Raw genomic sequence first — 144,179 nt, 5'->3', positions numbered from 1 at the left:
ATCATATACACTGACCATGCGGCTTTAAAGTATCTTCTTTCTAAGAAGGATGCTAAAGCTCGCCTTATTTGATGGATACTCTTATTACAGGAATTCGACATCGAAATCCGTGATAAGAAAGGTTGTGAGAATGTGGTTGCTGATCACTTGTCCCGATTAACTAGTGAGTCTATTGATGAATCTGAGATGATTAGAGAATCATTCCCTGATGAACAATTGATGTCTGTGACAAACCTTCCTTGGTTTGCCGACATTGTTAACTACCTTGCTACAGGTAGAATGCCCTCACATTGGTCGAGACAAGACCGCTCCAAGTTCTTGGCTGAAGTTAAACATTTCCTTTGGGACGACCCATATTTGTTTAAGTACTGCCGAGACCAAATCATTAGGAGATGTGTACCCGACATGGAACAGAAAGATGTGATATCTTTCTGTCATGACCAAGCATGTGGAGGCCATTTCAGTGCCAAGAAAACCGCTGCAAAGATCTTGCAGTGTGGATTTATTGGCCATCATTGTTCAAGGATTGCCATGATTATTGTGTTGCTTGTGAACGCTGTCAAAACTAGGAAGCATTCGAGGAGAAACATGATGCCATTGAACCCCATTTTGATTGTGGAGATTTTGATGTGGGGGATGACTTCATGGGTCCATTTCCCTATTTCTGAAGGCAATTGTACATCCTAGTTGCAGTTGATTACGTTTCTAAGTGGGTAGAAGCCATAGCAACCAGAACAAATGACCACAAGGTGGTACTTTCATTTCTAAGGAGAACATATTTTCACGTTTTGGTACCCCTAGAGCTATCATCAGTGACGGCGGTTCACATTTTCGTAACAAGTACTTTGAGTCTTTAGTACGCAAGTATGGCATAACTCACAAGGTTGCTACTCCGTACCACCCTCAGACTAGTGGACAAGTGAAGTTTCTAATAGGGAAATTAAGCACATTCTGGAGAAGACGGTCAACCCGTCAGGAAAGATTGGTCATTGAGATTGAATGATGCTTTGTGGGCCTATAGAACAGCTTATAAGACACCAATTGGCATGTCCCCCTATCGTCTAGTGTATGGAAAGCCGTGCCATCTACCTGTGGAATTAGAACATCGTGCTACTGGGCATCAAAACTGAACTTTCTCTGGACGAAGCTGGACAACGGAAACTTCAACTCAACGAGTTGGAAGAATTGAGAAATGAGGCTTATGACAGTGCCAAGTTATAAAGCAAAGATGAAGATTTCATGACAAGCGTATTCTGCGCAAATCCTTCACTCCTGGTCAGAAAGTCTTGCTGTATGACTCCCGATTACATCTTTTTCCAGGAAAACTGCGTTCCAGATGGAAGGGTCCGTACCTAGTACGCACAGTTTTTCCTCATGGAGCTGTAGAGCTGGAGGATGTCTCCAACAAGAACGTTTTCAAAGTCAACGGGCAGAGATTAAAGCCATTCCTTGAGCCATTTCCACCCGACATTGAAACAACCAACCTGGAGGACCCAGTCTATGTGGACTAAACTGGTCCACTCTTTCCCTAAATAACCAAAAAGTTTTCCAAATCTTTCCCTAAAAACCAAAATTTTCGTTTTCCCATCAAAACCAAATTTGTCTCCCAACAAAACCAAATTTTTTCCAAAAAGTCCAATCCCATTAAAAACCAAATTTTCTTGTAGATAATGTGTTAGTTAAATTTCCTTTGTTATATTTTGTGCTCATCCATTGTGACTCCTAATATGATGGATTTTTGCCTTGAATAACGGAGTTTTAATCGAGCTTTCGCCGTACAATCGGGTATTCTCTCTCCTTTTACTCTACTCAGCATGTCCTCTTCATATATTGTTTATAATTCTTTCCATATTTTGAAACATTGAGGACAATGTTTAGTTTAGGTTTGGGGGTATAGAGTAGATACCATGATAATTTCCATAATTGAAAACAATCTCCTCTTCTTTTTGAAAAAATTGAAAAATTCCAAAAAAATTGAAAAATCAAAAATTAAAAATTAAAAAATTAAAAAATCATAAAAATGGAGCTCATTTACCTTGAAATGTTGACTCTTGTGCAAATATGTATTTTATTAGGAGTCTTAGTCTAGATATTTAGGCACCCTGATTCTAGCACAATTCACATAGTGATAAGACATTTGCACGCGCACGATCTACCAATACATGTATGGCCTCGATCTTCAAGGTGTTTGATAGGAAGTTACGATTGCCAATCACTTTAGAATACTGAACGAAACTTGACTAGCTTGTTCTTTGGTTGGTTGGGATAGAAGGTGGAGGTTACATTAAGAAAGACAACCATCGAATTTAACTGGGTGCATCAAAAAGGGATACCTCTTGCAAAGTGTCATGTAATCTTTTGTTTCCTTTTTTTATTTGTATCAAAAGTGTCTCCTTGATAAAAAAAAAATCAAGTATTTATCAATTCTATCATCTCTTGTTCCGAAAATAAAAGAGAGTAGTCAATGTAAATAAGAGTCATGTAAATAGTCATATTGTTGTTTCTTTGTAATAAGCAAGGAGGGTGTATGCCATTGATGTACAACGCGAGTAATTGTGAAATACCTCCAACTCATTCACAATTCTCGTAAAGTCCGGACAGCTAGCTAGATTTCGACCTTGGTTCTTAGCCTGAGAAACTATCTCTTGGTGATTAGTAGTCATAACTTCAGATCTTTCTTTACACATGTGTAGATACACTTTACACTCTTATCACATGTATTTTTTTGTTATCAGTGCTAGGATTGTGCCTTTGATAGCTAGATTGACATCTCCATTTTGCTGTGAGCTTAAACTGTCTTGCACATGTCACATTTGATGGAATCTGAGCTTATATTTTGACCTAGAACTTTGTAGGTACGTTCTAAGAAAACCTTCACGAGACTTCAACTCGTCCACTAGGGACACTTAGTGGTTTAAAAGGCTTAGTGCATACGCTAAATGCATTTGAGAGACCAGCGACAGTGGTATAGGTAGGATTTCCTTAGTTTTGTTTTACTTGAGGACAAGTAAAATTCAGGTTTGGGGGTATTTGATGAGTGCTAAGAAGTGCATATTTCTATATATTTTTCTTGGCATTTAACTCATCTTTTGTGCATTAATTCTACATTTTATCCCATGTTCTGTACTTTCATTGTTTTCAAGAATAAATATTTTTCTTACTTAATTTTGCATTTTTAGGTAATAAATAAAGTCTGGATAACTTGCGGAGCGGAAAAGAGCTGAAGAGTGGTGAAAAGACGGGAGGAATTACACAAGGAAGCCGCGAAGAATGTTGTGCACAAGACCAAAAGGCTAGAAGTGGACTTGAAGAGGAAGAAATTGTTCTTAAAAAAGAAATGGGCTCAGAATTATCCCAAGCCCAACTTATCTCCCAAACCAAAACCCAAATCCATAACCCACTTCTCATGTAGCCGTCAGATTGGATCCATATCATCATCCAACGGTCGCCTCCTCTTCGTGCATCAAAGTCTGAATTTCCTGACCAACACTACAACACCTAACTCCATCTGGCGCCGTTAATTTCGTTGTATATCTGCATCCAACGGTCGCTTCCAGCATCTTCACTTTTATCCGTTAGATCAATCTTCATCTCCACACCTCACGGATAAGCATCGCAAGACATCGAAATCTGATGAGCCCGCCTCACACTAGAACAACCAAACCCTATACTACCCAACCAAACAGACCTTCTCCCAAAACCATCGACTTCTTTCTCCCTCACCCTCTGCAACCACCATACCCTGCCGCACCACCATCACCACCACCTTCTCCCCTGTCATCTCCACCAAACGCCGCCAACAACTCTCTCCACCAAACCGTATCTACCCACATCACCCCCATACCCTACATACATCTCTAGCCACCTATTTACCCATTTCCCCTATAATTTTCCCTTGAAACCCTAGGTGGGAAATTAGTAAAATGGGTGAGGCTATAAGACTGAATTGGAGCAGGAGAAGGACTGAGAGAAGGCAAAGAAGGATGGGTCGACGTCAATTTGAAGATTAGGTGAGTTAATTTCACTGTTTGAATTTGGGGATTTTTCTATAAACCCTAATTGTATAATTTAGGGATTTGGGTATAAATAGACTGTGGTTTTGTTGTAAAAGTTATCTCTGGGCTAGCCAGTGAACAACATGCTTTGAGTTATAAATTTTACTTCTTGAAATATTAATTTGATAATTGATATATTTTCACCTAGACTGTGTTTGTGTTTATGATGATAATGGCCATGTATATGTTCTAGTTTCATCTGCTAGGGATTTGAGGAAGCCCTAACTTACTGTTATGCATTACACTATGATTATGTTGTTCTTGATTGATAAACCAGTTTAGGAAAGAATCAAAGTTAGTAAATCATCATTCTACTTTCACATTGTATGTTATGAATACATGGTATGAATACATTGTAGTTAGACTTATAGCATGTTGATAAAACTACAACTCATGTTCAATCAGACCACTCTTAATCCTTTGACTAGTTGTGTCTTAACCAAGACAATTAGTGCTTTGGAGTCATACTGTAGTTGATTTGATCTTTCTATAGGAGAAACTCCTTAGATGTAGAGAACCAAGAATGGAATCTTAATCCTTGCATCTTATAAGGCAAGAATAACATAATCTAGTGAATACATGGTGTAAGTTAGAGGTGGACTTAATAACCCTAGTAACTCAATCCTTTCTATCAACTTTTGTCACTAGCTCCTTTGAATTCAGTTAACTTTTGAAATTTAGAGAACTTGAGCAAATCCTCCAAGTCCCTGTGGACAAAACCCTTATTTACTTTTTCTTGCTTCAACTTCCCTGTGCACTTGCAGGCTAGTTTAGGTAGTTCTTTCCTGACACACCACTTACGAATACATATTTCGAGAAATATGTAAGCGTGTTAAACTCAACTCGAAATATCAAATGTACATAATTGAAGTATATATAGCGCTACGACTTTTGTCTCAAATAGGAGATAGAGTAGACATACTTTTGAGTGATAGATGAGTTCAAGTCTCCACAGACCTTTTGTTGATGAAGTTCCACAAGCTCACCTTAGTAGTTCTTCGTCTTCAATCGATGAATGCCGTGAATTCTAATTCTCAACTACACTTTCTATCCTAATCCGATACTTAGCTATAAGTAGACTAGAAATCAATACTTTGAGTTTTTACAACTAAACTTGACAAACAAGCTTGAGATAGCAACGCTTGCGAGTTCGACCGAGCAATGCTCTAACAACGATGAATCCACCCATTAGGATGTTGATATATAAGACCATGAACCCTTGGTGTTCGAAGTGGTTCTAAATCCAAATTTAGCAGGATATATCATACAAAATCGTAAAGGTGGAGCTCATATGTCATTTATATCTTCAAATGTGGTTCAAGGGCATACGAACGATGAAGCTTCAATGTCCGAAGTGGTTCTAGTTCCAAATGTATTAGGATATATCATAGAAACTCGTAAAGATGAACCATTTACAAGTAAGCTTCCATCGGAATATTCTCTGAAACCTTAAACAAACCCTCTTTTAGATATTTTTACCCAATCTCAAAAGGCCTAAATTTCTAGAATTTAGTGAGGTGTTAAAGAAAATAATTTTTAGCAGAAGTGAGAAAAATTTAGCAGAACCGGAGACCAAAATATTTTTTAGCAGAAGTGAGAAAAATTTAGCATAAGTGAGATTTTTTTGCAGAAGTGAATAAAATCTAGCAGAAGTGAGAAAAAAGCAGAAGTGTTTATACCTCTACGACGACTCTTTAGGGGGGTTGTAGAAGGTCTATTTATCAGAAGTGATAAAAATTTAGCAGAAGTGAGAAAAATTTAGCAGAACCGGAGACCAAAATAATTTTTAGCAGGAGTGAGAAAAATTTAGAAGAATTGAGAATTTTTTCGCATAAGTGAATAAAATCTAGCAAAAGTGAGAAAAATTTAGCAGAAATGTTTATACCTCTACGACGACTCTTAAGGGGGTTGTAGAAGGTCTATTTATCTTTTTATTCTTATCTTTTCAATCTCCTATGATAACCATCCATTTACATCATAACCGTCCATTTACTTTTTTTCCTTAACATTTTTTTTCTTATCACTTCTTTTATAAAAGTAGATGTAAAATATAACCAGACATGTAAATGTGGAAGGATGGTTGGAATCCCAGACTTGGACGGAGCAATCTCAGGTTCGTCTCACCTTAGCCTCATATTTTTTCCAAAACACAAAACTACCAACATTATGAATCCGGAAGGATGGTTGATGACTTGTGCTAACACATAGTAGGCTTGTGTTCGAATCTCTCTCTCCAACATCATTTTTCCAAATGATATTTTTTTATCTTCAACGACCCTTAAGAATGTTGTTATACAAATATTCACTACCTTTACAATATCAGTTGACAAAGTCTAAAGGTGGTCAGTCCTATACGCAACTTTTTTCACAAAAAACGTTGTGGTTTTGATTCTCGTCACTACTCTTTGGTCCTCTTTCCACCTAAGAGTTGGACGTTTATTACTTTGACAACTCTTTTTTTGAAAAAAGTAGTAAAACATACCCCCTTTTACAAATTTAGAAATACGAGTTGTAAAGCTACAATTGTAGATAACTATTTTTCTCGTAGTGTGTATAGGTTGTCGAACATAAAATTTGGGATATCCCCTTCATTTTCAATGTATATCAGAGCAGGCAAATACTGTTGACCTAATAAGCTTGTGTTTAAAGCGGTCTGTATTATTGACAAGAGTGCAATCTCAATTAATGTACCACCAGCTTTTGATGACACAAATTATTTATGGTGGAAAACTGTTATGTCTTCCTTCTTACAAGCTCGTGACTTTCGCACATGAGTTCTTGTTGTAAGAGGATATAATGCTCCACTTCTGTGAGAAGGAGCCGAGGTTGTTCCTAAAGGCATAGAAACATATGACGATGAAGAAATCAAAGATGGTAAATGCAACTATGATGGATGAAACACCATTATCTACGCCATAAGTCAAGATCTTCAACATCTACGTGCACTAGATGAAAATACACTTGTGATATCTTGGAAACCTTATTTGAAGGGAATTTCGCAGAGAAGGAAGCCAGGCTTCAAAACCTTACTTCTGACTGGAAAAACCTTTGTACTGATGAAGATTCGTTTGAGGAATTTAATCACAAATTGGCATAAATTGTGAATGATTGTTATTCACTCGGAAAGACTATTCCTGATGAATGGGATATTATGATGAAAATTCTAAGATCTTTACCAGCTCATACGAGTCTAAAAAACATGCCATCATGGAGGGAAACGATTTTTCTACACTTTTCAGAAGTACTCTTGTTGGAACTTTGAAGATCCTTATTTTCGAACAGAAAAGACAAGTTAACATTCACAACACAAGCAATTCGACTTTCATTATTGATAAAGACTCTGTTATTCTATGTCAGGAACAACTTGTCAAAAAATATGAGAATATCTTAAATTCAAATATGTCACTGTTTGTTCAACAGGTTAAGAAAACTCTTAGGCGGAGGAAAAGAAGATCTCGTAACAACTCTTCTCAAACAAGAAATTCCGTTGACTATGATGTTCGAAACATCAATGAAACTACCCATTATGTTAAGTGTCTTGGGCATGGACATTACTTTTCTGTATGTCCTAACAAGGAATACTGGAAGAATGCTAAAGCCTTTATGGCAACTCTAGATTATTGTCCATAAGTTGACTTGTCTCTTAAGGTTTAGCTTCCTACTTGTAATGTTGATGATCATGTTCCAAAGCTCAATAATTCTGATTATATCATACAAAACAATTCTCTTCTTCCATAAAAACAATTCAGTCTCTTGATTGAAGAAATTCATTTATTAAAGAATTATTGTCAAATGGAGAAAGAAATTATGCTAAAAAGGATTGACAATATGGAATATGAAATTAGAAAAATGATAAAGGAACCAATAATAAATAATAAACTTATTCAGGATCTTAATATTCATAAAAACAAGAATTGATCCTGGACGAGTAATTCTAATAAGAGCAATCAACATGATGTCTCCTATAAGCACATTTACTGGCCAATTTCCTCCATTAAAAGTCGTGAAGAATACCAGATTATCTGCAAGGATATAAAACTTTTATCTCAGTGTTCATTTGGTAAAGAATGGGATCATTCAGGTGATAAATGTGATTTTAGAGTTGGAATTCGTAGGAATCCTTGATCTCAGATGTCACAATCTTGGAAGAGGAAGAAAGCTCAGAATTTGAAATATACATCCCTATTAAATGAATTGGAACCAATCATTCTTGAACTTCGACGTTTCATCAAGGGTTAAGGAACATACTACAAAACGAGAAAGTCTTACAATTTTCAGGTATGTCAAATCTTACTAGTTCTTCTGATATTCAGAGGAAGCGTCAAAGTTCTGATAATAATTTCTCAAAGGACCTTACCGATAATCCCCCATCCCCCCCCACCCCCCCACCCAAACAATTTTTTGTATATTGGGTGGAATTTTTCACTACATTGATCTATTGGTTTGTTCTCATCACTTCCCTGGGGGAGAATTATAACCTGTAGAGGGTGAGATTGTCTAAACAACTTTCTGATTTCCTTTTCATGTAAGAATGAGCTTAAATTTTAGAATTCTATAACAGGTTGAGTCGTGCTCCTGAATAGGTTCTGTGTTTAGTGCAAATATTTTTCACTAAAAGGTCTTGTTATAAGTTCAAAAGATAATATTTCTACCCGTTTAAATTCTTGGTTAGGGCAAGGTCAAAAGGGGAAAAAGATGTGTTTTGTACTTTCGAAACATCCCTGTTTCGTAACTTGTATGTGAAGAAATTCGTGAACTATTGAAGGTATATAATTAGGGAAGGTCACTTCTCAGTCCTTCATAGAATTTCGGATAGAAAACTTCAATCATGTTATCTTCGTCTATTTTAACCTCTAACAAAGAAGGTGATTTTTGGACTGTTTTGTTTCCATTTAAGAGAATACGCTTTGAATCTTATGATAGTGGTTCTTGTCAAGATAAATGTGCTTCTACACCTAAGTCCGATTTTTCAAGCTCTCAACTTGATGAGTTTACTCTTAAGATGAATTCAATGCTTAACAAATTTCAAGTTGTCGACGAAGATATGCATTCTTCCTCCATAAGAATTGAAGACAAGATTGAAATCATTGAGTCAAGGTTGTCTCTGATTGAGGAGGAGCTGGAATCTTGCAGAGAAGTTGATAACTACACTCCTTCTTCTCCTTGAGTTTTTTTTTCTTTCACTAGTTAACTCCTTGTATGAATTTTAGTTTTTATTAGTTTAAGGAGGAACACTAGTTTTTGGAGTAGCTTTTACGTGTTACATTATCTTTTCCAAATATTATCATCTTACATAGTTACCTAATCTTCATGGTTATATATATGTATTGCGTATTTTGTGAGATTTGTTCTTTGCTATTATTATTGTTGATTAGAACATGTATTTCATATTTTCTCATAGGTTAAGCTATTTCATTCTTATAAAAGAGGAGTAAGCTATTTTGAGAATGACAGTTTTTGATTTTCATGGTTACACTTTTTGTGAATAAACTGCTACTGGATTCCGTAAGATGTTATTTAGGGATCGACTTATCCCCTTGATTGTGTCACCACCAGGGAATAAGTGGTGAACTTTAATCTCTATGTTCGCACATGGCTAGAGAAATTATAATTCTTATGTTGAGTCATATTGCACTAATTGTTCTCTTGTTCATAACTGGAGTAGAGAATAGTTTGTGTTGATGATTTTTCTCACGAAAAATATTGTATCTTAGTGCCTCTAACATTAATATCGCTATTTTTAACATCTTTGTTTGAAACTGGCGAGAAAATAGAAAAATGTTGGATACAGATTTAATTTTCTCGTAACTGTCCTATTAAATTTAAAGTCCAATTCCCTTGTGACTAAATTAAGGTCGATCGTGTCGTTCTTTCGGGAATGGCATAAATGTGGGAGAGTTATTTTTGAACTTGTGCTTAATGGTAATATCTTTGTGGGGAGTGCGGATATGGAATTGTAGGAGATGCTTGTGCCTTATGTCTCTTTGATGCAAACCGAGATTTCTTAGTTGAAATCGTCTAAAATAAAGGTTGGTATGTGTTATATAATCTTGAAACTCTTTTTATTAATTCATGATTATCCCGATTTTTCACCTTTTCCAATTTTGTTAATAAAAAGGGGTGGAATTATTAAGTAGTATCTTACTACATACATATGGATTTTTACGAAGTATCATGGAAAGGGGAGTGGATTATAATCGATAGGTTTTACCTATTTTGTAAAAGTAGTATGTATTGACTAAGGGGGAGAACATATCACTGTAGTATTTATTCAAAATTGTGGTGCAATTGAATTTTTAGGAAGGTAACAATATTATGCTTTTTTATAACGACTAATGAGTAGAGTGTATTTACCTCATTCTATAAAAGATATAACGAGTATTCTCATAAGTTGTTATTGCTACGGATCTTCAACAACAAAGTGCATTAAACTTAAGTAAAGATCACCCATAAGTCAAGATCGGTTCAACCGTGTATCCCAAACTAGGTAAAGATCGGTCCTACCATAACTCTCAACATAAGTCAAGATCGATTCTACCAAAGTTCTTACCTAGGTTCGAATTGGTCATCCAAGAGATCTTGAATGAAAACCAGAAACAAGTTTCGTATATGTATTTCCTTTAAATATATGTAACTAAACATACTTTCCTAGGATGAAACCACGCTTATATCCAATACACAATCAAGTAACGAGTTACATAGATTATGTCGATGTCGCATTTACGAAGTTCAAAAGATAAACTTTATACTTCGTAATCAATATTCTTCCTTGACACTTTGATCATAATAAAATGACCAAGTCTAACACTAGAGTATTAAATATAACCTCACATGTTAGGTTTTTAATCTTAAATGACTTGAAAGAAACTATAGGAATGGAAACAAGTCAAGTCAGTATCACTAACCTCAAGTGGAAGGATGATGTCTTCATTGTAGTCGATACGTCTTCACGTTCTTCAGGTCTTCAAGGTAATACTTATATGTCTCAACATTCTTAGACTTTCTAGTCTAACCTAAACGAAGTTGACTCAGCTATATTTAATCAAGCGACTCTTGTTGAGTTTTGATACTAAAATATGACAACCAAACTTGACATACCAACGCTTGGTGGGTTCAACCGAGCAATGCTCTATCATTAATTATCCATGGCAACCAGTTGCAGATCACGGTTTCCACCTACAATATCAACACAAATCTTAGAAGAAAAAACATGGAAATTTTTTATTTTTTTTGTAGATATAAAGTCAGATGGAATTTTCACAAGTTCATGATAATAATGAAAGAAAACGAGCATAAACATGATGACAAATTAAATGAGAGTGAACGTAGATTATGGTAACAAACTATATGGACCGCTCAAATTGTATATGTTTTTTTCTCTAATAAAGCGGGTTACTAGCTCAGCTGGTTATCCCCGTTCTTCAAAGGTTTCATGCACTTTAGGAGATCCTAGGTTTGAGTCCCCGATGACGCAATATTACAAAATTTGACATGAAAAGTACGATTAACTTTTACCCCTTGCAACATAATCATCCCCCATATTCGATCTGGCTCCCTTGTCTGGTGATACATGTGTATCTTCCTCTCTTCGGCAACTAGTGATCCTCAAAACACATTGAGGATAAAATTGTAATTTATGAGGGATTACTGATTTTAAGGCAGTATTCCTAGATAAGGAAATATTCCTAGACATGGTAATATTCCTAGATAAGGAAATATACCTGAAAATGAATATTTCTTAGACAAGGTATTATTCCTGGATAAGGAAATATACTTAGAAAAGGAATTATTCCTAGATAAGGAATTTTTCAAGACAAGGTAATATTCCTAGATAAGGAAATATACCTAGAAAAAGAATTACTCCTAGATAAGGAAATAGATTCCTAGAAGGTTTGGGAAACCGTTAAAGCTATAAATAGAGATGTTTATCTCATAGCTAAGTCAATCTAGAGAGTGTGGTTTTACCCCTAGAAAATGAGATTTAACACGGATACCTAGAGAGAAGTTTGTGAGGCAATTGATTATTACAAAATCAAGCTTAGAAAACAGTTTAAGGTTGATCCACTGTTTAGAGAGATTGTGAGCGTAACAAAGAAATAATTGTAATAGTTTTCTTATTCATAATCTAAAGAAGATATTTTCTTCGAATATGGTTTCCAGTGTGTTCCGTCTTCTAGTTTTCGTCTATTATTATTCTGAATTCCGCCTCTATAATAATAGTCACCAAGGTACAAAAATCAATATGTATCAAGTTGGTATCAGAGAAAAGTTCATTTCTTATAGGGAAGATTCATGTGGTTTATTGTCTTCATTAAATCTCTCTACAAACAGCTTGGTGAGTTACTCGAGAAGCAAGAAAACGTTAGAAGAACAAGATGACCATGGTATGGTTGAAGTTAGATAAGGAAAGATTGTATGACGAAGCTAATAAGTTGAATCCATTGAGATGTCGATCGTTTCATATTTTCGGTCAGATTGGTAACAACGCCTTTAGTCTTGGTTTACCACCTTATCTAGGAATTTGCTCGTTATTAATGCCGAACAATTGAAGTTGTTTGATCCATCGTTATAAGATGATGATGTAGATGACAAGATGATTTTGACACATGTGGAAGACTTGTGGTTTGATAGAGAAGAACCACTCGAAGAGGATTGCATTATGGAGCGAAGAGTGACTAAGAGAAGATAAGAAGATAAGGATGTTTTTCTAATTAGAGTCAAGGTCAAGTTTCCAGCAAAGAGAGATGGTTCAGCAGGTTGAAAGGAACTCTCGGGTTCCCTAACCTCCAAATCTAACTTTCACAGGAGTTCAAGTTCTTGGGGGGGAGGGGGATGATACATGTGTATCTTCCTATCTTCGGGAAATAGTGATCCTCAAGACGCATTGAGGATAAAATTTTAATTTATGAGGATTACTGATTTTAAGGCAGTGTTCCTATATAAGGAAATATTCCTAGACAAAGTAATATTTCTATATAAGGAAATATACCTGAAAAAGGAATATTTCCTAGACAATGTATTATTCCTGGATAAGGAAATATACTTAGAAAAGGAATTATTCATAAATAAGGAATATTCCTAGACAATGTTATATTCCTATATAAGGAAATAGATTCCTAGAAGGTTTGGGAAACCGTTAAAGCTATAAATAGAGATGTTTATCTCATAGCTAAGGCAATCTAGAGAGTGTGGTTTTACCCCTAGAAAATGATATTTGACACACACACACACCTAGAGAGAAGTTTGTGAGGCAATTGATTATTGCAAAAGCAAGCTTAGAGAACAGTTTAAGGTTGATCCACTGTTTAGAGAGATTGTGAGCGTAACAAAGAGAGAATTGTAATAGTTTTCTTGTTTATAATCTAGAGAAGATATTTTCTTCGACTCTGGTTTCCAGTGTGTTCTGTTTTCTAGTTTCCGTCTTTATTATTTTGAATTCCGCCTCTATAATAATAGTCACCAAGGTACAAAAATCAATACGTATCATCTGGTTTCTCATGAGACCCGCCGGTAAGCTAGCACGACAACCTGTTCAGTTCAACTAATGTAATAATAATATGTTGTTGGAGCTTAGATTGTTAGGCCTCCAACTACTTCTTATAATAATACTAGGTCTTAACCCGTGCCGTTACGGCACGGACTTTAGAATGCCTCGTACTTGTGTGCAGCTGATGCATAAGCTAATCACTTAAACAATAAATAAGTCAAATAAATTCACTACATTTTATATCAACAAATCATACAAAATTTGATGGTAGTAAAATTACATGTCCATTTACAATGGTATATGGAAAGTGAGAAATGAGATCCTTCGCATTTACACTCGAATACACAAGACCATTTCCATGTAACTAATACATGATTTTGGATAAAATCAAAATCGTCAAATTGTGTGTTTCTTCAGAATATGTGTTCTTTGATCCCCTTTTTGTGAGTGTAATTTCAACTTTCGATGATACCATTCCCAAACATGTAAAGTGTAAATAGTTAAATCTATGAGTATGAAAACTGTTGACATGAAGTCTGTATGGTCCATGTAGTAGCTAAGGTTGTGCTTTTCCTTGATATTGATCGAAGTTAAAGGATATGTGGTACCTTCGTAACAGTTACACCAATATTGTTCCATTTCGATCCTCCTTGAAGTTACCTATGAACATCGATGCCTAAAGAAGTGGTGTTCTGGGCCAGAAGCACCACCGCAGCCAACTACACAAAGGAAAATAAATTATTTTCAAGTTTCTAACACCAACTAAACACAGATACTATGCAACTACGCTCAAGGTTGTAGCTATTTTTCTACTAAGTTTAGTGAGAAGCAAAAATAAAATTTAACAAACATAGGAGCATAATATGCTCAACAAAATTTTGTTTTTAAAACATAAAGCCAAGAAACAAAGAATTATCCAAAATGCAGTAAGGAAACATCGAAACGACCCTTGGGTGACCTATCCATAATAATAGGAAAATGGAATCCATAGATACATATATGAACATCATACTGAAACAATAATAATTAACCATAGTAAATGGAAAACGGTATCCATATAAGAATCTTAAATCAAATGATTGTATTTGTATATCTTGATCAGCCTAGAAGTGCAATCTTAGTGACTCCATACATACCTGTAGATGAAGGTGGGCGATACGCTGAAACTGAAGAATTACACACTCATGGTGATTCATCCTGCAAAAGAGGTGCTGCATCATGTATTCAAAGACAACAACTGGATTGGTTGAAAACTTTCTTAAATTTTCTCTTTAGTTTGACGCAGGGGTGCATCCTGAATGCTGCACTCTTTTAACTCCAGGCGAAGAAATATTTTATTCAAGCTTAAATCCCCTAGAATTGTAAATAGCTTAGCATCCATTGTATCTATGACTTTCAACTCATTTGGCTCTGGTCAGATAGTGACATATATATATAGAGAGAGCTACAATTAAACAACTCATAGTTGAGATATTGCTTTATCAAGGTTAAGTGTACCCAAATCAGGTGCAGTTTTACCTTGATACCGTGATAGCGAATGTGAAGAAATTTGTCTCACTGATGGAAAAACCATTGATCTTTTTCTCGGCCAAAAGCTCCACCAATATATCAAGCTCCTGAACATCTCCATACACCTCATGCAACACTTTACTTCTTCATAGTGCGTTAGTTCATCCTATCTATAAAAAGTTATTATTAGAATTCCCCTTTGCAACCTGTTGTACCGCGCAACACTATCCTCTCCCTGTCTCTATAGACTGTGCGCACACAATCAAGCAATAGTTTAGTTTAAATGATAGTATCATCAAAAGTTTTAGAATTAACTTGTACCTTCTTGAGATGGGAACCAACGTGATCATGCATTTCGAATTCATTTTCTCCCAGTATTGTCCTATGTGCACAAATCAGTAAAGTAAAGATAAAGAAACGTATCAACTGTCTCAGGGTTGGAATATGCACTAATAGTATCATTGCCTTCCTGATTTGCAGAAGAACTCCGAAGAGAAATCTTCAATTTGGTACCCCTAACATAGGAATATTATATGATGACAGTATGAATTGAATGTGCAGATGTAATAGATATACGAACAAAATGAGAGTGATAGAAAATCTTCACGGATATACTAAATGGTGAGTTAACGTACTCAGCTATCCACCAGGACACTGAAGGGTACAAAGGTTCGAATGATAAGGCAATGTTAAGATCAGTAAATGAGCTAGGAAAATTATATGAAAAATATTAAACCTGTGAGAAGAGAAGGAAATAAGTGAGCTAGTGCAAGAAAGAATAACTTTTCTTCCCATCAGGAGCTGCAGAGAGAACAACTTCATGATTATGCTTTCCAATATTCCGAGAATTTCAGTCTCAATACATATTGTATCTCGCATCAAGTTGTGGTGCATACAAATCGGTAAATGGCCATTCTCTCTCTGTAAAATTCAGATGGACATATTTGCACGATTTTAGACAACATAAGCATATGAGCATAATTGAGCATATCTACTTCAGCAGCTAGGCACATTGGAAAATGTTTCATATCGTATTGACATATCCCTTTGAAACAAACAAAAACCACTTAATTAAGTTCATAAATAGTTTAGCATCCATCTACAAAACTATACACTAAAAAGAATGAGGAACGGATCACCATACCATGTTTAGAACCACACAAGATATACATTTACTTGTGTTCCTTTGTGTGATCCTGAAATTGAGGATCCTCAAATTGTTATTTCTCATCAATGTCAGAAGTTTCAAACTGTGATCGACTTAAAACTGACAAAATCAAGAGGCAAGAAATTTGACAGAGCAAATCAAAACAAATAGACAAAATAAACAAAAATATAACAGTGCCATACCATAAACCGATATAACCATCATAAAATTCTTGATTCTAAATCTCTTTTCAGATTTCCAAACCTAAGATCAATCAATGAAACTACACTGATATCCACATTTGTATTAACAATCAAATTATCAATGTAGTACATTAACAGTAAGTCATCTAGAAACATACGGTGTCTAAACCCCAATTAACTTTTGTTTTTTTGTGTTCTAACAAAACGACCCCATGCAATTTTACTCGTGTAAATCCAAGCACATCCACTTTTGTTATCTAAAATTCTTTAATAGATACATATCCAATCAGGCTTAGTTGACAGCTCTACACAAAATTTAGAATCAAAACGCAGTACCTTAAAGATAGTGTAATCCTGTGAAGATGGGAAATGTAAAGGACTCAAGTTAAGACTCTGGATATTGATGAGTGCTAAAAAGTGCATATTTCTATATATTTTTCTTGGCATTTAACTCATCTTTTGTGCATTAATTCTACATTTTATCCCATATTCTGTATTTTCATTGTTTTCAAGAATAAATATTTTTCTTAATTAATTTTGCATTTTTAGGTACTAAATAAAGCCTGGTTATCTCACGGAGCGAAAAGAGCAAAGGAATGGCAAAGACTCCCGCTAGGAGGAAGCGAAGAATGATGTTTGCAAGAGCCGGATCAACGAGAAGTGGACTTGAAGAGGAAAAATTGTTCTTAAAGAAGATATGGGCTTGGCATACCCAAGGCCCAAAACCCTCACCCAAATCCATTTCCTATATCCATACCCGTTTCCCTTTCTAGCCGTCAGATTGGATCATCTCAGCATCCTACGGTCGCAGCATCGCCGTACATCAAAGTCTGTAACTCCTGTCTAACACTACAGCACCTAACTCCATCCGGAGCCGTCAGCTTCGTTGTATCACTTAAACCAACGGTCGCTCAGAGCCTTCTTCTATCTTGCCGTCCGATTCATTTCATCATCTCATCATCCTACCGCTGAGCTTCACAAATCATCAAAATGGATGCGCCCGCTCAACACCTAAGCATCAAACCCATCGACCCAAAACAAACACCCACTCTCTTCTTCCCCAAATACACTTCCCCCAAATTTCTCCTCTTTCCCCGACCATGGAAGATAGTGCCATGTCTGCCACCACCTCACCTTCTGCGCCACCATCACCTCTTCCCCGACCATCGCAGACACCACCATCACATCCCCTACCTCTCTAGCCACTTATTACATCAACTTCTCAACCCTATAACCCTAGTTTAGAAGTTGATGAAATAGGTGAGGTTAGAGACAGAAATTGAAGCATGAGAGAGGAGCAGGAAGGTCAGAGGAAGCATGGGTCGAGAAGATTTGGGAGAGATTTCAGCAAATTAGGTGAGAATTGCCAACCCTAATTTCAACTGATTTGGGGGGATTTTTGAGGAACCCTAATTTTTGGGGAAAGTGTATTGTAACTATAAATATGGGTGTGGGATGAGTGTAGAACATATGCCTGGATTAGCCAGAGCTTCACCCAAGAGGACTGGACTAGCCAGTTCCTCAACTGTTGGTTCATTTGTTTTGTAAATTTTCAGTCATGTTTTGTTTGAATTTGCTCTTATTATCATATGTGATGAATGTTAATGTTGTTTATATGTTGAGCATGATCTAAATTGTTGCAGCTGAGGTTTAGATGAAACCTCAGTGCACTGTCTGATAGTGGAATGCTAGGTTAGAGCCTTAGTGCATTGTTTTGATTGAGCAATGGGAGAAATTAGTGCTCATCTGTGTGCTTGTGATTGATTGTACTGTCAAAAGACAGTCAATGCTAGGAGCACATTAGTTGAGCAAGCTAATTTTCTTTCCATTCCATTTGTATGCTTAGGATCATAAGTTGCCCTTAGCTGTCACTTAGTTCCATTAGGAATTCAACCTAGAATTACATTATCTGGATAGGTCACAAGGGTGGATTCAAAGCCTTAGCTTAACCCACAATTTGTTTTCACAGTCACTTGCAACTCTGAATCTGTTTTTCTTATTGCTTAGTTAAATTTTCCTTGCTGCTTTGTTTAGTTTTTGTGCAATTTACAGCTTGATGTGCACTGAAATCAGTGCACAAACTCCCCCCTGCCCTTGGCTTACAACATTGGTTCTTAGTTGTTCTGCCTTATTGCTTTGCCTTGCTCACTGTCTTGGCCTATCCCTCATTGTCACTGCCTTGCATATAGCTTAGCTAGGAAAACTTCATAACACCCCAAGTCCCTGTGGAATGACCCTGTTCTTGCACACAATCTACAACTGACCATGTGCACTTGCAGGTATCACTGTAGGCATCCATTTATTGTCTTATTTCTTACATCTTTTAAAGCCTACCAAGTTTTTGGCGCCGCTGCCGGGGAATTGGCGTTGTGTGTTAAGTTTTTCTTGTGTCTTGCATCATTTTTGCATTGCATTCTAGTATAAGCATTTTTGCATTTCTTGCATCATCCTGCATTCCTTGATTTCTTCCCTGTTCACTGCCTATGCTGCTGCTGGTGCTCTTGTGCTGCTGTGGTGCTCCTGCTTGTGCCAGGCCAAGACTCCTGTGAGCTGCTGGGCTTGTTGCTGTGCTGCTAAGGCTGAAACTTGCTGAACCAAAGCTGCAGCTAGAACCCAAGCCCTGAACTGGTGAAGCTGCTGAGCCTTGATTGCTGCTGATCTGCTCCTGCTGCTGCTTCCTGTTGCTGCTGCCAGCCTCTGCTGCTGCCAAGACTGCTGCTGTTGCTGCTCCCTGCTGCTGCTGCTGAGTCCCTGCTGAAGCTGCTGCAGCTGGTGTAAGATAAAGCCCAACTGGGCTTGTGAAGTGAACTGATTTGAACCAAGCCCAACTGGGCCTTGAGTGTTGAAGCCAAAGCTTAGGATGAACCAAAGCCCAACTGGGCTTTTGCAACCAAACTGAACAGCTGGGCTGTGCTTAAGCAAGTAAGCCTAAACCCATTAAGAGAACCCAACCCGTGGGCTTCCATTTTTAATTTGTGGGCTTGTAATAATTTTTTACATTTTTTTGTTGGGCTTGTAATTTAAGTTAACTTTTGGGTTTGTATTTGAGCTTAACTGTGGGATTGTCCCTATCAAAATTTTGGGTTTCAAAAAACCCAACAAACAACCTAAACAAGTTTAACTGAACCTACCAACTCAGCTGGGCTTCGTTAGTTTCTGGGCTTGCTGAAGTCATTAGTGGGTCGTGTACCCAAACTCTAGGACGAAAGTTGGGCTCTGTTTCACAACAGTTCCCAAAACCCATTGCCTCACCAAAGCACAACCAAAACAGTGGGCTTATCCCAATAAGAACCAAATTTTTAATCCCATAAAAACCAAAGTTTTCAAAACCCATAAAAACCAAATGTTTTTCATTCCCATCAAAACCAAAATTTTCCCAAAAATCCAAACCCATTAAAACCAAATATTTTTCCCAAAAATCCAAACCCATTAAAACCAAATAGTGGGCTTTGTGTCTTTTCAATATGGGCCAACCTCGTGCTCTCCATGAATACATGTATCCGACAATAAAAATTCCATTATCATGTATTGTATTACCTCAAACCAATAACCATTTTAAAATAAATGCAAGCATGATACAAATACTTCCTATATTTCGAGGGTTCGATTCTGAGAACCCCTATACTCATGTAAGAGAGTTTGAACAAATTTGTCGGACTATGCAACCTGATCATATGTCCGAAGACTCTCTGAAATTGCGTTTGTTTACATTTTCTCTAAAGGAAAGGGCCAAAACATGGTTTTACGGTTTGAGACCACAATCAATCAACACTTGGGACCAACTCACAGATCTATTTTTCAAAAAATTCTTTCCACATCATAGGACCATCGCTATTCGTCAAAGTATCAATTGTTTTGTCCAATTGGATGAGGAAACTGTTTTTCACTATTTTGAACGTTTTAATGATTTGTTGAGCGAATGTACGCACCATGGATTTGAGAAGTGGAGACTTGTCGTCATCCTCTATGAGGGACTAGACTTTAAATCTCGAACCATGGTTGAGTCTATGTGTAATGGTAAATTTCTTGATAAATCTGTGGATGATGCATGGAAATTTTTAGCTGAGATTGCAGAGAAAACCCATCAATGGGAATCCGTTAGGGAAACAGGAACAACACCACATGATATGAGTCACCCCCATGAATTAGAGTTTTATTCTTGTAATAGCTCCGACCTTAGGATTGAAAATTATCCTAGATTGCAAAATACCTATCATGATGATGATGATGATTATGATGTTATGTTAGAAGAACATGTCTATACTGAAAATGTTATGGAACCTTTGGGTTCAAATACATTAGGCTTCTCTGCCCCGACCTTAATGCATGATATTTCTTCTAGTATTCCATATACATGTGATGTTGATACTGATTTTGAGCATGTGCATCTGTCCTATGAAGATGACTTAGGTAATATAGAATCTTCTGTTGACACTAATATGCATGAAAATATAATTGTTGTGTCTGATTCTCTACCTGGGTCACGTTGTGATGTTTCCACTGATTTGCCGATGCATGAGAATAATTCTTCTGATGATGTTGATGATTCTGATTTGTGTGAGCATGGTGAGCATGTTGTGACACTTGTAGAAGACTTAGGAGATGTTGATGTGATTAATAATGATGTGCCTATCTTCCTACATAAGTCACAATCCGATGGCCTTCCACCCAACCTAGATTTGGTTTGTACCCATATTGTCAAACCGACTTTACTGAGAGTCCCTAATCTAGGTTTGGAACTGTGTGCTTCCCAAGTCCTTTTGGACTATTTTGCATCTAAGTATAATATCTTTGAGGAGCCACAGTTGGAATTAGCATGTTTGCCCGTCCCTAGCACAGTTCACCTTGAGTTAGACCTTGTGCATGATGAACCCCCAAAACTGCGAGATTTTGTTTCCAAAATTTTGTCCGTTGAAAAATCCAGGTTTGGGGGTAGCTCAGTTTGTTTCACAGTTTCACTTGCGTTTATTTCCTGTTATATTTGTGTGAAGCTGTTGAAACCTCTACACTTTGTCTTTTGGGTTGATCCTCAACTCTTTAGATTGTTAGTGTATGGTGAATTTTTTGTATATAATCCAGTAGATAAAATTTCTTAAAACCCTTTTGTTCCTTTTGTATATATTTTTCTAATCCAATATGATCTCGGCTGACATATGTTGGATTCTTGCCTTGAATAACGGAGTTCTAATATTGCTTTCGCCGAAATCGGGTATTCTCTTTCCTTTTTCTCTACTCAACATGATCCTCTTCATATGTTGTATTATAATTTTGTTCATATTTTGAAACATTGAGGACAATGTTTAGTTTAGGTTTGGGGGTGAAAAGTAGATACTTTGATAATATGCCATAATTGAAAACAAGAACTCCTTCTTTTTGAAAAAAATGAAAAATCAAAATAAAAAATAAAAAATTGAAAAAAACATAAAAATGGAGCTCATTTACCTTGAAATGTTGACTCTTGTGCAAATATGTAATTATTAGGAGTCTTAGTCTAGATATTTAGGCACCCCTGATTCTAGCACAATTCACATAGTGATAAGAAATTTGCACGCGCACGATCTACCAATACATGTATAGCCTCGATCTTCAAGGTGTTTGATAGGAAGTCACGATTGTCAATCACTTTAGAATACTGAACGAAACTTGACTAGCTTGTTCTTTGGTTGGTTGGGATAGAAGGTGGAGGTTACATTAAGAAAGACAACCATCGAATTTAACTGGGTGCATCAAAAAGGGCTACCTCTTGCAAAGTGTCATGTAATTTTTTTATTTTTTTTTTTGTTTCCTTTTGTATATGTATCAAAAGTGTTTCCTTATCCAAAAAAAATATGATGTATATATTCAAAAAAAAAAATGAAAAAAATGAAAAAATCAATCAAGTATTTTTCAATTCCATTCTCTCTTGTTCCAAAAATAAAAGAGAGTAGTCAATGTAAATAAGAGTCATGTAAAGAGTCATCTTTTGTGTTTTATTGTAATAAGCAAGGAAGGGTGTATGCCATTGATGTACAACGCGAGTAATTGTGAAATACCTCCAACTCATTCACAATTCTCGTAAATTACGGACAGCTAGCTAGATTTCGACCTTGGTTCTTAGCCTGGGAAACTATCTCTTGGTGATTAGTAGTCATAACATCCGATCTTTCTTTACACATGTGTAGATACACTTTACACTCTTATCACATGTCTTTATTTGTTATCAGTGCTAGGATTGTGCCTTCGATAGCTAGATTGACATCTCCATTTTGCTGTGAGCTTCTACTGACTTGCGCATGTCACATTTGATGGAATCTGAGATTATATTTTGTCCCAGAACTTTGTAGGTACGTTCTAAGCAAACCTTCACGAGACTTCACTCGTCCACTAGGGACACTTAGTGGTTTAAAAGGCTTAGTGCATACGCTAAATGCATTCGAGAGACCAGCGACAGTGGTATAGGTAGGATTTCCTTAGTTTTGTTTTACTTGAGGACAAGTAAAATTTAGGTTTGGGGGTATTTGATGAGTGCTAAAAAGTGCATATTTCTATATATTTTTCTTGGCATTTAACTCATCTTTTGTGTATTAATTCTACATTTTATCCCATATTCTGTATTTTCATTGTTTTCAAGAATAAATATTTTTCTTAATTAATTTTGCATTTTTAGGTACTAAATAAAGCCTGGTTATCTCACAGAGCGAAAAGAGCAAAGGAACGACAAAGACTCCCGCTAGGAGGATCGAAGAATGATGTTTGCAAGAGCCGGATCAACGAGAAGTGGGCTTGAAGAGGAAAAATTGTTCTTAAAGAAGATATGGGCTTGGCATACCCAAGGCCCAAAACCCTCACCTAAATCCATTTCCTATATCCATACCCGTTTCCCTTTCTAGCCGTCAGATTGGATCATCTCAGCATCCTACGGTCGCAGCATCGCCGTACATCAAAGTCTGAAACTCCTGTCTAACACTACAGCACCTAACTCCATCTGGAGTCGTCAGCTTCGTTGTATCACTTAATCCAACGGTCGCTCAGAGCCTTCTTCTATCTTGCCGTCCGATTCATTTCATCATCTCATCATCCTACCGCTGAGCTTCGCAAATCATCAAAATGGATGCGCCCGCTCAACACCTAAGCATCAAACCCATCGACCCAAAACAAACACCCACTCTCTTCTTCCCCAAATACACTTCCCCCAAATTTCTCCTCTTCCCCCGACCATGGCAGACACTGCCATGTCTGCCACCACCTCACCTTCTGCGCCACCATCACCTCTTCCCCGACCATCGCAGACACCACCATCACATCCCCCTACCTCTCTAGCCACTTATTACATCAAATTCTCCCTAGAACCCTAGTTTAGAAGTTGATGAAATAGGTGAGGTTAGAGACAGAAATTGAAGCATGAGAGAGGAGCAGGAAGGTCAGAGGAAGCATGGGTCGAGAAGATTTGGGAGAGATTTCAGCAAATTAGGTGAGAATTGCCAACCCTAATTTCAACTGATTTGGGGGGATTTTTGAGGAACCCTAATTTTTGGGGAAAGTGTATTGTAACTATAAATATGGGTGTGGGATGAGTGTAGAACATATGCCTGGATTAGCCAGAGCTTCACCCAAGAGGACTGGACTAGCCAGTTCCTCAACTGTTGGTTCATTTTTTTTGTAAATTTTCAGTCATGTTTTGTTTGAATTTGCTCTTATTATCATATGTGATGAATGTTAATGTTGTTTATATGTTGAGCATGAGCTAAATTGTTGCAACTGAGGTTTAGATGAAACCTCAGTGCACTGTCTGATAGTGGAATGCTAGGTTAGAGCCTTAGTGCATTGTTTTGATTGAGCAATGGGAGAAATTAGTGCTCATATGTGTGCTTGTGATTGATTGTACTGTCAAAAGACAGTCAATGCTAGGAGCACATTAGTTGAGCAAGCTAATTTTCTTTCCATTCCATTTGTATGCTTAGGATCATAAGTTGCCCTTAGCTGTCACTTAGTTCCATTAGGAATTCAACCTAGAATTACATTATCTGGATAGGTCACAAGGGTGGATTCAAAGCCTTAGCTTAACCCACAATTTTTTTTCACAGTCACTTGCAACTCCGAATATGTTTTTCTTATTGCTTAGTTAAATTTTCCTTGCTGCTTTGTTTAGTTTTTGTGCAATTTACAGCTTGCTGTGCACTGAAATCAGTGCACAAACTCCCCCCTGCCCCTGGCTTACAGCCTTGGTTCTTAGCTGTTCTGCCTTATTGCTTTGCCTTGCTCACTGCCTTGGCCTATCCTTCATTGTCACTGCCTTGCATATAGCTTAGCTAGGAAAACTTCATAACACCCCAAGTCCCTGTGGAATGACCCTGTTCTTGCACACAAGCTACAACTGACCCTGTGCACTTGCAGGTATCACTATAGGCATCCATTTATTGTCTTATTTCTTACATCTTTTAAAGCCTACCAGATATCAGCATCAATGAATCTCATCACCCTTCAAACAAAAAATCTTTACCATCTGGACACAAAATTCAAATTACATATTACCAATTTCAATTTTTTACTTACGGAGAAGAGATTAACCCTAGCCAATATAAGATATAATCCAATTTATTTCTTCATCTTGCCTAGGACCACCAGAGTGTCTTCATCACGGTCCCAGAAGCTTTATCCTCCTTCTTCTTCTCAGACTGTTGCGTCCCCGAGCTCTCTTAGTGATTCATCTTCATCTTGTACGGAAGAAACAAAAGCAGGTTACTACCAATGTCCACTCCGGAGTTTTGATGGTTGTCCAAATGGGGTGAATGGTAGGGGTTATGCTAAAGGGTCGATCCTTAAACATCTGCAGGACAGACATCTCGTCTCTGATGCTAGCAAGAACAGCTGTAGAGAATTAATCTCTAAGGACTCACAAATTTACCTTGCTTTCGAGAGGGTTCTGCTCCGTTTACGCATGTGGCTATGCATCAGGTGTATGCGGTTTCATGGCTGGAAAATTTCCTGTAAAGGTCAGGATGGAGTTGCCCATGGTGATGTTATTGCAGGCCCTAGCAATGGTTCTTTAGCAGAATTCCTAATTCACGGTTTGGCAAGGCCCGTTGACTCTGTTTGTGGTAGTGCTAAGTGTGGATTGGATAACTTTGGTGAAGACCTGACTGTTGGAAGTACTTCAGGGGGGATGAAATCCGTGATATTGAGATTTCTCTCTATCTCCGGAACTGCTCAATGCAGCCTTCCAAAGGCAGTTCACCACCGTCGCTTCCATTCCCCATAAATGCAGACTCAACTTCTCTCGAGTCTTGAAGGCCTGCCTTGACAAGGTACTGCGCAATCCATCTTGTATGTCTTCTTGGATACAACTTATTATCCTACCTATATGCACTCTGACCTTATATAGACCTAAGAGTTCTACTGAAGAAAGATCCAGCAATAGGAAACGTCTTCAAATCGCCGTCATTAATCAGGCCTTAACTGTTTGGAAAGAGGCTAATGGTTGCTTCATTTTGGTTAACAAATTGTTGCAACTGGCGAGTCATCAGGGGGGTAAGAAGGTAGATAAGAAGAAGCAAGCAGCGGCCAACATCATTGCATTCCAAAAGAAGATAAGTTGTGGTCACTTTGCAACAGCGATACGAGTAGTTTCTTCGAATGGGATCGCTCCTCGTAATGAAAACACTTATTCTGAATTGCAATCAAAGCACCCGGATGCGCCTCCACCTACCATTCTGGATGTACCAGTAGTCGTTGATCCTATTGTTGTGGATTCCCGGGCAGTTCTTGGGGCGATCAAGAGCTTCCCAAAAGGCACATCGTGCGGCCAAGATGGGTTACGTGCACAACATTTAATCTATGTTTTGGGTGGAGAAGCAGCTGCAGTTGCGGATGAATTAGTTTCTTCCATCACAGGGGTGGTTAATCTTTGGTTGGCCGGAAAATGCCCCAGCGGTTTAGGCGAGTTCGTAGATAGTGCACCCCTAACACCGCTACTTAAACCCGATGGCGGGTTAAGGCCTATTGCAGTCGGCACGGTTTGGCGAAGGTTAGTTTCCAAGGTTGCTCCGTTCTCAGTCAGCAAGGACATGACTTTCTATTTAGGGAACTACCAATTTGGTGTTGGGGTGCCTGCAGGGGGGAAAGTATTTTACATGCTGTTAATGGCCTTTTGGAGTTGAAGGGGCAGTTGGACAAGATGTAAATGTTACTTATTGACTTCTCCAATGCATTCAATATGGTGTGTAGATCCCATATCCTCAGGGAGGTTCGGCTTCATTGTCCAGGTATTTCTCGATGGGTAGAATTTTGCTACTCAAAACCTGCTCGACTCTATTATGACCAGTATATTCTGTCTTCGGCACTCGGTGTTCAACAAGGTGATCCCCTTGGTCCTCTGTTGTTTGCCTTGTCTCTTCACCCTCTTGTGAAGTCTATTGCTTCCCGTTGTAAGCTTGATTTACATGCCTGGTACCTTGATGATGGTACGATTATTGGTGATACACTTGAAGTTGCTAAGGCTTTGAGTATAATAGAAATCGAAGGGCCAAGTAGGGGTTTACATCTCAATATCAAGAAGACAGAGATATTTTGGCCTTTTATTGACCCCAGAAGCACTGCTGATGGTGTATTCCCAATTGATATTGGTAGACCTACCAATGGCGTTAAACTTTTGGGGGGACCAATGAGTTTGGATCTTAATTTTATTAGTGATATATTGGTGAACAGGGTGAATAAGACTGTTCAACTAATGTCTGCAATTAAAAAACTCAAAGACCCTCAGAGTGAGATGCTATTACTTCGCAATTCACTGGTGTGTCAAGATTATACTTTGCAATGCGTACTACCAATCCAGCAGCCCTGCAACGTGCCATCGATCTCTTTGACGACCATTTACTTAGGTATTTGAGGCTACTAATTGCTGGTGATGGTGGGGGTTTTGGCCCTTTACAACAAAGATTAGCTACTTTACCTATCGGAAATGGTGGCCTAGGCATTTACACCATGGCTGACACTAGTACCTACTGCTACCTTGCTTCTCAGAGTCAGACAGCTTCGGTACAAAAAATAATTTTGGGAGATTTATTCTCAACAGGCAAAGGTTCTGCTTATCAGTTGGCTCTTCAGAATTTTATCCAGGTATGTGGATTACCTCCTTCTTATTGTGTCGATGATACTGCCCCCCTTCCATGCACTCCCTGGCAGTCACTTATTTTGATGCAGTCAAGAAGAAAATTTCAGACCAATTTTCTATGTCTGCAAGAGATTCCATTTTGTGGCAGTGTAACTGTGTTAAGCATGCTCAGGATTATCTATTGGTTGTCCCCATTAGTGGGCTTAATCAGTGCCTCGGGTATAGACAGTTCAGAGTTGTACTTTGCTATCGCCTTGGCATCCCACTTTTTGTTGAGAATGGCTTATGCTCTAGTTGTAACAAATCTATGGACATTTTTGGGGACCATGCGCTTCATTGTGCTAAAGATGTTGGAAGTAAGTTTCGACATGATCTTGTTCGAGATGTTATAGTTGATATTTGTTACAAAGCTAACGTGCCTGCGCTCAAGGAAGTCTCTCTTGGTATGGTGTCAGATGATGGCAAGGACTTGAAGCCTGCCGATATCCTTGTTCTCAACTGGGAGAATGGTCAAGATGTTTGCATGGATGTCACAGGTGTCTCGCCCTTCACTGGAGAAGGCATTCATTCTTTTGTCCCAAGTAAATCTATTTCTAAGGCGGTTTCGCATAGGCAAGCTAAATATTTGGAAAAGTGTGCTTCACTTGGATATTGTTTGGGTGTCTTAGCGTTTTCTACTCTTGGGGAACTTGGTGAAGATACTTTGTTTTTTTTCAAGCGCCTGAAGAATTGTATTGTTAATAACGATGCTAGCAGTCGTTTTGGTAATTTTATTTTTCATAGATTAGGCATTACTATTCAAAGAGGTGTTGGATCCCAGCTTGTTGCTAGGTTACCAACTAAAGGCTTTGTATAAGTATTAGGATTATATTTAATATAAGATAAATAATCAGAAATTTATTTCTCAATTAACCCGAATTTCACCAAAACAAAAGTTAAATCAGAAAAATGATTTCCTTGATATCTGTCAAGAATTGCTCAATCTCCTTCGTCCCTTTCTCATTGATTAATTAAGAATTTATACAAGAATCAAATACTTGGGACTCAAGACTCAAATATCTTATTTCCTAATACAACTCTGAGACCTACCATACGGGACTTAAGAATAGAGACCAAGTAAGACTTTACTATATATGGTACCTTCCATATCGGTCTCAGATTTCCTACCAACTTCGTTGGTGATTATACACATACCTTCCATATCAGTCTCAATGTTACGTGTCTTAATACCCTCCCTCAAGACGGAGCATGCATGTCAAAAATTCCCATCTTGGATAGAAGACCATGAAACTGAGCTTTTCCTAATGATTTTGTGAAAATATCCGCCAATTGCACTGTGGTAGAAGTGTAAGATGGTGATATAATTCCCTGTACTATTGCATCTCTGATCAGATGACAATCCACCTCTATATGCTTGGTACGCTCATTGAAAACTGGATTCTTAGCAATATATAATGCTGATTGACTATCACAAAGAAGACTCATTCCTTGTGCATGCCGAACTCCCAAATCCCGAAGTAACTGTTTTAACCACTTTAACTCACACGTAGTAGCCGCCATTGAACGGTATTCTGCTTCAGCTGAACTTCGTGACACAGTATGTTGTTTCTTAGTCTTCCACGACACTGGCGAATCCCCAAGAAGTACAAACCATCCTGTTAGTGAACGCCTAGTTAAAGGACAACTTGCCCAATCTGAATCACACCAACCTTTCAAGTTAAGATTACTATCAGAACGAAACAAAATTCCTTGTCCATGATTCTTTTTCAAATATCTAACCACACGTAGTGCGGCTTCTCAATGCTCCAATCTTGGTTGTTGCATAAACTGGGACAAAGTATGCACTGAATAAGCAAGATCTGGTCGTGTGACTGACAAATAGATTAGACGTCCAACCAGTCTTCTATATCTCTCCACATCTTTGAGCAAATCTCCTTTTTCCAAAGAAAGACGATGATTTGTCTCCATTGGAAATTCTGCAGGTTTTGCACCCAATAAACCTGTCTCCATGATAATATCCAACGCATATTTTATCTGGCATATGTAGAAACCCTTTTTACTACGAGCCACTTCCAATCCTAGGAAGTATTTTAATTTTCCAAAATCTTTCATCTTAAAACATTGACCCAGGTATGACTTAAAATTTGTAAGTGCAATTAGATCATTACCTGCAATGATCAAATCATCAACATACACCAGCACATTAAGTTGCATCTTTCCCTTGATCATAGTAAAAAGAGAATAATCTGAATAGGATTGACGGAATCCATAATTTTTCAACGCTGTTGACAACTTTGTAAACCAACACCGTGGAGCTTGTTTTAGGCCATACAGTGATTTCTTCATCTTACAAACCATGTTAGGATTACCCTTGGAAAATCCTGGTGGTATATTCATATATACTTCCTCTTCCAAATCTCCATTAAGAAATGCATTATGTACATCCATCTGATGCACTTCCCACTCCTTAGCCGCTGCAACAGCTAAAAACATGCGAACAATTGTCATCTTTTCCGCTGGTGCAAACGTCTCATTATAATCCAATCCTTCAACTTGATGATTTCCAAAGATTACAAGTCTCTCTTTTAATCGCACCAACTTCCCGTTTTCATCATACTTCTCTGTATATATCCATTTGCTTCCCAGTGCCTTCTTACCGGGTGGTAATTCTGTTAGATCCCACGTTCCTTGTTCTTCCAAGGCTCTTATTTCTTCCGCCATAGCTTTCCTCCATCCTGGATGCTTCATTACTTCTCTGAAACTTTTAGGCTCACACTTTGCAGTTAGTGCTGCAAGATACATTTTATGTACTGCAGAAAACCTATCAGAACTAACATAATATGTCAAAGGATAAGGTGTACCTGAGGATGATGATTGTGTGGAATCGAGCTGATATGGACTATGTTCTCGAATGGTGTACGTCACAAATCCTTTTAGCCTACTAGAAGGGATCTTCTGACGCTTGCCCTTACCCATCTCTTCTTCAGCCATGACATTATCGTGAGTACCAACATCCACTTCTACAACAGCATCCTCAGCCATTTGTTTATGTATGTCACTGTGTACTTCCACAGTTACACCTTTTTCTGCGACTGTGCTTCCCTCATCGTCGTTGTACACTTGAACAGCAACCTCCACTGGATTGGACTGACCAGAAGTATCGTTCTCAGCAGAGTTTTAAATCAAACCACCAGACGTATCGGTCTCAGTGGAATTATTAAAATTAGACTGATTCATCACAGTCGTATCATCCTTATTCAACCTACGTTTCAAGTTCGGCTCATATGGAAACTTATTTTCATGAAACTTCACATCTCTCGACACTAGAAATTGTCTTGTGTTTAAATCGTAAACTTTCCACGCCTTCTTACCAAAAGGATAGCCAAGAAATACACATCTCCTTCCTCTACTCGCAAATTTATCTCATTTACTGCTTTGATCATGCGCATAGCACAGGCATCCAAACACCTTCAACTGATTATATGGTGGTTGCTTTCCAAACAAAATTTCATAAGGAGTTTTATTGTTTACAATAGATGTAGGCGTACAATTAATTAAGTATGCCGCGGTCAGTGCACATTCTCCCCAAAATCGTATTGGTAAACTTGCTTGAAATCTCAAAGCCCTTGCCACATTCATTATATGCTGGTGTTTTCTTTCAACTCTTCCATTCTGTTGAGGAGTACCTACACACGAAGTCTCAAAGACTATCCAATAGTCTTAAAATAACCACGGAATGCATTAAATTCAGTTCCATTATCACTTCTAACAATTTTGACTTCTTTGTTAAACTGCCGTTTTACTAAAGCAACAAAGTCACGAAATATTGATTCAACCTCAGTTTTGTATTGAAGTAAATAAATCCACACACCTCTTGAAAAATCATCTACTATTGTCGGAAAATATTGAGCTCCACTCGATGAATGTATCTTATAAGGACCCATAAATCAATATGAACTAACTCAAAAATACAATTGGATTTACTCAAACTACTAGAAAAACTACTTCAACGATGCTTTGCTCGTGCAAAAATATCACAAGCATCATTATTCTTCTTTATTAACCTACTCACTCCTTGTAACTTTTGTAATACTTTCTCTGAAGGATGTCCCATACGTCTATGGCATATCTCATATGTATCTTCACTTACAGCCATAACTTCCACTTGAGGCACACCACAGAAAATATATAGTCCACCTTGTCTCTCAGCCACTCCAATCATCCTCCTCGTCAACCGGTCCTGTATAAGACATAAACTATTAGTACATTGGATAATACATCTCATCTCATCAATGAGTTGTGTAACTGAAATTAAGTTACAGGTTATCCGAGGTACGTAAAGAACATTATCAAGTCTCATTCCACCAGTAAGAATCACAGATCCTATTTTCTCAGAGTGCGCATATTTTCCATCAGGAAATCCAACTAAACATGCCTTAATATTTATTACGTTAACCATGTCAAGAAGTTCACACGTGACATGATTTGTTGCTCTTGTGTCAACAATCCAGGATGTTTCTTTCTTTTTACCTTGTAGATGAGAACTGGTCTTTCGTGATTTTAAATACTCCATCACCTGCTGAACCTGTGCAGCTGTAACTCCTACCAATCCTGATCCATCATATGTTGACGCACCACTTGTTTGATTTGCAGCTGATATGTGTAAGTTATGTGCATGAACAGTGTTACCACCTTGTCATCTGCCACCTCTTCCGTTTTCATTCCCAGCACCAGTACGTCCACGTCCTCTTCCTACTGTTCTACCTCCTCTTTCATTCTTTGGTCTGTCTCCCCACCATTCAAGGTATCCAATTATTTTAAAACAGCCATCATCAGAGTGTCCTTGTCTGCTGCAATGTTTACAGTATTTGGATGGATCATATGTGTTGAGAAGACGTTGATCAGCTTGCACCTTGAAAGCCATGACATTCTCTTGTACGTCTGAAGTAACACCTCCATCTCCGATTCTCAGACGTTCTGAGTTGACAATCGCTTGGTATGCAACATCTATTGATGGCAGTGGATCCCTATCTAGCAGTAGTTCTCGCAAAGAACTGTAGACAGAATCCAGGCCAATAAGAAAATAATGCAAGAAATCTTCTTCTCTTAACACACTTACCTGAGTCTCAATATTACACTTGCACAGTCCACACTTGCACTGAGGTATCTTCATATAAGTCACCATCCCATCCCATATTTTGTTCAGTCTTCCATAATATATAGCAACTCCCTCCGTTTTCTTTTGTTTGCAATCACTCAAGGATGCCTTTAGATGACATATTCTGGTTCCACTCACAACACAAAATCTTCTCTTCAAGTGTGTCCACAACAGACTTGCATCATCATAGTCTCCAAGAGTTTATCTAACTGAAGCTTCCAACGTATTACTGATCCATGAAACTAACATTGAGTGAACTACAATCCATTCTTCCAACTGATCTGGTTCTACAGGTTGTTTGATTGTTCCATCAACAAAACCGAATTTTCTTTTGGCTATCAATGACCTTCTCATGGCTCTAGCCCATTCATCATAGTTAGTTCCTTTTAGAACAATCGGTGTGATGATTATTCCCGATCCATCACTAGATCCCAGATGATATACTGGGTTCTTCTTCTGCGTATCATATTCAATCATCTTTCCTTTTGATGATTCTACTTCTTCAACCATCTTTAGGGTTTGAACAGTTTCGTTTTTTTTTAGGGTTTAGGTATCGTAACTGGCTCTTGATGCCATGTCAAGAATTGCTCAATCTCCTTCGTCCCTTTCTCATTAATTAATTAAGAATTTATACAAGACTCAAATACTTGGGACTCAAGACTCAAATATCTTATTTCCTAATACAACTCTGAGACCTACCATACGGGAGTTAAGAATAGAGACCAAGTAAGACTTTACTATATATGGTACCTTCCATATCGGTCTCAGATTTCCTACCAACTTCGTTGGTGATTATACATGTACCTTCCATATCAGTCTCAATGTTACGTGTCTTAATAATATCATTGGTAAGTCACTTGGTTTATTAGATGTAACTAATACTTAATTGTGCATCCACTTTTTCCAAAACTCGCCGTTGAAACTTATTGCAAGTTCGATCAAAAAAGCATCAATGACTGTATCTAATAGGTAGAATCCGTACCTGTTAATAAAGCTTGTTCAACTGCATCTGATTCATAACCTAACATCAGGATGGATTTCGTAAATGCTGAAGTACAACTTAGATTTTTTTCCAGAAAAACCTCACCTTTGATCTTATTTGGTTTGTCTGGGGTTTTGGAATCGACCTCCACTCAAATACAACGCTAAAAGCTTTCATTTACACTCCCACAGTTTGTAGCAACTCAAAAACGGTTCCGCAGGGATGAGAAACGATTGGTGAGAACATCCGGTATATTTTCCTTTATTGTTATTTTTGAGTGGGGTGCATTCTTGAATTTTCATTCATTAGTCTAAAATCGCCACACGTGCGAGTAGTAGGGTGTGGTCTGGAGAACTACAACCATGGATTTATCTTTTTGAGGACAAATCTGGAGCACTACTTACACAGGCAAACTTATCATTTTTAATTTGACATTTAATAAAATATTACCATGGAAAATTAATAGAGTATTTATTATGAAGTAGAATAATTTATATATTATCATTTTTAATTTGACATCTAATAAAATATTATCATGGAAAATTAATAGATTATTTATTATGAAAAATTATGCAGCCTTAATGACATGATAAATTTTGTCCGTTAAATGCATTTCTAATCGCACTTATGACAAATGGTTACATACCTAGATTTATCTATTGTTAGGACAAATCTGAACCGCCACTTCCTAGATTTAAACTTCCATGTTCATGTAGAGCATTATCTCATTATAAGCAATGAACCTAAATAAAAAAGTGTCTGGAAGTTAAGATTATATTTCTTTCGTTTGAGCAAATCTCCGGCGATAAAATATTAAAGGAAAAAACAAAAAAGAAGAGAGGAAAATCCCAACTATTTTTATGACAAACACATATTAAATCATAAGGAGTTGATAAGTATTCAGGACACAAATTATACGATATATTAAAAATGAACCAACATCATGGCCCATGCCGTTACAGGCATATTTCAATAACGTACCGATTGTTCTGTGACGTAGGAATGTCCTATTCCTGTGGTCTTATTTGTAATTTCGTTGTGATTACTGCTTTTTATTAAAAGTGAGTAGTGCTAAAAATGAATAGTATTTATGGATGTAATTTCCAACCATAACGTAAAAAGAATACATTCGGCTTATGGTAACGTTTTCCTTAAGATTCTTAAAGTAGCGCTCCTAGAATTTCCACGCCATTCATTTATTCAAACACTTCCAAAGTATTTTCACCCCATGGGTTTATTCAAAACAGAACTCACTCTTAGTTTTGAGATGAATGTTGACAGATTTGACAAATCAGTGAACTGAACTTCCAATAAATTTATTAAACTACAAAAAATATTTATTAAGGACGAACAACAGTGCTCGTCATTTCAGTCTCCTCCCAAGTCCCAATTGAAAATAAAATGCGAAACAGAGTATCCCCTAAATGAGTTTTCATTAGAGCCTCGGAGAATGAGAGACTGTTTTACTGACAATTGTGCCTGCTTCACATACAATCTAGCACTGCCTTCTTCCATATCTCCCAAACTACTGCACACAGAACCTTGGCACCAATAATTCTACGTCTTCCTTGTAACTTATTGTAGCTCCAATTTCAGACTGAGTTTGAACACCCTTTAACAGCACCCAGCTTAATCCCAAAGACAAAATGAAGAAATTCCAAACAGTTAAAGCAAGCTCACAGTGCATCAGCATATCACTTGTATCTTCCACTTCCGTTGAACACAAGAATCATAGATAAAACAGTACTTAGTCCGCCTGATACGCTGAAGCGTCACTCTTGGAGGCAAATCGACCATTCTATACAGGAAGCTTCAATAGGCAACCACTTACTCCAAACCAAATTCTTAAACGACACCACTGCCATTTCTTTAACTTGATCCAGCACCATCCATTTATATAATACGCAAGGACTAAAATTCCCTTCTAGCTGGTCCACCCATTAGGATTTAAAGTAATGTTTCTTAGTTCAAATTCCAACTCCAGCACATCCAGCACATCAATGGACTTTACCGGATCCAAAAGTTGCAAAAAACATAATACCCATTAATTTCCCATTTACACATCACGAACTACTGCCTCCTCTTATGTGATAATTTTGAACAATCTAGGTAAGAAAGAAATTCACGGTTCTACTTCAAGGACCGTGCCACGATGAATTGACCATGCCACATACAATTATAGAGGAGCTACGTTTATGTATGCTAAAACGGATTGCCGTCGAGATTAGTTTCTTTAGAAATTAGGAATAAAGACTGTCATGTGGAAGTTAACATGCTAAAATCGATTAGTATTGGGTTAACACTTTTTATATCTACATACAACAGATAATAAAGGAGAAGGACAGATCTACGGCACAAGTGATCAATCTTTCATTGTTTGTGAAACACCATTGTAGTATCTGAAGCACATCTGATCATTTTAGCCTCATTGTGTTCTCAATTTGCACACCATTGTAGTTCTGAAGCACATCAGATACTACAATGGTGTTTCACAAACAATGAAAGATTGATCACTTGTGCCGTAGATCTGTCCTTCTCCTTTATTATATGTTGTATGTAGATATAAAAAGTGTTAACCCAATACTAATCGATTTTAGCATGTTAACTTCCACATGACAGTCTTTATTCCTAATTTCTAAAGAAACTAATCTTATATTTTTTTGGTTTCACATCCCCTTTTCTTTTACCCCTGTTAGTATCTTTTCAGCATATCCACCACTTGTTGCCATGCATAGAATATATATTCGGATTGCTACTTAAAAAAAACATGCAAATCTAGGAAGTTGCAATCAATCTTTTGAAAATCCAAGGTTCAATTCAATTAAACTACAGACAATAATTATTTCTAACACAACTCATAATCATATTCATATCTAATAACAAACTTAAAAATAATAGGATTATGAGACTTAACTGAAGAGAAAAAGGAAAGAGAAAACATGTTAGCATATTAGGGAGAATTTGAAATATATATATAACATTTGTAATCACCCTAAATATTTCAACAAAACTGTTAGGTAGGTATTCGATTGAAATTGAAAAATTGTACTTGAAAGAACTTGATAAGGGACTTTCAGAAAAATCAAAGAAAAGGAAGAGGGGAACTCTGCCATGGAGATGAAAAAATGGAAACCCAAATCGTCGCTGCTTCAATCACAAAATCAAAAATTGTAAAAGTCGGTAACATTTAATATGAGTATGACCTTAGAGGTAAAAAGGTATGAAACCCATTAATAAGAAACCAATACCAACACCAGAAAAATCAATAAACAGACGATCTCAATGGGAGTAAAAATAAAACAGAAAAGAAATTACACAAAGAATAGAAGAAAATGCTTACCTTACTGAAGAGAATCAGAGTTTAGTTTGTCCATCTATAGTAAAACAGATTAATTTCTTCAAACCCCAAATTTAAGAGAAATGACTTGTCAGAGAAAAATACTTAAAGAGAAATTCCTTGACCAAACAACGATTGTTGTGAAGATAAGACCCAAATCGATAAGAATGAGATTTGAATTGAAGCATATGAGATTTTGATCATCAAAGTGAAAATCAAGAAAACAATTTAAACTAAAAGAAAAGAAAAAAAAAGAACTGTAAATCCAATAAACAAAATTTAGATTCCTAAACTAAACCCACAATCATACTCACGACTTAAGAGAAAATTTGATTAGTGTAAACCCCATCGCACCTCAGCGACTGCTCCACTTAGAGGGGGAGGAGAGAGGAAAAAATTACGAAGAAGAACTGAATAGCTTTTTCCAGAAAAGGAATATAAAACAACCCAGACCTGAATTTTGGTGCCCCTAACAGTTTCAACGGGTATAAATATAAAAATTAATTATATAGATCAATCACAACCGTAGATCAATCACATGCACACGTGCGGGTAATCGTGTGATATGGACAACCACAACCATAGATTTATCCTTGCCAAGAACAAATCCTGACCGCCACTAACACAGGCTAAGTTAGCCAAACTGTGCTTTATACTCTTGACTCTTTATCCAAATCTGTTGGAACAAAGGAGAATATTTGGTTTCTCTATTTATGATTGGCTTACACTGCAAGAAAATATTCTTTAGATATGTTGATATCTATACGAATATGTGGCATGTATAGGATATATATACACGTCTTGTAAAACCTCTATTGATAATAAGAAACCCTAATCATTCTTCTCCTGTGGACGTCGGCTATAGCCGAACCACGTTAAACTGTGTTTCTTCTTTAATCTGTTTAGTTAACTGCATAACATCTTATGCAGATCCAACATTGACTGCATAACAAGTTATGCATACTTTAATCTGTTAGTTAACAATATGGTATCAGGGGATAGTTAACGATCCTGGCCATTTCTCTGTAATCAAGTTTCGTTTCTCTGTGTGTTTACTATGGCACAATCAGATCATAATACTAGTTTGCGTTTAACCTATGTCTTGCTGAATGATGTCAATTATGTCAGCTGGTCTAGGGATGCTGCTCTTGCTCTTGGGGGTAAAAGAAAATATGGGTATATTGGTGAGAATAGTACTTGTCCAGATGCTAAAGATCCAAAGTATGAAGATTGGATTGTTGATGATCAACTGGTTCACACGTGGCTGCTCCAGTCGATGGAACCCCATATTTCTGAAATTTTCTCGTTTTCAGAATCTGCAAAGGATTTGTGGAAGTCTGTTGCTAGTCTGTATGGCTTACGGAATAATGCTGCTCGGGTGTTTGAGCTGAAACGTGAGATTGCTGCGGCTGCACAAGGTACGAAAAGTTTTACCGAGCATTTTGGTTATTTAAAAAAGAAGTGGGATGAACTGGATACATATCGTCCTCATACAACTGATGCCAAAATTCTCTTGAAGAGGGTTGAGGAGGATAAATTTTTTGATGTGCTCAGTAGCCTCACATCAGAGTATGAATCTCTTAGAAGCACTATTCTCATGAGTGCTGAATTGCCAATTTTTTCTAGTGTCTGTGCGACTGTGCAGCGTGAAGAGACACGTAAGAAAGTTATGAATCCTGTTTCTAAAAGCATTGTAGACCTGGATGCTGCTGAATCCAGTGCTCTTCTGAGCTCTAGAGATGATAAAAGCAGAGCCATGCCATTTGATAAGGACAAGAATTCTCGTGCTAAGGGTAAGAGAGAAGTTTTTCATTGTGATCATTGTAATAAAACTGGTCACACCAAGGATCGTTGTGGGGATATTTATCCTCATCTTAAATCTAATTTTGAAAAAAATAAGCTTGCTCGAGCTGCTGTAGCTGATAATTCATCCTTTACTATCGACCAGTTGAAGGATTTCTTTCACCAGTTGGGTAATAAGAATGAGCGCAAGGCCAACCATACTTCAGGTAACCTGCTAGCCTTTCTTACTACGCCTGTTTCCAACCGCCATATTTGGATTATTGATTCAGGAGATACAGATCATATGGCGAATGATCCTTCGTCAGTTCATGCATTTATTCGCAGCTCTCATAAAAATGTGTCTGTTGCTAATGGCTCTACTGCTCCTGTGACGGGCAGTGGCAAAGTGCATTTTTTTCCAGATTGTCCGCCATCTAATGCACTTGTTGTTCCCTCGTTTCCTACTCAGTTGTTATTTGTTGGTCAAATCACTAATTCTATGAATTGTGATGTTACATTTACCCCTACCTCGGTCATCTTTCAGGATCGAAAGACGAAGAAGACGATTGGTAGAGGCATATTTTCTCATGGATTGTACCTGTTAAGCTCTAGTGACATGGCATGTCTCACTCAAAGATCAACTCCGCAGTTTCTTTATCATCAAAGACTTGGTCATCCTTCCAGTCGTGTTTTGTCTAGGATTTTTCCCACATTTTCTGTTCAGTCTCAAGTCTGTGATGTTTTCCAGTTTTCTAAACAATCTCGTTTTCCATTTCCTAACTCTGTGACTCGAGCTACAATGCCTTTTGAATTAATTCATTCTGATTTATGGGGTCCTGCTCCAATTGATGCTTATGATGGGTATAAATATTTTGTTATCTTTATAGATGATTGGTCACGTGCTACATGGATCTATTTACTCAAATCCAAAACTGAAGTTTCATCTGTATTTGCGGATTTTCATTGTATGATACGCAACCAATTTGATGCACAGGTTAAAAATTTTAGATCAGATAATGACACTGAGTTTGTCAAAGGCCCTCTTCCAGGTTATTTGCGTAGTCATGGTATTATCCATCAAACTAGTTGTGTTGGTACTTCACAGCAAAATGGTGTTGCTGAAAGGAAAATTCGTCATATTCTGGAAACAACACGTGCTCTTATGATTCAGATGCATGTTCCAAAGAAATTCTGGTCTCATGGTTCTCTGACGGCCACTTACTTGATCAATCGTCTGCCTAGTCGTGTGCTTGAGTTCAAATCTCCATTAGAGGTTTTAAAACATCATCAGCCTGGCATTTCTCATCTCAGAGTTTTCGGTTGTGTTTGTTATGTACATTTACAGGCTAAGCACCGTGATAAACTGGATTCACGGGCAACTAAGTGTTGTTCTTTGGTTACTCATCTACAAAGAAAGGATATATTTGTTATCATCCACCCACTAGAAAGCTCCAGATTTCTCGTGATGTTGTGTTTGATGAAACATTGTCTTATTTTCAGTGTGATTCTGGCAGTCGGTCTCAGGGGGAGTGTTATACAGATTTGGCACCACTTCCAGTTATTAATGAGATACCTACTGCAACAGATTCCCACAGAGATAATGGTGATGGGGTAGAGTTGGTGGACGTACCTAATGCAGTGTTGGATGTGCATAATGAAGCAGTTCATGAAGAAGCTTCAGACAATAATGTTAGTGTTACTGATGATAATACATGACTACAAGATGTGCCGCATCAAGTTCCAGAAACTGAGATTATGGTTCCACAAGATCATCAACCAGTGGTACCAATTGTCAGAACCTCAAGTCGTGAGAAGAAGGATCCAGATAAATACAAAGATTTCTTTACATATCATTCCGCTGCGTATCCTATACAAGCACATTTAACTTATGATCATGTAGGTTCTTCACACTCTGCATTTCTAAGTGCTATATCCAGTCATCAAGAACCTAAAAACTACAATGAAGCAAAGTCTAATCCAAAATGGAGGGCACCAATGGAGAATGAGTTACGTGCCTTAGATGTAAATAATACATACAGTATTGTCAAGTTGCCTCCCGTGAAGAAGACTGTTGGATGTAGATGGGTGTACAAAATTAAATACAGAAGTGATGGAACTGTTGAGCGTTATAAGGCAAGATTAGTGGCAAGAGGTTTTACTCAGAGATATGGAGAAGACTACACAGAAACCTTTGCACCAGTTGCAAAGATGAATACGTTTCGTGTTCTTATGTCTCTTGCAGTTAATAAAGATTGTAAATTGTTTCAAATGGATGTGAAGAATGCATTCTTACAAGGTGATCTAGAAGAAGAGGTGTATATGAGTATACCACCTGGACACCCTCGAGAAAGAGAGAGCAATATGGTTTGCAAGCTTAAGAAGGCAATATATGGTTTAAAGCAATCACCACGTGCATGGTATGCAAAGCTAAGTTCAGTACTCATCCAGAATAAGTTCAAAAGGAGCTCTGCCGATTCTTCCTTGTTTATTAAAAGAAGTAATCTTGGTACAACTATAGTTCTAGTGTATGTTGATGACCTTGTGATTACAGGAGACAATCAACAAGAAATTAGAAATCTTAAAGCAATGCTTCACTCCAGATTTGACATCAAGGATTTAGGAATACTGAAGTATTTTCTGGGATTAAAAGTTGCTTACTCAAAGAAGGGTATTTTTTTGAATCAAAGAAAATATGTGTTGGACCTGCTGAAGGCTACAGGAAAAATGGGAGTAAAGCCTTGTGATACTCCTACAGAAAATGACAACAAACTTGATAATGATGGTGATGTGTTAAGTGACATTGGGTCTTATCAAAGGTTAGTAGGCAAGTTAATTTATCTCACTGTTACGAGACCTGACATAGCACATGCAGTAAGCTTAGTCAGTCGTTATATGCATACACCTCGTGTTAAACATTTGAATGCAGTAACTAGGATTCTACAGTATTTGAAAGGATCACCAGGAAGAGGAGTTTTGATGACAAAGAATGAAGCCTATTCAATTTCTAGCTACTGTATAACAGCATATTCAGATGCTGATTATGCTGGATGTCCAGTTGATCGTAAATCAACAAGAGGGTATTGCATATTCTTTGGTGGTAATCTGGTTACATGGAGAAGCAAGAAACAAAATGTTGTTTCTCGATCAAGTGCTAAAGCAGAATACAGAGCCATGGCTTCAACAACATGTGAGATTGTTTGGCTGCGAGCATTACTTAAGGATTTGGGTTTTCTGTCACCTCAGCCAGCTAAGATAATCTGTTACAATCAAGCAGCGATACAAATCGCATCAAATCCCACCTTTCATGAGCGTACATAGCACATAGAAGTGGATTGTCATTTTGTTAGAGAGAAGGTATTGGCCAAAGTAATATGCACTCCCTTCGTTCGTAGTCATCAACAACTGGCAGATGTTTTTACTAAGGGTTTACCTGTCAAGCAATTCAATGGAATTCTATCCAAGTTGGGCTCCATTGATATCTTCGCACCAACTTGAGGGGGAGTGTTGGAACAAAGGAGAATTTTTGGTTTCTCTATTTATGATTGGCTTACACTGCAAGAAAATATTCTCTAGATACGTTGTTATCTATACGAATATGTGGCATGTATAGGATATATATATACACGTCTTGTAAAACCTCTATTGATAATAGGAAACTCTAATCATTCTTCTCCTGTGGACGTAGGCTATAGCCGAACCACGTTAAACTGTGTTTCTTCTTTAATCTGTTTAGTTAACTGCATAACATCTTATGCAGATCCAACATTGACTGCATAACAAATTATGCATACTTTAATCTGTTAGTTAATAACAAAATCATATATAAAAAATTGATCAGGGGCATTTTAGCCATATTGAATATATGAAAATACGAAGTCAAAGGGAAACTTCCTAATTTGGGATTTACAGAAATTTGCACCATACTATAGATATATATACACACCTGCACAAGTACATATCCGACATTAATCCGCTGTTGTTCTGTTATCAATTCCTCTTTCCAAACAGTTAATGGATAACCTAAGTATCTTTGTTGGAGTTTTAGGTGCGTGAGACTATCCATATTCATGACTCATTGCGTTCTTTCTTGTGTTTACGGTTTGCAATTTTCTGACTTATGATCTCCTAATCTTGTGATCTTAATTTGCAGCTAACTTCATTTCTGTTTTGGTCATTCTGTCACCCATGTAAACTCCTAGATACTTGGTAACTCCATATTCTTCTCAATTGCTTGTTCAAATAATCTAATGATTTTGAGTATTGTATATGGCGTAATTTTCAGAGAGACTTTCCGTCGAATAGTGAAGAACAAATCGACTGGAGAATTCGAATGTCTTCCCTACATTTGCACTTTGTTGAATACCCTGTTATGGACTTATTATGGAGTTACAAAACCCGGTGCTTATCTTGTCGCCACCGTCAATGCTTTTGGAGTTGTTGTTGAAACCACATATATCATACTGTTTCTCAGATATGCATCACGAAAAGTGAAGGTAACTATCTATATATTTATTCGAGGATCACTGCATATATGTGTGTTATTGAGTTACATGTTGACTAAGTATATATATTTTGCATGGATAACCATTTACAGTGTAAAACGGCACAGTTGGTGGTGAGTTTAGACATAATTTCGTTTGCCGCTGCGGTGTTGATCACCCATTTTGCACTGGACGGTGATGCAAAGATCAATGCAATAGGATTCTTGGGTGCCGGACTAAATATCGTCATGTATGGTTCACCTCTGGCAGCAATGGTAAGATAGTCAAAGTCTTATTAGTGTGTTTTTTTTTTGAAAGAGCTTATTAGTTAGTTTGTCACCTAATTTGTTTATTTTCGAGAAAATTAATGTCTAATATGAAATTCTAACAAAGAAAGTAGTAGTATTACCAGTGGGAACATCTTTGAAACTAGAACGAAATTCATCTTTTTCCAATATATGAAATTAAATCAACTTGTTATTTTTCTAATTATATTTTTCCTTGCTTATTACTCTCTAACTATTTTCATAGGCAGTGAGAATATTCTATTTAGTCCATTCTTTTTCTTACGTGTATATTTGGTCTAAGATTTTAGGATCCGTCGTTTTAAATATTCAAAGGTCGTAGTGTTAATATAGCCTACTTCTAAACTAAGACATGGTTTTTCTCAGCAATGATACACGTACAACAGCTCTGTACCGTGATCTGCACACCAAAATGATCCAACGGTTCTTAGGGAATTCTTGGGAAAATTTGCAGGGGTGGGGTTAATGGTAGGGCCCACCACCTTTTTTCTCTCTTACAGCAAAGCTCCGGTGCACATCACGGTAATGAGTCGCGGTACCCCAAACATTTTCGTAGTTTTTTTTAAGGTGAATGCCTATCAACAACATTAATTGGAAAGTGGTACCCGGTCATACACGCTTCATGATGATCATATTGATTGATTGATTCGTACAAATAAGATAATTAGTGATGCTAATTTGATGGTGTTGATGTAAAACAGAGAACGGTGGTGACGACTAAAAGCGTGGAGTATATGCCGTTCTTGCTCTCATTTTTCCTTTTCTTGAATGGTGAAGTTTGGTTCTTCCATGCGGTTCTCGTAGGAGATCCTTTCGTTGGAGTAAGTCATTTCTCTCTCACACTTCTAATCGATCTCCTCTCGTTTTTTGTCTTATTTTCTATTTGAGACTCAGACTCCCAACCGAACTAACCCTAAATGGTTATTTTCACTTTTTTATTTTAGTCTAAAAATAAGTTAAATATTGAGACTGCAAAAACATCTCTTTTTTATAAACGGAACGAGTACACAGTTTATCAGTGAAACAATCAGGGATTTATTTTCGGCCGTAATAAGAATTGAATTTCATTTTGGGTTCACTTTTCATATTTATCATTTTATTGCCGTACCGACGATCTGTGACCGTGCATATAAAAACAGGTACCAAATGGGATCGGATTCATTTTCGGAATAGTTCAGTTGTCTCTTTATGCACGTTACAGAAGTTCTACCAGTTCGTCTTCATCGGTCGCCTCACCAACCGACCCCTTACTTCTTCCATCGCCATTGCCGGCGACCTTTTGATAATCATCCTTATGTGTTAAAGGCTCAGGCAAACTCCGGCGATAAGTACATAGAGCGCACTGTTAATACAAACACACACGACAATCAACCGCAACTCGTTGACATATAGAGTTGCATATATGTCAAATTAAACGCCATTCGTCCTTCAACAAAAGCTATTTATTTCCTGCTTTGAATTGATTTTATTCTGCAAGTGTATAGTTTTATATTTGAATGTGCATTGTAATTTAATTTGTTATCTGTTGCATGACGTGTCACCATGTGTGGATGACACACCATTATTACTCCAGATGTCTAGAAATGTTGAAGACGCGCCTATAAAGGAGTGATGCCCGACCGAGTGTACGATGGATGAAACAATTAATAACACACTGCTCGTTTCCTCGTCAAGTTCTCTCTATTACGAACATTAAGCTTCTCTTACATTATAGAGAATAGAACCCCATTTATTACTATTAAGTTAGTGCTTCATTAACTATATATCTAAGTGATTAGTACATAGCTTTTGATATATTGTTGGTATACACGAGCACTTGGTAAATCAATGATTGTTGTTACAACAGAGGACCGGTATACCACTAGTACCACCAGTATACCCCTAATAACGCATAGTGAATTTATAAAATGTTATCAGCACGAATTGCTCTGCGATAATCGGAGTGGGTGCCGACGATATAGAAAAGGATAATTTTCTTCAATTTTTGCATATTTTATTTAACTATATTTGGATAGTTTTATGCATAAGTTTTTGTAACGTCTAATTTCGTTTCCTATTTTGATTAGGACTTGTTAAAGAGAAAGTTAGACATCTTACCGTATCTTATATATGTTTTTGGGGCATAGGAAATTAAACGGTATATGAAGAGATATCTGAAACAGGTACGTATTAGCCACTACTCGTATTTATGATGTTATTCGGTTTCTGAATTTAGCCAAATATTTGAGTTTTACTGCGTTTTGCTATTTTCCTCTTTAGCCAACCAACAGAAGGTTTTTCCGCGTCCTTTTTGGACAACGTAGAGAGTAAAATTTCCTTTGTTGGTACACTAATGATTTTTGTGGTGTTAACGGTTTTAATATCAGCAGAGCGAGGAATTGTTGCATCCAGAGGGATGGAAAATTTTTAATATTCCTTTGCTATAATAATCTCCAGAATTCAAAGTCGTTCCACCTAAGGTCGGAATACGATGAAAAATGGACATTGGGTTAACATGGTTAGTCAGTCTCTATCAGCGGTCCTTGAAATGAGATGCAATTGATATTGAGACAATTTCTTTTAAGATATAAAGAATATGTTCATATTTCAACTTTGACAAATTAGTATTTCGTCGATCCTAATAGACGAAGTTGGAGATTTATCGGTATTATGTTAGAACCGTTTCACCATTGGTTTTTGTGGTAAATAGTTCGGCTTAATTTTCTGAAGAAGATATATTCACCGTATAAAATGTTGTGGTGAACACTAAGGAGAGCGGCATATTTTGCGCCCTTATATGTTTCCGCTAGCTTTACGGCGTGCATTATATGTGCCAATTATACGCATCGACGAGCTTTAAGGAGTTAGTGCTTAATTTGCACTTTGTATATGTTGTGTCAACAACACCGAGTGCTTCAAATGTTAATTGCGCCTCGTAGATGTACAAACATCGAGCGATAATGAGTGTTGCATTTTTGTAAATGATATTTAGAGTTAATATCATGTCTTCTCGTCGCCAGAGATATTACCTAAAATCCTGAATTTGGTGAATTAAATTTGCAGCATTACCTATGCAAATAAGTTTATCTTTGGCAAAGAAGGAAAATACAATTGTGGTAGGCATAATTGAATATGGGAATCACAATAGTTACCAGGTTTGAGAATCTGGTAAACCACGTACCACTAGAAGTGGAGAAATATGGGACGGTAGCATAATGATTGGGTAAATAACCATCTCTGAGCCTGGATCTCTGCTATCATTGTGACAGACGCGATATGTGCATCTGAAATGCCGTTCATTGTTTTTGATCTCTATCAGTCGTCTTGGCAGGACTGGTACTGATATTGAGATAGTGTCTATGGTCACAAAATTCGTTTACAGTTTACTATTAATTTTACATGGCAATGTAAATTCTTAAAATTGTCCTAGTTGGACGGTAAACGAGAGAGAAAACCTGATCAGTTATCTCTCCTGGGTTGCGTGTTATGTTGATTTGTGCACCCAGTTGCTCCCTTGTTAGGTAGAGTAATGCAGAACAGAAGGTTATGTTCATGAGACATTCCCACCTGAGGATCAGGGGGGAGCATCGTCGACGATAATGGTTTACATCAATTATGTCTCATCTAAATTCTCACACCGAGAAATGCCTGAGGTATTGGAGATTATTCTGTTGCTAGGTTTAGCAAGAGTACGCTTGCTTGATTCGGCATATATTAAAGTCCTTGCAAGGCTTGCCATGTAATCGCAACGATTGTTTCGTCTGGAAATATGCTCAGAAGCATAGACGAAAACCTCTTGTATGAGGTATACCAATCTAATCAGATGATGTCCATATTCTCTTTGAGTGATGAGTTGATATATCTCCTGACGATGAGCACATCCATTTAATTTGCGTTGATATCTCGTGGTGAAGAATATCCGCATACTGAAATCTGGTACCAAGGGATTAAAATATTTTCATGCTCTTAAGAATGATGTAAGATCGTTAACTAGCTGATTATGAACTGGTTGTCGATAATGTTCAGAGTAGCTACTGAAATTGTTTTGGATAGATATCCCTTTTGCAAAGGAATTATCGACAAAGTTTATATGATTGGTGTTGTAGTTTTGAAAGTGATAGTAAAAGTTCGTTGCTCGGACTTGTAAAGATTAAAGTTTTCTAAAATAATAAATAAATGATTTTATACAAAAATTTATTAACAGGATGAAGAGACACTAGGACGCAGGATTTCACACTTTTTCATATTCTTGTGGTTTAGTCATTAACTCTAGACAATATAGCTCAAACAAAAGAAGTTGAGACTCTAATTCTTTGCCAAAACTAGATTTCATAAAACATTATCTGTAAGTAGTAAGCATGACGCATCAAAAGTAAATTAAACCAAGCATGCGACATCTGACAAAATAACAAATAATTAATAGAAATCATTAAACAAGTAAATCTATGCAAAAAGTCATATAAAGAATTAATTCATTTACCACAATCGTGAAAAGTTGCTTCCTCCGTTGTCCCAGTGATGGGTTCTAGCTCCGCATATTGGAAACACGCTCAAAAGTTGATTTTATTGCTCAAAGGAGGTGTACAAATGATGAAAAGGAGAAAATAATGAAAATCGGGTGTTTGAAACGTTTTTAATTGTTGCAAACACCGTTACAAAGAACGATACTTGAAAAGTGTTGTAGTATACGGAATACTACGACCCACACCTGCCTGTCGTTTCTACTGTAGCGTGAACGACTGCCTCTGTTGGTGCTTTGTTCTTCGTGTTCTCCTTTAATGGCAGCAGCAGAGACAAGCTCTGCAACTTTTTTTTCTCGCTCCTCTCGGCTCTGGCTAGACCCCCAAACTCTTCAACCCTTTTCCAAACTGTTTTGCCTTGTATTTATAGTGAATTGGAGCCAAAAATCCGACCCTTGATTTCATATATTCTCCATTTAATCCAAATATTCTCGGCTGCCAATAATAACGAAAATTTCCATTTTTAATCCCATGCACGCGTTAACTTTGATCCTGCACGCTCCCAAATGTCTTCTCCACGCCTCAACACTCTTCCAACGCTAGTAGGACTCTTCCATGCACACAAGAACTCCATTTTTTCTCGTGTTACAGTGCACGTGCTCTGTTTTGGGCTCAAGGATCATCACGCGTTTTCCAGCCACTTCTGATCGAACCCACTTCCCATAATGTGTTCCTCATGACATATCACATCTTCCTACCAAGTTTGAGCGATTGAATCTCCCTAAAACACCTTCATTTTGTTGATTGAAACTCTAACAGTTGAGAGTATATTTTTCCCGCCAAAAAGCTGTTTTTGAATTTAAAGAGAAGATGGATGCCCCTTAACCAGAGCTTGGGTGCGAATAGCAATTGGGTAGAAATAGTAATTTTTTTTGGGTGGAAATAGTAATTTTTATGGGTTCCTCCAGGACATTTCTGGGATGCTTCCGGTGCATTTCTGGGGTGCCTACGATACATATCTCCGGGGTGTAAAACACTGCTTTTTGAGCTCATTTCGCCGCAAGGGATTATTTCTCTAAAAATTCCTACAAAGACATAAAAGAACACAATAAATACAAAATTGAGCACTAACAATACATACAATAAAGACATATTAGACACATAAATGCGTCTATCAACACCCCCAAACTTATTATTTGCTAGTCCTCGAGCAAATTTATTCTAGAAAGGAAAATCATTTGAACCCCTAGGTGGCCCTAGTGGCGGAGTGTTGTCTCCGGAGGGTTTACCAGAGGTGTACCCACAAAACCTTAATACTCCAGACCCTAGCTACAACGAACCTTGGAAGGCACTAAAGAATCTCCTTGGTTGGCATACTTATTGACTACAAGAGGAAGTATCCTGATGCGAAATTCCAATTGATGTACACGAGTTTGCACTTAAGCATACTAAAATTCATATATAAGTGACAGAGCTCTACTCAGATAGTTGCACTATGGACATCATATTCGGAGTCAAACTAATCACATGGAAAGATTAAGAGATGGATATAGAAAAACATAGATGGTTTTGATGTTTACTAAGTGAACGGCGTTTCCCATATCTGTCTGAAGGCCTCCGCCAAAATGAACATATCCTAATGGATTGAGATACTAGTCTGACTAATATCAACACACTGGCATATACAAGGGTACCAGTGGTCGATAACCTAACTCTAGATCAACAAAACTGGCATATACAAGGGTACCAGTGCTCGACTTTATTGAATTTTCCTTTTGGTCGAATGGTCTGGTCTTAATTTTATTTATTTATTTATTTTTATTTTTTTTCAACTTTTTTTTTTGTAACTCAATCACTCTAATTCATCCTAGCATTGGTAACAACTTGAATCGTGGGCCCCACCTATCACTTAGAGAAACATGGTTTAAAAACAAAATAAAATAAAAATAAAAGTGAAAAGGACTCAACGAGATATGGTGAAACTATCATGTTATTTCTAACACCTGAGCTATTTGCTTTTATGAATAGACTCTTTAGATGTTTCCATCTATTCAGATTGGTTCCTCAACTCCTACAACCAAAATGCTTCCATCCACTTAGATTGGTTAGTGCCACGCATAAATTTCTAGGCTCTGGAGTTTATTTATTCATACTGCAACTAAAAAGTTTCTCCCACACCCCCAAACTTAAATCTAACATTGTCCTCAATGTTCTAAAGATGAAATTAAAAGCATGAACAAGGAGAAACCGTTACCATTTGAAGCAAAAAAGATAAGGAAAAATATTACCGTGTTGCATGAGATTGGGTTACCTCCCAAGAATTGCTAAGTTTAAAGTCTTCATCCAGACATCGGAAGGAATTAGTCACCTCATAGAATCAAAAAGTAACAGCCGAAATAACTGTGGGTCTTCAAAACCAAAAAGAGCTGACCAAAGGAAACTACAATAACCCAAGAAAGTGAACAAGGATAACATGCCCTTATCTAGTTTCCTTATTAAGATATTTATATCTAATTGTGGTTCAGGTTCAGGTTCTAAGAAAGGGTCTAAATAAAATATTTTCATAGGTTGCGTTTCTTCATAGGTGGGATCTGAATCATTAGGTCATAGAGTCTGGAAAAACTCAGATATGATCTCAGAAGCGCACAATAATAACCTAAATAACTGAGGATCCTCTAAGTCAATAAGATTTGACTTACAATATTGACCAAAATGAGAGTAGTGGTCATTCTTAGGCAAATGTGTCGATTCTAATTTCCTAAAGCATTTAGGTTTAGTCTCACAACTTAATATTCGACACATTTGAAATATAAACGTTCCCACATTTGGAAGAAAACTATTTGGTGGGAAAACAAAGTCAATCTGGGTATCATAGCCTGGGCAAAACACATCAACCAGAGGATGGGTTTCTAACGACTGAACTTCTTCCTGGACATCATTAGGTTCGGGAAAACGAGTATGAAGGTAATCTTGCAAAATGGTCGAGGCAGAGATATCAAGTCCTAAGTGTGGGGACTTTCTGAGAGTTAAAGGTAAGGCACTAGGAAAGTGATAATCACCCCCAAACTTAGAGTTTTCAGTGTCTCTAGATAGACCTCTAATTATTTCTTGAATTTCCGTATCTTCAGAGTCCTTAAAATATTCAAGAGATTCTTCTAAGTTATTATCAGGTAGTGCATCTTTACTCATCTCTACGGGTCTATCTTCTTATTCCAAGACTATTTTTTCTAAGTCGCTAGACTCTAAAACAGTATTTTCGAAATGAACCCGTTCCTCTAAACCACTATCGGCTTCGTAATCAAAAGGAAAAACTACATCGTCTAAAACGGTGGTATCCCTAATCAAAACCTCGTCCTTTTGAATAGGTGAATAATCATAAGAATTATTTGGATTTGAACTAGAAATAATATAATCACTATACAGCTCAATTGGATTACTAGACTCCTGATCACTATGCCTACATATTTCAGATTCTTCATTACTGCTATCCTCATCATCATAGTACGAAGATGATTGAACCTTATCTAAATAAGTAGTGTCTTTTATTCTAACCTCGTCCTCTAGATTAGGCAAATATTCACTATTTACATCAAGGGTAAAATTGGAAACACTATTTTGGAAATTTAGATCTTTTAGAGAAGTTCTATTCTGGGTCTCTAACAAAAGCTTTTGGGCTGACTCACATGAATTCCTGACGTAATCTAGGAAATCAGGTAAAGAAAGTTCACTCATTGCATTATTTTCGTCCATAACTAAGTTATTCATTTCAGCGAACTTACGTGCTGTCTCAGCTAACTTACGAGTCGACTCAAGTAAAGAGGAATTAGCAGAATTTTTCTCGTATGACTGATGGTTGTGAGGATAGTGATTGGGCTCACCATAGTATGAACCATAACCTTGAAAAGTTTGGCGTTCCCAACCACTATTCCCACCATGGTAATAAAACTGATGATGTCCATATTCAAATTCAGGTCGATATTCATTGTATTGGCTTCTATCATACCAGCTCGACATTCTTAATTGCAAGGGAATTCTACACAATCACAAACAAGGCTGACTCGACCAAATCAAACCTATTAAATCTAGCAAACAAAAAGCATGATGGCTCCACTTAGGTTGTTTCTAGACCAGCTTCTATCTTTCGAAAGGGAATTCGTTACAATTTAAGCAAACCCCTCTGGAATCAATCCGAGTCAAAGTAAGTTGAATTGAGGCGAGGGAAGCTCAGTGGAGCTTTGATACCCAAGGCCTCACCGCTATCACAAGGCGGCGCAGTCACGCATTCAACTCACAGAAACCATCATGAACTTTGGAGTGTGCTTAAAGAGCAACCAATATTTTTCGAACGAGTTTCCTAATAAGCTCGTTACCCTATCGGTCTCGTTTTATTCCAAATTTTAAGCTTGGGTTCGCGTTAGGTTTCGTTTTCCTAAGGCGGGCAAGAAGGGAGCGGTGATGAAATCAGAATCCTTATCTTGTATTGACCAGGCCTTGCCCTTTACTAGGAATTTAAAAACAGTCCAAATTCGTCCTCAATCAATGAATCACCTTAAGGAATACAGTAACTCGCTTACAGGAGATTCGCGAGTGTTTCGATGGACTTACCTCCCGTACCAGACGGGGGATGAACCGTTGAAGTCGACTCGGGCCACGACTCCTTTGTCATGTACGAACCCGAGGGGCCGAGACGATATAGTAATCGTCGTCCTTCCCTGCACACAGTTTATATAATTTTTTTTTTGTTTAATAATACCCTTCCGTAGGGTTAAAAAAAATAAAGTCAAATTGTTTAAAGTCCAAAGTCCAAAATAAATAAATAAAAAAATTTACAGTTTTCCTCACACTCTAAAAAAATTAAAAATTAAAAATTAAATCCTAAAATTGTCCTTTTTTCTTCTATTTTCGCTTTTCGCTTTAAGCTTTTTCCTCTCCAAGTCCTTAGTGCTCCACTTCGAACCTGTAAATCAAAGAAAAAAAAAGACCAAGTAAAAAGGAAAAAATAATAAAAAAAAAATAAACCTAAAAAAATAAAAATAAATCTATATACAAGTCCGCGTCGGCGGCGCCATTTTGTTATAGTTTTGGAAGTGGTAGTAAAAGTTCGTTGCTCGGAATTGTAAAGATTAAAGTTTTCTGAAATAATAAATAAATGATTTTATACAAAAATTTATTAACAGGATGAAGAGACACTAGGACGCAGGATTTCACACTTTTTCATATTCTTGTGGTTTAGTCATTAACTCTAGACAATATAGCTCAAACAAAAGAAGTTGTGACTCTAATTCTTTGCCAAAACTAGATTTCATAAAACATTATCTGTAAGTCGTAAGCATGACGCATCAAAAGTAAATTAAACCAAGCATGCGACATCAGACAAAATAACAAATAATTAATAGAAATCATTAAACAAGTAAATCTATGCAAAAAGTCATATAAAGAATTAATTCATTTACCACAATCGTGAAAAGTTGCTTCCTCCGTTGTCCCAGTGATGGGTTCTAGCTCCGCATATTGGAAACACGCTCAAAAGTTGATTTTATTGCTCAAAGGAGGTGTACAAATGATGAAAAGGAGAAAATAACGAAAATCGGGTGTTTGCAACGTTTTTAATTGTTGCAAACACTATTACAAAGAACGATACTTGAAAAGTGCTGTAGTATACGGAATACTACGACCCACACCTGCCTGTCATTTCCACTGTAGCGTGAACGACTGCCTCTGTTGGTGCTTTGTTCTTCGTGTTCTCCTTTAATGGCAGCAGCAGAGACAAGCTCTGCAACTTTTTTTTCTCGCTCCTCTCGGCTCTGGCTACCCCCAGACTCTTCAACCCTTTTCCAAACTGTTTTGCCTTGTATTTATAGTGAATTGGAGCCAAAAATCCGACCATTGATTGCATATATTCTCCATTTAATCCAAATATTCTCGGCTGCCAATAATAACGAAAATATCCATTTTTAATCCCATGCACGCGTTAACTTTGATCCTGCACGCTCCCAAATGTCTTCTCCACGCCTCAACACTCTTCCAACGCTAGTAGGACTCTTCCATGCACACAAGAACTCCATTTTTGCTCGTGTTACAGTGCACGTGCTCTGTTTTGGTCTCAAGGATCATCACGCGTTTTCCATCCACTACTGATCGAACCCACTGCCCATAATGTGTTCCTCATGCCATATCACATCTTCCTACCAAGTTTGAGCGATTGAATCTCCCTAAAACACCTTCATTTTGTTGATTGAAACTCTAACAGTTGAGAGTATATTTTTCCCGCCAAAAAGCTTTTTTTGAATTTAAAGAGAAGATGGATGCCCCTTAACCAGAGCTTGGGTGTGAATAGCAATTGGGTAGAAATAGTAATTTTTGGGTGGAAATAGTAATTTTTATGGGTTCCTCCGGGACATTTCTGGGATGCTTTCGGTGCATTTCTGGGGTGCCTACGATACATTTCTCCGGGGTGTAAAACACTGCTTTTTGAGCCCATTTCGCCGCAAGGGCTTAGTTCTCTAAAAATTCCTACAAATACATAAAAGAACACAATAAATACGAAATTGAGAACTAACAATACATACAATAAAGACATATTAGATGCATAAATGCGTCTATCAATTGGCAGACATGGACCTTAGTTCATATTGAAGTGTTTTCTCTCTTGTGTACGCTCTTGAAACTTAGTCTTAGCATCAGTCACAAATTTGATGCTTATGTGAAAGCATGGTGAGAAAACTAATTGAAGTCGCTTGTTATGCAGCGCCACTTCTTGAAAGTGAGTTTCCGCAGACACTAACTAGGTTGATGGAAGTATGGTCTGGTAGTCATAAATGACTCGACATCTCACCTGGTGGTAACTGTGTATCTATACTCATATAGATTTTAAATGAAACTCTTGTTTGTCATCCATTGATGTTGTATCATCCTAGTAATTCTTTGGGCATTGATGGTGAGCACATTTGATGTTCTTGTGAACTTTGAACTTATTACTCATGTAACCATTGTCATGGTTTTCTGTTTGAGACGTGCTATATTCCACTGCTGTTACTACTCTATTACAAGATTTGCAAATTTGATGAGAAAGTCTTCCCACCGTTTGGGGGAGGAAAGGCTGTCGCCTGAAAAACGGCGTGAAGTATTCTGGTTTGCACAAGATAAATCAGGATGTATCTCATCTTGATGTTTTCAGTAATGAAAGACATGCAGAAGATTTGATATCTTCAGATTTTGCAAATCAGTTTGCTTCCTTGAGAATATGTGAAAGTAGTAGCAAGTGTGTCACATAAAACACACTTTCAGCGTGGATGACTAGTTGACTTAAAATGTTTTGCGCCTCCTAAAAAGAAGAACCAGTCACAATCATTGAAAGATAGTGCTCTCAAAGAGACTATCAGTGGAAGATCTAATTTCTCTGAGTATAGTTCTCCTAAGATAATGTCTCTGCAAAGGCAGTGAAACCTCAAAATGAGAGGATTTCCATAAGGCATGCATGCAATAGAGAAATTTGTGATCGTAACCCAATGATTGTTGATGACATAGTCAAAGTATCCACTGATACGACCGTAGGTGTTGTTGGTTTAAACCACTCTCTATGGGAATGTCATCAAATATATGATCGATTATACCAGGAGAGATCAAAGCAGAATAACAGTTTCTCGCAAAATGCATAAATTTGGTATTGCAGCCCAAACACTCGATAATGTGAGCTACTCTTGGCTACAAACGGGTAAAGTAAAGTCAACTAATGGCACAAAGTCTTTTACAAGAACATGAGATGGATTTCTTTGTAACATATTCCATATTATGGATGCAACTACCTTTATGGTATTTTTCTGGCAGTCTTTAAGGACTCGACGTGTATCCAGAAGATGTGGTTAATGCAGATCTGTATAAAAGACTAAATACAGATAACTACATACGAATTTCTGAAGGTTTTTCACCTGTCAGTAGAATTACCATGTCATATGCATTTACTCAATAAGGACGAAAATTGTCAATCGTCTAATTAAATGCTTATATTGTCCAGGGATATGTGAACCATTTTTTATATGCTCATAAACTGTGCATTTACTAGATTTGAAATATTCAACATCTATTTGATTGGATCTCCAGAAGAATTTTCCAAAGCACAAAAATGCTTAAAGCGGGAGTGCGAGACGAATTCTCGATAAAACAAAGTCTCAGTCTGTTGGTTGAGTATTGTAGATGGAAGTTCTTAGAGACTTACATGTACAATAAGTCTATGACCAGCTCGCTGAGAAGTTCTTAGAGACTTACATGTACAATAAGGCTGTCAACGCAGGAATGGACAAGCTCTTCTCACTAGCTATCGCTTACAAAGAGACAATCAGAGAGTATACCGACAAATGGCACAGGATTTGTCAAGCTATAGGAAACGTAGATCCAGTTGTCAGCATCAACTGTTACAAATGGGGATTGGATATAATGAGCCCATTATTTTTGGAGATTCATGGAAGCGTTCCTAAGACAGAAGGAGAGACCTTTGAGTAATCATTGAAAAACATGCCCGGTTAGAGGAGATCTAGCGGGAGAACCCTAGGGCCCCAACTCAAATATCTCATCGGACTAATTCTGTAGAACAAGCTGTAGATGGTGGATTTTTGACAAAGACTAAAATCGTAAACTCATAATTATACGAAGCTCTGATTCAGCAATCAGACGTGAGTATCGAGACATGGGTCTCTCATGAATTCTCAACGGAGAGTACTTTCTCTAAGAGTACATGTAGATATGCAGTCTCACGACTGGAAAACGACATATCTCATGAATACTGAATACTTTCAGTGATTATTTCTATATAGTATCACGAGATGGACGGCTCCTAGACAGCTTGCTCTTCTAGTATAGAGCGGTAATGTCTTCAGGAACAAACAACAATTTTACCCTAACTATATAAAGGATATGACTTACCGACAAGCTCAAATCGGGATAATTAATGCTCATAGACAGCTTGCTCTGCTAGTATAGAGCCACAAAGTTAATTATTCCTAATTAAGATTAATTCTGCCGTGACATTCACTACTGAATTCCCAGAATAATATATTATTGCTCCTATTCCATGGTCGAATCCACGACTGGTCCCATGGAATGGCAATAACAATTGTTCTGATTCTATGATCGAATCCACAGCTTGATCTCATAGAATAACAATAACTATATTATCTCATTTCTCCGATTTCATGATCGAATCCACAACTGGTCTCATAAATGGTAATAGATAAATCTTAATTACTCTGATTCTATGGTCGAATCTACGATCCCATGGAATGGTAATGCTCAGTTTATTATTCTGAATTCGTAGTCGAATCCTCAGCTGATCTTATGAATTATTAATAAACATCTTATTGCTCAGTTTTGCGAATTATTCTCCACCGAATTCCACAATTAGTAATAAATAATCAACAACCGGGCGTCTGAGCTACCTCTAAGTAAGCCCCGATTCAAATGGTGAAGGTGTATTCAACGACGATACACTAACAGTCACCGCACGAACGAGTATTTCAAAAATACAACGAAACGATGAACCTATACAAAATAGAAAAGAAAATAATAAATAATTAAAAATATTGACCAGGGTGCTGGGTGCACAGACACACGACCGACCGACCGTGTCGTGGTCAATCCCACACTAGTTTTATATTTTTAATGCATTTTATTATTTTCCATGATTTGAAGAAAATTCTCTCATTTTATCAAATCTCCTTCGTCTCGAGGAAACTCCTCGGTTTCATGGTACTTCCATAAATCCATAAAAAATAATATAAAATTAAGGAAAGGAGTGTGGGGCGTGACCATTGGCCAACCGTCCCCACACCCCACGGTTCCTATTATTTTATTATTATTATTATTATTATTATTATTATTATTATTTCTCTAATTTCATGAAAAAACTCCTTGATTTCATGGTATTTTTGCACAAATCATCATATAATAATAAATAAAATTATGAAAAAACTTGTGGGACCGGACCACTAGCCAGCCGGCCATGCCCTAGACTGTCCCACACGCCCTTTTGCTTTATTATTTTATTATTATTTATCATATTTTTCCTTGAATTCATCAAATTCCTTGATTTTATGGTATTTCTCTCAAATTAGGAAAAATTCCCTCAAATCATAAAAAATACCTAAAACTATTAAAAAAATATGAAAAACTCGTGGGACCGGTCCATAACCGGCCGGCCATGCCGCCATGGTCCCACACGCCCGTGTTTTTTTATTATTTTAATATTTTGCTTCCATGAACTCATGAAAACTCCTTCAATTCATGGAAACTCCCTAAATTCATCAAATTTCTCTAAATTCATGAATTTTTCATAAAATCATCAAAATATTATAAAATTAAGGAAAAGGCACCACGCGACCGTGGTCACGACCGACCGACCATTCCTTGACCACGGTAGTCCCACGCCTCCTCATTCCTTATTTTATAATTATTTTTCATCATCTCATGGTGTTTTCCTCAGTTTCGTCGAAACCATAATTTTGGCATATTTTCTCGAATGGATGCTCAATTGCACGCCAGAAAATATCAAAATTCTCAGGACTGAGACGCTGACGCCTTAGGGACATGAGCACGCTATCTTGACCGACCAAGATTGGCTCTTTGGCTCACGGAAGCCGGTCCCATCAATTTTCACAGTTTTGAACTAATTTGCACAATTGCTCGTATTAGGTCCAAAACTCTTCCAAACACTTTGGATTTTCAAGAAGCGATCGTCAGGCGGTCACGTGACAAGCCAGGGCCGGTTTCATGACCCCATGGTCGGTCCCTCGCCTCGTCGTAATTAATTAGGTTTTCTCACCTAAGGCTTAAACAAGCATTTTTGAATAAATGATTAAGCCAGCATTTAATCATTCTTCCACAAAAAAATCGTCAACTCTTCAGGAGTTCTTCTTATTTGCTCACATGAGCATATGGACACTACATGGTTGATCCACGGTCCCATGTAGTCGCTCCCTCCTTCGTCCCATGGTTAAACTTCTGACGAACCATGAATTGATCATCAATTGATCAAATTAGGGTTTCTGAATCCAAGGATCATCATTCCAGATTCCAACCTTAATAATTTTATGACGGCCTCATGGTCATTAATTTTATTTAATTATGCTCGGTTCAACGACCAGTATTCTAATTAATATTTTTGGTACCAATAATCCATCAGATGAGCAACACATGCTCAGACGATCGAATATTCAACAATTCATCACATGAGCAACACTTGCTCAGATGATAAATATTTGATCACACCAAGGAATATTGGTTCAACAATCAATATTCAACGATCCATCGAATGAGAAATACTTGCTCACTTCATCGTAAGAACTATACCTCTGTCTCATGACATGTTCAATTCATGAGTTTCAGAACATCATGTTCAACTCAGCAACTACATGGACTCATCGTCCCATCAAACCACGAAGTCATCAATTGACTAACATACCACGAGACGTCAATCATGTCACTTGGGGGATATCACTTAGGGTTTTGGTCTGGCGGTCTACGACACGTGTGTTCAAACACACGATGGAATATGAGCAAGTCGTGCAATCAGTTGAAGGAATTCACGAGGTAGTGGGTGGAAAATCGACCAAGTCTCCACACGTTGAGCAACTGGTTTCAAACACGTTCTCCACTTCCCCACTCCTTGATTCCATCAACTGTCACACTTCATGGAATCATGGTGTCTAAAATTCCAGCAATATAAATAAGTCTCTGAATCACGATTGAATCATCGACATCATCAGCATCATCAATCTCACGTCAAACTGACAACATGAGATCATCAACTGATCAATTGAGCAACTACTCTCAATTGAGCAATTTCAATCATTCAGAGCTTATCATATTCATAATTCACACACCTACAATCTTTGATTACCATTGATTCCACGCATTTCTCAGCTTTCCTCCTACAGATCAACCCATCCTCTCTTGTGACCGAATTTACTCTGGAACGGTCATTGTCTTGATTTAGGCCAGAGTACTACAGATTGATCTCTCGAATATAAAGCACCCCCTTTGCAGCGGTGAATCTATGTGAGGTTTAACATTTCGCTCAGTTCGAGGAGTCTCCTCCGTACGGTCGTCTCCTCAATCCCTTAAAAACCAGCAAATCGTTTTTCCCCATCTACAGATTGGCGACCACGATGGGAGATCATTCTCTCGGTTGCAATCTCACAATTTCACAAGATGGTTGATCTCAGGTAGGGATCAATTACGAATCCTAACACAAACCGTGCTAGCACTAGCAACAACAACAATCAGAATATCCCGGAGACAATTCTCACCTCCAACAATGATGGTGGTGACACTACTCCTCTTCACGCCAAAGATCATCCACTGTCCGGACGACACCCTGAAGAAGTCAGAGGAGATCCACCACCTACCATTGTTGATCTTATCAAAGTGCAGGAGACTCTTGCAAAGAATCAGACTGACATGGCTGCTACACAGAAGGAGCTGTGTAATTATCTCAAAACTCTTACTGACAAGATGTCAGAGAAGACTCAAGAGAAGGGAAAGTAGAAGGAGAAATCCTCAGACGACGATCCTGAAGTAATTCTAATCCATACAGTAGAAGACGACGAAGTTCACAAAACTGCTGCAGACAACTCATCAGCGAAGGGATCATCGAATTTCATCACTCGCGAGGATCTGGAGCACCTTTTGGAGAACCGTGGAAAGTAAAAAACATCGCATGTACATCGTCATCAACCTCCTTATCCTGCCGCTACGCAGAGGATTCCACTTCCCAAAGGTTATGTTTCTCCAACCTTCACCTTATATAATGGAACTGGCAATGCTCGGGAACATGTCTCTCGTTTTCTCGAAGCCCTGGGAGAACATGAACATAATCATGTCGTTCGTCTCAATGAATTCTCAAAATCTCTGAAAGGCAGAGCATACACCTGGTATAACAACATCGCACCAGGGACTATCAATAATTGGGGATAAATGGTTAACGCATTCTACAGGAAATACTTCTTCGTGTCAGAACAAGTCACCCTCTCATACCTTGGAAGGATGTTTCAGAGGGTCAGTGAAAACCCCAATGATTATGTGAAAAGGTTCAGAGTCCAATCCCTAGATTGTCATGACCCAAACGTCACGGAGCAACAACTGGTGGAATTGTGCATCAATGGCATGCTCCTGGTCTACAGGGCCTTGCTAGAAAACCTTCGATTTCAAACTTTCTCAGAGCTTCACGAAGTTGCGAAGAGGTCGGCAACCACTACACCCGCTCTTTTGGAAAGAGAAAAGTCTAAAGACTGAGGATTCAAAAGACACTCGAGGAAGTAGGCGTTTGATCAACAAGCAGTACAACCTGCAACCTTCAACAAATTCCGTCGCGGAAGGGAGTAAGCGAAAAGCAGAACCATAGCACAAGCAGACTTCCTCCACCCTTTCAAAGGCACACAAGAAGGAGAATTCCAAAATCCCTCCTCAGCATACGGAAGATCCAGAAGCACCTGATTTTCCCTGTTCAATGAAAGAAGTTAATGAACTACTCGATGCCTGGATCCAAGATGGTGCAATCAAATTGCCTTATGTCAAGAAGGAGCCAACTGAAGAGGCCATGGAAAATCCTCGATATTGCCGTTTCCATATATACGTCAGCCATCCCACAAGTGATTGCAAAATTTTGAAGCGCATATTCAAGGAAAAGGTCGAATCAGGAGAGATCAACCTGGGGACTGAGGGAGTGCACAAAAAACCCCTTCCAGCTAGAACTTTTACCATCTCTGAACCTCCTGTCAAGGAAGCGGTTCAATCTCTGATCGAACATGTCTGCGAGTTGTTGTATCTTTCGAAAGCTCAAAGGAAAGACATGTTTGCCGCACTGAACCACATCGTGTCCGGGAAACGTCTGCTGATCCAAGAAACCACCACCAAATCTTCAGCCATCGACAAATAAATGTATGACTGGGGACTGCTCACCACAGTACACATTAAAGGAAATGAGTTCAAAAGGGCGTTCGTCGATGTTGGTACCGCTGTCAACATCATCCCTTTGAAAACTCTCAGAGCTGCCGGAATTACTCGACAGGAAGCGACCCACGCTCCCATAGCAATTAGGGACCACAAAGGAATCTCCAGAGACGCATACGGCTTTATCACTCTCAAATTTACGGAAAGATTGATCTGCACTAAGGCCAAGTTTTCATAATCCTTGAAGACCCTGGGTACGACATGGTCCTTGGAAGAACTTGGATTCATGCCGGAAGGATAATGATGCCTTCAACATATCCTGTCATTGACAAGGATTCCGAGTCGGAAGACGAAGCGGAGGACACACCATCATTTGAGCATATGGAAGAAGTAAAAACTCTGATGGGGCTTACGCAGGAGCTTGAAGAAAATCCTTACACCTTTGTCAGAAGGTTTCGATCTCAGGAAATTCTTATTCCTCCTCATGCTCCAATATTACCAATGTTCGAAATACGCTACGATAGTCCAGGGACTTCTTCCCATGAACAATTTAGCAGTCATCAAAAGCTATGAGTGGGTAACTTCACCTCAACAATATTACAGTCAATGGTTGGGTTCAGAACTTCTTCAAATCGGTCACTCCATTGAGAGGTTTATTGCTGAAGACCTGGCTAAGCATGATCAACACTATGCTGGATACTCTCTTCCGCGCGAGTGTCCATATGTGCCACAATCGTGGAATTCCGAATCAGCGGAAGATATTCAAGGCACGATCAACCAAGCCTAACAAGTTTCATGAAAGGGACCTGGTTCTCAAAGCAGTTCAGCGTGGTCTTTATTCTACAAGGAACTCCAATTGGGAAGGACCATTCATGGTCGCTAAGTCCGTGGACGGAGGATACTACAAATTGATCAACACAGATGACATAACCCTACCAGTAATTCATGAAAATTGGCTCAAAGCGTTTATCTGAAATTATTGGACATTTAAGGTATTGGGCGTTCGAAGCATTCATGGCATTTGGATTTAACATTTAGGATTTTCTTTCATTTGTATTTCAATTCCTCCAAAACATTTGCAATACTCACAATCAGTATTTGAATTCAACAATTTATCAAAATTCAGTTCATATTTCGTAAAAGAAAATCTCTGTCAAATCTACAAGAAAATCCTTAACCATAAGTCAATCCAAAACCATCTAAATATCAAAACCCAAGTATAAACCTCACATCTCTCAGAAGTTCAAGAGATCAGCAAGAAAAGGCTTTCGCTCATCAGCATCCTTCAAGATTTGCAAAGCCGCCCTCTCCTTGTTCAACTCCTCGGTCATCTTGGCAACCTTGTCCTCCTTCTCGTTCATAGCATCATTTGGAAAGGGTATGTTCTTCTCACATGAATCCTTGATAACGTTTATTTGCTTACGAAGCCATTTCACGTTGAGGCCAAGTCTTTCTGAATTCTCCAAGTTAAACTCCCAATCAAAGAGTATATCTGGAGTCACGGTATTCCTGGGTCTCGTATGGATATCACTCACGAAATGTAAGATAACGCCTACTTGCACGGTTAAAGCATAAGCACGCCCAGGGTTCCTGTCAACGATCATGTGGACAAACTTCTTCCATATCGACTCGTACAAGCGTGCATATCCAATGGGAACGCTGAATCCATCGACCAATTCATGATACGGGAGTGAAGTGTTAAAGGAAGGATCGAAAGCAACCCCTGCAGTTGGATATTCATACACTCTTATACGGTTCTCAGTCACTGGAGCGACTTCCACGACCAAAGCAACAGTTCCTTCGGTATTCTCCGCTGCTATCTCGGTTTCTTCTATCACTGAGGCAACAACCATATGGTTTTCCATAACACCAGAAGTGACCTTCTCATGGCCTCGAAGTGCAGGGATAGTTGTCTCTTTATCAATAACCTCGTAAGGGTTAGAGTTATCATCATTGGCTCCAGTATCCTCAACTTCGGTATTTAACACCTAATACGAAGATTACATGAGGTTAGAGTCACGAAGCCAAACGAGATTAGGAAACACAGTATACCCGCAATTCAATATCATCAAAGTTCATCATACTAAATTCAAGGCACGAGCAAATAACATGAAAGTCATGAAAACACATTTTACGATGTGTCCGTCTGAAGAAACTGAACTCTTCCCTGTACTAAGAGACGAACTGGGAGAAATCTACAAGGAATCTGAGGATGGGTCATATTCCATTATTTTTGTATGGATGTCCTCTATGACATGTCAAAATTTCATGACAATCCGATGAACGAGCGAGTATATGTGGCCAAAATATAAAGTGATGCGCAATCTGAAAAAGTTCTGGAAGTCTCCTGGAAGTTTACTATTTCGCCTTTTTCAGGCTCTGAACGTGCTCAAAACTTAAAAATCTTCTTTAGTAAATCTTGGATATTTTTCGGGCTTGAATTTGCACATGCAGATCATCAAAATCTGACTCCGCACGAAGATTCTACAACGTTTCTACTAAAAGCTGGGTTCTGAATTTTTTGACGACGAAATTCGACTAAGTTTTCATATATCCACATGGGTTCTCATTCATTCATTCACAAGTCAGAACTTTTATATTTCTATGAATAATATACATGATATATACTTACTTGAGGAGTCTCCAAAGTGTCCAAGGGGTTGGAATTGTCCACATCAACGACAAGAGGAACATCACTTACATCCGGCTCCGAATCTTGGGAATTACCTCCATTCCCATTCCCAGAGGATGATTGAGTTCCAGAATTCTCCATATCCATGATGACATCCTCCTGTACACATCCTTTACAATCAATATTTTCATATATAAAGCACCACATTTGAAATGTGAAGAAATACTTACAGTCTCTTCGTCACTCAAATCAGTGATTGCTTGTTCAGTAGCAGAAAATTGAAGACCTTCAAGACTTGATGGAGTAAAATTATGCAACAAAATTAACAATATTGGCTTCATTATTCTAATGTTAATAGGAATGCAAGTCACGGTGAGAAATATTGGGAACTCACCAAAGAACGAACTGGGGACTTCACGGTATTAGGTAACAACTTATAACTTTTGTTCCTTCCTTCTCCGCCGTGAACAACTTCTCCAATATCTGAAAAATATGCATGGATTCGAGGTCTTACGCTACGACCGTCCTGTAAAGAATTCAATAACATGATCAGAATACAGTTTCCATGGTTTCATAAAAGATATGTGGAGAATCTAACTTGAGAACATCCTGGAGATAATTTTCGTTTATCACCAGAAAGGTACTTCAGTCTTGGTCGACCAGAGATCATCTCAGCAGATGGAGGAATCTTCACTGGAGGCTGACTAACTGTCATGAATTCATGCAATCTCTCGAATTGTTGATGCCAGAATTCTAAATAACCTGGGGTTACATATGCAAATCTATCAGAACCAGGAAACCAGTAACTACTCCCTTCCACGTGAGTGTGATCTAAACGAGACGCAAGCTGATCAACTGATGGTTTCCTTCTCCGGATATTTGGAACACATTGATCCATACCCATTTGTTGAGCCTCCCTATCAATGTTGTATTATTCTATGGACCACTCTCCATGCATAACGGATAACAAGTGACCAGGAGTACAGCTCAACATGAAGGATCTCTCACCATAATTCGGGTTCACACCAGATTTCAGAGTCGTGCTCTCTCCAGTATTGAAAGTCGTTGGTTGAGAAACATAACCAGGAACCGACACCCATGGACGAAAGTCGAACTTCGATTCTTCATCCAACACATCAATGAGGCGTGCTTTAGACCGAGTCTGCTTTGTAGACCAACGCATGATTCAGGCATTATCTTTCTCGGCGAAAATATGACGGGCATCAGTATTTGGTCCTTACAGGATATTACGTGGGATAGGCGCATAATTCTTGAAGTTCTCCCACATCAAAGCTTGAAGAAACATCGTGTTAACATAACACTCAATCTTCATGAAGCCATTCGACACGCTGGAATCTAACACCAAGGAGTCTAAATTAGAATACAAGGAACCCATAAATAAGCTACCTATTGGGAGTTTCTCACCTTGAGCCATCTTAATAGCAAAATGGATTACGAAAGGCTTCAAAAAATGTCCATTGTCTTCGAATATGTCTCTGGATAACCATAAGCATAATAAAGCGGCAATAGGTAACATACCGGTGATGGGACTATCAGAAACTTCATCTCTTGGCCACCAACGTGTCAACCAATGGGCATAACAACCTTTACTACCAGACGCCTTGTTCACTTCTTCTATCGCAGCTGTAAGAGTGTCAAAAACCACTTTTTCCCCATCCGAAAGACCTCCAGAGAAATTACCTGTAATCGGGAGATGCATCAAAACAGCCACATCTTCTAAGGTAACAGTAAATTCTCCCCATCTACATGTGAAGGTGTGAGTGGGAACACACCAACGAGCCAGCAAAGCCACGATACTTTTCACATCTTGATTAATAGACAAGTCTCCAGAAGCTTGAATAGCTCTCGTCACTTGTGCCTGGTTGAGCATAGCCCTGACATGAGGGAAACCCAACATATGCCTCGCCCATCCAGAATTTTTTTCCAAAGGGCGTCGAGAAAGCTTAAACTTTATGGTCGATGCAAGGAAAAGCCCTCGTTCGAGACAAAGCCGTATTACCATCTTCGGGGTCACCAATTTATTTTGAGTCACAGTCCTGGGTTGATCAGAAGACGATATACTGGGTATTTGAGATGTGCTTCAGCTCCTTTTGGATCCTCCTCAAGGAATGCGTCGTCTATATTAGGAATGTTCTTCACGCCAGTGGCATCCTCATCTTCCTCACCAATGGAGGTCTCGTCCATGCATGCATCATCCCTGGAGATGTCATCATCAGTATGCGATTCGTCCCTTGAAGTATCGTTGGCTGAGGAATTGGTCATTTTTGCTAAAACAACTGCAAAGTCCACATTACATTCTACTTCAGTATGTTGTCCAGACATGAATCAAGGAAATACAACAAAAATGATAACTCTTAACTCTTACCTTTTTGTACTTCCACTAACAATAGTGATAGTAACGGTAGAGTTAACACCTCAAAATCGTTCGTCTCTTCGAAAACTGCAAAAATGAACGAAACTTTATTAATTTCGAAACGGATTTTTCATAAAATCACGGACACAATTTTCATAATGTGAACATTCACACAACTTACCTATGAAGTTCATAACAATACAATATTCTATCATAAATATAGTTTCTATCTTTGAAGAATCCTCAAAACCCACGTTTTGATTTTTCGGAAAAACAGCAATTAATGCAACTTGCATACATAAACTCTCAAGGATTTTATCTAACGAAAACAAACTCATGCAAATAAAATATATAATCATATTTTGCGCAATATATGTCACTGGGCAAGGCATATGTCTTTAATGTAAGCAAAATTTTGCCCTGACATAGGGCTTTGAGCGTAATCCTTGCCCTGACATGAGGGAAACCCAAAATTTTGCTTATGAGCTTTCATGTAAATACAAAACTTTATCATATGTATGAGATGTGAGCTTTCACAATATTTTTTGAAATAAACCTTTGTTTTAAAGACAAATCCTTGCCCATCTCAACGTCTCAACTTACGACTAAGTTCAATTACTGGTATTATTATTTATGTACGGAAAATCACCATTTAATGCTGATTGAGGAACACAACTTTCCTCAGTAAGCAGGGGACTTAATGTAGATGGTGGATTTTCGACAAAGACTAAAATCGTAAACTCATAATTATACGAAGCTCAAAAGTGGTTTTTGACACTCTGAAAGCTCAAAATTTTGGGCAAAATTTTGAGCGTAATCCTTGCCCATGTAAGTTGAGATGGGCAAAATTTTTCCCTGACATAGGGCTTTGAGCGTAATCCTTGCCCTGACATGAGGGAAACCCAAAATTTTGCTTATGAGCTTTCATGTAAATACAAAACTTTATCATATGTATGAGATGTGAGCTTTCACAATATTTTTTGAAATAAACCTTTGTTTTAAAGACAAATCCTTGCCCATCTCAACGTCTCAACTTACGACTAAGTTTAATTACTGGTATTATTATTTATGTACGGAAAATCACCATTTAATGCTGACTGAGGAACACAACTTTCCTCAGTAAGCAGGGGACTTAATGTAGATGGTGGATTTTCGACAAAGACTAAAATCGTAAACTCATAATTATACGAAGCTCTGATTCATCAATCAGACGTGAGTATCGAGACACGGGTCTCTCATCGAATTCTCAACGAAGAGCACTTTCTCTCAGAGTACATGTAGATATGCAGTCTCACGACTGGACAACGGCATATCTCACGAATACTGAATACTTTCAGTGATTATTTCTATATAGTATCACGAGATGGAAGGCTCCTAGACAGCTTGCTCTTCTAGTGTAATTCTTCCGTGACATTCACTAGTGAATTCCCAGAATAATCTATTATTGCTCCTATTCCATGGTCGAATCCACGACTGGTCCCATGGAATTGCAATAACAATTTTTCTGATTCTTTGATCGAATCCACAACTTGATCTCATAGAATAGCAATAACTATATTATCTCATTACTCCGATTTCATGATCGAATCCACAACTGGTCTCATAAATGGTAATAAATAAATCTTAATTAATCTGATTCTATGGTCGAATCTACGATCCCATGGAATGGTAATGCTCACTTTATTATTCTGAATTCGTAGTCGAATCCTCAGCTGATCTTATGAATTAATAATAAACATCTTATTTCTCAGTTTTGTGAATTATTCTCCACTGAATTCCACAATTAGTAATAAATAATCAACAACCAGCGTCTGAGCTACCTCTAAGTAAGACCTGATTCAAATGGTGAAGGTGTTCAACGACGATACACTAACAGTCACTGCACGAACGAGTATTTCAAAGATACAACGAAACGATGAACCTATACAAAATAGAGAAGAAAATAATAAATAATTAAAAATATTGATCAGGGTGCTGGGAGCACGGACACACGACCGGCTGACTGTGTCATGGTCAATCATCCCACACCAGTTTTATATTTTTAATGCATTTTATTATTTTTCATGATTTGATGAAAATTCTCTCATTTTATCAAATCTCCTTCGTCTCGAGGAAACTCCTCGGTTTCATGGTACTTCCATAAATCCATAAAAAATAATATAAAATTAAGGAAAGGAGTGTGGGGCGTGACCATTGGCCAACCGGCCATGCCTTGGTCCCAACAGGCCCCACACCCCATGGTTCCTTATTATTTTATTATTATTATTTCTCTAATTTCATGAAAAAACTCCTTGATTTCATGGTATTTTTGCACAAATCATCATATAATAATAAATAAAACAAAATTATGAAAAAACTTGTGGGACCGGGCCACTAGCCGGCCGACCATGCCCTAGCCGGTCCCACGCGCCCTTTTGCTTTATTATTTTATTACTATTTATCCTATTTTTCCTTGAATTCATCAAATTCCTTGATTTTATGGTATTTTTCTCAAATTAGGAAAAATTCCATCAAATCATCAAAAAAACCTAAAAATATTAAAAAAATTATGAAAAACTCGTGGGACCGGTCCATAGCCGGACGTCCATGCCTCCATGGTCCCACATGCCCGTGTTTTTTATTATTTTAATATTTTGCTTCCATGAACTCATGAAAACTCCTTCAATTCATGGAAACTCCCTAAATTCATCAAATTTCTCAAAATTCATGAATTTTTCATAAAATCATCAAAATATTATAAAATTAAGAAAAAGGCACCACGAGACCGTGGTCACGACCGGACGACCATTCCTTGACCACGGCGGTCCCACGCCTCCTCATTCCTTATTTTATAATTATTTTTCATCATCTCATGGTGTTTTCCTCAGTTTCGTCTAAACCCTAATTTTGGCATATTTTCTCGAATGGATGCTCAATTGCACGCCAGAAAATATCAAAATTCTCAAGACTGAGACACGAACGCCTTAGGGACACGAGCACGCTATCTTGACCGACCAAGATTGTCTTTTTGGCTCACGGAAGCCGGTCCCATCAATTTTCACAGTTTTGACCTAATTTGCACAATTGCTCGTATTAGATCCAAAACTCTTCCAAACACTTTGGATTTTCATGAAGCGATCGCCAGGCGGTCACGTGAAAACCCAGGGCCGGTTTCATGAACCCATGGTCGGTCCCCCGCCTCGTCGTAATTAATTAGGTTTTCTCACCTAAGACTCGGACGAGCATTTTTGAATAAATGATTAAGCCAGCATTTAATCATTCTTCCACCAACAAATCGTCAACTCTTCAGAAGTTCTTCGTATTTTCTCACGTGAGCATATGGACACTACATGGTTGATTCACGGTCCCATGTAGTCGCTCCCTCCTTCATCCCATGGTTAAACTTCTGACGAACCATGAATTGATCATCAATTGATCAAATTAGGGTTTCTGAATCCAAGGATCATCATTCCAGATTCCAACCTTAATAATTTTATGACGGCCTCATGGTCATTAATTTTATTTAATTATGCTCGGTTCAACGACCAATATTCTAATTAATATTTTTGGTACCAATAATCCATCAGATGAGCAACACATGCTCAGACGATCAAATATTCAAAAATTCATCACATGAGCAACACTTGCTCAGACAATAAATATCTGCTCAAACCAAGGAATATTGGTTCAACAATAAATATTCAACGATCCATAGAATGAGAAATACTTGCTCACTCATCGTAAGAACTATACCTCTGTCTCATGACATGTTCAATTCATGAGTTTCAGAACATCATGTTCAACTCAGCAACTACATAGACTCATCGTCCCATCAAACCACGAAGTCATCAATTGACTAACATACCACGAGACGTCAATCGTGTCACTTGGGGGGATATCACTTAGGGTTTTGGTCTGGCGGTCTACGACACGTGTGTTCAAACACACGATGGAATGTGAGCAAGTCGTGCAATCAGTTGAAGGAATTCACGAGGTAGTGGGTGGAAAATCGACCAAGTCTCCACACGTTGAGCAACTAGTTTCAAACACGTTCTCTACTTCCCTACTCTTTGATTCCATCAACTGTCACACTTCATGGAATCATGGTGTCTAAAATTCCAGCAATATAAATAAGTCTCTGAATCATGATTGAATCATCGACATCATCGGTATCATCAATCTCACGTCAAACTGACAACACGAGATCATCAACTCATCAATTGAGCCACTACTCTCAATTGAGCAATTTCAATCATTCAGAGCTTATCATATTCATAATTCACACACCCACAATCTTTGATTACCATTGATTCCACACATTTCCCAGCTTCCCTCCTACAGATCAACCCATCGTCTCTTGTGACCGAATTTACTATGGAACGGTCATTGTCTTGATTTAGGCCGGAGTACTACAGATTGATATCTCGAATCTAAAGCACCCCCTTTGCAGCGGTGCATCTGTGTGAGGTTTAACATTTCGCTCGGTTCGAGGAGTCTCCTCCGTACGGTCGTCTTCTCAATCCCTTAAAAACCAGCAAATCGTTTTTCCCCATCTACACAAGCCAACGGATCAAACAGGGGCGGTTCGGCTGAGCGCCCAAGTGATGATAAAAGAGGACGAAGGGACGACCGTCGGCGTGACGTCGTAAATTTGAATATCAAGTCTTCACGAATCTGAAAACGAACTACACTCGCATTCTAAGGGAAATTAAGGGACGGGAAAACTTGGAGTGGTCATGGTCCAAAGGAAAACAACCCTAAGGACTGAGAAGTCAAGGGATTACTTTGAATACCATTGCTTCAACGGGAACTGTAGGATTCAAATATCGCACAACAGTAAGAGTTTGCGAAATTATAGATAGAGCCTGTGAAGTTATAGAGAGAGCTTTCGAGAAGGTAGCGAATCGTGCGAGAATGTATTTTGTGCGCGAGATAATATGAGCTGTACTCCACTACATATGAGCTGTCATCCACTATGTAAACACCTATATAAAGGGAAATTCAAAGAGAGAAAAGGGTTCGGGATTTGTATTATTATTATTATTTCCTTCTTCTTCCTCTACCAACTTAGAGCTCCAAATACTCATTAATGGAGTCTCCATGTAATCAAGATGTAATTACAAACAATCATAGTGAAGATCCCTAACCCCGTGGATGTGGATCAAATTGATCGAACCACGTAAATCTTGTGTCTTATTTTCTATTTTCATTATCTTTATCTTTATTTTCATATCAAATAAGTTTAGATCTAGAAATCATAGTCATGATAATACAAGGGGTGTGTTGTAGGATTTCCTGCAATTACATAATGGCGCTAGAAACAGGGAGGAGTAAAGGATTTATCCCTCCTGTAGATTGTTGGTTCAAAAAATTTCCATGAAGATTAGCTATTGTTCATATTTTTATAGATCTACAAAGTTTAGGTTCAAAAATGGAAATTTTATGGAAGAAATCACGCTTTCAGGGAGTAAACATCATCAACAATTCAAAGACATGAAAAGAGTGAGAGAAAAAATTAGTTGTTGTGGTGAAATTTAAGGAGAAAATGGAAGTTTCAGTGGAAAATTTTCATGTTCAGGAGAAGAAGGCAAATGTGAAAGAAGTTAAGGAAGGACGAAGAAAAGATAAGAGGCAGATGCTGCAATTTCTATCAAAAACATAAATTCTCACAGATGGTTTGAGCAGGAGAGAGTAAGCGATAGGTCACGGGTTCGAATTTCGCAGAGACACATATTTTTCATTTTCTTCTCATTTGCATGGGAAAATAAAAGAATAAGAGAAAAACATTGTGCATTTATTTCGTAAAGAGATTCTTGAACAGTTGGTCAAGAGAACAATATGTACGTTCGTGGTCACAAGTTCGAACTTCCCTGCGAGCATAGTTTTCTTCTTTTTACAGATAGCGAAAAAATGAATAATTTCGCAATATTGTTTCATTAGTTCGCAAACAAGAGGTAGCATAGTTGGTCAAGCTTCGCTAGAGTGAGTTGTAATACTCGAGTTGGAATCCCTCATCAAGCTTAATTTTTTGCACATTTTTGAAATCCTAAAGGCGAAGAAATTGGATAAATTACAGCATTGTGTGGTTCTTTCGTAAGCAACAAGTAGCGCAGATGGTCAGAGAAGTAGTATGCAAACTAGAGGACATGGGTTCAATTCTCCATGCGACCAAATAATTTTTGCTTCGCAAATATTCATTTCGCAGAGTTGATATTTGATTACTTCGCACAGTCTTTGATTATTTCGCAAGAGAGGGTTGGCACAGTTGGTTAGGAGGCATGAATGCAAGCAGCAGGTCGCGGTATCAATTCTTGCTTCTCGCATGTTTGTTTTTATTATGCGAAATTTATACAGAGTTGCCTCTTATACGGTTGGAATTTGATTACTTCGCAAGAACTTTGATTATTTCGCAAAAGAGGCTTAGCACAGTTGGTATGGTGCGAGAAAATCCAAGAAGCAGATCAAGGGTTCAAATCTCACTTCTCACACTTCTTTTTGTTGCGCGAAATTCATACATTTCAAGGCATTTTATTCACTTCTCTGATAACAACATCGACTCACATGAAAGATAAGTACCACTTCCTTCAACATTTTACTTTATACTAAGAACGAATAAAAAGATTTTTGATTTGATTTACAAAAAGAGATTCAATCGCACGATAACAAAAATTTCAAGATTTCAAAAATTACAAAAATTACTAAGATTTCAAGATTTAAAAAAAATAAAAAAAATTCCATTTATATATATTTCTAGAATATTTCTTTTACAGAAAATAAAAGATTTTTGATTTGATTTACAAAGATTTCAAAGATTATAAAGATTACTAAGATTACAAAAATTTCAAAATTACAAAGATTGCGAGATTTCAAAATTACAGAAAACTGAGAAAATTCAATTTACGTATTTCTCTAGAATATTTCTTTTACAGAGAATAAAAATATTTTTGATTTGATTTACAAAACGCGATAGAATCGCAGAATTACAAAGATTTAACAACTACAAAGATTTCAGAGTTACCATGTATTAGAATTTCTCTTGAATACTTATTTTGATTCAAATGATATGATATTATGAGAATGAAAGAATGAATGAAAGAGATGACAGAAATGAAAGAATGAATGAAAGAGATGACAGAAATGAAAACATGAATGAGAGAATAAAGAAACGCGAACATTTTGCAGAGACAAAGAGACGCGAAAATTTCGCAGAAACGCGAATAAAATTTCGCAGATAGGGGCGAACCTTTATGGCATACACCCTAGTTCGCGAATAAAATTTCGCAAGAGGCAAATGTAAGACCTAAAGTACGTCATATAATGGGGTACCTGTTGCATGGCTCAAGGAAAGGTTACACCGCTCCCGGAACCTGAGTCATGGAGATTTGGGGTCAATAAAGCCCATCCGGGAAAGGCACCTTGGATTCTCAGCTTAAGCATATGACTTAGGTTGGGCGACTAAGGTAATAAGGACTCTCCCAAGGAGTGCAGAATCTGATCAAGGCGCTGAGGTACACGGTTGAGTCAAGAGTTCCAGGGGAGTTTGAAGCGTCCTTGCAATTCTTGACAAGTCTTGGATTATACTGAACTCGGCCCGAAGAAAACCCCACTTAGGGTGCAGTCTCGTAACCATAATCCCTATATGTAAAATGGATAAGAGGCTGCGAAAACAACTGGTTGTTGTTAAGACCGGATGGGAGGAGCTAACCTTGTATGGTAGAAGTACGCTTCCTTGAAGGGTCAACCAGGGGGAGATAAGGGTGGCACCCTCCATTAGGGAGCTGATAAGTGTCTTAAGACGCAAATGTCATGAGGCTTTTTACTCGAAAGGGTATTAAGGCTTGTCATATTTGTGCAACAATCCTGAAGAGGCAATAATACTAGAGAACAAAATAAGACGAGATCAATGGGTCATTACATGAAAGTGTGAAGACGTCCTGCGATTTCGTCGCAAGACGACAATGTCATGGAGATTTATTTTCGCAAGAATATTTAGGCATGTCATATTGTCGCAACAATCCTAAAGAGGCAATAATACAAAAGAGAAAGTTAAGGCAAGATCAATGGGATTTTGCATGAAAGTGCAACGACGTCCTGCGATTTTGTCGCAATGACAAGAGGTGGAAAAATAAGACCTTTAACTAGGGAGGCAAAATAAGACCACATAAGAAAATGAGTAAGCAAGTAAGCTTGCGATAATGATTATATATAAGCAAACAAGCTTGCGAATATGTACATGGAAATGAAACTGAGGCAATGAAAATGCCGCAAACTTGATATTATGATCATACTGTTATGAGATACTAATAGTGCAGGAAAAAGGAAAGATGAAACACAAGTAAGAACTTGTGAGGAACAATAACTACATGAAGAGGATTGCATACACTAAAGAAAAAGCGAGAGAAATGAAGAATGGAAGCAATTTAAATCTACATCAATTATAGACGGAAAAATGAGCTAAGTAACACAAACATTAACTGTACATTGCAATACATAAGCATTCTCATCATACAAGCACCATACTCGCATCATAAAAGCATTGCACAAGCATTTCATGGCATAAACATCGCATACACATTTCATAACATAATCATCACATAAGCATTAGACTCGCAGAGTTATTCAGAATTTCGCATAATTGTTCATAATTTCGCAGAACTGTTCAGAATTTCGCAGAGTTATTCAGAATTTCGCAGAGTTATTCAGAATTTCGCAGAATTATTCAGAATTTTGCAGAATTGTTCAAAATTTCGCAGAGTTATTCAGAATTTTGCAGAATTGTTCAAAATTTCGCAGAGTTATTCAGAATTTCGCAGGATTGTTCAGAATTTCGCAGGATTGGTTAGAATTTCGCAAAATGATTCAGAATTTCGCAGAATGATTCAGAATTTCGTCAAATGTGTCAGAATTTTGCAGAATGTGATTATTCCGAACGATATGATTATTTTTCCCAATTATTTCACACAATTATAAGCAACTTGAAGATATTATACTATCGCATGAGCACAACACATGAGACAGAGGCAAGATAAGAATGAGGAAACAATTCGCACATTCAACATTTTCTCAAAGATTCTACCTTCATAGATAAAGAACAGAGGCAACTATGGATTACCAAGAAAACATTTTATGTTCTTTATCTCCTCGGCAAGAATCATTTCCAAAGTGGACTTACAACAACAAGAATCCTCACCAAAAATGAAGTAATAATTTTGCACGAATAGAGGCAATACTTATTCAAGGACAGATACTTTTTATTTACTTCGCAGAGTTCTTCTTATATTTCGAGGATTGAGTACTTCTTATACTTCTTCAAGGATACTTCATACTTCGCATACTTCAAGAGATGATACTTCTTATTTACTTCACAACGCTCCGGAACTTCACAAAAGAATAGAGGCAAGTACGTACTTTTCAAGTCTAATATTCTTTCGCTCGTTCCTCTAACAACTACTACTACAAAGTGGATTTTTCCTTAAAGATCGCTTTTCAAGCAATATTCAAGGAAAAAGGGGAAAGATGTAGGATCTAAATATCGCACAACGGTAAGAGTTTGCGAAATTATAGATAGAGACTGCGAAGTTATAGAGAGAGCTTGCGAGAAGGTAGCGAAGCTTGCGAGAATGTAGTTTGGGCGCGAGATAATATGAGTTGTACTCCACTACATATGAGCTGTCATCCACTATGTAAACACCTATATAAAGGGAAAGTCAGAGAGAGAGAAGGGTTCAGAGTTTGTATTATTATTATTATTTCCTTCTTCGTCCTCTACCAACTTAGAGCTCCAAATACTCATTAATGGACTCTCCATGTAATCAAGATGTAATTACAAACAATCATAGTGAACATCCCTAACCCTGTGGATGTAGATCATATTGATTGAACCACGTAAATCTTGTGTTTTATTTTCTATTTTCATATCAAATAAGTTTAGATCTAGAAATCATAGTCATGATAATACAAGGGGTGTGTTGTAGGATTTCCTGCAATTACATGAACCAAACGGAGAAGTGCAAGAACCTCAAGATAATGATCCAGAAGATGATTGACACCGGGGACCTCAGGAAATACGTACAGAAGGCAGAAACTGAAGATAGGGCAAAACGAAGCAAGCAAGTCCAATTACCTGAAGGGAATCGAAACATCAACACCATCTCATGTTACGAAGCTACTGGACCATCACTGACTACCCATATAGGGAAAAGACTAAGAAAGCAATTTGAGGATTACTGCGAGTTGTACAAGATCGATGGAGTAAAAGTAGAGGAACAAGAGCAGTGTATGAACGCACCAATGACCCCCGATGCTGAAGATATAGAGGAATGAAAAAGCGTGGGTCTAACAACACCACCCAATAATTCGATTATCAATTTGTATGGACTAACTCCGAAATACTTTGCTAGAGAATCTATTAGATAGTCAGACTCAATCTAGATAAAAGTATCTCAAGGAGTTAATATCTCTCTCTTGATTTGATTTTTACTCAAGCTAAAAGAAATAGCGAGTCTTTATTAAATATAAGGAATACTTGGACGGTACCAAAGACCAATGTCCAAGGATCAATCAATATCAATCAACAACCAAAGGTTGGATTTCCAATTGATGATCACGAACACACAACCTGTATTATTTCAATTATATAAAATATAATGCGGAAAAGATATAACACAGACACCGGAAGTTTTGTTAACGAGGAAACCGCAAATGCAGAAAAACCCCGGGACCTCGTCCAGATTGAATACACACTGTATTAAGCCGCTACAGACACTAGCCTACTCCAAGCTAACTTCGGACTGGACTATAGTTGAACCCCAATCAGTCTCCCATCGATCCAAGGTACAGTTGTACTCCTACGCCTCTGATCCCAGCAGGATACTACGCACTTGATTCCCTTAGATGATCTCACCCACAACCAAGAGTTGATGCAACTCAAAATCGCAGACTTGATAATAAACAAATCTGTCTCACACTGAAAAGTATATCAAAGGATAAATTTGTATTCCACAGAAAAGCCCAAGGTTTTCTTCCGTCTTAAGATATGAAATCAAGGTGAACAAGAACCAATTGACAATCCGGTCTTATATTCCCGAAGAACAACCTAGATTAATCAGTCACCTCTCTACAATCCTTCCTGACTACACAGGAGGTTTGTCGAGGAATCACAAACAGTGAGACGAAGATGTTTGTGACTTCTTTATCTTGCCTATCGGAGAACTCTCACGATCTCAAGCCAATCAATAGATTGTACTCGTACGATAGAAGATGCAAGATCGGATCACACAACTACGATAAAAGTAGTATCGATCTAGCTTCTCAATCCCAATGAAGTCTTTAAGTCGTTAACCTGGTTTTAGAGAGGAAAACCAAAGGTTAAAGGAGAATCGACTCTAACGAACGCACTAGTATCACACAGATGTGTGGGGATTAGTTTTGCATAGTGCTAGATGTCTCCTTTATATAGATTTCAGATCAGGGTTTTGCCTTAGTTACAAAGCAATCCATATTCACCGTTAGATGAAAACCTGATTTAGATTCAAGCTAATATTTCTCAACCGTTAGATCCAAAACTTAGCTTGTCACACACACTTGGGTAGACGTTTACTGGGTTTGCGAAAACCATGCCCAAACGTCTACGTATATGTTGGTTCAACATAGTAACCCAAAAGGTTAACCATATGAGCTTTTCATATTAACCTTGTTCTTCTTCACCATAACTAGTTCAACTGACTCAAATGAACTAGTTAAAGAGTTGTTCAATTGCTACGAGATCTTATGTAACTACACAAGACACAATTGAAACAAAGATGATTCGATTCGATTGAATCAGCTCATTAACTTTATAGCCACGGTTTGCATAAAGCATTCCTTAGTAATTTAAGTTTCATGTTCAGAGCACATCTTTATATCATAACCACTTAAGCTCACAAAAAAGTTCGTGGACTTAAGACAACCGGCAGAGTTTTCTAAACTCAGCAGAAAATCTCGGCAAAGAGACTTTCGCCAGTTCTCGGACTAGGTTCACGGACTGAGTTCGCAGACTTACATGCAAACGAGTTTTTGGAAAATCCCAGCAGAAATTCTCGGTATGAGAACTTCCGCCAGTTCGCGGACTTGGCAAAGACAATTCCTCCGGTCTCTCTTAATCAACAAAGTTCGAAAACTTTGGATTAAGGAATACATGGTTATGTAATCTAAATTCTTATTCCAATCATTGAGACATTCTCAGAGGACATTATATATCCGTTATTCACAGACCGTTTCACGTCAGAGCAATTCTCAAAGTAATTGAAACTTTTCATGACTTTCGTCACTAGTTGAAGATAAACTTGATCAAAGCGAAACGCTTTACCAAAACATGATTTCGAGATATAGATAGGCGAGATATACTCGGCTCGAAATATCAAATGTGTATGATCCAGTCTATATAGCATACGACTTTTGTCTCATAAGAAGTAGGAGATAAAGAGATAGACTTTTGAGTGATAGATAAGTTCAAGTCTCCACCTACCTTTTTGTTGATGAAGTTCCACGGTTCCTTGAGTAGATCTCCGTCATTGTATGATGAATCGCTATGAATTCCTTGAGCTCAACTACACTTTTATATCCTAGTCCAATACTTAGCTATGTAGGCTAGAAATCAAGACTCATAGTTTTGATCACTAACATTGACAAACATGCTTGAGATAGCAACGCATGCGAGGTCGACCTAACTATGCTCTAACAATCTCCACCTTTGTCAATTTTAGTGACAAAACTATTAATACATATGGAATACAAAAAAGATAAACTTTATTAGTTCCTATTCCATAGTATAATCTTCAACGTTCCTTGAAATCTTCGTCCTTCCAAGTACTCCAATGATCCCAAAGGTTGTAAGTTTAGCATCACCGTTGTTGAAGATCCGTAGCTATAACAATGAGAGAAATCGAGATTCTCGATCATCATTATACAGTGACATAGTATTATTATGTAACATCAAAGTCCAATTGCATCACAACTTTAACAACAATATTACGGTGATATGTATCACTCCCCCTTAGTCAATACTCCATCTCACATGGAAACCACTCCTCCTTACATAATGATCCGAAAACCATATGTATATGTAGTAGAACTACACATTAATTCTCCCCCTTTTTGTCAATAAAATTGGCAAAGGTACAAGAACGGGATCCTAATGAAATTTCCGAGAAGAGACGTTTCATATACTAAAAGAAAAAATATATACCAACTTAATTTAGATGAAATCATAAAGCTGAAGCTAAATGCATTCATCAAGGAGTTTTAAGATACAAGATAACCCCTATACAATTCCACATCGCACACCCCGTAAGATATTACCATTACACACAAGTTCAAAAGAACTTTCCCCCATTTGATGTCATTCCCGAAAGAACAACAAGAGCGACCTTAATTTCGAAAGAAAAGAAGGATTTTTTTAATTGGACACCAAAAACCATATAAATGATTTTCTATATCCAAAACTCAACCAAATTAATCACAAGTAAACCCATGATTAATTTAATCTGAATACGCAACTAAATAAAACCACAAAAATGATCAATTTAATTGAAAGTGCTCAACATAAGTATACTTACGGAGCTATGACTAAGGTAATCATACGGAGATGACTAACTTAATCATTCACATACTCAACATAAAGAAAAACCTTACGGAATATACGACTACATTAACCAATAGAACATGATTTGTATAGCCGTTCATATACTCAACACAAGGAGTTGTGGAATATATGAAAAATCAACTAGACTAATTACAAGAGAACCCATAATTAATCTAATTGGAAAACAAACAACCAAACTAATCACACAAGTAATCAATTTAATTGTCAAAAGATTTGCTCGACAAAAGAATATTTTCGGAGCAAATAACTAAATAACCAACCAAGATGATTAATTTAGTTCATAATGCTCAACATATAGCATCTTATGGAACAACCAACAAAGCCAATAAGAATAATCGACTTAGTTATATCGTGCTCAACATAAGACACACAATGGATCCTTCACGGTAAAACATAACAAGATGGTTCAATGAAGATCAATACCGTGGATAACATACAAGGATCTATTTTATTTTCCATCATAACGACATACTAGACTTTATCCTTGTCAAACAAAAGATTTCATCCTATTTTCCATCAAATACATGACTGCATAGGCATAACTTTTGTAATTGTCAAAAGTCCATTCGTCCTTTCATCAATATGAATATCAATTTTTGAACGACTTTACTTTTGACAGCAATATGGGACCTTCAAGTTCACGGACGCAAACAATACTTATCCCATAATCAAATTGCAATATCACAAAATCATAAAGATTAATACTGCAATAACATCATCCTCCAAATATTTTTAGAATTTAATAACAATAAACCTAAAAAATAACATAAGAAGACGAAAACAAAAATAACTATGTGTAGTCACAATCATCGCTATTGAAAGCACTAGTTATTCTTCCAAATAATCCAAAAAGAAGGCATATGGCAACAATTCCTTTGAGAAATTCTTTATCAATCCCGAACTCCTTGTTATCGAAAACCATCGGGACATAAGGTTCACGGAGATAAGTGTCAATACCCACAAACTTCCTTGACTGAAGAGGTCGAATTAGGGTCCTCTGAATTTCCAAAGATTTAGACACGAGCGTCTTTATTTCATAAACCTCCCTTCTTATTTCCTTTAACTCATCAAGAACATCGGAAAACTTCTGAGAGTTAGAAGGAACAACCCTGGGTTTTCTTGTGATATTCCTTCTTTTTTCTTTTCAGGGACTTAGAAACATGAGATTTTTCTTTTTCCTTGATTGAAAATTAACAATCATGTTGACATCCTTTCCATCTGTCGACATAGTGCTTTGAGAACAGTTATAAACAACTGGATTTGTGTGATTGAATCACTTAACTCAACAAGCAGTCTTATATAGGATGTCAAAAGGAAAAAGGAATGTAGGGTTCGAAACCTATTGACAAGTTCGTATACGCCCAACTCTAAAACCCTATAAAGAGTAGAATTGTCGATAATAACCCTTTCTTTTATTTGATAGACAAAAAATAACAAATCTAAGAAAAGAAGGAAAAACTCTTCTGAAGCATGGATCAGCACTCAATCTTGTCTCTTTTCGAACAGGCACATGAAACAAGATTTTCCCAACAACACAATCAAGTTGTGTTGCGATGAACAATGATTTGTCCATCTTTTTCCTCATGAGAGGAATCCCCTGATCTCTGTATATCAAAACGATTTGACCATATTTTCTTTTCAAATGGTCTTATTCTATACTTGGAAACCAACTTCTTAGACGAAGATAAGATCATACATACCTCGACTGTCTTTTGAGCAAGTTTCAGCTTCCTTGCTAATCGATCTGCTCTTCGTTGAAGTTTTCTGGCGTGCCTTATTTCGTGCTTGTATTTGTAACACATTGATAGTTCGTGTCCCTACATCGAACAAAAAGAGCACGTCAAACTTGGATAGTATTCAGGCATCTGAGACGTGCAAGCAGATAGACATACAGTTGATCCCGAAACATCACTGATAGGGTATCCAGTTATCGAATTCAGTGAATCTTCCAGCTTGATTTGGTTTCCCTCTTCTCCGAACCCATTGAGGTTGATATATGTATTGCTACAAGTATCAAAAGCGATGTTTTCACAAAGAAACCCTACACTTGATTTCCTATCTTCATCGGAAACATAGGTTTCAGACATTTCATCAAGTGTTACAGCTAGACCTTTGTTCCTAGTGTATTTTCTACGATTTGGGCATTTGTTAGCAAAATGGCCAAAACCCTTACACTTAAAGCACTGAGGCATGTCCTCGTCATCAGCCTTGTCATCATCCCTGTTTTTAGGAGGTACGCGACCGTGAGGTTTGTCTGATGACTTAGGTTTGTCTCTTGAAAACCGTTTACTTCTCATCGACAGAAGATCCCTAAACCGTATTGTGATCAAGGAGACTGATTTGTCAAGATATTCATCCCAAAAATCATCCTCAGACTGATCATCCTCGAGACATGAACACTCTTACTTTGAAAAGTAATTTAGTGTTCTTTTGTGCTTTAAAGGCAACATCCTTACCGACTTTGGATGTATGCTCATGTTCAAAGATCTTAAGCTTTCCAACCAAGGTGTTTCTGGAAAGATGGCAGGCCCAGAAAGGGTATAGAAATGATGCGATGAAACGGGGCCTACAGTAATACCGCAAGTGCACGGTCGTCGGTTGTAGCTCGTGCAAGTACGGGTCGATCCACAGAGATCGGGTGTGTTTCGGAAGTGTTTTTAGCTAATTGGGTTCCTAGATTTGCTTTGGGCTTAAAAGCCTTTTGGCTTAAATTGGGCTTTGAGTGCTAATGGGTTTGTTCATAATAAAAGGAACTGAGCTTGGGCTCAGTTGGTCTTTGAAATGCAAATGGGCTTTGGCCTTAAACTTAGGCTTTTGATTAAGCCTGAATTGGATTGGGCCTTAATGAATTTGGGCTTTGGTCTTTAAACAACTGGGCTTTGGTTAAGCCCACAGTTGACTGAATTGGGCTTCAGTTTGAATTGAGCTTTGGCTTGGTAGTGAACTAGGCTTTGGCTTTAACTGGGCTTCAAAGGCTCTTGGGAGTGAACTGAGCTTTTGGGCTCAGTTGGTTGAATCTTTAGTTAGGCCTTTGGGGAGGAAGCAGCAGGAGAAGAAGTGGCAGGGCAGCAGCATCCTGGCAAGACTGCACAGCAGTGCAGCAACAGTGCAGTAGCACTACAGCTACACAGCAGGTAGTAGCAGCAGCAGGAGCAAGAGCTGCACAGCAAGATGGAGGCAGCAGCAGCAAGGGAGGCAAACAATGCAAAGCAGCAGTGCAATAGAATGTACAAGATGAGAAAGCAGTGCAGCAGCAATAGAAAATGCACAGCAGTGCAGCAGCAACAGAGTTGCAGCAGCAGCTGCAGCTGCTCAAGCAGTGAAGAAAATGCAAAACAGAAAAGCAACAGAGTTGCAGGGCAGGGAAGAAACAACAAGGCAAAAGCAATGGAAAAAAAACTAAACAGCAAAAACAAAACAAAATGGAGCAAAGAGAAAATGACACAAAGGCAATTAGCCTAAGGCAGGGGAGTGCAGAGTGAAGGTACTAGGGTCTTTGAATCCACTACTTGACCCTAAGCTAAGGCAGTACCTACTCAAATCATTGTTCTTGTTTCATTACAGGGAGGATCATAATGGATGATTTTCTTGGCTAATCTTTACTCACTTGCCCCTAGCATCAGCTGTCTTCTTACAACACAGCTGATCACAGGCTTGTTGTTCAAGAAGCTATCTATCACCCTAAGACAGTTAAACACAGTCCTTCAAATGGACTGAATTCTTAGCTACCATCATTCTTTCACCCCTAGAATCAGTTGTCTTCTTACAGCACAACTGATCACAGATGCATTCACTCAAGTAGATATTATCAGTCCTATGACATTTAAGCACTACAAGAACAATTAACATGATCATAACTAACTGAACTAACAATGAACACATACAAACATCTAACACATTACAGGATACATTTAACAGGATATATTTAACAGGATATGAAAGTTTAACATGAACTTGCAACTGAACTAACAGGAGACTAACACAACTAACATGAACATAAGCATAATTTAACAATGAACATTTAACAGAAACACTAACAGGATATTGCACTAACATTAACAAAATTTGAACTTAACTAAAATTGACTGAAATGTGAAAATTAACAGAACTTGAAAGTTCTGGATGCAGGCTAGTCCAAACATGGTTTTTACAACACACCCATAAGGCTATTTATAGTCACAGACCCAAATTCCCTAAATTACACAATTAGGGTTCTTCCCCAAATTTTTCCCAAAGTCAGTGAAATTAGGGCTTTTAGAAATTGGAGAAGTCTCACCTAATTCTCTGAAATTGTTGTCGACCCATCCTTTCTCTGACTCTCCTGTATCACTCCATGCCTTCAATTGCTTCTCTAGGTTACCTAATTCATCAATTTTTCACGCCTAGGGTTTCAGGCAGAGAAGTGTGAAAAAGTGAGGAAATAGGGAACTAGAGGGCTAGGGAACAGATGGTATTGGTTGTTGGGTGATAGGGTGATGATGGTGGAGGTGTGGTGGTGGCAGTGGAGTTGGTGGTGATGATGGTGGTGCGGCAGTTGCAGGGTGATGGTTCTGCAGAGGGGGGTGGTGGAGAAGAAAGGGTTCGATGGTTTGGGAGAGAAGGGTGTTTGGTTAGGTGGATGGGTTCGGTCGCTAGGGTGTTAGGCGGGTCCATCGAGTTCGATGTTTCGTGAGATGGGCCGCGAGATGCGAAGCTGGTAGGTGAATCAGACGGTGATGCGGAGTGAGGCTTGTAGCGACCGTCAGATTATATGATACAACAAAATCAACGATGCCAGATGGAGTTAGGTGTTGTAGTGTTAGGCGGAGATATCAAACTTTGATGCACAGCAAGGGAGCGACCGTTGGATTCAACTACCATCTAATCTGAAGGCTTGGAATTTCAGCGCTGTGGTGCTTGGCAGAGACTTCAGATTTTGATGCTCTATGCAGGAGCGACCGTCGGATGCTTCTGAGAACTGATCTGATGGCTGAGAACGGAGGCGCTTTTGTGTGTAGAAAATGAGGTTGTGCGCACCATTCTTCGCGGCTTCCTTGCGTAATTTCTCCCGGCTTTTCACTACTTTTCTGCTCTTTTCGCTCCGCGACTCATCCGAACTTTATTTACTACCTAAAAATGCAAAATTAATTAATAAAAATATTTATTCTTGAAAACAATGAAAATACAGAATATGGGATAAAATGTAGAATTACTGCACAAAAGATGAGTTAAAATGCCAACAAAAAGGGATAAATATATACAATATTTGGCACTCATCAAATACCCCCAAACCTGAATTTTACTTGTCCTCAATTAAAACAAAACTAAGGAAATCCTAACTATACCACTGTCGCTGGTCTCTCGAATGCATTTAGCGTATGCACTAAGCCTTTTAAACCACTAAGTGTCCCTAGTGGACGAGTTGAAGTCTCGTGAAGGTTTACCAGAGGTGTGCCTACAAAACCTAAGGACAAAATATAAGCTCAGATTCCATCAAACGTGACATGTGCAAAACAGTTTAAGCTCACAGCAAAATGGAGATGTCAATCTAGCTATCGAAGGCACAATCCTAGCACTGATAACAAATAAGGACATGTGATAAGAGTGTAAAGTGTATCTACACATGTGTAAAGAAAGATCTGAAGTCATGACTACTAATCACCAAGAGATAGTTTCTCAGGCTAAGAACTGAGGTCGAAATCTAGCTAGCTGTCCGGACTTTACGAGAATTGTGAATGAGTTGGAGGTATTTCACAATTTCTCGCGTTGTACATCAATGGCATACACCCTCCTTGCTTATTACAACGAAACAACAAAAAAGAATATTTACATGACTCTTATTTACATTGACAATTCTCTTTTATTTTTGGAACAAGAGATGATGAAATTGAACGATACTTGATTTTTTTTGTATTTTTCTGATATTTTTTTCTGAATATATACATCGATTTTTTTTTTTTTTTTTTTTTTTTTTTTTTTTTTTTTTGCACTGTATAAGGAAACACTTTTGATAAATATACAAAAGGAAATAAAAAATTACATGACACTTTGCAAGAGGTAGCCCTTTTTGATGCACCCAGTTAAATTCGATGGTTGTTTTTCTTAATGTAACCTCCATCTTCTATCCCAACCAACCAAAGAACAAGCTAGTCAAGTTTCGTTCAGTATTCTAAAGTGATTGGCAATCGTAACTTCCTATCCAACACCTTGAAGATCGAGGCAATACATGTATTGGTAGATCGTGCGCGTGCAAATTTCTTATCACAATGTGAGTTGTGCTAGAATCAGGGTGCCTAAATATCTAGACTAAGACTCCTAATAAAAATACATATTTGCACAAGAGTCAACATTTCAAGGTAAATGAGCTCCATTTTTATGATTTTTTTCAATTTTTTAATTTTTTTTGAATTTTTGATTTTTCAATTTTTTTGGAATTTTTCAATTTTTTCAAAAAAAGGAGTTCGTTTTCAATTTTTTTTGGAATTTTTCAATTTTTTCAAAAAAAGAAGGAGTTCGTTTTCAATTATAGCATATTATCGTGGCATCTACTCTATACCCCCAAACCTAAACTAAACATTGTCCTCAATGTTTCAAAATATGGAAAGAATTATAAAACAACATATGGAAAGGGACATGCTGAGTAGAGTAAAAGGAGAGAGAATACCCGATTTCGGCGAAAGCAGAATTAAAACTCCGTTATTTAAGGCAAAAATCCAACATATTTCAGCCGAGATCATATTGGATTAGCAAAGTATATACAAAAGGAACAAAAGGGTTTTTAAGAAATTTTTATCTACTGGATTATATACAAAAATTCACCATACACTAACAATCTAAAGAGTTGAGGATCAACCCAAAAGACGAAGTGTAGACATTTCAACAGCTTCACACAATAATAATATGATAGAAACGCAAGTGAAACTGTGAAACAAAATGAGCTACCCCCAAACCCGGATTTTACAGAAGATATAGTTTTGAAAACAAAATCGCGCAGTTTCGGGGGTTCATCATGCAAAAGGTCTAGCTCGAAATGAACTGTGCTAGGGACCGGCAAACATGCTAATTCCAACTGTGGTTCCTCAAATGTATTATATTTGGAAGCAAAATAGTCCAAAAGGACTTGGGAAGCACACAGTTCCAAACCTAGGTTAGGCATTTTCAGAAAAATTGGTTTTACAATGTTGGTACAAACCAAATCTAGGTTGGGTGGAAGGCCAACAGATTGTGACTCATGTAGGGGAATAGGCATATCATTATCAATCAAATCAAAATCTCCTAAATCATCTACACATGTCACATCATGCTCACAATCATCAATCACATTGTCAAGTTCACACTCAGAATCATCAACATCATCAACAAATTTATTCTCATGCATCGGCAAATCAGGAGAAATATCACAATGTGACCTAGGTAGAGAATCAGACACATCAAATATATTTTCATGCATATTGGTGTCTACAGAAGATTCAACTATTCCTATATCATGCTCATCTTCACAGAATAATTGTACGAATCCCATGTCAATATCAAAATCATATGAATTACAATGAGTATTAGAAAGAACAACATTCATGAAGGTCGAGGGCGAGAAGCCATATGTTATTGAACCAACAGGTTCCACAATATTTTCATGTTCTTCTAGCATATCATCATAATCATCATAATCATCATCATGGTAGCATGCATATTGGTCCTCATTAACAGTGGTGGTGTCATTAGTCGATTCATGTTCCTCTAAATTAGGTTCATATTCAACATTATTTACATGATTGGGACTAGACACTTCATTAGGGACAACATACATTTCCTCATGAATTTCCTCCTTTTGTAGGTGAAGCAAAATCTGATCTAAATGTGCATGAATTCGTGCTGTAGATCTATCATAATCTTGCTTACAGAGTCTTAAAGCTTCTGTGGTGGAGTCTAAATTCATGGGAGTACAAAATTCTTCATGTTCAAATTGTGGTGAATGGTACATGTGTGCATGGTCACTAGGGTTTTCAAAATATTGATCGCAACCCTCAAAGGATTGATTATGGTCCCAATGACTACCATTCTCACAATTCATGGGCATTTCATACATTGGATTTTCTCTTGATGGCCTAAAATTATGCAAAATATGACAATGCTCAACAGGGTGGTCTAAACTACCACATGCGGGACATGCATAGATTTCAGGTTGCCTAAGAAAATTAGATGTGACAGATTCCTCATGCGATTGCATTTCTAAAGCTGTGATTCGAGCTTCTAGTTGATCCATAAGTGATGATTGGGTGAGTGAGGCACTAGCAAAATGTTCATTTTCACGTTGCGATGAATGATGCATGTATGAATAGTCATTAGGGTTCATGTATTGAGGCTCGGGACTTTGAAAATGTCCATAATAATTCCTATGACTATTGACATCATGGTCCGTGGAAGGTTCATAACGTGAAGTTTGTCCATAAGCAAGTTCTCTAAGAGTTTTATTTCCATCTCCAGGAGCAGACCAAAATCCAGACATGATTGGCTCAAAAGCTAAGCAACTATGTTACAAAGCCCAAAATTTGGTTTTTAAAGGGTTTGGATTTTTGGGAAAATTTTGGTTTTGGTGGGAGACATTTGGTTCAAAATGGGAGCAAAAGAATTTTTTTTTTTTTTTTTTTTTTTTTTTTAAGAAAATAAAATTAAGAAAATAAAATTTGGTTTTTTTTTGAAATTGGGAGCAAGCCCACTGTGCAAGCCTCTAATGAAATGAAGGCTGCGGCCTACGAAAATCCAAGTTTTAATTTTTGAAAGTTTAATTTGGCCCAGTTAGTTAAGGCCCGACGTTTGTTTTAAAACTCTGGTTTCGATGTCCACTTACAAGTCCACAATCAGTTATAAGCTCAGCTGGGTTTAAACCCAGAGTCCAAAATACAAGTCCAATGGAAGAATTTAAACAAGCCCACACAAAATAAATACAAGCCCACAAATTAAACAACAAGCCCAAAAATAATTATTACAAACCCAAAATAGGAAAATAAAAAGCCCAAAAAAAATTGGGTTAATTATTACAAGCCCACAATTAAATAATTTTGGAAGCCCACAGGTTGGGTTCTCTCAATGAATGGGTTTAGGCTTACCTTTTTAGCACAGCCCAGCTGCTCTGATATTGTTGCAAAAACCCAGTTGGGTTTTGGTTCTTTTCCTTGGTGGCGTCCCAGCAGAGGAAAAACAGGTTCAGAATCAGCAGGTCCAACAACAAATGAAATGAAGCAGATGCAGATGCAAATGCTATGAAATGGAATGCAAAAATAGCTAAGAAAAACACAGACAAAACACAGCACCAATCCCCGGCAGCGGCGCCAAAAACTTGGCAGGCCCAGAAAGGGTATAGAAATGATGCGATGAAACGGGGCCTACAGTAATACCGCAAGTGCACGGTCGTCGGTTGTAGCTCGTGCAAGTACGGGTCGATCCACAGAGATCGGGTGTGTTTCGGAAGTGTTTTTAGCTAATTGGGTTCCTAGATTTGCTTTGGGCTTAAAAGCCTTTTGGCTTAAATTGGGCTTTGAGTGCTAATGGGTTTGTTCATAATAAAAGGAACTGAGCTTGGGCTCAGTTGGTCATTGAAATGCAAATGGGCTTTGGCCTTAAACTTAGGCTTTTGATTAAGCCTGAATTGGATTGGGCCTTAATGAATTTGGGCTTTGGTCTTTAAACAACTGGGCTTTGGTTAAGCCCACAGTTGACTGAATTGGGCTTCAGTTTGAATTGAGCTTTGGCTTGGTAGTGAACTAGGCTTTGGCCTTAACTGGGCTTCAAAGGCTCTTGGGAGTGAACTGAGCTTTTGGGCTCAGTTGGTTGAATCTTTAGTTAGGCCTTTGGGGAGGAAGCAGCAGGAGAAGAAGTGGCAGGGCAGCAGCAGCCTGGCAAGACTGCACAGCAGTGCAGCAACAGTGCAGCAGTACTGCAGCTACACAGCAGGTAGTAGCAGCAGCAGGAGCAAGAGCTGCACAGCAAGATGGAGGCAGCAGCAGCAAGGGAGGCAAACAATGCAAAGCAGCAGTGCAATAGAATGTACAAGATGAGAAAGCAGTGCAGCAGCAATAGAAAATGCACAGCAGTGCAGCAGCAACAGAGTTGCAGCAGCAGCTGCAGCTGCTCAAGCAGTGAAGAAAATGCAAAACAGAAAAGCAACAGAGTTGCAGGGCAGGGAAGAAACAACAAGGCAAAAGCAATGGAAAAAAAACTAAACAGCAAAAACAAAACAAAATGGAGCAAAGAGAAAATGACACAAAGGCAATTAGCCTAAGGCAGGGGAGTGCAGAGTGAAGGTACTAGGGTCTTTGAATCCACTACTTGACCCTAAGCCAAGGCAGTACCTACTCAAATCATTGTTCTTATTTCATTACAGGGAGGATCATAATGGATGATTTTCTTGGCTAATCTTTACTCACTTGCCCCTAGCATCAGCTTTCTTCTTACAGCACAGCTGATCACAGGCTTGTTGTTCAAGAAGCTATCTATCACCCTAAGACAGTTAAACACAGTCCTTCAAATGGACTGAATTCTTAGCTACCATCATTCTTTCACCCCTAGAATCAGTTGTCTTCTTACAGCACAACTGATCACAGATGCATTCGCTCAAGTAGATATTATCAGTCCTATGACATTTAAGCACTACAAGAACAATTAACATGATCATAACTAACTGAACTAACAATGAACACATACAAACATCTAACACATTACAGGATACATTTAACAGGATATATTTAACAGGATATGAAAGTTTAACATGAACTTGCAACTGAACTAACAGGAGACTAACACAACTAACATGAACATAAGCATAATTTAACAATGAACATTTAACAGAAACACTAACAGGATATTGCACTAACATTAACAAAATTTGAACTTAACTGAAATTGACTGAAATGTGAAAATTAACAGAACTTGAAAGTTCTGGATGCAGGCTAGTCCAAACATGGTTTTTACAACACACCCATAAGGCTATTTATAGTCACAGACCCAAATTCCCTAAATTACACAATTAGGGTTCTTCCCCAAATTTTTCCCAAAGTCAGTGAAATTAGGGCTTTTAGAAATTGGAGAAGTCTCACCTAATTCTCTGAAATTGTTGTCGACCCATCCTTTCTCTGACTCTCCTGTATCACTCCATGCCTTCAATTGCTTCTCTAGGTTACCTAATTCATCAATTTTTCACGCCTAGGGTTTCAGGCAGAGAAGTGTGAAAAAGTGAGGAAATAGGGAACTAGAGGGCTAGGGAACAGATGGTATTGGTTGTTGGGTGATAGGGTGATGATGGTGGAGGTGTGGTGGTGGCAGTGGAGTTGGTGGTGATGATGGTGGTGCGGCAGTTGCAGGGTGATGGTTCTGCAGAGGGGGGTGGTGGAGAAGAAAGGGTTCGATGGTTTGGGAGAGAAGGGTGTTTGGTTAGGTGGATGGGTTCGGTCGCTAGGGTGTTAGGCGGGTCCATCGAGTTCGATGTTTCGTGAGATGGGCCGCGAGATGCGAAGCTGGTAGGTGAATCAGACGGTGATGCGGAGTGAAGCTTGTAGCGACCGTCAGATTATATGATACAACAAAATCAACGATGCCAGATGGAGTTAGGTGTTGTAGTGTTAGGCGGAGATATCAAACTTTGATGCACAGCAAGGGAGCGACCGTTGGATTCAACTACCATCTAATCTGAAGGCTTGGAATTTCAGCGCTGTGGTGCTTGGCAGAGACTTCAGATTTTGATGCTCTATGCAGGAGCGACCGTCGGATGCTTCTGAGAACTGATCTGATGGCTGAGAACGGAGGCGCTTTTGTGTGTAGAAAATGAGGTTGTGCGCACCATTCTTCGCGGCTTCCTTGCGTAATTTCTCCCGGCTTTTCACTACTTTTCTGCTCTTTTCGCTCCGCGACTCATCCGAACTTTATTTACTACCTAAAAATGCAAAATTATTTAATAAAAATATTTATTCTTGAAAACAATGAAAATACAGAATATGGGATAAAATGTAGAATTACTGCACAAAAGATGAGTTAAAATGCCAACAAAAAGGGATAAATATATACAATATTTGGCACTCATCAAAATATTATCAAGTTTATTCCCCTCAACGATGACATGCTTCTTAGACTCGTATCTAAATAGCAGCGATCTGAGAATTTTCATCACAATGTCCTTTTCAGGAATAGTCTTACCCAATGCAAAAGATGCATTAACAATTTCAGACACTTTGTGATTAAACTCATCAAATGTTTCTTCATCTGCCATACGATGGTTCTCCCAATCGGAATTAAGGTTTTGAATCCTAGCATCATTTTCACTGGAGTTGCCCTCAAATACGGTTTCTAAGATATCCCATGCATCTTTAGATCTAGTGCAGTTTTTCACATGATGCTTAAGATTTGGGGTAATGGCATGTATGATAGCATTCAAACCGTCGGAATTTTGCTTTGCAGCAGTTATCTCAACAACGGTGTATTCACCAATAGGTTTGGGAACGTTTACATCACTGACTGCCACAAAAAGAGCATCATAACCATTAACCACATATACTCATGATTGAAAATCACGCGATTGAGAAAAGCTCGCATAGCAATTTTCCACCATAAGTAATTGGAACCATCGAAGACTGGTGGTACGTTAATAGAGCTAGCACCTCTGTCCATAGAGTCAGATCGCTACAAACACGAACTTGTTAGGTCTTACACGTGTTTGCCTGCTCTGATACCAATTGAAAAAGCGGGGGTCTAACAACACCACCCAATAATTCGATTAGTAATATGTATGGAATAACTCCGAAATACTTTGCTAGAGAATCAACTAGACAGTCAGACTCAATCTAGATAAAAGTATCTCAAGGAGTTAATATCTCTCTCTTGATTTGATTTTTACTCAAGCTAAAATCAATATAGAGTCTTTATCAAATACAAGGAATACTTGGACGGTACCAAATACCAATGTCCAAGGATCAATCAATATCAATCAACAACCAAAGGTTGGATTTCCAATTGATGATCACGAACGCACAACCTGTATTATTTCAATTATATAAAATATAATGCGGAAAAGAAATAACACAGACACCAGAAGTTTTGTTAACGAGGAAACCACAAATGCATAAAAACCCCGGGACCTAGTCCAGATTAAATACACACGGTATTAAGCCGCTACAGACACTAGCCTACTCCAAGCTAACTTCAGACTGGACTATAGTTGAACCCCAATCAGTCTCCCACCGATCCAAGGTACAGTTGTCCTACGCCTCTGATCCCAACAGGATACTACGCACTTGATTCCCTTAGCTGATATCACCCACAACCAAGAGTTGCTGCAACCCAAAAGTTGGATTTCCAAATATGGGTTTTCATTCAATAAATTAGTTATGTCTCCATGTTTTGTCGATTATGATTCGCTAGAAATATCGCCATGTATGATTGATTGTTAGTTTTGTCAAGTTGCAAATTGGTAGAACTCGTAATCATATCTATTGCTAGTTTAGGGTTTATTGTACGTAATCGTGATACACCTTGAATACAAGTAGCATAATTGTGATCATTGCTTGTAGTGATACATCCTAGTAGTCACAAGTGGATCATAACCATTGTTAAAATGGATTAGTGATTTAACACGTTTGTTTGCATTGATTAGTCTTATTTCATAGAACTTAGTGCTCTTAGGGAGTTAAACTTAATTGTGCTTTTATGATAAGCACGAAAGTGCTACATTTTATACCCATATTTATATTAGCTAGGAATCAATATTTTGACTAATGACACTATTTTAGTGATTTTGCAGAAAGTACAAGTGAATTCGATCATCCAGCGAATAAACATCAAAATGTGAGACTTAATGGTGAAGCGAGTCGATGTCAGCACACTACTGCCACCTAAGATTGGTCAAGAGTGACTTTATTATTGTTAGCATAAGAATGGAAGAATATCACTTCCATGACCACAAGCAAATGAAGAAAAATGAAAGATTAATATATTTTGTCCTTACATAAGTTCTCTTGCTATATTTATATAAAGAATCTGAAGGAATATTTGAAGCCAACTGACGTCATTTTGCAAAAAACAGCTAAGGTGGGACCCAACAAATGCAAGAAAATATCATGCTTTCTAAATGAAATTCATATACTATGGAAGTGGAGATTCGGTGATACTTTACAATGTCTCGTTATATTATGACACGCGGCACAACATCATTGGGTGAATTTATATTTTCATGACATGTGGCAGACTTCTATTGGGAGGTGATGTGTCGACGAAGAAGAAAAACGTGAATTCATTTGTGAGCTATATTTATGTGTTGTTTCAAAATATACTAGGGGACGCCCAGCCACAGAGCGGGAAGAGAAAGAGGAGAAGGATTTTGGAGTTTTGTTTTCGATTCTTCGTTTTTCTTTAGCTAAAGTTTGATTTTAATATGTGTATGGTTTTTGAGAAGCCATGTCTAGCTAGAGTTATGTTAGGGTTTGGGTAGAAACCAATTTAATTGTGTAAACTCTACATTTATATGCTCAATAATGATTTAAATGACTAGTAGTTTTCTTCATATAGCTTGGTATTTTATTGTTCATGTGATTTTCTGGATTATTTATGCTTTTGAATTGATATTTCGTGCTTCGGTTAAATCCCTAGACGTGGTATGCAAGGATAGATAGGTAATGCTTTAGAATCACTACTCATGAAGCGAAGAAAACTAGAGCAGAGAAACAATATTTGAAAATGCATGGAATATATTTTTAAAGATTAGTAGAGTTTGCATAATTAATTGGTGGAAACCGAAAATCCTAACAACCTTCTATCATTATGTTTTTCGTTAAAATTATTTATTGTTTCATTTTGTTTCAAATTTCTGAAAACTCATTAAACATTATATATTTGATTATTTCGTCTTGGTATTAGTTAGAAGTAGTATTTTCACACTCCTCGTGGGAACGACCTGTACTCGCCATTGTTCTACTAGTGAGACACTGTGCACTTGCAGTATTTTATTGTAGGTTTCCGAACCTCCCATTTTACACTTTAGGTTGCTTTCTAGGAAGAATTCTCTTTCGCATCTTTTAATGTGTTTGTTGATGACAAGAGGAAACTAGCGGGATATTCTTGCGATCAAGGTATCCTAGGACTTTTAATAAAAGTTGAGATTAAATATCAATTCTAGTTATCGTTACAACTTCATGTTTGTGAATAAAAATTAATCCTTGACCAATATATTCATCTTATTGATTTGCTTGTTTATTTCATTATTTGCTTTTAGTTTATTTGCCTTTACATAAAAATCAGAAATCCCCCTTGTTTACATAAGAAACCGAAACATATTGACAACCTAGTCCTCTCTGTGGGAACGATCCTTTCTTACCCTTGCTATATTATTTATTTTGAGTTGTGAGAAACTGTGGATCATATTTGCACGGTTGACAACCGATTAAATTTTGGCGCCGCTGCCGGGAGGCAGCGGTTGTCACTTGTTTTTGGTTTCTTATTTTTGTTTTTAGTTTGTTTATTATTTTTGTTTTTCTTAATTTTCTGGTTTTTAACCTTGGTTTGATAACTCTTTTTCAGGTACCTATTATGGAAGGAGCATATTGGAACAATGGATACGGTTTTCAACCTCCTAAACACTATGACGATTGCCCACCACTTATGGGATACGATCCAAACCAATTTATTGGCTATGATCAATATCCAAGAGCTTATGGTGATTTTCATACATACCGACAACAACCTTGTAGTAGGTATGTAATTCAAACACCTAGGTGGGACAATTCTACTTCTTATTTTGTTTATCCGAGATGTATGAGTGCTATGAATGGACTAGACCAACTTGAAATTGATAAAGGGAATGTCGCACAAACCAATTTCTGTAACACTTTTTCTTACCCGACTTTATATCGTAGTTATGATCATTCACCTACTCAAAGGGAAGAGTCATGGGAAAGAGAACCTATTGTAGCCAATGGTGGTAAGCGTGTGAACGTTAGAAAACTTGCATAGAAATTATACAAGTTGGAAGATGATGGAAACTCGGAAGAGCTTATCGATAAAATTAGTAGGACCATTCATATGTAGCTTCAACGGCGTCGTGATAAAGGATGGGAAACCGATGAAGATTCTTATTACCGGGAGTCCGAAAATGAAGATTAGTGTGTTGAAAATGACCAACCTTTGGAGATATTCTATGACACTAGTGTAGAGGACTCAACTCTTGATCTTTATAATGATCAAGCACCTATTCAAAAGGTACATGAGTATGATGAAACTAGCGTTTTTCAGAATTTCGTTGCAACAAGGTTTGAACCTAATGACGATGAAAATGAATATGTTGACACTTGTGTAGATTACTCAAGCATTGATCTTTATAATGATCAAGAGCCTATTCAAAGGGTGGAGCTTGAGGATGATGCATTTTCTAGTCTTCTAAAAAAGTTCCTTGTAGTGAAATTTGGAGCCGCAAAAGAGTATGTGCCTTACAACAAAGAGGAGTGTGTTGAGAATGAAACCGATATGACCAATATTGTGGAAGACCCAATTGATCTTGCAAAGAATTGTGATGAAGATGTTGATGCCGAGACTTTAGTTAAGGTAGAAACAGATGAAGAATGGTTGCAAGGTTTGATAGAGGACCATGATATAAAAGAGGTGAGTAATTCACTTGAGTTTTTCAAGGATGAAGAGGATTATGTGATACAAGAGATTGTGCAAGGTTTGTCTAACCCTTTGCATATTGTTTCTTCTCCTTTACCTCATATTGGTTTGAATGTATGTGCTTCGTGAATATTGTTGAATGACTTTATTTCTCGATTTCCACCATTAGAAAAATTTGATTCTCATACTATGGACTTTTGCAAAGAAGAAACCATAGAAGTTCCTGATGTTTATATTCTTTATACACTTCCAAGTGTGGACAAGAATAAGTGTGGGGGAAACTTTTATCGGTTAATAGATTCGTTTCTGTTTTATATTACTAATATGTGTGCGAAGCTAGTGTTTGCAAAACAGGTGCTATGGGTGGATTCCCAACTTTTCAGATTGTTGGTGTATGGGGAATTCGTCTTGCAAGTCGGGCTAAAGACGTTAAACTAAGCGCTAAATGGGAGGCAACCCACTGAGTTTGTATTCCTATCTTTCGTTTTTCATATCATATTTTCATCCCCATGTTTAACTTCCTTGAGTCCATAATCTATTTTAGAAGAAAATTATGACGAATACTTTTTCGTCAGAAAATTTCAGACTGCACGTAGTTCGGTCCAGAGACCATAACTGTCAGACCGTTAATGAAAACATTGTTCCCTTTTGACACGGGCTAGAAAAGACGTAGGAGAACAACTTTCGTGAAATAGTGTTTTACCATATTCCTTACCAATTTGTAAAGTGTTTGTGTTTTATCTGCTGGTACGTCAGAATTCAGAATTTTCAGTTTTTCACATTGAGGACAATGTGAAGTTTGAGTGTGGGGGAGTCTTTTACATATAGAGTTTTTAGCCTTGTTAAGAAAAAACAAAAAAAAAATGTTAGGATGACATTGTCAATCTAAATGGATGGAACCATATTGGCTGGAGGAGTTGAGGAACCCCTTAACTACAAGGGACAAAATTATTCAAGTATTAGAAATAATATGAAAGTTGTCACCATATCTCAGAATGTCTACGAATATCACCATATCACTTTCTGTTTTTACATTTTCAAACTTTATGTTATATCTATGTGATTTGGTGGGTCACTAACATCGAATTGTTATTGCTGCTAGGATGAAATAGTGTGATTGAGTCACTCCCAAAAAAAAAAACCGACTAATTGACCAAACGGAATAAATTTGACACTTGGATAAAGCAATATGTGTGTGTTCTCCCTGTCTCCGTCGCCTAAGAAAGCGTGGAGTGCAGGATCCGAGGGAACGATCATGTAATCTGCTGACAAGAAACATGCGCTTGGATCCACAAGATCCAATCATGATGTCATTGAAAAAACAAAAAAAACAAAGAAAAAGAAAAAGAAAAAAAATGGTTATGGTGCAATAAAATCGACTCCTGGTTCCCTTGTATTTTCCAGTGAGTCGATCTAGATTTAAGATTATTGGCTGCTGGTTCCCTTGTATATACCAGTGTGTTGATATTAGAATTCAGACTAGTATCTAAATCCGATAGGATTCATAGGTTCATCATTGGCAGCGACCTTTAGACAGATATGGGAAATACCAATCACTTAGTCAACATCGCAACCATCTATATCTATTTCCATATTCTTTATCTATTCATATGTGATTGTGGTTTGTTAGCTTCCGAGATTGTGGCTTGTTCGACTTTCTTAACAGAGCTTAATTTATATATATATATATATATATATATTAATTTGGATTCATAACAAGGTACCTCCTCATGCAACCATTTTGGATTCATTCATACATTTGTCACAGGTTGATGGAGCTGAAAAATATAGGTTTTGTAGGTATATCTCTAGTAAACCCTCACGAGACTGTAACTCGTCCACTAGGGACACCTAGGGGTTCAAAGGCCTGTTATTCATGCTAAGAGTAACTGTATCCTCGGCGACACGGAGTTGTATGTATGTTTTAGTTTTATTTTGTTTGCTCGAGGACTAGCAAAGATTAAGTGTGGGGGAATTTGATAAGTGCCTTAAATACATCTTTTGAATGTCAATTTCTTATACTTTTCTTGACTATTTATCTTGTATTTTTGTATATTACGCTTCTTTTGCAATCTATAGGTACTTTGGAGTCATGCGACAAGAAAAGAAAGAAACTGAAGCTCAAATCAATGCTCGGAAGCCTTAGACGCTGATGGCAGGAAACATAGACAGAATACAAACCTATATTGCATAGGAAACAAAAATTACTAGAGCACCAGACATATTCTGTTGAGGGATGCCAATGAAATCATTTTGAGAATTGTTAAGGACATGATACATCCTTTATGCCTTATAACTTAGCAGCTGAAAATCAGGTCGATCAACTCGGTTCTCTGCCAAGATTCACTTCCCTGTGTTGCACCAAGGATCAACTGTCGGCTAGCCATGATCAGTAATTACGAAGGTTCAAGAGAGCATTTCGAGTTCAAGACAAAGAATGTCCAGTTAGGTATGAACTTTAACGGGAGTTCGATGGTTTTGGGTTCAGTTTAAACCAAGAAAATACATGGAGGAAGAAAACAAGTCCTGCCATTGAGATAGATGATAAATGGAGAAATTAAAGAAGGCATTTGAGCTTTGAATTGAATATGAAGGATGGGTTTGATGTAGATTCGAGTTTGAGGCTAGTTTTGAACCAAGAAGACAGTGAAACTGGGTTGAGTTGCTTCTGCTATTTATCTCAATAAATTGGTGCAATTGATGTGTGTTTTAGGATCTGTAATGGGTCAGTATGAATGGGTTTTGTGTGAAATTTGATTACATTGCAGGGAAGGAGTTCGAATTTGAGTTGAGCTCAAGGAAGAATCAAGCTACAATGAAATAACAAGACCACCAGTTTACACCCATCACATGTTCGATAAAAGGCCTAAGTGGCCGAGTGTTTTGCCAGTCTAATTCTCTACATCTATTAGACATGGTTCTTGTGACTGCTTATGAAGGGTCAAGATGGGTATCAAGCTGAGATCAATAGCTTCATTTAGATCCAACCAAGAGAAGGAAATGATGAGTACTTGGTGGAGTTTCAATACAAGGAAGGATAATGGGGTTGAGGGTCGTTCGCCAGGTGATAAGAGCATCATGGAGCAGTAATGAGTGTCATATATGTTCGAGTGTGGGAGGAAAGCTAGAGAAAAGTGAGTCACGGTGTTGCTGCCATAATAGCTATCATTTGCTGTGACTGGAGTGAGTTGTGGTTGAAGAACTTGGCAGTGGTGATGATGGAAGCTTGAGTTCGGGGTTTGAGGCATCGGTGATGGGAATGCTGGCAGAGACAATGGATTTTCTAGTACTAGTACCTGATGGAGATGAAAGTTTTTATGAGACCGAGAGATATGGAAGGAGAGGAACACGACAGTAACGAGAATGAGCTGAGTCGTTTTTATGCTTGAAGTAAGGATGCTGCTACCATTGCAGTGAGAACGATAAAGGTGGTTTGAGTCTGATGGCAGAGAATGGAGTCGTGTTGTGGTTGTTAGTTGGTCGAATGAAGGAGTCGAGCTGAGTTGAACTAGAGTTGTTGGTGCTGATCGTTGTGATGAAAAGAAGAATGGTAGTGGATTTGAGAGAAGCAATTGGTGTTGTGCTTGAGGTTCTGAGAGATAGTGAGATTGCTGGAATTACAAAATAAGCTACAGAATGGGTAAACGGTGTTGTTTCAAGGAATTGAGGTGCAGAGAAGAATGCATGGAGTTGAAGATCAAACTGAGATAAAATTGGTGGTTGTTCTGGTGTTAGCAAAGGTTCAATGGATGTGACAATGAGAACAATCTTGAGAGATGGGCAGAGCTGAAGGATAAGACGCTGAGAATGGGATGATACTGTAGTGTGGATGCAAGTCAGGTGGTAAATGTAGTTGCTGTTGAATTGAGCCTTGAGTGGCAGTCGAGGTTGAAGCTGGACCTGGTGATACAAAGTGGTGGCGAAAACAAGTGGTGATGAACACAGGCATGGGATATGTTGATATAGCGCAAGCAGGGTGTATAGTGGAGCTGAATGGATCTGGTGGCAGTGATGAGCATTTGCATCCTTTGATGGGAAGAATAGAATGGTTAGAGCCTGAATCAGTGATGTAAGGGTTAGACTGAAGCCGCACTAGAGTTGCAGTTGTGGTTCGATGCCTGGAGGATTTAAGTTAAGGAAGTGAATGCAATGTAGATACAGGTAGAGATATTGGAAGTGAACTTCATTATGTGTTGTTGAGTATGGGTGCAGTTTATTCGAATTAGATGAATGCTAGGAAGAGGACTCAAAGTAGGCATGATTCGGCCTGGAAACATTCTGAAATAAGTCAGAACTCGGCCAGATTTAGATTTCAGCGAGTTGACTCACCGATCCAGTGACTGACTCAGGAGGACTTGGACCTGGGCTTGACTTTTTGGGTTGTCTTTAAGCTGTAGCTACAGTTACCCGGATTTGGGGGTTAAGCTCGGAAGTTGAGAAAAGGCAGGAGAGGATTATAAAAAGGGCCGAGGCATCTATCTCTTGGGGAGATCTTATCTTCTTCTCTACTTTTGTTCTAGGGTTTAGAAACATGAAACTTCTTTTTATTCTTGTGATGAACTCATATGCCATGAGTACCTAGATTTTATTATTGGTTAAGGAATAAGTTGGATTTCCAAATATGGGTTTTCATTCAATAGAGTAGTTTTGTCTCCATGTTTTGTCGATTATGATTCGCTAGAAATATCGCCATGTATGATTGATTGTTAGTTTTGTCAAGTTGCAAATTGGTCGAACCCGTAATCATATCTATTGCTAGTTTAGGGTTTATTGTACGTAATCGTGATACACCTTGAATACAAGTAGCATAATTGTGATCATTGCTTGTAGTGATACATCCTAGTAGTCACAAGTGGATCATAACCTTTGTTAAAACGGATTAGTGCTTTAACACGTTCGTTTGCATTAATTAGTCTTATTTCATAGGACTTAATGCTCTTAGGGAGTTAAACTTAATTTTGCTTTTACACTTTAGGTTGCTTTCTAGGAAGAATTCCCTTTCGCATCCTTTAATGTGTTTGTTGATGACAAGAGGAAATTAGCGGGACTTGCGATCAAGGTATCCTAGGAATTTTGATAAAAGTTGAGATTAAATATCAATTCTAGTTATTTTTACAACTTCATGTTTGTGAATAAAAATTAATCCTTGACCAATATCTTCATCTTATTGATTTGCTTGTTTATTTCATCATTTGCTTTTAGTTTATTTTCTTTTACATAAAAATCAGAAATCCCCCTTGTTTACATAGAAACCGAAACATATTGACAACCTAGTCCTCTCTGTGGGAACGATCCTTTCTTACCCTTGCCATATTATTTATTTTGAGTTATGAGAAAGTGTGAATTATATTTGCACGATTGACAACCGATTAAATTTGGCGCCGCTGCTGGGGAGGCAGCGGTTGTCACTTGTTTTTGGTTTCTTATTTTTTTTTTTAGTTTGTTTATTATTTTTGTTTTTCTTAATTTTCTGGTTTTTAACCTTGGTTTGAGAACTCTTGTGTGAGGTACCTATTATGGAAGGAGCATATTGGAACAATGGATACAGTTTTCAACCTCCTCAATACTATGATGATTTCCCACCACTTATGGGATACGATCGGAACCAATTTATTGGCTATGATAAATACCCAAGAGCTTATAGTGATTTTCATACATACCAACAACAACCTTGTAGTAGGTATGTAAGTCAAGCACCTAGGTGGGAAAATTCTACTTCTTATTTTGTTTATCCGAGATGTATGAGTGTTATAAATGGACTAGACCAACTTGACATTGATAAAGGGAACGTCACACAAACCAATTTCTGCAACACTTTTTCTTACCCGACTTTAGATCGTAGTTATGATCATTCACCCATTCAAAGGGAAGAGTCATGGGAAAGAGAACCTATTGTAGCCAATGGTGGTAAGCGTGTGAACGTTAGAAAACTTGCACAGAAATTATACAAGTTGGAAGATGATGGAAACTCGGAAGAGCTTCTCGATCAAATTAGTAGGACCATTCATATGGAGCTTCAACGGTGTCGTGATAAAGGATGGGAAACCGATGAAGATTCTTATTACGGTGAGTCTAAAAATGAAGATGAGTGTGTTGAAAAGGACCAACCTTTGGAGATATTCGATGACACTAGTAGAGGACTCAACTCTTGATCTTTATAATGATCAAGCACCTATTCAAAAGGTACATGAGTATGATGAAACTAGTGTTTTTCAGAATTTCGTTGCAACAAGGTTTGAATCTAATGAAGACGAAAAGGAATATGTTGACACTTGTGTAGATTACCCAAGCATTCATCTTTATAATGATCAAGAGCCTTTTCAAAGGGTGGAGCTTGAGGATGATGCATTTTTGAGTCTTCTAAAAAAGTTCCTTGTAGTGAAATTTGGAGCCGCAAAAGAGTATGTGCCTTACAACAAAGAGGAGTGTGTTGAGAATGAAACCGATATGACCAATATTTTGGAAGATCAAATTGAGCTTGCAAATAATTGCAATGAAGATGTTGATGCTGAGACTTTAGTTAAGGTAGAAACTGATGAAGGATAGTTGCAAGATTTGATAGAGGACCATGATATAAAAGAGGTGAGTAATTCACTTGAGTTTTTCAAGGATGAAGAGGATTATGTGATACAAGAGATTGTGCAAGGTTATTCTAACCCTTTGCATACTGTTTCTTCTCCTTTACCTCTTATTGGTTTGAATGTATGTGCTTCGAGAACATTGTTGAATGACTTTATTCCTCGATTTCCACCATTAGAAACATTTGATTCTCATACTATGGATTTTTGCAAAGAAGAAACCATAGAAGTTCCTGATTTTTATATTCTTTATACACTTCCAAGTGTGGACAAGAATAAGTGTGGGTGAAACTTTTATCGGTTAATAGTTTCATTTCTGTTTTATATTACTGATATGTGTGCGAAGCTAGTGTTTGCAAAACATGTGCTATGGGTGGATTCCCAACTTTTCAGATTATTGGTGTATGGGGAATTCGTCTTGCAAGTCGGGCTAAAGACGTTAAACAAAGCGCTAAATGGAAGGAAACCCACTGAGTTTGTATTTCTATATTTCGTTTTTCATATCATATTTGCATCCCCATGTTTAACTTCCTTGAGTCCATAATCTATTTTAGAAGAAAATTATGACGAATACTTTTTCGTCAAAAATTTCAGACTGCACGTAGTTTAGTCCAGAGACCATAACTATCGGACCATTAATCGAAACACTGTGCCCTTTTGACACTGGATAGAAAAGACGTAGGCGAACAACTTTCGAGAAATAGTGTTTTTCCAGATTCCTTACCAATTTTTACATTTTTTGTGTTTTATCTGCTGGTATGTCAGAATTCAGAATTTTCAGTTTTTCACATTGAGGACAATGTGAAGTTTGAGTGTGGGGGAGTCTTTTGCATATAGAGTTTTTAGCCTTGTTAAGAAAAAACTAAAAAAAAAAAGGTTAGGATGACACTATCAATCTAAATGGATGGAACCATATTGGCTGGAGGAGTTGAGGAACCCATTAACTACAAGGGACAAAATTACTCAAGTGTTAGAAATAATATGAAAGTTGTTACCATATCTCGGAATATCACCATATCATTTTCTGTTTTTACATTTGCAAACTTTATGTTATATCTATGTGATTTGGTGGGTCACTAACATCGAATTGTTATTACTGCTAGGATGAAATAGTGTGATTGAGTCACTACTAAAAAAAAAAAAGACCGACCAATTGACCAAATGGAATAAATTTGACACTTCGATAAAGCAATATGTGTGTGTTCTCCCTGTTTCCGTCGCCTAAGCAAGCATGGAGTGCAGGATCCAAGGGAATGGTCATGTAATCTGCTGACAAGAAACATGCGCTTGGATCCACACGATCCAATCATGATGTCATTGAAAAAAAACAAAGAAAAAGATAAAGAAAAAGAAAAAAAATGGTTATGGTGTAACAAAATCGACTCCGGGTTCCCTTGTATTTGCCAGTGAGTCGATCTAGATTTAAGATTACTGACTGCCGGTTCCCTTGTATATGCCAGTGTGTTGATATTAGAATTCAGACCAGTATCTCAATCCGATAGAATTCATAGGTTCATCATTGGCAGCGACATTCAGACAGATATGGGAAACACCAATCACTTAGTCAACATCGCAACCATCTATATCTATTTCAATCTTCTTTATCTATTCATATGTTATTGTGGTTTGTTAGCTTCCGAGATTGTGGCTTGTTCGACTTTCTTAACAGAGCTTAATTTATATATATATTTATTAATTTGGATTCATAACAAGGTATCTCCTCTTGCAACCATTTTGTATTCATTCATACATTTGTCACAGGTTGATGGAGTTGAAAAATATAGGTTTTGTGGGTATATCTCTAGTAAACCCTCACGAGACTATAACTCGTCCACTAGGGACACCTAGGGGTTCAAAGGCCTGTTATTCATGCTAACAGTAACTGTATCCTCGGCGACACGGAGTTTTATGTATGTTTTAGTTTTATTTTGTTTGCTCGAGGACTAGCAAAGATTAAGTGTGGAGGAATTTGATAAGTGCCTTAAATACATCTTTTGAATGTCATTTTCTTATACTTTTCTTGATTATTTCTCTTGTATTTTTGTATATTACGCTTCTTTTGCATTCTATAGATACTTTGGAGTCATGCGACAAGAAAAGAAAGAAATTGAAGCTCAAAGCAATGCTCGGAAGCCTTAGACGTTGATGGCAGGAAACGTAGACAGAACACAGGCCTATATTGCATAGGAAACAGAAATTACTGGAGCACCGACATATTCTGCTGAGGGCTGCCAATGAAATCATTTTGAGAATTGTTAAGGACAGGATACATCCTCTATGCCTTATAACTTAGCAGCAGAAAATCAGGCCGAGCAACTCAGTTCTCTGCCAAGGTTCACTTCCCTGTGCTGCACCAAGGAGCAACTTCCGGCTAGCCATGATCAGTAATTACAAAGGTTCAAGAGAGCATTCCGAGTTCAAGACAAGGAATGGCCAGTTAGGTATGAACTGTAACGGGAGTTCGATGGTTTTGGGTTCAGTTTAAACCAAGGAAATACAGGGAGGAAGAAAACAAGTCCTTCCATTGAAATAGATGATAAATGGATAGATTAAAGAAGGCATTTGAGCTTTGAATTGAATATGAAGGATGGGTTTGATGTAGATTCGAGTTTGAGGCTAGTTTTGAACCAAGTAGACAGTGAAATTGAGTTGAGTTGCTGCTGCTGTTTATCTCAATAAATTGGTGCAATTGATGTGTATTTTAGGATCTGTAATGGGTCAGTATGAATGGGTTTTGTGTGAAATTCGATTACATTGCAGGGAAGGAGTTCGAATTTGAGTTGAGCTCAAGGCAGAATCAAGCTACAAAGAAAGAACAAGACCACCAGTTAACACCCATCACATGTTCGATAAAAGGCCTAAGTGGCTGAGTGTTTTGCCAGTCTAAATCTCTACATCTGTTAGACATGGTTCTTGTGACTGCTTATCAAGGGTCAAGATGGGTATCAAGATGAGATCAATAGCTTCATTTAGAGCCACCCAAGAGAAGGAAATGATGAGTACTTGGTCGAGTTTCAAGACAAGGAAGAATAATGGGGTTGAGGGTCGTTCGCCAGGTGATAAGAGCATCATGGAGCAGTAATGAGTGTCAGATATGTTCGAGTGTGGGAGGAAAGCTAGAGAAAAGTGAGTCACGGTGTTGCTGCCATAACAGCTATCATTGGCTGTGACTGGAGTGAGTTGTGGTTGAAGAACTTGGCAGTGTTGATGATGGAAGCTTGAGTTCGGGGTTTGAGGCATCGGTGATGGGAATGCTGGCAGAGACAATGGATTTTCTAGTGCTAGTACCTGAGGGAGATGAAAGTTGTTATGAGACCGAGAGATATGGAAGGAGAGGAACACGGCAGTAACGAGAATGAGTTGAGTCGTTTTTATGCTTGAAGTAAGGATGCTGCTACCATTGCAGTGAGAACGATAAAGGTGGTTTGAGTCTGATGGCAGAGAATGGAGTCGTATTGTGGTTGTTAGTGGGTCGAATGAAGGAGTCGAGCTGAGTTGAACTAGAGTTGTTGGTGTTGATCGGTGTGATGAAAAGAAGAATGGTAGTGTATTTGAGTGAAGCAATTGGTGCTGTGCTTGAGGTTGCTGGAATTACAAGAGAAGCTACAGAATGGGTAAACGGTGCTGCTTCAAGGAGGAATTGAGGTGCATAGAAGAATGTATGGAGTTGAATCTCAAACTGAGATAAAATTGGTGGTTGTTCTGGTGTTAGCAAAGGTTCAATGTCTGTGACAATGAGAGAAAAATTGAGAGATGGGAAGAGCTGAAGGATAAGACGCTGAGGATGGGATGATACTGTAGTGTGGATGCAAATCAGGTGGTAAATGCAGTTGCTGCTGAAATTGAGCCTTGAGTGGCAGTTGAGGTTGAATCTGGACCTGGTGATACAAAGTGGTGGCGAAAACAAGTGGTGATGAACACAGGCATGGGATCTGTTGATATAGCGCAAGCAGGGTGTATAGTGGAGCTGAATGGATCTGGTGGCAGTGATGAGCATTTGCATCCTTTGATGGGAAGAATAGAATGGTTAGAGCCTGAAACAGTGATGTAAGGGCTAGACTGAAGCCGCACTAGAGTTGCAGTTGTGGTTCGATGCCTGGAGGATTTAAGGTAAGGAAGTGAATGCAATGCAGATACAGGTGGAGCTATTGGAAGTGAACTTCATTATGTGTTGTTGAGTATGGGTGCAGTTCATTCGAATTAGATGAATGCTAGGAAGAGGACTCAAAGTAGGCATGATTCGGCCTGGAAACAGTCTGAAATAAGTCAGAACTCGGCCAGATTTAGATTTCAGCGAGTTGACTCACCGATCCAGTGGCTGACTCAGAAGGAGTTGGACCTGGGCTTGACTTTTTGGGTTGTCTTTAAGTTGTAGCTACAGTTAGCCGGATTTGGGGGTTAAGCTCGGAAGTTGAGAAAAGGCAGGAGAGGATTATAAAAAGGGCCGAGGCATCTATCTCTTGGGGAGATCTTATCTTCTTCTCTACTTTTGTTCTAGGGTTTAGAAACATGAAACTTCTTTTTATTCTTGTGATGAACTACTATGCCATGAGTACCTAGATTTTATTATTGGTTAAGGAATAAGTTGGATTTCCAAATATGGGTTTTCATTCAATAGAGTAGTTTTGTCTCCATGTTTTGTCGATTATGATTCGCTAGAAATATCGCCATGTATGATTGATTGTTAGTTTTGTCAAGTTGCAAATTGGTCGAACCCGTAATCATATCTATTGCTAGTTTAGGGTTTATTGTACGTAATCGTGATACACCTTGAATACAAGTAGCATAATTGTGATCATTGATTGTAGTGATACATCCTAGTAGTCACAAGTGGATCATAACCTTTGTTAAAACGGATTAGTGCTTTAACACGTTCGTTTGCATTGATTAGTCTTATTTCATAGAACTTAATTCTCTTAGGGAGTTAAACTTAATTGTGCTTTTACACTTTAGGTTTCTTTGTAGGAAGAATTCCCTTTCGCATCTTTTAATGTGTTTGTTGATGACAAGAGGAAATTAGCGGGATATTCTTGCGATCAAGGTATCCTAGGACTTTTGATAAAAGCTGAGATTAAATATCAATTCTAGTTATTGTTACAACTTCATGTTTGTGAATAAAAATTAATCCTTGACCAATATCTTCATCTTATTGATTTGCTTGTTTATTTCATTATTTGCTTTTAGTTTATTTTCCTTTACATAAAAATCAGAAATCCCCCCTTGTTTACATAAGAAACCGAAACATATTGACAACCTAGTCCTCTCCGTGGGAACGATCCTTTCTTACCCTTGCTATATTATTTATTTTGAGTTGTGAGAAAGTAATATTACTTTTGACGCATACGACAGCGATCAACTACACATGCGGTACAAACAGTGATACGAAGATGTTTGTGACTTCTTTATCTTGCCTATCGGAGAACTCTCATGATATCAAGCCAATCAATAGATTGTACTCGTACGATATAAGATGCAAGATCAGATCACACAACTACGATAAAAGTAGTATCGGTCTGGCTTCACAATCTCAATGAAGTCTTTACGTAGTTAATCTGGTTTTAGAGAAGAAAACCAAAGGTTAAAGGAGAATCGAATCTAGCGAGCGCACTAGTATCACACAAACGTGTGGGGATTAGTTTTGTACAATGCTAGATGTCTCCTTTATATAGCCTTCAAATCAGGGTTTTGCCTTAATTACAAAGCAATACATATTCACCGTTAGATGAAAACCTGATTTAGATTCAAGCTAATATTTCTCAACCGTTAGATCGAAAACTTATATTGTCACACACACTTGGGTAGACATTTACTGGGTTTGCGAAAACCATGCCCAAACGTGTACTTGTATGTTGGTTCAACATAGTAACCCAAAAGGTTAACCATATGATCTTTTCATATTAACCTTGTTCTTCTTCACCATAACTAGTTCAATTGACTCTAATGAGCTAGTTAAAGAGTTGTTCAAACAAGTTTCATGTTCATAGCACATCTTTAGATCATAACCACTTAAGCTCACAAACAAGTTTGCGGACTTAAGACAACCGACACAGTTTTCCAAACTCAGCAGAAAATCTCGGCAAAGAGACTTTCGCCAGTTCCGGACTTACACGCAAATGAGTTTTTGAAAAATCCCAGCAGAAATTCTCGGTACGAGAAATTCCGTCAGTTCGCGGAATTGGCAAAGACAATTCCTCCAGTTTCTCTTAATCAACAAAGTTCGAAAACTTCGGATTAAGGAATACATGGTTATGTAATCTAAACTCTCATTCCAATCATTGAGACATTCTCAGAGGACGTTATATATCTGTTATTCACACACCGTTTCACGTCAGAGAAATTCTCAAAGTAATTGAAACTTTTCATGACTTTCGTCACTAGGTGAAGATAAACTTGATCAAAGCGAAACGCTTTACCAAAACATGATTTCGAGATATAGATAGGTGAGATATACTCGGCTCGAGATATCAAATATGTATGATCCAGTATATATAGCATACGACTTTTGTCTCATAAGAAGTAGGAGATAAAAGGGATAGACTTTTGAGTGATAGATAAGTTCAAGTCTCCACCTACCTTTTTGTTGATGAAGTTCCACGGTTCCTTGAGTAGATCTCCGTCATTGTATGATGAATCGCCATGAAGTCCTTGAGATCAAATACACTTTTATATCCTAGTCCAAGACTTAGCTATGTAGGTTAGAAATCAAGACTCATAGTTTTGATCACTAACATTGACAAACATGCTTGAGATAGCACCGCATGCGAGGTCGACCGAGCTATGCTCTAACAATCTCCCCCTTTGTCAATTTTAGTGACAAAACAATTAATACATATGGAATATAAAAAAGATAAACTTTAGTGGTTCCTATTCCATAGTCTAATCTTCAACGTTCCTTGAAATCTTCGTCCTTCCAAGTACTCCAATGATCCCAAAGGTTGTAAGTCTAGCATCACCTTTATTGAAGATTCGTGGCTATAACAATGAGAGAAATCGAGATTCTCGATCATCATTATACAGTGACATAATATTATTATGTAACATCAAAGTCCAATTGCATCACGACTTTAACAATAATACTACGGTGATATGTATCACTCCCCCTTAGTCAATACTCCATCTCACATGGAAACCACTCCCCCTTAAACAATTATCCGAAAACCATATGTATATGTAGTAGAACTACACATTAATTCTCCCCCTTTTTGTCAATAAAATTGGAATAGGTAAAAGAACGGGATTCTAATGAAATTTCCTAGAAGAGACGTTTGATAAACTAAAAGAAAATATACATACCAACTTAATTTAGATGCAATCATAAAGCCAAAGCTAAATGCATTCATCAAGGAGTTTTAAGATACAAGATAACCCATATACAATTCCACAGCCGCATACCCCGCAAGATATTACCATTAAGCACAAGTTTAAAAGAACTCTCTCCCATTTGATGTCATTCCCGAAAGAACAACAAGAGCGACCTTAATTTCGAAAGAAAAGAAGGATTTTTTTAGTTGGACACCAAAAACCATATAAATGATTTTCTATATCCAAAACTCAACCAAATTAATCACAAGTAAACCCATGATTAATTTAATCGGAATACACAACTAAATAAAACCACAAAAGTGATCAATTTAATTGAAAGTGCTCAACATAAGTAAACTTACGGAGCTACGACTAAGGTAATCATACGGATATGAATAACTTAATCGTTCACATACTCAACATAAGGAAAAACCTTACGAAATATACGACTACATTATCCAATAGAAAATGATTTGTATAGCCGTTCATATACTCAACACAAGGATTTGTGGAATATATGAAAACTCAACTAGACTAATTACAAGAGAACCCATAATTAATATAATTGGAAAACAAACAACCAAACTAATCACACAAGTAATCAATTTAATTGTCAAAAGATTTGCTCGACAAAATAAGACTTTCGGAGCAAATAACTAAATAACCAACCAAGATTATCAATTTAGTTCATAATGCTCAACATTTAGCATCTTATGGAACAACCAACAAAGCCAATAAGAATAATCGACTTAGTTGTATCGTGCTCAACATAAGACACACAATGGATCCTTCACGGTAAAACATAACAAGATGGTTCAATGAAGATCAATACCGTGGATAACATACAAGGATCTATTTTATTTTCCATCATAACGACATAATAAACTTTATCTTTGTCAAACAAAAGATTTCATCCTATTTTCCATCAAATACATGACTGCATAGGCATAGCTTTTGTAATTGTCAAAAGTCCATTCGTCCTTTCATCAATATGAATATCAATTTTTGAACGACTTTACTTTTGACACAATATGGGACCTTCAAGTTCACGGACGCAAACAATACATATCCCATAATCAAATTGCAATATCAAAATCATAAAGATTAATACTGCAATAACATCATCCTCCAAATATTTTTAGAATTTAAAACCAATAAACCTAAAAAATAACATAAGAAGATGAAAAAAATAGCTATGTGTAGTCACAATCATCGCTATTCAAAGCACTAGTTATTCTTCCAACTAATCCAAAAAGAAGACATACTAGGCAACAATTCCTTTGAGAAATTCTTTATCATTCCCGAACTCCTTGTTATCGACAACCATCGGGACATAAGGTTCACGGAGATAAGTGTCAATACCCACGAACTGTCTTGGCTGAAGAGGTCGAATTAGGGTCCTCTGAATTTCCAAAGATTTAGACACGAACGTCTTTATTTCATAAATCTCCCTTCTTATTTCCTTTAACTCATCAAGAACATCGGAAAACTTCTGAGAGTTAGAAGGAACAACCCTGGGTTTTCTTGTATTCCTTCTTTTTCTTTTCAGGGACTTAGAAACAGGAGATTTTCTTTTTCCTTGATTGAAGACTTAACAATCATGTTGACATCCTTTCCATCTGACGACATAGTGCTTTGAGAACAGTTATAAACAACTGGATTTGTGTGATGAATCACTTAACTCAACAAGCAGTCTTATATGGATGTCAAAAGGAAAAAGGAATGTAGGGTTCGAAACCTATTGACAGGTTCGTATACGCCCAACTCTAAAACCCTATAAAGAGTAGAATTGTCGATAATAACCCTTTCTTTTATTTGATAGACAAAAAATAACAAATCTAAGAAAAGAAGGAAAAACTCTTCTGAAGCCTGGATCAGCACTCAATCTTGTCTCTTTTCGAACAGGCACATGAGACAAGATTTTCCCAACAACACAATCAAGTTGTGTTGCGATGAACAACGATTTGTCCATCTTTTTCCTCATGGAGGAATCCTCTGATCTCTGTCTATCAAAACGATTTGACCATATTTTCTTTTCAAATGGTCTTATTCTATCCTTGGAAACCAACTTCTTAGACGAAGATAAGATCCTACATACCTCGGCGGTCTTCTGAGCAAGTTTCAGCTTCCTTGCTAATCGATCTGCTCTTCGTTGAAGTTTGCTGGCGTGCCTTATTTGGTGCTTGTATTTGTAACACCTTGATAGTTCGTGTCCCTTCATCGAACAAAACGAGCACGTCAAACTTGGATAGTATTCAGGCATCTGAGATGTGCAAGCAGATAGACATACATTGATCCTGAAACATCACTGATAGGGTTTCCAGTTATCGGATTCAGTGAATCTTCCAGCTTGATTGGGTTTCCCTCTTCTCCGAACCCATTGAGGTTGATATATGTATTGCTACAAGTATCAAAATCGATGTTTTCACAAAGAAGCCCTACACTTGATTTCCTATCTTCATCGGAATCATAGGTTTCAGACATTTCATCAAGTGTTACAGCTAGACCTTTGTTCCCAGTGTATTTTCTACGATTTGGGCATTCGTTAGCAAAATGGCCAAAACCCTTACACTTAAAGCACTGAGGCATGTCCTCGTCATCAGCCTCGTCAGCATCCCTGTTTTTAGGAGGTACGCGACCGTGAGGTTTGTCTGATGACTTAGGTTTGTCTCTTGAAAACCGTTTACTTCTCTTCAACAGAAGATCCCTAAACTGTCTTGTGATCAAGGAGACTGATTTGTCAAGATCTTCATCCGAAAAATCATCCTCAGAGACATGAACACTCTTACCTTTGACAAGTAATTTAGTGTTCTTTTGTGCTTTAAAGGCAACATCCTTACCGACTTTGGATGTATGCTTATGGTCAAAGATCTTAAGATTTCCAACCAAGGGGTTTCTGGAAAGATTATCAAGGTTATTCCCCTCAACGGTGACATGCTTCTTAGACTCGTATCTAAATGGCAGCGATCTGAGAATTTTCATCACAATGTCCTTTTCAGGAATAGTCTAACCCAATGCAAAAGATGCATTAACAATTTCAGACACTTTGTGATTAAACTCATCAAATGTTTCTTCATCTGCCATACTAAGGTTCTCCCAATCGGAATTAAGGTTTTGAAGCCTAGCATCCTTTTCACTGGAGTTGCCCTCAAATACGGTTTCTAAGATATCCCATGCATCTTTAGATCTAGTGCAGTTTGTCACATGATGCTGAAGATTTGGGGTAATTGCATGTATGATAGCATTCAAACCGTCGGAATTTTGCTTTGCAGCAGTTATCTCAACAGCGGTGTATTCACCAATAGGTTTGGGAACGTTTACATCACCGACTGCCACAACGGGAGCATCATAACCATTAACCACATATACCCATGATTGAAAATCACGCGATTGAAGAAATGCTCGCATAGAAATTTTCCACCATAAGTAATTGGAGTCATCGAAGACTGGTGGTACGTTAATAGATATAGCACCTCTGTCCATAGAGTCAGATCGCTACAAACACGAACTTGTTAGGTCTTACACGTGTTTGCCTTCTCTGATACCAATTGAAAAAGAGGGGGTCTAACAACACCACCCAATAATTCGATTAGAAATCTGTATGGACTAACTCCGAAATACTTTGCTAGAGAATCAACTAGACATTCAGACTCAATCTAGATAAAAGTATCTCAAGGAGTTAATATCTCTCTCTTGATTTGATTTTTACTCAAGCTAAAAGAAATATCGAGTCTTTATCAAATATAAGGAATACTTGGACGGTACCAAAGACCAATGTCCAAGGATCAATCAATATCAATCAACAACCAAAGGTTGGATTTCCAATTGATGATCACGAACGCACAACCTGTATTATTTCAATTATATAAAATATAATGCGGAAAAGAAATAACACAGACACCAAAATTTTGTTAAGAGGAAACCGCAGATGCAGAAAAACCTCGGGACCTAGTCCAGATTGAATACACACTGTATTAAGCCGCTACAGACACTAGCCTACTCCAAGCTAACTTCGGACTGGACTATAGTTGAACCCCAATCAGTCTCCCACCGATATAAGGTACAGTTGTACTCCTACGCCTCTGATCCCAACAGGATACTACACACTTGATTCCCTTAGCTGATCTCACCCACCACCAAGAGTTGCTGCAACCCAAAATCGCAGACTTGATAATAAACAAATCTGTCTCACACAAAAAAGTATATCAAAGTATAAATCTGTCTCCCACAGAAAAACCCTAGGTTTTGTTCCGTCTTAAGATATGAAATCAAGGTGAACAGGAACCAATTGATAATCCGATCTTATATTCCCGAAGAACAAACTAGATTAATCAATCACCTCTCTACAATCCTTCCTGACTACACGGTCGGTTTGTCGAGGAATCACAAACAATGATACGAAGATGTTTGTGACTTCTTTATCTTGCCTATCGGAGAACTCTCACGATCTCAAGCCAATCAATAGATTGTACTCATACGATATAATATGCAAGATCAGATCACACAACTACGATAAAAGTAGTATCGATCTGGCTTCTCAATCCCAATGAAGTCTTTAAGTCGTTAACCTGGTTTTAGAGAAGAAAACCAAAGGTTAAAGGAGAATCGACTCTAGCGGGCGCACTAGTATCACACAGACGTGTGGGGATTAGTTTTGCACAATGCTAGATGTCTCATTTATATAGCCTTCAAATCAGGGTTTTGCCTTAGTTACAAAGCAATCCATATTCATCGTTAGATGAAAACCTGATTTAGATTCAAGCTAATATTTCTCAAACGTTAGATCGAAAACTTAGCCTGTCACGCACACTTGGGTAGACGTTTACTGGGTTTGTGAAAACCATGGCCAAACGTGTACGTGTATGTTGGTTCAACATAGTAACCCAAAAGGTTAACCATATGAGCATTTCATATTCACCTTGTTCTTCTTCACCATAACTAGTTCAATTGACTCAAATGAACTAGTTAAAGAGTTGTTCAATTACTATGAGATCTTATATAACTAAACAAGACATAATTGAAACAAAGATGATTCGATTCAATTGAATCGGCCCATGAACTTTATAGCCACGGTTTTCATAAAGCATTCCTTAGTAATTTAAGTTTCATATTCATAGAAATCTTTAGATCATAACCACTTAAGCTCACAAACAAGTTCGCGGACTTAAGACAACCGGAAGAGTTTTCCAAACTCAGCAGAAAATCTCGGCAAAGAGACTTTCGCCAGTTTGCGGACTAGGTTCGCTGACTGAGTTCACGTACTTACACGCAAACGAGTTTTTGGAAAATCCCAGCAGAAATTCTCTATAGGAGAACTTCGGTTAGTTCGCGGACTTGGCAAAGCCAATTCCTCCGGTTTATCTCAATCAACAAAGTTTGAAAACTTCGGATTAAGGAATACATGGTTATGTAATCTAAACTCTCATTCCAATCATTGAGACATTCTCAGAGGACGTTATATAGCCGTTATTCACAGACTGTTTCACGTCAGAGCAATTCTCAAAGTAATTGAAACTTTTCATGACTTTCGTCACTAGGTGAAGATAAACTTGATCAAAGCGAAACGCTTTACCAACACATGATATCGAGATATAGATAGGCGAGATATACTCGGCTCGAAATATCAAATGTGTATGATCCAGTCTATATAGAATACGACTTTTGTCTCATAAGAAGTAGGAGATAGAAGAGATAGACATTTTAGTGATAGATAAGTTCAAGTCTCCACATACCTTTTTGTTGATGAAGTTCCACGGTTCTTTCAGTAGATCTCCGTCGTTGTATGATGAATCGCCATGAAGTCCTTGAGGTCAACTACACTTTTTTATCCTAGTCCGAGACTTATCTATGTAGGCTAGAAATCAAGACTCATAGTTTTGATCACTAACATTGACAAACATGCTTGAGATAGCAACGCATGCGAGGTCAATCGAGCTATGCTCTAACAAGGAAGATATGGAAGATCACAACGATCCCTTGGTCCTCACCTTACCAGTGGTTGGATGCAACATCAGGAAGATCCTCATCGATAGAGGGAGCTCGGTTAATATTCTGTTCTATGACACGTTCAAACGGATGCAGTTGAACGACGAACAACTGATGTCTTCTTATTACACCATCTACGGATTCAACGGGGCCCCAAAAAAACCTTTGGGGGATATTGTTTTACAAGTAGAGCAGGACCCATGAAAGTGGATACTCGATTCAGCATAGTGGACACACCCTCCCGCTACAACGCCATCATTGGCCGAAGATGGGTGCTCAAGCTCAAAGGAGTAGCAGCGACCTATCATCAGTACCTCATGTTTCCAACACCCGAAGGGGTAATGGAAATAAAGGGAGATCAGGTCACCGCTCAGAAATGCCAATCTATCCAAAATCATCTCAATAACGAACAAGATGAGCAGCGTAAATCCCGAAGAAGTCGAAACAAAGAGACTGCCAAGGAAAAAGCAATTGACCTATACCTCGAAGAAATCTCCGGAAAAAGTATGATGAAGGAAAGCACCATTCTAAACACTGAAGCAAGTACCTCAACAGGTAAAGGGGATGAAGAGCCTACCAAATAGCAATTAAAGAACGTCCCTCTCCTAGAGGAACCGAAGCCTACGTTCACACCAGTGGAACCCGTAAAGGAGATCAACATAGGGACCAAAGAGAACCCAAAGATGATCAAGATAGGGACTTTAATGGATAAAGAAAGAGAGACTGCTCTAATCAAGTTACTCATGGAGTACGCGGATATTTTCGCGTGGAAATTAGGGGACATGCCAGGGATTGATCCGAAGATAATTCAGCACGAACTTCGTATAAAGCCGGGAACGCCCTCCTTCAGACAAAAATTACGAAAGGTAGCACCATAGTACCACCAAGAGATTGAGAAGGAGCTCCGCAAATTGTTAGAAGAAGGATTCATCAAGGAAATCAAATACCCAACATGGATATCAAACATGGTCATCGTGCCAAATAATAATGGAGGAGTAAGAATATGCATCGACTTCACCAACTTCAATAAGGCGTGTCTGAAGGATAGTTACCCGCTCCCAAGCATCGATCAACTGGTGGAAGCCGTCGAAGGATACGAAGAAATGTCATTCATGGATGGATATTCTGGATACAACCAGGTAGCCTCGCAGAAGAAGATCAACAACACACAGCATTCTACACCCCACACGGCCTCTATTATTACACAAGGATTCCCTTCGGACTTAGAAATGCAGGGTAACATACCAGAGGATGGTTGATGCTATCTTCAAGCCTTGGATCCGGAACACCCTAGAAGTCTATGTTGAAGATATGCTTGTCAAAAGTAAGTTGCGCAAGGACCACCACCAGGACCTGAGGGATATCTTTGAAGCAATGAGGAAGCACATCATGAAAGTAAACCCCGAAAAATGCACATTCGGCGTGACCTCAGGGAAGTTCCTAGGATATCTAGTAACGAAGAGGGGCATCGAAGTAGATTCAGCCAAGATCCAGGCCATCATGGAGATGACATCCCCGAAGAACCTGAAAGAAGTCCAAAAGTTCAACGGATCCCTAGCGGCTTTGGGCAGGTTCGTCGCCAGGTCATCGGACAAATGCAAACATTTATTCAACATCCTTAAAAAGGGAAGCAAGTTTGAATGGATCGCAGAATGCGAAGACGCTCTCCAGAAGATCAAAGAATATCTTGCGACGATACCGATTCTGCAGAAACCCGATCCCGATGAAGTGTTGGCCCTTTACATAGCAACGACGGAGGATGCGGTCAGCGCAGTATTGGTCAAGACAAACACGAAGATATAGAATCCAATTTATTAAGTCAGCAAGACCCTCAACACGGCAGAAAGAAATTATACGAATATCGAGCAGCTCATCTTGGCACTAGTATGGGCAACCCAAAAGCTAAGAACCTACTTTTTCTCACTACATTTGTGTCCCATGCAAAGAACCGCTGGAGGCTGTTCTCAAGAGCGTTGGGAAGGTAGGAAGGATAGAAAAATGAAATACTCATCTCGATCAGTTCAACGTCATCCATGAGATCCAGCATTCACAAAAATCGCACGTCCTGGCGGATTTTTTTAGCAGATTTACCCTTGGACAATGATGATGAAGTAAGGGACATACCAGAAGAAGAGGATGGAAAAGACCCGGTTGATTTTCTCGAACCCACAAGCCAAAGACGATGGGAGCTCTTCGTGGACGAATCAAGAAATAGAGAAGGTGCGGGCATAGGCATCGTGATCACTACCCCCTCCGGAGAAAGGATCGTACACGCGCTGAGGTTGGAGTTCAAGAGGCATACCAACAATATCGTAGAATACGAAGCTGTGGTACATGCTCTGCGTTTGATAATAGAAATGGAGATAACCGAGGTACGTCTGACGAGTGATTCACAGCTAGTCATACGACAGATATGACTAGAATACAATGTCTACGACGACACTCTCTCCGCATACATGGCTTTGGTACAAACCTTGGCCTCACAGATACCAAGCATTAAATTCCGGCACCTATGCAGAAAATATCTCAGACATGCCGACGCCTTGGCTTACATATCATCCATGCTCAGAGATGAGAATGTTAAAGCCATAAAAATAACAAGAGTGTATGAACCTTCGGTCACGCCGCAGAAGTCCTTCACTACAAATTGTGAAGACGATGTAGGGGAGGACATTGGCGACGACAACGTAGGAGAGGACATTGCTGAGGACTTCATCGAAGACGACATCATGAAGACTGGAGAACCGAGATTCACCTTTACCTTGAAGATGGTACGCTGCCAACGAACTTGAATAAAGCCAGAAATATACAATCAAGGGCAAGGAGGTATGATCTTCGCAATGGAGTGTTATACAAGAAATCCTTTCTCGGTCCACTACTACGATGTTTATCCAGAGAGGAGGGGCATCGTATTTTGAAAGATATCCATTACGCGGACGCATGCAATCACAGTGGAATGAGATCACTGGCAAATAAAGCGAAAATACAGGGATAATATTGGCCACTGATGATCCGAGACGCTGCTAGGATGTCCAGGAGATGCGAAGAATGCCAGCGGTTTGCTAAGAAGATTCACGCTCCTGCAACAAAGCTGAATTCTGTAGATAGTCCTTGGACATTTTCAAAATGGGGTGTATACATCGTAGGCCCCCTGATAGAATGGTCGCGAAAAGAAGATTCTTGATCGTAGCCACAGACTACTTCAGCAAGTGGGTGGAGGCCAAAGCCCTAGCTAGAATCCGAGACGTGGATGTATTCACATTTATCTTTCAGAACATTATTTGCAGGCTTGGCATCCCCGCAGAAATTGTCTCTTACAATGGTAATTATAAGGGAAAAACATAGATATGCTCTTCGATACTTTCAAAATCAGGAAGAACAAATCAACCCCCATCTACCCCCAGAGTAACTGTCAGGCCAAGGCTAAAAACAAGACCCTTGATCTCATTCTCAAAAATCAATTGGACGAACATAAAGGATGATGGAGTGAACAATTACACAACGTTCTATGGGCATACCGAACAACACGAAGATCCTCCACAGGTGAATCACCATTCCTCCTCACATACAGAGCCAAAGCAGTCATCCCGACAGAAATCATCATGCCAACTACATATACCGAAGCCTGGAAGAAGAACCTTACAACAGATATGATGCTGGAAAGGATCGATGATCTAGAAGAAAGGAGGGAGACATCACTACAAAGGATGGAAAACTACCAACGAAGGCTAGCCAGAGAATACAACAAGAAAGTCAAGCTTGGGAACTTTGTAGAAGGACAGTATGTGCTAAGAACCATACCACAATACCAGCGAGAGAAAAAGTGGGGCAAGTTAGCACCATCATGGGGAGGACCGTTTATAATACATGACATCGCCGGGAATGGATCTTACTACCTGCGTAATCTGAAAGGAGAAGTCCACAGAATCCATGGAACGCTAAATACCTCAAGCCATATTATCCATAAGGCAGCGCAGTTTTGCACCTGCGTGAAGAGTACCAGAAGAAGAAGAAGGCAGCATATCCGCTCGATGTGTTTCTATCTCTGGACGAGGAATAACAGACCTCACCTAATCAATTAAAAGAAACTTTTTGCAAAGTAACTTTATTGGGGAAAGTAGCAATATACAATGTGGGAATGTTATTTATGCCCCTACTATCCATGAGTCATGCACAAACACCCTTACCAGTCTTTACAAATACCCTTAATGGCATAATTGAAATTATGAACAGAAAAATAATTCAGATAATTCCAGCTTTAACCTTTCTATCTAGTTTACTTTTTTCTTCGATAACAATAACTCAGTCTCTCAGACAATATCTTCATCGCTCCCACCGCCACAATCCGTCACTCTCACCACTACCATCATGTCAATCGCATCCATTGAAACCAGCACCACCACCTCTGTTACGTACGCTACTACCATCAACAGACTTCATCTTCTTCTTTGTGGTTTGAAAATTGAAATTGTAAATCAGATTCACAGAGATCTGGTTTCTTTGGTTTCAATTTTGGTAATTGAATATAGAGTATAAGTTTTGCATGTTCAATTAAGCGAAATTCAAGACCGATTCAGTTTGCATGTTCATCATTTGGGTTGCAGATACTTTTGATTTTCATTTTTGATGGTTTGTGGTGATTTAGTTTGATTTTTATGATTCAACAAGTTATATGCGTTCTGGTATGGTTCACCTTTGGGGTTTTTGATTTTTGAGTTCCCCACGGAGTAAGAAATACAACAACAAGGTACTAAGGGGTTTGTTGTGATTCAATAAAATCTCAGTCTTTCAGGAATCTGATGCAATGAAATGAAATTTGTGGGGAAGTGAGATGTAATTGACCGAGCTGAGTTTTCTTTGTGGTTTGTAAATAAACTTTCTGGTGTGAATTCGTGATGGCTTTCGAGAGATTAGAAGTGATGCTCGGTGGTGTTGTAAGTGTTTGAGAAACTGGTTGTGAGAAGTTGGGAGCAATGGTGTTGATGTCATGGGTTGGAATGGTGGTCGAAATGGTGTTTATTTTCTTCGACTGCAGGCTGAATTAGATTAAGAACGATGGAATTGATAGAGATTGTGGTGGTTCTGGTTTGGATGGTGAAATTTGGTGATTTAAACAGCGAGGGTTACGATTGTTTGTTATGGTGGTGGTGGCTGAAGATGGTGGTGGTGCTGATATCTTCTGGATGGGCAAGAAGAAGAATATATGAATGATGGTGGTGGAGCTTATTTCCAAGGTATGGTTTTCATCCTGAATTTGTTTATTTTCGGTTAAATTGATTTTAATTTAATTAAGGTTGAACTGATTTTAAATTTGGGTTCATATGAATGAACTGTGTTGAAATAGGAAGGGGTATGAAATGAATGTTAGGTGTTGTGGCGAGTATGGATGGATATGTAAATGAATGTTTGGAATGGGAGTTAATAGTTGCAGGAGAGAACAAGGTGAAAGATAGCAAATGCAAGAGCAGAATGAGCAGGTGTTAAAATGAGTTCTATAGTTGTGTTACTATTCAAGAGTTGATGGTGGATGAACTGGTGGTGGTAATGAGAATGTTGCAGTTTTGAATCTGTTACTGGTGGTGATTTGAGGTAGTTGTGTATTCTATTGGTGTTATGTAAAAGGTAAGATGCTTGAATTGGTGGTAGCAGGTACTGTTGGATGAATAGTGTGGCAATTGCAGCTGCTGCAAAAGCTACAGAAAGTGCTGATGTTCATGGATGTTGTTGGTTGGTCGTGACTCAATAGGTTGCAGAATGTATGAAGTGATTGAATGCAGTTGGTTGGTGTTGCTGTGTACTTGAGGGGTACTTAATAAGAATATTTGCCTTAATACAACTTGTGCAAGTTGCCTCCATATACAGATACAACTTTGACCAGTTACCTCCATATACGGAGACAACTATGGAGCTGAGAATACTGGCTAGTAAAATTACAGATGAGCTGATGGATGGAGTTGTTTGTGCTGTGTTGATGTTGACTGGAATTGATGATGCCATGGAGATTAGAAGGCATAATGTAAGTCTGAAGATGTTGGCTCATGTTGCAAGTGTGTATATATGGTTGTGGTCATGAAGATGTTGCAGGTAGAGTTGCAGTATGATGAATATGTAAGTCTGCTTATTGGGTTTGCGATTGAAGATGTGAGTATGATTACTAGTGATGATAGTACAACTGTTAGTGGCGAAAATAATGCATCTGTATTGAGCTGGAAGTGTATGTGATAAATGAATTGATTGGTCTGCAAAAAGAAGAAGAAGAAGTAGCAGTTTGGTGGTATTTGATTTTGATATGTTGTTTTTGTATATACGAATCTGTGGTGCAATGGTAGCACAACTGACTAAATGTCAGAAAATGTGTGTTCGACTCACACTAGGTTCACTCATTTGTGTATAATTTTTATTTTTTGGATACAACTTGAGATAGTTGCCTCCATATTTGGAGACAACTTGGGCTAGTTGCTTTCACTTTTGAAGACAACTTTATGCTAGTTGCCTTCACTTTTGAAGACAACTTGAGCAAGTTGCCTCCGCATTTGGAGACAACTTCAGCAAGTTGGATCCATTTTTGTTTTGCAACTTGTTCCTGTACATCATATTTATTGGAGACAACTTCAGCAAGTTGCCTCCACATTTGGAGAAAACTTCAGCAAGTTTCCTCCAGATGGTGGTGGTGGAATTGGTGGTTGATGGTGGTGATTGATGGTGGTGGATGAAAGTGGTGGTGGTTGGTGGTGGTGGTGGGTAGTGGTGGTGGTGGTGGTTGGCGGTGGTGGTGGTCGCGTCGGTGGTGGTGGTCGCGTCGATGGTGGTGGTGGTGGTGGTGGTTGGTGGTGGTTGGTGGTGGTCGTCAGTGGCGGTTGGTGGTGGTTAGTGGTGGTAGTCGTCGATGGTGGTTGGTGGTGGTGGGCGGCGATGGACAGTGGTGGTGGTGGACAGTGGAGGTAGTGTTTTCATTTATTTTTATTTTATTTTATTTTGAATAGTGGTTAGTAGTTTTGTATATACATTATACAAAAGAGGGTATTTTAGTAATGTATTAAGCTTAGGGGTATTTGTAAAGCTCATAAGGGTATTTTTGCAAGGGCCTCCATAGTAGGGGTATATAGATAATGTTCCCGTATACAATCTCTAGGGACTCCCCTATCAGCGTCTATAAGTGTACGACCATGGGGAAGGCTTCCAGCAGAAAGAGATACCCAAATATGCAATAAGATAGCGGTTCAGCGGAATGGATGCCTGTAAATATTTTTTAACGCATCACATATTCAGGGATGCTGCATCAACCCCCACTGTTTGGTGATTCTTTGGCCAAGGATTAGCCAGCGGGTGAAAGGTCCAAAGTCAATAACAAAGGTGCATACCTTCGTTACTGCCAACAAACACTTTTTATTATCTAATTTTGAATATTCACTTACTCGTTTCCTAAAATTCAAATAAATTAAGGATGCAGGTAAAGCAGAGTTGTACATATCCAAATAAATGATGATCCATTCCAGAGAAGTTGAATACAAGCTCGAGAAATTAAGCAAGAAACAAAAGTACAAGATACACAAAAATGGCCCAAAGCCAAGTAATCAACAAAGATCAACTTTCTTTAACAAACACAGAAGATTTTGCCAACAAAGCTTACTTCCCCTTTGAAGGCTCGGTTCGATCAGCAGGATTCTTCGGCTGAGACAAAGGAACACTTCCCCCCGAAGAAGGACCCGAGGATCTAGCCAAAGGCTCAGGAATAGGACGACGAGGATACCTCTTAACAATATTATATTCCTGCAGGAGGTTCTGTTCGATCTTGATTAAAGTCTTGTTAATATCCTGGGCCAGTTGACAACGAGCCTTATGAGTAATCATGGTAGCCTTGAGCTCGGATTGCGACAACAAAGATGACAAGCGGGCCACCTCCTGGATTGATTCCGCTACATCCCTAGATCCAGCCATCCCTTCGAAATACTTGGTCTGATCCTCCTGGTACACTAAGGAAGATTGAGCCTTTTCAAGTTTCTCATTTGCAAGGTTAAGCTGTCCCTCGAGCTCTGAAAAAGGAAACACAAAAATGTTAGAAAGCTAGAGTCACATAATCACTCACAACCCAATAAATGTATACCTTCGACTCTAGTCGAAGCTATCTCATACTCATTAACTACATCGTCCCAGGCTTCGTCAAGAAAACCATACTCCTCTGAAATTTTCTTTTAATCCAACTGAAGAGTAGTAAGAGCAAACTGACACTCATCCAACTCTACCTGTTTCATGAAGTCTAAATAACGAAGATGATCAACTTTGCTATTTATCTCTTCTATACCCTTAGTAAGCTTGTACATATTAACTTCAAGATCCTTCTCTGAATCCACTAAACGAGCAACATCGGCCCGAGAAGCGGTCAAAGCATTACTAAGGGCAAAAGTCTCAGCTCTGGCATCATCTCTCTCCCGAAAAAGGCGTTGTATATATTCCTGGACTTCAGGATCGTGGGAGGATCGAGCTTGATGCAACTCTTCTTCCAAGCATGCTACCTTAGCTTCCAAACGAGAAACATTCTCATGGGCCTCACGAGGATTTTTCCGAGTCCACAATAAAGCACCGTTAAATAGGCGACGATCAGAGTGAAAATTATTCTGCATATTAACTATCTGCTCCCGCCTTTCTCGATGCCGTGCTGCCAGTTCGTTATGTTCATCAGCTCGGGCATTCCACTTCTCAGCTTCACCCTTAATCTTCGTTACTAATTCGTGAATTCGAGAAGCTTGACGAGTCCTCTCACTTCGAAGCCATGTTAACTCTCTAACATCACCCGCTGAAGATAGGGCGGGGAGACTCAGACAGCGCGCTAAGAAGACGAAATAGAGATGAAGGGGAGAGTAGAAACAGAAAACAAACCTTTAGAAGACGAAGCATCATCGCGGGCCTTCTTCGATTCACTACGAGTGTAGATGGTGGATTTTCAACAAAGGGAAAACCTGTAAAATCATGAGGCATGTTTTTGACACGGCTTTCAGACATGCAACGATTCATATTTTACGAATCCATGATGAATATGTTTTCGAAAATTCTCCACTAGATGAGCGTTCGATCCCTGGCATTTCATCGTGCCCTCTATGCAGAATAACGTATTTTGGCGGTTCTCCGTAGATTGAGAACTTAACGCCTTCAGGATGTCGGTGATACTCATTGTTCCCTGACTGCAAGAGAGTGACCCACCTCCACATAGAAGAATAGTTGGGCGGCGGACGCCTTGAGGACGTCGGTGACACTCACCGTTCCCTGGTTATGTGGAGAGAGTGCATAGATTTAGGCGGTTCTCCGTAGATTGAGAACACTAACGCCTTCAGGTCGTAAACAACATCGTGACTCCCTGACTGTGCACCATTCATAATGGATGTGACGCTTTAACTGGCTAATATCTTTTCTGAAATAGATTACTTCTGTCGTGACATTCACTACTGAATTCCCAGAATAATCTATTATTGCTCCTATTCCATGGTCGAATCCACGGACTGGTCCCATGGAATGGCAATAATCATTGCTCCTATTCCATGGTCGAATACACGGCCTGATCCCATGGAATGGCAATAATCATTGCTCCTATTCCATGGTCGAATCCACGGCCTGATCCCATGGAATGACAATAACAATTGCTCTGATTCTATGATCGAATCCACGGCTTGATCTCATAGAATGGAAATAAACAATTGCATTATCTCATTACTCCAATTTCATGATCGAATCCACTGGTCTCATGAAATGGTAATAGATAAATATTAATTACTCCGATTCTATGGTCGAATCCACGATCCCATGGGATGGTAATGCTTGTTTTATTATTCTGAATTTGTAGTCAAATCCACAGCTGATCCTATGAATTAATAATGAACATCTATTCACTTTTATTACTCAGTTTCATGAATTATTCTCCACTGAATCTCATAAATTGGTAATAAATACTCAACAACTGGGCATCTGGACCATCACTAAGTAATCCCCACAAAAATGGTGCAAGTGTACTCGAAAATGATGCACGACTGAGCAACCAGATGCACGAATGAGCATCCAAAAATGTGAAACAATGGGGAATCCTTCACAAAACAAGAGAAAATATTAAATAATAATAAAATAATGGGAGGCGCTCATGGTGGGCCCACTAGCCGACCGTCCGGCCGTGTCCTAGCCATGGTCGGTCTGTGCCTCTCCCATTATTTTCCTTATTTTTTTGTTATTTCGTGAACTCACTAAAACTCCTTGATTTTAGCAATTTTCCTTATTTTTGCAAAACTCGTGAATTATCCATAACTTGGTGGATTCTCCAAATAATATTATAAAAATAAGGAGTGTGCGGGACCGATCATCCCAGCCGGTCGGCCATGCCCAAGCCGTGGCCGGTCCCATACCTCACAAATCCTTAGCTTTTTATAATTCCCTAAACTCACGAAACTCCTTTGTTTCAACAAAAACTCATGGATTCTCCATATCTTCAAGGACTCTCCATAACTTCAAGGATTCATGAAAAACAATAATAAAATAGGGAAAGGTGTGCGGGATCGGGCAACATGGTCGGCCGGCTATGCCCTAGCCATGGTCGGTACCACACCTTGCAATCCCTAATTTATTATAATCATTATTTTCCTCAATTCATGAAACTCCTGGGTTTGAGCAAAAATTCGTGATTTCTCCATATTTTCTCAAATATTGCTCGAATCACGAAAAACCAAAAGCCAACATGGTCACACGCCGTCTAGCCTCTCACGGAAATTTCTAAATATTAAAATATTTTACCTTAATGTTTTTAAAATTGATGAATTGAGCATACATGCTCATTCCACCAAAAAATCGAGAATTCTCAGCCAAGATGAAACTCTTCTGAAAATTCATGATATTGCTCAAATGCGCGTCAGAAAATACTGAAACTCTCAGTATGGAAATACGGACATCATGGACACACGTGCATGCCTCCATGACTGACCAGGTCGTTCCTAGGGATTACACGAAGCCGGTCCCACACGTTTTCGCAATTCTGACCTAATTTGCTCAATTGCTCATATCGGGCCCGAACTCTCTCCAACCAACTGGAGAATCCTCCAAACAACCAACAATCGGTCATGTGACTGCCAGGAGCCGGACCCATTCCCTCTTGGTCAGTCCCATATCTCATACCTAAGCTTTACACCTAATTCTGAACCCAGCAATATTTTCAGTAAACGGTGAATCCACCATTTATTCATGATTTTTCACCAACTCTCAAACTGAAAATCCTGGTGCGTGCTCACTCGGGCACTGGGCACCACATGGACGTTCCTCATCCCATGTGGTCGGTCCCTATCATTCATGATCAATTTTCAGCAATTCCCCAATTGATGGAGGATTGACCAAAAATTTGGGTTTCGAATGAACGCTCTGTGAAACCGTCATTCTGAGCACTCTTCAAACACTAATAAATTTATGTTGATTCAGCAAATCTAAATTAATTATACAATACTCGGTAATCTACTAGTATTTTAATTAATGTTTTGCTGGGTCACGTCACTAGTAAATAATTCGTTGAATTGAGCAATACTTGCTCAATTTCCCGAATATAATCAATATTCGACAATTCATCAATAATTTGTTGAATTGAGCAATACTTTCTCAGTTGTCCATCAAATTCTCAATAATCATTAATTTGGTGAATTGAGCAATACTTGCTCAGTTGCTCATCAAATTCTCGTAATTCGCATAATTGAGCAATACTCGCTCGCTTGTCAGTAATTCATCATGCTGACATCTCTTCAGAGAACTACATGTTTGACCCATGAATCTCTGAGCATTCACCATTCATGCTTGATTCACCAAACTTAGACTCATTGTCTAATCAGTCAACAATTGACTAATCAAAACACGTCTTCCCTGCACACTCCACGATTTGTGAGATTTCAATCACGTCACAAATGGGGGATATCACTTTGGGTTTTGGTATGGAGGTCTACGGCACGTGGATTCATCCACAAAGAGAAATGTGCAGTCATGTAAACGGTTAAAGGAGTTAGCAAAGTAGTGGGTGCACGATCAGTCAAGTCTCCATACGACGTGGAACTGACTTTACCACGATCTCCCACTCTTTCACTCCATAAACCGTCACACTTACAAGGATCAGTGGTTCATCATTCTTGTAATATCAATAAGTCTCTGAATTCACGATTGAAGGACAACATTCGAACACTTGAATGCACGTCTAACAAGAATTACAACATCAGTAATCATCCACACGGAATTTCTCGAGTAACTACTCTCAAGAATTCATCAATCACCTCGAACTCAATAGTTCACCAATATTGCAGAAACTTTCAACACAACCACAATCATCGATCATCACTGATCCTACATAATTCTCAGCTTCCCTCCTACAGATCAACCCATCACCCTCTTTGCGACCAAATTGACTCTGGAACGACCATTATCTTGGTTTAGGCCGGATTCATACAGATTGATTTCCCGAATCTAAGCACCCCCTTTGCAGCGGTGCATCTGTGTGAGGATTAAAAATTTTCCCGACTGAGGAGTCTCGACAGCATGCTTGACTCTTCACTTTCTCAAAAAATCGGCGACCCATTTATCCCCATCCAAAACGATCCAAGGGAAGTTCAACACAAAACTTCTCCTCTTCGGCTCCAAGATGCTCCTTCCCCTTCAGGCGGTTCTTCAGTTCCAATATCTCTTTGTCCCTGGAAGCAATAAGCCCTTCAGCGGCATTCAACTCTTCCTCTTTGTGACGAAGCTTGGTCTTCAGCTTGAGGCCCTTCGCCTTGAAGAATTGGTACAGAGTATGGTTGCAATGTTTACTTCTCATTATCTGCAGTGATCACGAACAAATAATAGTTATCAATAAAGGAATATGTCAGCAATAAGAGAAGGAATCAACGATGACTTACTTCAAGGACACGTTGTTGGGGATAACCATACTGGTACCATCAGCGATAACCATCATGTCAGCGATGGAAGAAGGGGGATCTCCAGTAATCTGGTAGAGGTAGCTCCCAAATTTTTCTCCCGAATTTCGGCAACATCATCGGGAGACGACAACTGCATCCTTTGGCGGGTAAAGGCATCGGAGTATTTCTCCCCAGGTATCACCGGGGAAGGGTTCGGCACAAACATCATATTTTTTTCTCATCAACCAATCCAGCGTGGCATCATCACCATCCTGCATCATGGCTCTATCAAAATCCTCTGAAGATGCGCCAGCGGAAGTTCCAATATCAGCCACATCCCTTTGATCATTGGAACTCTTCTTGGCTCCATCCTCCTCGTTAGCACGGGTCTCATTTCCCTCACCTCCTAAGTTTCCATCCTGGTAAGCTGCGTTTTCACCACCGGTCCCAGCTGCTTCTTCTCCACCAGTCTCAGTTACTCCGCCTCCAGCGGCCTGCTCACCTTCGCCCCCAAGAACATACCATTCATCATTTGGCGAAACCAAAGAAAACTCCTCTGCTAGTCCCAGGGCAACGTTAATATCCATCGGACCCCCAGCAGAATGAATTTTACCAAAAGAAAATTCTGAATAAGGGTTAGTTGGATGAAGTTCAGCATCCTCATTCCTCTGATCTTGCACTGATCCAATAGCTGGATTATTCATAGGAGTCTCAGACATAGCTCTTTCCCCACAGTTCCATCAGGGGCCTTCTCCCATTCGTTGGTGCCACCATCGATATTTTCATCCTTCTCATGATTATGAGGAGAGGTCTCAGTTCGTTCCTCATCATCGGTAACATCCTCTTAATCTTCGAGATCCTCATCATTTACGGGGCCGGTAACCTCATCATGAATGTCTGTCTCCTCCATAGGGGCATTGGAAGACTGAACTGCGCCTATCTTCTTTTTCTTCTTTTCCTAAGAATATAACACTAAACATGTCAGTACGAATATTATCTCCATGCTTCGAGTTACCTGAACCTAAAAAGAAAAGGGGAAACATAAGGGACCATACCTTGGCAGCGGAATTACCCTTCGAATGAGGGACAACATCAGAGCTTTCGACTTCATCAGAAGCGTCAACAGCATAATCAAAGTTCATACCATCGAAATTCAACCGCCAGGGGAATAAGTCACCGTAGAGAGTTGGAGCGCTATCACGAGGCTGACTGCCAGCAACAGGACGTCATCCATGTTGACCAGGCACCCAGTCGTAAGCCCAAGGACCAATAATTTCGATAATTATGGAATGCCATTCATAATCATGGTCACGCTTAAGCTTTTCACGACTGGGAAAAAGCTTCTGTTGGGAAGTCCCTTCGGTACCAGGAACGTAGAGAAGCTTCGAATCACTCACTTCATTTAAAAGACGAACTTCACCATGAGAAGCAGGAATTGTACGAAGACCAACACTCCATGGCTTGCGATTTCTACTGTTGACGTAATCTCCAAAAGAAACATTAAAATTTGCAGGAGTATACAAATCCCTCTCAGCAGGATCGGGAACATAGCAGGTCATCATCGTCTCACCCTTGCTCCGAAGATAACGCTCCTTCAAAGTACGAAGATAATTCCCACTTAGCTGCACTACCGAACGACAATGAGTATTATGAGTAGAGCCTTCGCGATCGGCCAGAACATCATAATAAAAAGAATCCCCTGACCTATACAAGGGAAGCATCAGCCCGCTTAGAAAGCCCCCATAATAGTCAGCAAATGAAGGTCGTCGTACTTATAGTTCACGATCATATCATAGGTAAGATCATCGTCTGGTGCATAGAACTTAACATCAAAGAACTCGAGGCCATGCTTTGCCTTGAATACTTCTAGGTCAACATGCTTGAAAGTAACCTTTTTCTTCCCAACTGAAATTCTTCGTATGACCAGGGAAGTATCAGGGCTAGCTGGTCTACTCAATGGCGGCTTCTTCGTCTTGGGAGGACTTATATCCGAACCTTTCCTTTTGACTGGTGGGTTCCTAGGAGGGTCCGCCACTGACGATGTAGCTTTAGAAGAAGATTCTTTCACCGCAGCAGTAGATTGTGAAGCTTTAGATCCCGCAAGAGGCTTCGAGGTTTGAGAGGCAAGGATCGAAGAGGTTGGACAATCATCGGTTCGACACGATGGGGAGAAGGGTGCTGCACATTTTTTGGCTCAACACGTCGGGAAGAAGGATGAGCCACGGGACAATTAACTTCATACCGAGACCTATTCGGTGGATCCCCCTTTTTCATAATAGGAACCCTTGGACCCAAAGATGACGAAACTTTCTATGCTCGTGGATCTGGTTGGAAATACTTAGGTGGACCACCCTTCGGCGGAGATATATCAGGACTTCTATGTGTATATTCGTAGGGGCTTGATGGCGGAGTTTGGTACGGGACCCGATGACGATCAGACATACCTACGAGGAGCAAGAAAGTACCACAAAGACCATACAAAGCAAATAATCAAAAATCTAGATTTGGCAAACTTTCATAGTTCATCCGAAGTAACGATAGGGGAACAGAGATGAATAGCCTATCAGAAACGAGAAACCCTAATTCAGTCATAATCGTCAAAAATAAGCTTCAACGACCAGCAGAGAAGTCTTAAGTTTTTGCGATAAAGAACAGGGTCAAGTATATATACTTTCGTATATTATGTTCTTCATCGCAAAAACCCAGATACAGCAGCAGAAAGATAAATATCAATTAAAATCTGGAACAAGATGATGAACACCATATCTGGATAATAGACGGTTTGGACAAGTAGATGTAGACAGTATCAAGACTATTGAATAACAATGACAGCGGCTCAACTCAGAAAATATTATCAGAATGGGTCGAATTTATAACAAGAGAGTCAAGATCAGCAGCAGTTAAGAGATAAAGAAAAAAAGAGAAGAATTTGAAGAAAGAATGAAGAACTTGAAGATAGAATGAAGATGAATAAAATTTATTAAATTTACAACCTCTCTCATATTTATAACTAGATAAAACTGTCCCACGAATCAAGCGGAAGTTAATACCAATAGTGGGAACGTGCGCCAAGGATGAGGAGAAGTTAATGAGGAGAGATGAATGTGAAGGAGATTTTTCTCCAAACTTTGACCAACTTCAATCTTAGAGAAAAGGGGCAAATTGTATACACATTATTCAACATCCACCACGTATCAAAGGGAGTACACGTGGAAGACACACAACAGTGAGGAATCAAAGTATGATGCCATGTCCCAACACCCAGGGGACCTCTATCACCTACATCTGTTCGCCATCACGATGATCCAATGGTTCAGGATCAGGGATCACTGAAGGAACGAGCCACCGCGAAGTACTGAAGAGCACCCATAGATCTGCTTTATCCCATCTCGAGGCAGATCCAAGCGAATATTAGCTCCATTGACGAAGATGTGATAGGGACATCAGACATCTGTCTGACGCATGTGGACCGCCCCAACCACCTGCATTAAATACCATAACCATAGGGTACGTGTCAGGGGATCTGTGGAAGAGAAGAAGGTGACCCTTTGTAAACATACAGGATCGATGGAGCCTTCGATCGCCAGCGGGATTAGCACAAAAATCAAGAAGTTAAGATTGCAACTGTCTTTAATAGTGGACCCCATGTGTCATCTCTATAAATACCCCTCTCCGCCAAGAGAGAGGGGGTCGACCGGTTTTTAGTAACTAAAGAAGAGTATAGGAAAGATAAATAAGAAGAGTAAGTATGAATCATATTTCCCCTTTAAGCATCGTTACTCATTTAAAGTCATTCGACTATCTTTGTAACTCCTCAACACATAGTGAAACACCAATCCCGTGGACGTAGACCTTAGTGCCGAACCACGTAAATAACTGTCTTATTTACATTACAACATTATACTTTCTGTTATCATTATTATGCTTTATGATACATGCGTCATAAATGTGTAGAATGGCTGTATCAATCCCTCCTGACTAGACAATGACGAGTCTGAAGACACTGAGTCGATGAGTCATCATGGTTTGTACCATATCACGTCTGTTTTATTTCTTATAACGCTTTTATTTACAAATACGAATATTGTTTGTGAACACGTGGATGCCATCGTAATTTATGTCTTCACACCTGCTTAAATTCCAATTTATTTTGGAAAACATGGGGTCATGGACTATCATGATAATGTAATCCGCTGAAGATTGGTAAAATTTCTCGTTTTCTGAGCATCCGGTGAGATACGTTTAGTAAACGTCAGACGTGATTGGAGGGTATGTAATTTTCACTCACAAAAATGGTCAGGCACGCTGGGTGAAACTCTCACCCCTCTCCACTGGTATTCCGGTAAGGATCCCAATAAAGGTAAAAATGTTAGTACTATATGTTCCCGGTAGTTTTTCTTTTTTCCTATACTCTTTTAAATTGGAGTTGGTCTGATAATTATGGGGTTTGAATTCCTATCTTCGCAGTGGGAGAGAGTATGAGAACGGTCAGACCACTTCACGGTTCTCATTTTCCCAATGATTGAAGCAGACCAGGGAAATAAAAGATCATGGAAATCATATGAAACGTAAGCTAAATTGTTAAGCATTAAAATGATCTAGCACTCTGCACCACATAGCTGAGAAGAGAGAAATCCTACTTTTAACAAATGTGACCTACTGATTTTCGGGTACATTTCAACCTACTTTTCTTCTTTATTAATCAGAAGGTTGAAAATATTATTTTTTTAGTTTCTTAAAAAGAATTACTATCATTTTTTTTATTTTAGCTTTAAAATATATTAAATTGAAGAAAAAAAAATAATATATTTTTTTGAAAAACGGAGATAGTATAATAATTTTATTTTTTTTCTCATTTTACGCTTGGAAGAAGGTAAGGTGGGATATCTATCCATCCATCCAAATTTTAATTTGATGGATTTAAAGCTACTAAGTACGTTAGCTAAGAACAGGTGGGAAAGTGAATAAATTACGTAAGGATCTTATGGGGGTCTTCTTTTAGTACAAGGGAATAACATACTCGCCATGAAGTTTCCTAGCAAACACTTATTGTCCATGCCAATTAGTTTGAATACATATTCATTATCATATTAATTGTGTTTTTCAATTTGTATGATTATAACAACTCAAGATCAATAACATCATTCATCCGCAAAACAAAACAAAAAAACATCTCTGAAGCACTTCTGATCGAAAATTCTTCTTTGTAAATCTACTAGAACTTATACGACATAGTCTCAACAGATAGAATGGTAAGATAATGAGTAAAATAGGAGGGTTCACTCTTCACAAACCTGATACAAAAGTACTCCAAATGGCTTCGTCAATCTTCAGTCTTTGAGTTTGATGTTTGATACTCAACTACCAAATTCTAACCTAGACTTGAGATAACAAAACTTCTGGGTTCAACCGAGCATTTCCCTAACAATAAATACTCCATAGAATTGTTCATTTATTGTTTGAAGGTGGGATTCCAAGTATTTCTAAAACTCAACGAATTCTTTTGGAATTCGTAATAATATAAGGCGTCAATAGTAGTAAATTTTACACCACCAGAACGATACAGCTCTTTCGGAATCGTCTATCATATTATTCGAACCCAAAATGATATTTCACATTTCCCTTAAACATTTACAAGGTTATAAAATTGTTATTGGTTAGAAAAATTGTGTTGTTCTGCTGTCTATGAGACAATTATGTCCATCGACATTATCTATATTGGGATAGATTACTACTGGAATGCATATCCTTTTATATAAATCAAATAACATAATAAAGTTACTACCAAAAACATTTAATAACTATGGGATACATTGGGAGACGCAATTTTATTGTTTATTCCTGGAATCCAATTATTTCCGTATACCACTTCAGGAATGTGTTTTTATGGATTACTTATAGGTGCCAACTCCTTGGTTTTCATCTGCAGTATATGCTTTTTTTGTTATTTTTCTTGTGAATTATGTATCTTATATTTTCTTTTGAATTTTAGGTACTTTGGAGTCATTTGGAGAAAAATAAGAAGAATCATTGTCTAAAAGGTCAAAGATAATGAATAAGAAAATGACCAAGTTTACATATAGATATCAATTCATGAATTATCTATATGTCAATCCCATAGGTTTGTCAGGTGGATTATATCTTTTTTGGAAAGATGGCATCCATATTGACCTAGTTGATATGGATAAAAAATTTATCTCTGTGTTGGTCAATATGGACTCTAGAAGTGGACACACTTTGTTAAACCGTATGTATGGTGCTGTGACTGATGAAGGTTGGGTTAATCAATGGAATTATTTAGATAATATTTATTCTAAATATCGTTGTCCCTGGGTCATAATAGGAGATCTAAGCTTTATTTTTAGATAAGGAGAGAAAGTTGGTGACAATTGGATCTCTCAAAGTCAGTTAGATGAAGTTAGATGGAAGTTAGGTCAACTTGATCTTAGTGGTTTGAACTACTTAGAAAGCCCATATACCTGGAGTAATCATAGGAGTGAAGATGCTCTCATCCTTGAAAGACTTGATAGGGTCTTGGACAATATAGATTGGCTAAATTACTTTCCCAATGCAGTAGTGTATTATATGACCAATATTGGTAGTGACCATGTGCCCATTCTCCTAGTTAGTTGTAGGGATGATAACCCTTACAGAAAATGTCATAGATTTAATCCTTTTTGGTTGAGTAATAATACTTGTAAGGAGGTGGTAGCTGAAAATTGGTTTGCTGGTGTGCAAGGATCCAATGCTTTTAAGCATGTTAAGTGTCTGAAGAATGTGAAGTTCGCTTTGATCCAATAGAATCGGAATTGTTTTAGTAATTTTCAGAGTCAAATTAATGATATTCAAAAACAAATAGAAGCCATAAGTCTAAATATGAATAGTGTTGATGCTGCTGAGAATCTTGCTAGACTAGAAGAATCTCTTAAGTATTGATATTGTGTTAAACAAGATTACTATATGCAAAGAGCTAAAGAAGATATCTTGAAATTTGTTGACAAAAATACCAGGTATTTCCATGATAAAGTCAAGTTTAGAAGAAAAAAAAGTACTCAGATTGATTGTTTGCAAAGCAATATTGGTGTTTGGTTGACTGATAGAAATATGATTTCCACTAATCTTATAGACCGTTTTAGAAAAATCAGTAGATCTACTAATCCCCCTAGTGATTCTACTTTCTTATATGTTCTCCAACCTTGCATCTCAGTAATTGAGAATGATTTTCTTATTAGCATACCTAATGATGAGGAAATTGAAAAATACAGTGTGGCAAATGCAGCCATGGACTAGTCCTGGCCCAGATGGTTATTCACCTAGGTTTTACCAACAGATGTGGGATACTGTTGGGAATGACAATATATGGTCAAAAGTTTCTTTATTTCAGGATATATGCATAAGCAAATGAATCATAACTTTGTGTCCCTTATCCTAAAGAATAGCTCTCCAAACACTTCTTCAGACTTTAGGCCTATAAGTTTAAGTAATGTGAGCTATAAAATTATCTCAAAAATCTTAGATAATAGGCTCAAGACTGTCATGGATAAGTTTATTAGTCCTTACCAAGCAGACTTCTCTCTTCTAGCCAAATTACAAATAATATAGTGATAGCACATGAAATGCTAGATACTATGAGAAAGAATAGAAACAAGTCAGGGCTAATGGCAATTAAGCTAGACATGTCAAAGGCATTTGACAGGATTGAATGGAAGTTTATTATTGATATATTGAAAAAATTGGGTTTTCATGAACATTAGTGCAGGTTAATTGAGCAATGTGTGATAACTGTGTCAACATCAATACTTTTGAATGGTGCTCCAGGTGAGGTTTACTACCCTACAAGGGGTCTCAGACAGGGGCACCCTTTATCTCTTCATAATATGTATGGATGTCTTACCAAAAATTCTTATTAAGGATGAGTCTAGAAATGATATAGAGGGGATAAAAGTGACTAAAGGTGCTCCCTCTGTGAGCCATCTATTTTTTGCTGATAACTTGCTGGATTTTGCTAGAGCCAATGTGAAAGGTGCTAGGAATTTGGAGATTCTTAATATGTTCAGTAAGTTCTCGGGACAAGTCATAAATCTTGAGAAATCAGGTATTTTTTTTAGCCCTAAAACTTATCCAACAACTAAATCACAGACAGTGAACATTTTGAACATTAAGAAGTTAGGTGAAAATACGGGGGTCTAACAACCTCACCCAATATTTCGATTAGCAATCTGTATGAACAACCTCCAATATACTTTTATGAGAATCAACTAGACAGTTAGACTCAATCAATAGAAAAGTATATCAAAAAGTTCTTATATCTCTATCTCTTGATTTAAATCTTCCTCCAGCAATCTGCGAGTCTCGATTAAATACAAGAGAGATAAACTTGGACGATACCAAAGACAAATGTCCAAGGATCAATCAATTTCCAATCGACAACCAAAGGTTGGATTTCACTATTGACCGGTACAACGCACAACCTGTGATATTTCAATTATATAACAAAATATAATACGGAATAGAAATAACACAGACACCAGAAGTTTTGTTAACGAGGAAACCGCAAATGCAGAAAAACCCCGAGACCTAGTCCAGATTGGACACTACACTGTATTAATCCGCTACAGACACTAGCCTACTACAAACTAACTTCGGTCTGGACTCTAGTTGAACCCTAATCAATCTCACACTGATTCAAGGTACAGTTGCGCTTCTTACGTCTTTGATCCCAGCAGGATACTACACACTTGATTCCCTTAGCTGATCTCATCCACAACCAAGAGTTGCTACGACCCGAAGTCGAAGACTTTAATAAATAAACTCGTATCACATAGAAAAGTCTAAAAAGATAGATAAATCTGTCTCCCACAGATAAACCTAAAATTTTTGTTCTGTCTTTTGATAAAAATCAAGGTGAACAAGAACCAATTGATAAACCAGACTTATATTCCCGAAGAACAACCTAGTATTATCAATCACCTCACAATAATCTAAATTGTATGGTAGTGAAACTAGATATTCCAGAATCACAAACGATGAGACGAAGATGTTTGTGATTTCTTTTTATCTTGACCTATCAGAGATATAATCTCAAGTCAATTATTCCAATTGAACTCGTACGATAGAAAATGGAAAGATCAGATCGCTCAACTACAAGAGAAGTATTAGAGCGTTGCTCGGTCATACTCGCATGCGTTGCTATCTCAAGCATGTTTGTCAATGTTAGTGATCAAAACTATATGTCTTGATTTCTAGTATACTTATGACTAAGTCTCGGTCTAGGATAGTTAGGAATAGTTGAGCTCAAGGACATCATGGCGATTGATCATACAAGTAGAAGATCTACTCAAGGAACCGGTGGAACTTTTCGACAAAAAGGTATGTGGAGACTTGAACTTATCTGTCACTCAAAAGTCTATCTATTTTATCTCATATTGTTGAGACAAAAGTCGTATGCTATTGATGATGGTGGTTTTTAGCTTAGGGTCAAAATCGTAAAACTATACATCTGACATGACGTCACTATGACCATTAGCACATTTATTGAACCAATCAGCATGCCTACGTAAGAATTACCGGGGTACCCTTTTTTTTTACATGGGTCATGTTCCACGGCAGAACCCTTAACACTGACTGACATCATCTATGCCAAACCCTAATTCTCATGCTACCGCACCAAGGCATGCCAACCGTGTCAGCCGCACCACTGCGCCAATGGAATGCCATGCCAACCGTGTCAGCCGCACCACTGCGCCAATGGAATGCCATGCCAACCATGTCAGACGCACCTCCGCACCAAGGCATGCCAACCAAGCTAGCCGCACCTCCGCGCCAAGGCATGCCAACCATGCCAGCCGCACCTCCGCACCAAGGCATGCTGCGCCAATGGCATGCCATGCCAGCCGCACCTCCGCGCCAAGGCATGCCAACCATGCCAGCCGCACCACTGCGCTAATGGCATGCCGTGCCAGCCACACCTATGCACCAAGGCATGCCAACCATGCCTCCCGCACCTCCGCGCCAAGGCATGCCAACCATGCCTGCCGCACCACATGTGCCAATGGCATGAAAACCACCTTGTCGTGCCACACTATGCCGGCCTTCCCTATGCGACTACCAAAACAAAGGCGTGCGACGATCAACGGACACCCTTCCATCTTAGATGCAAATCCTAGCCGTCCAAGATCGCCAACCAACGCATGGTAATCTTTGGCCCAAAACCCTAGTTTTGGCGACGCCAAACCGCGCCAAGGCATGCCATGCCACATGTGCCAATGACATGCCAACCACCTTGCCGCGCCACACCATGCCGGCCTTCCTTATGCGGCTGCCAAAACGAAGGCGTGCGACGATCAACGGCCACCCTTCCATATTAGATGCAAATCCTAGCCGCCCAAGGTCGCCAACCAACGCATGGTAACCTTTGGCCCAAGACTCTAATTTTGGCCACGCCAAACCGCGCCAAGGCATGCCGGCCATGCCACATGTGCCAATGGCATGCCATCCACCTTGCTGCACCATACCATGCCGACTTTCACTTCACAGATGCCAAAAGGAAGGCCTGCAACAGTGAACAGCCACATTTCAATCTAAGATGCAGATCTTGGCCGTCCAAGGTTACCAGCTAACGCATAGATGCCAAGCCCTAGTTTGGTCACGCCCAAACAAAGACAAAACCCTAACTTTTGTCCACGCATAAACTAGGCCATATTAAAGCTATACCGGCCACGCTTTCGTGCCACTGGTTACCAAATGAAGGGTTGCAATAATCAATGGCTACCCTTCCTCTCAAGATGTAAAATCTCGACCATCGAAGGTCACAGCCGGGCCAGAAAGTTTCCCAAGCTCAACTTTCCAAACAACAGCAACATGCTACGTGTTTTCCACAAAACACTCGAGACATCAACACATGTCACAAACTGGGGGATGCTCATTGGGTATTGGTTTGGCAGTTTACAGCGTGCGGCGTACACCATGCCCGTTACAAGACAGTGTCATAAGGATGAGACAGTTAGTAAATACAGGGAGTAATGGTGAAACGCCTTCTTTTATGGAACATCAATTCCAGGCTTTACCGGTTACCACCTCCTCCCATTTACTCACCCGTTTTCCATTTCTTAATGAGACCAGAGTACGTTTCACTTCTACTTGTATAAATAGGTCTTACCTATTTCCACCGAACAACAAGTTCAGGTCAGGAATATACAAGTCTCAGAAAATATTTTCTAGCTTTCCATCTGTTAGCTTCCCACTTTTTGATACAAGTCGTAAAATAACTACTCTTCCAGAATCAACTATGCTGGTCTCAACACTCTCTTCGCTTCCCTCCCCAAAACCAACCCTTCTCCTTCACTTTGTGACCGAAGCAAGTCTGGAACGACCATTTCTTGGTTTAGTCCTGATTTGTACAGATTGATCTCTTGAATCTAAAGTATTCCCTTGCAGTACATTGTTTAGGGTTTGAACTCGTTTCTCACACACACACCCGAAATTACCAAAATCAGCAGAAATTGTTTTCACCCTCAAACAATTAGCGACCACAATGGGAGATTGATCTTTCGATCACGACGTCAGTTTTCAATCCTCGATCTCATACCTCGACCCAGACGTTAGAACAGTAGAATCAAACGATCCGCTCAGGAATCGACGACCCAGCTACCAGACGTCTCGATTACCAGTCATAACACGGAAAGGGACGACTGGGGACTTCCGAGGAGTTAGAAGCAAACGATCCGACCAGGGATCGGCGGCACGACAAAAAATGACCGGGGACTTTCCATAGTCACGGTGATGTTTCCCACAAAACTCGGTCTTGCATCCGGGAGATTCCTTTTTCACCAGAAGATCCGAAAAAACGAGTAAGTCTTGCTAGACAAAGTACATGGTTTACTACCTCAAGTCTTCACAGGGGAAATAAAAAACCAATAGCCATATTTTCCCGTACTTCATTCTTTCTACTATCGCACAACATTAACAATTCCATGACTCTCCTGGGGTACTCATGACACTTATGTTCATAACCAAACATCATTATTCCAAAACGACTCATTCTAAATAATAATTAAAAACCCTCAGGGTAACATTTGTCTACCAACCCAAAAATCCTGGAAATCAAAACCATAAACTAGGAGTTTCATTTTCCTTTCAAAAAAAAAAACCTAAAATAAGAAATTCAGAAGACAGAAATACGTTCAAGGAAAAATTTTCAACAATGGCTTTCTCTTCTTGGAGAAATCCTCCTTCGTGCTTTGGAGAGCCGCCCTCTTCAACTTCAGCTTCCTAGACAACTTTTCAACTTCCCTTTCCTGCTTCTTCACCATATCTGCAAAAGGACTTTCGACTGTTTCGGCCAACAACTTTTCAACCTTAGAGAGACCTTCAACGAACCAAGGAACATTGAACTCGAAGTTTACACACACGTCACGATGGAACCTCCATCTCGAGACTACATCCTCAGAAACAGTATGACCAGTCACGTTGCACATGTCGTCAATCGAAGACAAAGCTTCCTACACACGCTTAACCAACGCAAATCGACTGGTAATTTTCTTGGTCGTGGCGATATGTCCATATATTTCCCATATCTTAGTGTATAGCGCCGCATGTTTGGCTGGCACGCTAAATCCCCCGATCAACACATGATCCGGATGAGGAACCAGGTATGGAGGATTGAAAGTGGCGCTCGCGACTGCATCAGCGACCGGCAAGGGATTCCTAACGACAATTGCACCTACGGCCACTGGAGTACTCTCCATTGTCTGAGTCACAACAACGTTTTCATCTCGATCAACATCCATTTCAAGGTCACCCGGTGCGGCTGCCACAGTTGGAGACAAAGTTGTATCTCCGCCAGTCTCCATCTCAGGGCCATATTCAGAAACGTGTTCCCCCTATGATATCACGGATTAGATATTTTCCAAAGATAAAGGGGGAGAGGGAAAAAAACATGCGGGATACTCACTGATTCGTTTTCAGACCGACTAGAGGAAGATTCGGCACTGCTGTCAGAAGAACTACTCTCGCCATCACTGAAATCTGAACTTTCATCCTTCTCGGGTTCCCCATCACCATGGCTAGGCTCAGCACCGCCGCCCTCCATCTCGAGAAATGATGTTTTCTGACTATTGCAAGTTTGGTAAAGGCGTTCACGCTGCTGAGACCCTAGGCAAGATACAAAGATGGATACTGAGAAAATAAACAAGGATATACGCGATCCAACTAAAATCAAGAGGAAAATCATACGTACCCGCATATTAGACAAACTGAAAGTCGGTAGGGATGTCGAATCTGACTGGGAACCATCTGCACCGCTTTTGCACCTTTGCTCCTTCACTTGGGGACTATCTTCATCCAAGCCAACACAATGCCTGCGGATCCCCTTCCAAGCTGCACCAACACCAACAACTCGCCAAGCTAGCGTCTCGATGTTCCCAAACCCATCCAAGGTGATGCATGGCCAGACTAAGCAGACAATCTTCATCTCACCACTTCACGGTTTACACCACAAATAGAATCTACGCAAGGCCGCCAAACACGATGATCATGAACTCTCCTTACTTCTCGAAAAAGGTTAGTCATACCTTCCTGACCATCTTTTCACGACATGTCGTTTCGATGTTTGTCCTCGCCTGTCACCATCTTATGCTTTCCTCGCAACAATGCTCCTGTTCCGAGCTAAGCAGGGTACTTAATGTTGATGGTGGTTTTTAGCTAAAGGTCAAAATAGTAAAACTGTACATCTGACATGACGTCACTATGACCATTAGCACATTTATTGAACCAATCAGCATGCCTACGTAAGAATTACCGGGGTACCCTTTTTTTTTACATGGGTCATGTTCCACGGCAGAACCCTTAACACTGACTGACATCATCTATGACAAACCCTAATTCTCATGCTACCGCACCAAGGCATGCCAACCGTGCCAGCCGCACCACTGCGCCAATGACATGCCATGCCAACCGAACCTCCGCGCCAAGGCATGCCAACCATGCCACCGCACCTCCACGCCAAGGCATGCCAACCATGACAGCCGCACCACTGCGCCAATGGCATGCCATGCCAGCCGCACCTCCACGCCAAGGCACGCCGACCATGCCAGCCGCACCTCCGCGCCAAGGCATGCCAACCATGACAGCCGCACCTCCGCGTTAAGGCATGCTAACCATGCCAGCCGCACCACAGCGCCAATGGCATGCCATTCCAGCCACACCCTACGCGCCAAGGCCTGCTAACCATGCCATCCGCGCCTCTGTGCCAAA

The 144,179-nt window shown here is 38.6% G+C and overlaps 1 protein-coding gene across 1 annotated transcript; it reads left to right on the top strand.

Moving 5' to 3' along the window:
• Positions 1-42,760: 42,760 nt before the first annotated feature.
• Positions 42,761-45,078, top strand: LOC113277288 (bidirectional sugar transporter SWEET17-like). The gene is made up of 6 exons (XM_026526418.1): positions 42,761-42,794; positions 42,900-42,936; positions 43,032-43,242; positions 43,344-43,505; positions 44,237-44,356; positions 44,675-45,078. Exons 1-6 carry the CDS (start codon positions 42,761-42,763, stop codon positions 44,816-44,818), a joined length of 708 nt encoding a protein of 235 aa, XP_026382203.1. The 3' UTR covers positions 44,819-45,078.
• The last annotated feature ends 99,101 nt before the right edge of the window (positions 45,079-144,179 follow it).

The sequence above is a fragment of the Papaver somniferum genome, chromosome 5, assembly GCF_003573695.1.
Source record: "Papaver somniferum cultivar HN1 chromosome 5, ASM357369v1, whole genome shotgun sequence".
NCBI classification, from domain to species: Eukaryota; Viridiplantae; Streptophyta; class Magnoliopsida; order Ranunculales; family Papaveraceae; genus Papaver; species Papaver somniferum.
Note: the sequence above shows the minus strand (reverse complement) of the source record. Positions and strands in the feature narration are given on the sequence as shown.

What these genes read in the sequence shown, in the direction of transcription:
- LOC113277288 (XM_026526418.1), top strand. Translation starts at nt 42,761, where the DNA reads ATGGATAACCTAAGTATCTTTGTTGGAGTTTTAG. An exon ending in TATCTTTGTTGGAGTTTTAG is followed by an intron (nt 42,795 to 42,899) that starts GTGCGTGAGACT and finishes CTTAATTTGCAG; the next exon opens with CTAACTTCATTTCTGTTTTG. An exon ending in TTGGTCATTCTGTCACCCAT is followed by an intron (nt 42,937 to 43,031) that starts GTAAACTCCTAG and finishes CGTAATTTTCAG; the next exon opens with AGAGACTTTCCGTCGAATAG.